The sequence below is a fragment of the Vanellus vanellus genome, assembly GCF_965231255.1.
Source record: "Vanellus vanellus genome assembly, chromosome: 2".
NCBI lineage: Eukaryota > Metazoa > Chordata > Aves > Charadriiformes > Charadriidae > Vanellus > Vanellus vanellus.
Window position 1 is genome coordinate 49,202,015 of NC_138906.1, and position 144,179 is coordinate 49,346,193.

The 144,179-nt window shown below is 42.2% G+C and overlaps 2 protein-coding genes across 2 annotated transcripts; both read left to right on the top strand.

Annotated features, from left to right (window-relative positions):
* Positions 1 to 32,866: 32,866 nt before the first annotated feature.
* Positions 32,867 to 118,991, top strand: TMEM108 (transmembrane protein 108; the record flags this gene model as incomplete). The annotated part of the gene is made up of 4 exons (XM_082499312.1): positions 32,867 to 32,906; positions 107,354 to 108,466; positions 117,139 to 117,293; positions 118,746 to 118,991. 4 exons carry the CDS (start codon positions 32,867 to 32,869, stop codon positions 118,866 to 118,868), a joined length of 1,431 nt encoding a protein of 476 aa, XP_082355438.1. The 3' UTR covers positions 118,869 to 118,991.
* A 3,662-nt stretch (positions 118,992 to 122,653) lies between these two features.
* On the top strand, positions 122,654 to 141,881 carry BFSP2 (beaded filament structural protein 2; the record flags this gene model as incomplete). Its single annotated transcript, XM_082499165.1, has 7 exons — positions 122,654 to 123,109; positions 131,640 to 131,722; positions 133,509 to 133,665; positions 135,964 to 136,125; positions 140,122 to 140,253; positions 140,715 to 140,931; positions 141,799 to 141,881. 7 exons carry the CDS (start codon positions 122,654 to 122,656, stop codon positions 141,879 to 141,881), a joined length of 1,290 nt encoding a protein of 429 aa, XP_082355291.1.
* Between the last annotated feature and the right edge of the window lie 2,298 nt (positions 141,882 to 144,179).

Here is a 144,179-nt window from a genome sequence, read left to right on the forward strand (position 1 = left end):
TGCTACAGGAGCTGGAATAGCTGCCTTGAGACATTCTGAGCCCATTTTCTGTAAGAACCTGTGATTTTTAATAACATCGTCAAAGTCATTTTGATGGAGGCTGAGCAGGAGTGGAATAAAAACCAACAAAAGGAAGGGTAATTCCCATTCTCATTATGGCATTCATACAGTCTCCGTATCTTGCTAGTTATCTGCTTAATGACTGTCATCTCCTCAGTCCTGCAAAGGATATTCACGTTTGTCTGCCTTTATAAGAAATGAGTCATCAGGTCAGGCATCTTCATTGCATAAAAGCATCCACAAAGATCTAAACTGTATACATTAGGGTTTTGTTTTGCTGGTTAAAATCATGCTGTAGTATTCAACTCTGCAAGTCCTGTGTTATCTAAAGTTGCTTTGTGAAAAAGGGAAGGACCAGATGTAGAATGTAGATCTGTACGGTTTTTTGTTAACAGATGAAGCTCTGTAGCAACTTTTTTATTTGATCTATACTGGAGACTGCAGTCGGGCACCTTGTCCCTCTTCTGTGTGTGAATGGTTCGCCACTGAAATACAGGTGCATCTGGGTTTTATCCAGTTCCCTCCATTCTGGCACTTTATAATGGTATAGAGGATGGGCTGTGAGACAGCAGCTATTCTGGATTAGAATGCAAAAGCCGCGTATCTCCCCCTGTCCCCTGAAGAGCCAAGTACTTGGATCAAGGGCTTTGCATGAACCTGTTTTCATTGCATAAATGTGTGTATTAGCAGAGCAATTTTCTGGCCAGCATGGTTTCTGATCTTTTGTAAATCCAGAACAACTGAAACAGATTTATTTCACACTTTTCTTAAGCTAATTGAAAACATAAGTTAGTCCTTAATGAAGAACATAAAAATGAAATGGTCATTAAGTTCAGTCCCTTAAAATAGCAAGTGACATTGTGCTAAGTCCAGAAGGGCTTACAGAAATGCTCTGCTGCTCCTCCCTTCCCAGGATCACAAACAATGCAAAGCCCCTTGCTCCACGAATACACTTAAGAAATACCACTAGTGCTTAGATTTTTATTGCATTTATGCCTAGCTGTTCCGCATTTTTTTCCTGCTTTATTAGATGGTATTCAACAGATTGTCTTTCAACTGTACTTAACCAGCTGGGTATCGTTCACTTACTCTCTTGTTGGAGTTACTGAATAAAGACAGTTACAGTTAGATTGTGTTAGTCCATGATGGATTTTCAATATGCTTCTAAATTTTGCCTGGACCCACGTACACTTAACACTGAGAACACCAAGACTCTTGTCTCGCACATCTATTCAGAGACCTTTGGTGCTGCCAAAAAACGAGTATTCTCGTTTGTGTAAAAAGAGATGAATCTTCACTCTGGTACTCCAGAGGGGTACTTGGGATGCTTTGTTGTGGCAGTCGTAGCATTCAGGTATTGATGGGCCTTTTGGCTTTGTGCCGGCACCTCTACTGCAGAAGGAAGGCTTGTCCAGGAGCTTCAGGGTAATGGAGATACTGTACAGAGGCGTAAATTCAAGTAATTTTTTAAATTACTAAATTTGCAGGATTGTTGTTTTGTTTGCTTATGTAATCAGATCTTTCGCAGCAGGATTTGACTCAAAATTTTTCAGCCTAGACCAATACAGCTGCTGTCTACCTTCTCCTCACTTGCTTTTTCCTTTCTGACCATTAATTTTATTTCAGCCTTGTTTCCACCTGAATGCAACTCAGGCTGGTCACTGGCACCTACAGTATGTGGGGCAGGAAGGAATTGAGGAGGGGAAAGGAGGAGGGAGAAAGGGAGAAGAAAAGGAGCTGGCAGTGTAGTCAAAACCAAACAGCATAGGAGTGCATTTGGGGGATGATACCTTGCTTCCAGGAATATTTTCTGCTCTTGTTATTCTGTTTTTATGAGAGTCTGCAGCTAATATTGCTTAGTTGCTAATGTGTAGTAGCTAAAAAGTGTTCCTGCTAGTGCTAGAGAGAGCTGTGTCCCAACAAAAGTGTGAAGTGATGTGTCGGAAAAGCGAAGTGACATACTGCGTCCTGAGCAAGTCTTTTTTTTTTTTTTTTTTTTTCTGAAGGGTAATGAAACTTTGGCACTTGCTGAAAAACAGAGAAAGCTGTTTTGTTTTAATATTTCTTGCAAGTCTGGTAAAGGGCAGTATGGGTATGCTGTGAAGTGAACGTACAGAATGGGTAATTTAATTTTGTTGCTGTTGTAATCTGCTGGGCATTTTTCCAAAACAAGACTAGGGAGTAACTGGCATATTTCATTACAGCTGCCCAGATGACTAGGAGGAGATTAAGCCTTTAATTACAAGATGGAGCATCCTGAGCCAGCGTTACAGCTTGTGGCTGACACCACAGCCAATCCTAGAAAAACCTAGAGAATCTCAAATAGATCACCTGTATGTACCTAGTAAAGACTTTCTGTCTTGACTACTAACATATTCATTTTATTGAAATGATACGTATATATGTTTTAAGAGGATTAACATTTTTCACGAACTGGAATAATTCCCATGAGACTGGTCCCTTAACCAAGTGGCATTGAAACAAACTGACAGCCAGGTCTTTTCCTCTGTTTGTGTAACAGCAACGTATTTTTTAATAGGTGCTACCCTGTGTGGTTAGGATCTTTAAACATTGTAGTTAAACCTCTTGTCTCCTTTATGACTTTTCCCTTCAAATTTGCAAGGTTGGTTACCATCAGCAGTTGTGAATGATTAACATTCTTGCTGATTTTGCTTGCCATCAAACTGTCAAGCTAGGAGATGACATGCAAAACTCACATGAAAGTGGCAGAGAATCTTTTTGTATTTTTTTGTTGTTGTTGTTCTAAAATGGGTAAAAAGCTGAATGGAGCGAACATCACGAGTACCAAGAAGAGTTGTCTTTTGAGAGTATTTCATTAAGCCAACCTGTATGAATGAGTGGATTTTTGTTTTACTCAGTACATTTGGAATGGTGATCTTTCACTTGAATATTTCAGTTTAAGGAGCTACTTCAACTCCATTTAGCTCTAGTGGGAGGTGAGAGAGCTCAACTTATTACAGGAAGAGTGCCCTAAAATTATTCCTTTATGCACAAGACTTACATGATTAAATTTGGGATCTGTCTGTAGATGGTGTTTTAGTCAGTAACATATGCTGGAACAGTAGCCAAAGCAGAGTGATAAAATTTATTCTACTGGTTCATATACATATGTTGAAGATTGGCATGGAAAGCTGTATTTTGCCAGTGTCAGATCATCTGCCAGTGAAATGAATGAGAAGCATTTACTGGCATAATGCTTGAGTATTGCAGACAGTACCTGGCTGTAAAGAGCTGTCATTCTGTCTCAGGTCCACAAAGGTGTAAGATGTGGGTAATTTTGTTCTTCAGATACCTTAAGACCTGGATTGATCATTGATGCTGAATGATTAATTAGCTCATATCTCCATCCAGGAAGTCTCAAAGCAGCTTGCCACTTTGGTAGAGCAGTGTTACTGGGAAGTCCTGGGTTACAATTAGCGTAGCCTCACACTCTGGGTGTAAAGCAATCATTTAGCTCCAGCAAACCCGTCTGGTAGAGGGACATTGTTGGGAAATTTCTTGCTGTTGTTTGGGAATCCTAGAAGATGGATGGCAAAACAGGGGCTGTGAAAATTACATATAAGGGCACTTAAAGCCACTAGAACAATTTGAATAGCTTTATTGGGCTCAGAAGACTTGACTTTGTCTCCTGTGTTAGGTTATGGTCTTGTATATTTGAAAAAGGGGGAGCTAACTGCAGTTTAACCAAAGAGTTAATTTTCACATAAAAAGTCTGGCCCATTTGCAAATTACTGTGTTTTTCTGAGAGATGAGAAGAGTGGTTCCAATAAATAACACTCAATATTCATAGTGGCCGAGGAACAATGGAAGTGTCCTGAAAGAGCTCACATTATGTTATAGTCAGCAGCACTGGTATTAAAGAAAATGTTCTATTTTTTCCCTCTTCATACTCTGCCAATCAATGTTTAAAGATTAAAAAAAATAAAAATCACAGGTTGGGTGGTTTTATGTGCACAGTATTTAATTTGTGGCACAAATCAATGCAAGTCATGAAGAAGGGCACAGAAAGGTTAAGTTACTTTGCCAATACACTGTTCAGTGCCCTGGTATATTTTTTTTTTTCATCCTTGTTCTACAGGTAGGCATCAATATGAATCTGTGTGAGTATAAAAGGATGCATTTATGTGCAGATTAAGGATCATGGTTCTGATGGTGTGAAAGTCGGTGTTGACATTCTTAAACCTTCCAGTATGAATAAGTTTGAAGGATTTCCCTTTGGTTTTAACAGAGGAGGGGCACCCAACATGAGGTTCCAGTGAACTTCTCTTACAGCATCAGGAAAGTCAACATGTTTGATGTCTGTGGTAAAACACGTGAAAAAACGTCGGTGGAAAAATTAGTTCCCTTATTAGTGAAACTGACCTTGTGCAAGCTACAATTCATGCAGGGTATAGGCATACAGGTCCTCTTGTGCAGCTTAGCAGTATCTTGATTTTAGAAAAGCTCTGATCCTGTAAACAGTTTGGTACTGCCACACTCGGAGCAGCATGCGTTAAGACTAGCAATTGAAAATAGCCATCGAATAGGATTTAAAAAAGAAAACCCAACACAACATGGACGCTATACATTTCCCTCACATGTGTCTGCCTTTGGTTGGTGTGAGGTGGCCTCTCCCTGAGAGAGAGCTCTAGAAAAGGAGCAACAGTATGGGATTTTTGTAGACATTACAGTGTGTTTGGGAGAACAAGAACTAAGAGCAGATATGTCAGCTGTAGTTGAGTGACTGAAATGTTGGTGACCATCAGGAGAAATTAAAAATGGATATGAAATCCTACTTTAATGGGGTTATTTAAAAAAAAAATAAAACAAAACCAAAAAACAACAACAATGATCTATGAATGCCCTGTTTTAGATGCTGCTACTCAGAAATCCTGTAGCTGACACAAAATTTTTATGGAGCAGCCTTTTCCATGGGAAGGGTGCAATATAGCACAAGCAAGCAACAGCTGAATGAGTTGATCCTCTTCAGCGTCTCAGTTCAGGCAATCCTGCTGCTATATTGGTGGGATTCTTCTGCAACTGAATTGTCACTTAATGAGAGAAGAGAGTATTTTCAAAAGTGAAAATATCCCCACTAGCTTATTTGGAAAGAGTTTTATCATTTTAAGAGCTTTTAAGTTGACATTGGGGGAAGTCGGTAAACTAGAAAGCATTTCGATATGTAGAAGTCAAGGATAACTCTTACACAAAGTGGCTGGGAGAGAAAATCCAGGCCTTTTAGCAGTGGATTCATGCCATAGCAAGTTATGATCAGGCAGTTAAATAGCTGGGTTATTTGCATCATCCGTGTGGCATTGCTGTGCTATTAACTGTTCCTCCTAGCGTACTCCACAAAAATGTTTTTGAGAGTTTATATTTAATTGCATATCTGTCCTGAGGCCCAGTCATCTTGTCCTTGTGTTAGTGGCTTAGCAAGGATACCAAGAGCTGCAGGCTAAAGCATATTGGTTTAAACATAAGAAATCCAAAGACTTTGTTAAAGTAGCTCACCCCGTTATTTGTTCTTATGTATTCTGCTTTGCATCCTTTGAACATGACAGGAATTTATTTTTTTTCCCAATAGTAGCATTCATTGTGAGCACCGTATATGTCCCTTGGCTATGGCTAAAAAATAAAGGAGAGGACAGTTGCAGCTATTCCTTAGCCAGTGGCAGCAATCACTGCACGCTGTGTCGGCTGCTCAGCAGGCTCTACAGCTCCTGCTTAGTAGCTAGTACAATTACCTTAGTTTATTTATGGTTATGGGGTTACATAACAAGTAAATTTGGGGGAAATTTCCATTTTCGTGGTACAGCTGGAAGCGTCAGTCATTGCACAAACTCAGCCACCTTACCTCTGTTGATGCAGAAGCTGAAACACCACCCTTTCCAACCCTGCTATAAACTTCTTTCTTGGCCCTGCTTGTGTCGTCACCTCACATCTGGGTGTTTAGTGATCAGCCCTACTGAAAAAGAAAGCCAGCCAGCAAGAGGGTACGTCTGCGCTAGTGTTTTAGTTAGATTTAGAATGTACTTTTGAAGTGAACCCCTCCAGTTGTCTGCACTTGTTATGCCTTGTTTCACAGCAGTCCTGGTGCTTATGAACTGGGCTTCTTTTGGAAGAAATTAAGCCAGAAGATGCACCTCACGTGTCCAACTGCTAGTTCTTATTCAATCCGTGGGAGACTAAAGTAAAGCTAGACCCAAGTAAGCCACTCTGAAACATACACAGTGTGATTGCTGGGCCCTCAGCACCACTGTTTGTCATACAAAACTATTCCTATTGGGCTACATCGCTTGCTCAATAGGCATAGCCTGGGACTACTGGGCTGTGTAGAGCAACTCACTCCTTGGAGTTCAGTTCAAGCCTTCATGTATCTCTCGCATGAAGGATTCCATATTCAACACCTACCTTGACAGAGATGGTGGTGGTGGTTGTTTCAGCAGCCCCTAAGTGCTGTGCTCACACCTGGGGAGGGTGAGATCACCTTCTCAGACACCAGCAGCTGGGCAGCCACTGGCCTGGGACGGATGTCTCCTTCCTCCTACAGTAACTGTGGTCCCTTAGAGATGGGTGGTCCATATGAACTCCATACCTCATTTTCCTTCCGAAGTGTTGTGAAGAAATACCACCGCCAAGACTCTGGATCTGTCAAGGGGTGGAACAGCAATTACGTCTGCTTCATTTCACATGCTGTTAACTAAGAAGTGCCAAAGACAGTGCAGGATACAAATACGTTCTGAGTAGCAATGTTTATTACTGCTACTATCTGAATTAAACAGAAGAAATTATTGTAGTTATATAGTTGATAAATGATCAACAACAAACATATTGTGTGGAGGCTGTGAAAGTTCAGAAGATGCCCCACATCAGCTGAACAAAAGATTGGAGTTGTTGCTCGTTCCCACCATGTGGGCTGGGTAGTAAGCAGTGTATTTCATCCTTGCCAGGACGACTGGGTGTGCTTCTCTTCTTTCATGCTGTACCAAAAAACTGTCTCTGCAGCAGCCGCACAATACCAGCATTTTCAGTGTTCTATTACCATAACTGAAAATACTGTTGAATTGCTAGAAAACCACCAAATTAAATGTTCCAAATAACCACGGTGCCATTTGTCTGACAGATAACATTTGATTTTTCTGAAGAACCATACAGCATGCAGAATTGAGAGGAAATACACTGCATGGTTATTAATTCTTTAATACTCAAAACTACTTAGCAATGAACATGTAGATCAAAGCTTTGCTTGAGAAGATTGAGCTTTCAAGACAGGAGATATCGGGAGCAGTCTGGAGCAATATAACAGAATCCTGTAGGATAAAAAACCCCACTGATTACATTTCCATTAGTTTTAAAATCTCCTTTGTGTTCGGTTTAGACATCTTCATGGCTCTTGTATTGCAGGTTAAATGTAATCTGTTAAACACTTGATATGTTTTCCCAAATTGACAGGCACTAGCTTTCCATTTTTAATAAATAGACTTAGAATTTTGGTAGCCATCATTTAAGCAGAGAGCAAAGAGATTTGTTGATTTCTAATTGTTACCTTAGATCATGAAAGAAATAGATGGGTTCTAGTAATCCTTTGTTCATTGAAACCATACCCAAAAGAGGTATTTCAGACAGGTCAGATTTTCATGACCTCAATTGCTATAATTCATAAAATGGAAAATGGAGGGATAATCTTGTATTCCTTGTTGTGATGTGCATTTAATGGTCTGGTTCATATTTAAAGCCCAAGCCTACCGCAAGTAGATTTGCTATTGATTTCATTGGAAACAGAAATAGTATTTTATACCCCAAAATTATGGAAAGCCAAAATCCAACCATCCTGAAGTCAGTGAGAATTATACCAGAGACTTTGAAAGGAACAAAATTTGGCCTCAGGCTCTTCTAGATATACATGTAAGCTTTGGAAAATGAATTGGAGTACTACTTCAGTTCAATGATGCGAAAAAGAAAATAAAACATTAAGGGTCATTTTCCTCTCTCAGTGGCTTTTTAGAATTTAATGTACTCAGCAATTTGATAGTATCAAATCTTCTGAGATGGTGTGGTAGTGTATATTACAATTTGGTGTTATTGAAAAGGATCAATTAAGCAAAATAACTGATTCTTTCACTGCAAACCCATCATATTTCATTAAAACTAAAAGCTTTCCTCTTTGTGTAATTTTTAGTTATTGAAGAGCCTGAATTTCATCTCGTGAAGCTGTAACTCAGTAGAAGCAAATTAGAGTCCCTGTGTTAGTAAGAACAGGAACTAATCCAATGCGTTCTTTATATTTCCTTGATGTATAATGTGTATTTATTTCTATAATTAGCACAAGTATAAAAAATAGCACAGCTTAAGACAGTAAACAGTCCTGTTTACAGAGCTTTGACTTTGACTCACTGAAAGAGGAATGCTGAGCGCTGGCTTAGTTAAATACACAAGCCAAGGAGTACGTTGCTAGAACAGAAAAGTAGATTTTTAGGAGATATTAATGCTACTTATGTTAATAACCCTCCATGTGACACAAGAAAGTATATAAATGGTTCTTTCACCGTTGCTATTTTTGCCATTTGGTCCTAACTGGCAAAGCTTCGATTAAAGAAAAGGTCACCAAAAGGTTAAATTCTTAGTGTGTTTTTTTCTTCTTTTTAAAGAAAAATCAAGTTTTTTGCTTCCTTCTCTCCCCCCCTCCCCCCCTATTTATCTCCTTCCATTATTGCTAGTACCACTTACAAACACTTCTGGGTCTGCTTGATTTCTTTTTAATGGGTATAAGCAATATTGGGGCAGATTTCCAGCATGTGTAAAAATCAATGTGGCTCCATTGACTTCAGTACACGTACATTGATTTTTACTGAACAAAGACCTGGTATTTTATTTTTACAGTGTCTTTTCTTCCAAAGAGATGCCTGATTTTGATCCTTGATTTTTTCAATTTTTTCCCCAAGTCTTGCAAAAATGCATTTAACATTGCTAGATATCAAATGGCGGTTTCAAAACAGTGGGAATAAATAACAATTAACAGAAACTATAATATGCCATAACAGAAATGTAAGTCTATCTTCTGCGGCTAATTAGCAGTTGAAAGTCAGTTTTTTACATTTAATTTGGGTGTGAATAGAGCAAGTCTTTGTAATTGAAGGTTGTCAGAAGAGGAGATTTTTAACAGCTAGCTTTTAACTTATAAGGTGAGTCATTTGTTAACTGGTTCGGGGCTGCCACGATGTGGGGTGCACCCGAGTCTGTGGGCATTCAGCGTGCTGCCCCGCATTTTGGCTGCATATCTCTCCCCTGGAGGCACCATCGCTCCGGGAGCTGCTGTCTCGGCAGTCAAGCGCTGCGAGGTATGTAGGATATATGACGGTGTATAGCAATTTGGACGCTCGGTGTGCATCACAGCTCACTGAAAAAGCCTGAGGCACGTTGTGAAGCACCTTGCGGAAGGCTGAATGGCTTTTACCGACACCAAATAGGCACCAGTGGTGCATTAATCCGTGCCCTGCATCGGTTCATTGGTACTGAAGTATCGAACTCTTTTATGAAGAGGAAAATGTGGTAAAATTAAAAATGAAGGGGTTTATACGTGGTGGGCTAGATTGCACATTGAGGTACTGTGCGTGTCAGAGCAGAAAGGGAGGGAGCCTTCTGGCCAGAGGTAGCAGGTGTATTGAAATCTTCACAGGCGTGATCTGCGCTCCTCTCTGCTTTCCACGCGCTTCTCTTAGGCTGAAGGTGAGAGGGAACAATTTATCCCATACCTTTAAAACCCAAATCTAAAGAGGTCTTAACTTGCTAATTTTTCTGCCCTGTTTTCACCTTGAATTCAATGTATCATGGTACTATTCAGTGTAGGGGTGGCATGTTAGCAGCAGCGCAAACACATTGGAAACATTGAGAGGAAAACCTCAGATGGTGACATTAGCTAGAACTGATGAAATGCTACTCAGCAGTGCCCTGGCTATGTTCTCTTGAATTTTGGACATGTTTACTCAGTTCTTGTCCATACTTCTTTGTTAGTATAGTGTTACAGTTTGTTTCTGTTTACTTGATGGCAAAGCAGTTGCCACTGATGCTGTCGTTTCGTCTCTGCGTGTGAAGTTTTGTGCAGTCGGTGCTTCTGTTGGCACAGAGCTTTGGGATTTGACCTCTTAGATATGAATTAGAGCAAGCCTTGGACATTCAAAATACAACAGGCTTTGTCAGAAAATACTTTTGCACTGAAAGGAAAGCATTTTTTTACTAAAATGTAGCCATTTCATCTAATGTCTGTTTCTCAAGCCCAAGATAGAGTTCTGGTCACAAGAAGAGTGTCCCTCTCCAGGTTATGTAATGCTCTCCTGATTTAGACACTCACGTGAGAAGCTGGAGCTATAGATTCAAGTCCCTGGTTGAATCAGACAAAGCAACAATTTAAGCTCATTTTTTTTCTAGATCCTAGGCGAGGTTTTGTTTAGCAGTTTGGGTTTGTGGTTGGTTTTTTTTTTCATTAAAATTTTAAGGGTAAATTCCTTACCCCAGTGAGGAACGGAAAAATATTCAAAATGTTGACGATTTGCTTAACAGGAAAAAAAAAGTGCCCTTAATGTTGCATTGCAAGGAGCTCTTTCTTTAACTGATGCGTCCTTTGCACAGAAAACATGTTAGTTCAGACTTGTAGGACACTGTCTGCAATATGTGCTGGTCTGGAACCCCATCTTGCTGTCAAGCTCTGGAAAGCAAGGAGGAAAGTCTCCAAATGCTCCCTGCTGTGACAAGGGAGGTTCTGTATTAGCGTACCCATTATAGGAGTTGCTACGTCCAGGTTGTTGTAAAGATGGAGAGATGTGGGAACACGATTTAAGCTCTGCTCCACTTGTGGAGAGTGGAGTCTGCAGTTTGAGGGAGAGGGTAGTCCTCATGCTGTCTGGAGGACAAGGACATGGGTTCTTCCTGGGCTCTGGGGAGCACCTGGGTGGGATGGGGAGGCGCTTTGGGCTTCAGTATGACTCTTACTACCTTCTTGTTAGAGACAGAAGAAAGCCTTTGTTTTCTCCTCCTCCATCTTTCCCTCCATCCCCCACATAACAGTTGTGAAAAATCTTTCCTTATAAATACTCTTTAAATATACATATGTATATTTCAGCATACACATGTGTGAGTGTATGTGGGTATTTCTTGGATTGTCCTGGGGATGTGCAGGTGGTCAGCAGGTGGAGAGCACTAGCACATAGCAAATGACCCGATTAGTTTTCCCCTGTTAGTCCAAACAATGCCAGCCCTGCTAGTTATTTCTGGAATGTGTTACAGCACAGCCATGTTCAGCAGACAAGCTTTGTTGCTAAGGAATAGTGGCAACCACAAAAAAAAAAAGCTGATTTCTAAGCTTTTCAAAAACAATGTCTGGAGGGATTTCCCTCAGGACTTACAGTACATTAATCTTTCCATCTCTTATCAGAATTGCAGTGTATTCATGTTCAGGTATCACAGTTTGGCTGGGGGAGCATTTGTAAACACAGACAAATGTGTCTTCTCTGAGTGTTAGGGCTCTTTTCGTTTCAGGAAAGCAATTTGACCATTTCAAATAATTCTTTACATCTTGTGAATTCAGCGCGCAGGAATGGCTATGGCTTGGCAACCCTAGGTACGTGGAACTTCTGTTTTGCCAAAAAGCTTTTCCTTAGGAAAGGGGGAGAGATGTTGTGTCTTTTCTGTTGTGCGGTGAGCAGATCAGCACCTGGTCAAAAAAGAAGGAAACCTAGGTAATACAGCAGTAGCATAGAGTTTTTCATGATGTCTGCATCCGACCATATGAACAGAGAGATCTGTGGCATCCTTTTAAAACTCAGCAGAGTTAATTCCAGTGGTTTTTGTACAGGGAGGACATGAGTTTGCTATTGCTGCTAGTGAATTGCAATATCCTTTTAGTTCCAGAAACAGACAGGCTTTGGTGCCTGAAGCCCTCTTGCTGTAGCTGCTGTAGATAATCTGTGATGGCCATTCTACGTGAACTTGTTAGAAGAAAATTATGAGGGAGGAAAGTAAATCTGTGTGTGTATTCAGTCAGCTGCAAACATCACCTCTAAAACAATAATTGGCTTCAAGCATCACCGAGAGCCAGGTAAAACTCATGCTTACAATAGAAGGGTGACAGGTACTGTGAACTACAATTATCAGTAACCTTTTCTGTGTGTGCTAATGTGGAATGGTCAGAAAGCTGCATAACTGTGATATTAATACCTTGGGACATTAATATGAATTTTTACTCAACATTAGCTCCCCATTTTGCCTTCAGAGACGTGCTACAAAATTCATCTGTTTTCAATAAAGTATGAAATCATAGAAACTTTGGTCAAGAAACCGTTTCCTACTTCAAGTGATAAATTTCCTGTAGCTAAAACAAATTTTTTTTGCACCACCCAAAATTATAAAATACACCAGAATATAGATCATGTCATGTTTATTTTTCTTGAGTATTACTGTCAGAGTAAATCCATAAAGATGATTAAAAACTGGCTGCTTGTCTCAGCCTTTTCATTTGTAAGGAAAAAAATGTGCCAGTCTCAGCAAACAGATGTCCACATCATAACAATCATCATCACAGTTGGCTTGAAAAGTTGTCTGTCTCGTAAATGCATCTGAGGACTGAAGAGGCATGGAGTTTTATCTCTCTTGGTCTCTCTAGGTCAGACCTGAGCAAGGGAGAGTAAAGAAGCCAACTTTGTTACTTGCATGTTATATTGTATGCATTTTGAAATCCTATGCTTTCCATGCATGTCCTTGAGGAATATCACATTATTAAAACAGACATAAACAAAAAGATGTAGGCAATATTGTTGTGCAATTGTTACTTTTTACTTATACCATTCTCAGCCTGGGAGGGCGATGCATTAAGGATTTAGTGTAAAGGAAGTAGGATAAGGAATTCAGTTTTATCCCTAGCCCTGGCACAAGCACTGGATCACTCTGAAGGAATGAACTTATCAGATCAGGAGTTTGATCTGGGTGCTTTTGGCACTTGCTTTTGCATTTTTGGGGAGCTTTGTGCAAATTCTTTCACTAAGTCCTCTAAGTGTGTCAGACTCATTGGATATGCTTGGAATCTAGCTGTATATTTTTAAGATTTAGAGATTGCATGAACGTGCAATTTCCTGAATCCCGGCTTTCCATCTTTTCTCTGGATAACAACAACTCTAAGAGCCAAGAGTAAATTTATGTACAAAATAAAGTGTGTAGACCAATACTTTATTGAGGAACAACTTAAAATTTTGTGGGGGTGGTATAACTTATCAGCCATCAGTATACGCAAGATGTTAAGAGCAGGCTGCTTTGGGAGTGTTTTTGTTCCTGAATAGGTTGGAAATTTACTAAAGATAGCGATGTCTGCCAGTCAGCATTGGTAAGTAGTATCTCACCGTAGGATGAGCGTGGAGATTGCACTGCTGAAACACTGAAGTCCTACTTCATGGATTACAGTGCTGTTCAGTGCATATGCAAAGAAAAAAGAGACTGTAATGCTTTTAATGATCTCAAGTTGCATTTTTGGAGAAGAGGAGTGTGTGATTTTAGACTACTGCCTTGTAGAGTAGGGTCCTGTAATCCCAAACTGCCACAAACCACTGTCTCTAGTTTTTGTCAGAGTTGATGGTGCCACAAGTGAAGTCTACTGGGGCATTGGGGTGGGATGGATCTTCCCTCACAGTCCTAAAAATAGTCCCATACCATTAAAACAAAAGAGTGAGTCTGACCTGTATAGGGAATCTTGCCATATGCAAGGCTGTGGTGTACTGTACATGGCACATGTGTCTTTCGATTCTTGGCCTGTGACCTGCCATGTGTGTAGGATGATGGGGGTAGGGAGAGGTGTCAGGAAAATGTTTGTCTTGCAAGAGGACTACATCTTGCCTGCTTATACAAAATGATAATGCTGAATTTTTTACATCGTTAATTTCCATGGCAACAAAAATAATCTCATAAATATCGGATTACTGCTTTAGGATCAAAGAGGGGGAAAACCTGGCTGTGAAACAGAAAGTTCTGTACTTAAATATCTTAGCAGCAAAAATAGTACCAAAACAGCTCTCGAGATTTGAGGTTGTTTTCCTTTTACTTCTTGATCACCTGCAAAACCAAGCCTTAAATATTAAGCAAATAGAACAAAAATGTCCAGCTCCCTTACTGTATTAGCTTGTCAGCATTGTCCATTAGTTCTGAGTGCTTAGCAGACAATGAAATAATTGCAGTTGGAGCAATAAAGTATATCAAAAAGAAAACGCCTCTGTCTCTTAGCAGTGCCCTGGCATCAGTTGGCTGGAGGGCTAGAGCCCGAAAGAGAAAAGCAATACTGTCCACGTTGTGAGCAAGTGACTCATCCCAGACTGCTCTTTATGGGAACTCCAGTGGAAATATTTCTTCCAGCTGGCTGGTTTTGGAGGACAGCAAAAACATACATGGACTTGCTGAAGAATTCTAGATGGAGTTTGCTGCAGTTTTCCCAGTGAGGAGATTGCTTCAAGCATCTCTATGTCCTCTGCTTCTTTTCATCATATGTCATTTTGAGGCTGTTTGTCTCCTGCATACCTATTTACATATCATAAAGTTACCGAGGAAATGTAGGTTTGTAGAAAGGGTTTGCCAGCTGCCATTTTCCCTAAAAGAAAAGCTGCAATTTAACATTAACCTAGCAATTAAGCAAAAATTGACGCTAACATGCTGCTTTCTTGCATAAAAATCCCTCTCAGCAACTCTGAAAATTCTCTACGAGAAAGGTAATAGAATAATTCCCAGCATCTTTGATTTGGAAAAGCTATTTTCTGGCATGATTGATATTTCCTTTGTGTTAGCATGGGAGGCCATAGAAAGAGGAGTAATCTCTCTAATGGGTGTACTCCACGCTGGTGCCTGGGGTCCATGATACATTTGTCAGGCTTTAATTAAAGCGCTGGAGTTGAATTTCCACAGTAATTAACTTTTATTTGCAGTTATACCATGTCTCTCATTTTTGACACTGACACTTTCCTGTTGGAGGTAGGAGCAGCAATTGGCAGAAAAAATAAAGAATGCGTAAAGGAGGAATAATTTAAGAAATGGCATTGTGTTTGGCATGAATTTTGAGAGGAGACAAAAACCACATTTTCTTGCAAAGTGGTTTTGTTGTTAGCTGCCTAATACGTTTTCTCTCTTGCATAAACACATATGCCATTACCTTGGTTACCCTTCCTTATGCAACGTCCAGTAGTAAACAAGCAACTTTTGTTCAGTAGTCAGCACATACCCTGCATCCAAGTTACACCAGGTCTTTCTCGTTATGTCGTGTAGAAATGTTTTGTTATCTTTTGGCAAATGTTGATTTTTTAAGCATGAACAATGTATTTGCTGGGGAGGCTATTCAAACATTATGCCTGGAGTGAGACTTTTAGTTCAGTTATGCGCAGGATTTTTAAGAGTAAACATCACAAGAGCTCATGTCCTGTTGTCAACAGTGGGTTCGCAGTGCAGAAATCCGTGTCTCATTGAATGTACAAATTGCTTTTATTAATAGGAGTTAGGTACTTGAGCCTGCTCTTTAGATACAGCTTTTTCAGGTATTTTTCCCTTCCACTTATAATTCACGTAGTTTTCTACTTACGTTTCACATGTACTGTGAAGTACTATTATGTAGGAACACAAGTAAGAAAATCTCAGGTCATTGTTGTTATTCTTATTTGGCTTGGTCTTAACAAAAGAGCCTTTCCATGAACAGAGAAACAGAGACCTGGAATCCAGTCCCCTTCTGTCTCAGCTGCTCTATCAATCACCCTTTCACAGACCCACTGAGCTCCATTTTAAAAATTAAGTGTTTTTTATTCCACTATTGCAGTCTGATATCTGCTACTTAGTGACCGTCTTCTGATTTCCAATCTGAATGCATTCCCAGCTGGCTCACTCCGTGTCCTCGCCTGTGCCAACCAGCACGTTCCTGTGCTCCTGGGTGAGGCAGGAGAAAGCATCCTTGCAGGGTGTTACAGTTCAGTTAAAGACTGAGCAAAAACTAATTTCTCAGGCATCCTGATGTTGTCTTGTCTCACTCAGAATAATCTCAGTGTCTTCCAGAGAGGAACTGGCTGCTTGCTAGCTTTTTTTTTTTTTTTTTTGCCTCAGACCTGTTGCTGTAAACCAATCTTGGACTTTGCTTTCTGTAATTTACAGCAGTATGTTGTTCCCCAAATACTTGAAATGTATCCCTGGTTTCTAAACTACAAATCTGGACTTGCTGCTATAGCTTTGAAACGGATGATGGGATGGTCCCTCTGAATGCAGTACTACCAAGAAAGAAACAGCTAAGAATAGTATCACTTCTGAAATAAAGCACTAGAGATAATTAAGTAGAACAGTGTAGTAATTCAGTGTGGCACTTCAGTGTGACAAAGACCATGAAAAAGAAAGGTAATAAATTGTATGGTGAGAAATGTTAATTGATCATTGTTTGCAATTTCAAGCAGTGTCTCCAGATTTCATTTTAATATTTCTTGTGGACTGAAAAGCAACTGCAGAACTGAGCTGGTTGTGATAAAATAGAAGCATGGAAGCTAGAGAGAGAGATGGTTTTACTCTGTAAAACATATTTGCTGCATTGCTTAAACTTGTGTGTGATGTGCTGTATTGTATACCATTACTGTTGAACTTTTTTTTATTAGTGCATTTTCAATGCTTCCTTCTTCCTCTGTAGAGCATTTTATGCCGTAAGTGTATAATACATTTCTTCCAGGATCTGTTTTCCACACAGAGCTATTACTTTCGAGATATTTATTTATAAACATTAATTTATAAATATAAATTTATATTTTATTTAGAGATCTTTATTTATAGAGAAATTTCTTACTAGGAGTAGGGATCCCTGCCTATTAATTGTCCTTTAGTGGTGTTTTGCAGACCAGTCTGAATTCACTTTGCTCCTGACTGTCCCAAACCCAGAACCTTGAATGGGAAGCCCTGTAGCCATCTTAGCTATGCTTGATCCAATAAGCTCTGTCAAGAGGTTAAATTCATTTCTTGGAGCATAGCACTACACTGTGTGGCTTTTGCCTTCAGCCAACTCCCATCTTCAGCAAAATATGTTTGCCCTTGTCTGCAAGACTGTGTAGATGTAACACAGATGTTTAGAGTGTATCTGTCTTGCCAGGGATTGCAAGCTCTTGGCTCCTTGGGGAGATAATTCTTTATATGTAGATGGTATCTAGGAGCAACAGTTTCTCTCGTTCCCAAACTTTTAAGCTGTTTGAAACCCTGCCCTGCACATGGTGACACTGGGACTCTACTTGCATTCAGGATGCTTTTGTAGATATGCAAGGTGAGAACATACTGTGGCATTGACTGGAATCATCCCATCACATGTGGAGGCTTTGGAAGCACCTGCCAGTCATCTACAGCAGCTGTTGTCTTTCTTGACTCTTGCTGTAACCAAACTGTTACACAAGCACAAAAGACCTTCAGTTAGCTCAGCTGTTTCGCATCCATGGGCCTCTATTTAATATCTGTGAAAAAATGTGCATAAACTTTTAACAGGGAATTTCTTTGTTTAATATTGTCCAGAGATCTCAGGCCATTGATGGTTATACATAGGTGTCTCAGTCAAGAAATAGAGTGAGGAAATAAATACCTGAGTTTTAAAGCTATGTGTGCCAGTTTATTCTTTTCACCTAAATTATAAGCCAGCAGGCTACAGAATCAGTCTATCTCAGTTTGTCCTGCTATAGCTGTTCTGCCCCAAATAAATGGTTCAATGTTCAGAGTCAGAGAAACTGACTCTGTTACTTAGTGGACAGGGCACTCATATTACACACAGGAGACTCAGGTTCAAGCCTTTGGTGGTTTTATGTCTTAATTATTTATACAAAATGGAAAAATAGCAAGGCAGTGAGGAAAGTCTAATGTTGGAGTACTCAGCAGAGTGATAGTTAGAGTAGTTAGCTAGGTTGTGGATAACTAGTTTAACCACCAAACTACAGGGTGGAGCCTTATTTTTCTGAAAAAGAGTTGAAAGGCCATTTTCTCATCCAAAAAGAGTAGGAAAATAACTGAAACATCAAAAAAAAAAAAAAAAAAGGGGGTCGGAAACATGTCTAACTGGTCTCACTGAACAATACTGTTGTACACACCAGCAGAAAGTGTCAACATCATATGTCACTCTTCAGTTTTGCATTTCTACAAATGACTAATCAGAGAATGGGGCAACACGGCATCAACTCTGCTATCTCTGCAGTATTCTAGACCTCTGAGCTGAGGCAGTAAAAAAACAAGCCAAAAATTTTTAACTCCTTTTTAGGCAATGATTCTCCAAAATGCACAAGTAGGTAAAACTGGAATAAGAAATTATATTAACTCTTTGAATTTGCTGTTTGTGGCTAGTGCCATTCCAAAGTCTAAATACAAAGAACCTGTACCTATTGTAAGTCCACGTATATGCATTGTCCTTCTACTGACATATGCTATTTGTACGGTCAGCCCGCTTTAGGAGCACAGTTGTCAGTGAAAGTGTCCCAAACCCTAGGTAGGATAAATCTGAATATATGGGTCTCATTTGCATTCATAGCGCAATGGGAAAGCCTGACAGAGTGATGAAGATGTAAGGAATGGAAGCTTGCAGAATGCAGCTACAGTGTGCTAGGTTACTTAGGCAGCCTGAATATAAAGATATGTCCTGTTTCTTCCCAAATTTATGATGAGAAGGATTGTTCAGAGCTGCAGTTGATTCATGGGTAATGCAAAGGCAGTATATTTTCAGCGGAATGCGGAGAGAACTGGTTCATATGGATAAGTTATTAGGGGGCAGGAGCACAAGATTTGCTTTCCAAGTGAATAATAAAGCATGTGCATTGCCCTCAAAATGTCTAATATCGACCTGTACCAACAGCAGAATATCACATTCAGTGGACCACTGCTTTTTGTGGCTGTGCCTGGTTTATAGATCCAGTGGGGTGTGATCACTGACAAATCCCACTGTTCTTTGGTGTGAGATGTTCTGTTCTTTCAAGAAAATGGAAATGATTTATATCAAGTCGGTCTCCATCCCAGCTCTTACAAACTACACCAGAATTGCTCTTTGTTTGCAGCATTCCATGTTCATTTAGCATTTTGGTGAAAAACAAGCAACAGAGTTTTGTTCTGCTGTGTTACGGCATACTCAGTTGTAGTCCTACCTGGTGGGAACAGATGTATCTACTTCTCCTTCTTCAGAAATGCCTCGCAGGGCTTTGAGACTTGAAATGACCTATTATCTACCAAATAACAGATGTCTTCATAGATTAGCCTCTCTGAGTAAAAACACAATCACACCCCACAAAAGATCATGATTAGCTAGTTGAATAACAATAGGCGAACTCCAATGCAGATGTACAGGAAACAAGGAAAGGATCAGACACTTATATTTCTATTTTTCTGAGTTCATTATATACATTCATTTTTACAATGACATCTTAATGTTAAAGCTGTGATTATGCAGCTTTCTGTTTCAAAGCTTCTAACATGATTTTTTCAAATTAAAATAATGTATTAATATTTCCCCCAATTACATGCTAATAAAAGACTTAATTCAGTTTGCATACAATTAATGCATTTGTTGCAAAAGTATTCTATAGGCTATGTCCATTTTAGTTAATTTCTTTAAATAATTTTCAGTTAAAGATTTCCATTCATATCTTTCAATATGAATGAAATTGAAGAAGTCTGCAATCATAAATTCTGTAAATCATAATACACCTCTGAGTATATGGTCCAGCAAAACCCAGAAGTTTTGCGTGTATAATTTGAAGGGAAGTATATGAAGAATCAGACAGATTTATCTACAGGGCTTCCCCGGCTTGATGGTTTGACTGATTCCTTGAAAAGATTCAAATTCCTGATGCGATTTGGTGGGTCAGAGTCTTCCTGAGTGCAGAACAGTATAGACAAGGACACTGTTTACCTTAAGGTTGCCTGATGCCTTATTCTGTAAAACCCCGTCAGTACCAGTCAAAGTGAAATTTTCCAACCCAGAGAATTTCTGTTCAAATTTCAGGCTGCAATTTTTTTCATTTCAGGAAAAATAGTTCAATCTCTGAGAAAAAAAAAGGGGAGCAGGGGAGATCATATTTTATGAAGTTACAGTACCTTCTATTATTTTGTGGGACTTCCATATCACAGATCAGGAAATTTAAATTTATCAGGGAGAGGAGAGGGTGCAGGACAGAAAACAGAGGGATTTCTCAAGCGGGAGTCAAGGTTAAAGATTTTTTTGCATTTTAGTGGAAATCTGCTAGATTAGACTGTGCTCTGGTCTGAAAAATCCTTATCCATGTATATGTCATTAAGTTTTGCAGCTCTGCTCTCTTAGGATTTTGTCAATAGGGAATTTGTTGCAGACCATGGATATGAAGGTTGTGATCATGGTCCAGGTGGTTGACTCAGGTATTGAAATGGTTAAGAAAGAAAGGACAGGGCTGGGATATGGTCCTTGTGTAAGGGAAACTAGGAGTGGGAGAAAGCGTGTGTATATGCGGAAATAAAAGTGGGGAGACACAGAGAGTAGGAGCAGAGAGGAACTGAGGAGCAATGGGTTGGACTTTCAAGAAGGGATGGAGACAATGTGCATGAGAAAGAAAGATGAACAGAACTCTGGCAGAAGAGACCAGACTAGTAAGAAGGCATGGTTAAGTGTTAGATTTACAAGTCTGGGCTGAGGACCTAAAGGCTCCAGTTCTCTGGAGGATTGTGAGGGTGTTAGTAGGGCTGTGTGATACAGTTTCTGAGTTGGGGTCTTTTTTTCTTATTTTCCTTTTTATTTTATTTCTTTAAAACTGTAGAAGTTACACTTAAAAGCCTGTTAAAGGTGCAAAGCAGAGCTCTCTTAAATGAGGAAAGACTTCAGTCAGCACTGCTCAGATGAATCAATATTTTATTTTATCTTAGTAGTTCATTATGTCACCCCTTCCTCCCATAACTGTACATCATTCAGATCCAGCTTTGAAGCCAGAGTTATTAATTTCCTGGGGAGCACTTCTGCGGCTCTCATTATTGCAGCATCTGAGTACTTTACAAACATTAATGAATTTATCTTCACAACGTACCGATAAGGTGAAATGACATTATACACCAGGGAAAATGAGGCACAGAAGCATAATGTCAAGAAGGGACATTTAATTTAGATGCCCCAATGTGAGATGTTTGTGCCCTGATTTTCCAGAAATAGCATTTGATTGCCCTTCCTTTGTTCTGGAGGCAGCTTTTGCTGAGTCCATCACAGTTGGAATTGCTCCATGCTTCCACAGATCAGAGCGCAGGTGTTTTGTGCTCTGCTCTAAGCAAACAAGGAAGATGCAATTAATGACTGCCTGCGCAGAGTTTGATTTTTGTGACTTCCTTGGCATTAGGCACTGAGGCAGGGAGAGAATCCAGTTCCCCGGGGCAGCTTTCAGCTGCCCTAGGTATGACCGTGGTGATTCTCCAAGCCCTTACCTCATTCTCTTTGGACTGTCCAGTGGCTTTAGTGGCGAGGCAGAGACACAGAAAACAGCAGGTCCCTTCTTGATGTGACCTTGACTTACTGAATGTGTGTGGTCAGTCCCCCTGCTCTTATGCTGAGTGAGGCTGGACAGTAGACAAAAAAACCCAAAATATATGAGTTTATTATTTGGAGGATTGTCACAATGTGTACAGAGCACAGCCAGTGCAGACTTTTGCACTGCAGGGACAGATGCACCAAAAGGGCTCTCACTGATTCCCGTCTTGTGTAACTCTGCCGTGGCAATCTTAGCGCACAGGAGTGGGGGCTCCTGAAGCGAGAGAGAAGCTGCAGTTTTATTTGAAAAGGATACTTCATTGCATCCCTGGGCTGCTTAATTGCTCAGTTGTATGAACTGATATGGGGATGAGGGAGGAACCATGTCATATGATAGACCCATGGCTGGGCATCTCCCGTCTTCTATCCTTGCAGGGCTGAATTCATGGCTCAGAAGTGAATTGCACCCAGAAGACACAACACATTTCCTCCAACTTTTTACAGCCTGCAGAAGCAAAGCCATGGAGCAATCAAGCAGGGCATGGAATTGGCAGTCTCTGTTTCCCTGAAAGACTTTTCTTTAGTAGGAAAACAGAGGGACAGAAAGATAAAGAGGCGGTTTTCAGATGCACAAATGGGAGTTAGGCTGCATTAGCTTTCAGTATGAGGGGAATCTTGCTGAAGTTTATACCTGTAAAAATCCTGCTGTAAGAATCCCATGTCCCCCAGATCCTCTCCTGTGCTGTTCAGTACTTTACACTTCCCCTTTTTACTTCATCAGTTCATTTGCATATTCAAAATCCACTTTAATCGTGCAATGACAGAGTCACTGGAAGTACTCTGGGTTTGCACTTGGCAGCTCAAAACATGGTTTAGCCCATCTTCATTGCAACGTAGGAAAAGAATATCTGACACACCTGAAGTTATCCACATCGCATTTTGGCTGAGGTGAATCATTCAGGCAGGTGTTATTTATTAAATCCACGTATCAAACGTGCGGTCCCAGAGATTCTTATTCTTTTCCTGCCTATGCTGTTTCTTACTCCTGTTAGAGAAAAAGGAACAGCCTTTTTAGTGCAAGCAAATGCCACTGCTTTGCTTTACAAATCCTGAGCCGGGTCTTTACTGGCAAAGCTTCTGTTGGAGACTGTGTTTCGCCTGAAGAACTTCATGTTTCTGGGCAGTAAATGAGAGTTTTCACTAACCTATTAGACTAAATTGTGCATCTGAGCATAATCTTACTTGACAGCATGACACGTGTTCAGATGTTGCTGTTTGAGATTTCCCGTATTCTTTCATATGCGTTTCCTTCTGGCTTACCTGCACGTCCGCATATGCCAGTGTTTGAACCTTTCAAAGGAGGGAAGGTGAGCTGTTTAGCCAATTGCAGCCTTGCCGGCTGCAGAAAATGAAAGGGAAGAAAATAAGACACGCAGTGATCAGCGTGCTGAATCCTCTTTAAAACTACAGACATGTCATGTAGAGCTAAATCTCAGACAGTGTCGTGTTAACACTGGATGTGCCCCTATCTCTCCTTTTGCCTTCAGTTCCCCTCTCCAAAGCCTGAAGTTGTTGACATAACGTTGACACAGAGCAAGGCATTATTATTCAGAGTTGCATAAAAAGGGAATTTATATTGAGTAAAACCAATAAGCCGCGCTGCTCTGACATTTGATTTTCTTGGAAACTCTTCCTATTGAATCAGGCAGAACCGTATACAATTTCAAATGAAATGCAGTGTTTGCACTACAATACTCTCCCATGCACAAGAATTAATATTTTGGAAATTACCAAGAGCCTATTTCCTGCCACCTCCCTCCAAACCTACATTTTTATGGGGCTGTATTTCTGCTTGATTCCATGTAAAGTTTTCATTTTATTCCCACCCACTGCATCAAAATGGTGTGCAAAATATTATTCTATAAAAGGGGTTGCTATTTATGACTGGGTCACTGGTTGATAGTCCCCTATTCTTTCTGAGGCCACTTCTTCCTTTGACATCAAACGCTGGGGCTGAAAGTTGAGGATAAATGAATGGTGTCCCTTGAACTAGACACAGTCATAATAAACTCTCAGATGAAATGTCAGGGCTAAGCGAGTGTGCTCTTCTAGGTTCTGGTGAATGTTGATCAGCCCTCCAAAGCCGAGCAGTCATATTTCAGAGCTCACTTTATCTCCCTTCTCTTCTTACCATATTGAATGTCTGATTATAGGAAAGGGTAGTAAAGGGCTCTTGTTAAAAGGAGGTTTAACCAGGGAGACATAGGTCAAGACATCATCTTACCTTCCGTGGCATAGAGGAGGTCTCAAAAAAACCCCAACCTTTCATGTTTGTTTACTGTACTGATATTTTTACTAAAATATCATTACAGACCATGTTGGTTTTGTTAGGAATTTATGCTCTGTTAAAAAAACCACAACAGTATGGGTTACTGTTAAATTTATTAATGCACTATTGAGGCTGAATGGTTAAGAATTCAAAAGGTGATTATGCTTTCCTACCATGCTTTTTTCAGCTATAATAAAATGTTTCTTTCAATCTTAGGTACTTGTATATGTCTATTATAACCTGTCATTGTGAAATTAGATCCTTGTGCCATACTTACACATTATGATTAGAGCTGGTTCAAAACATTCCATCCAAAACTGATGTGGAAATATTCTTAAACATGTGTTTTGATGGGAAATGTAATATGATTTTCACTGAAAAGAAAAAGGGGAAATGCCATATAAGTTTATTAATTTTTTCCTTTTTTCCTTCTGTCACTGGGAGAGGCATGCTAGTATAAATAGGGAAATAAGGAAAGACAAGCAGAAAACATAGCCATCATCTCCCATATACATACATAAACAAACATATGTGTGCAATTCAAAATTGCAGTTGTAACAATGAATGTGTTGCTTTTTATTTAATTTTTTTGGCAGCTGGGGTGTTCGTGTTCTCCTTAATTATGGGATCTTGTTTGATACAATAGGATGGACCACAACCAAAATACACTGGTGGGGCACTGTGACCTCACTGAAAGCTCTTGCTCCTCACCCATCTTCAGTTTTCAAAAAGGCTGTTTTTGTGGACTGGATTCAGCATCTGATGGAGTCAGGAGAGCACTATGTTGGCATCCTTCATTGGCGATTATTCCCTCTATGCTTTATAGTTGTAGACTAGCTGCGGAGCTGGGAGACAAAGCAGAATGTATGGGTCGTGGGCTGGGCTTATCTGTACTTACCTTACATCAGGTCAGTTGAAATTCCCCTAGAGATGGGCCCAAACTTAATTAGTCTATCTCAACCTTTTTCTTCTTGTATATCCCTCGACCTTCTTAATCTTTACGGTCTCTTGAGGAAGGTTGGTAAAAGGGGACCCTCTTTACAGTTAAAGTTTTCAAAGCCTAAACCCAGTTTGTGAGATTTTTGTCAAAACAATTACTGACACTTTCCTTCCTTAGCTCACATCTTTAGTTCACTGTATATCAGATAACGGTGATGCACAACATTGGGCCTTCTTTGTGGTGGTTTATTGAGGGTTATTTGTTTAGCTGGATAATCACGGTATTTACTAAAGGGAAGATGATCTTGCAGTTAAAATATTAGATTGAGATGTTTCCGTCTCTACTACAGATTTTCTTTAAAGTCATCTAGGGCCAGTGTAACAGTATGGCAGTGCTACAATACAGGTGTGTTTGGCAGCGAGGCACTTGCTTGCCTTTCTGAATACTCAAGCATCTTTGTGAAACTGCTATTTTGGCATAGATTTCAGACATGTTGAGCATGCATATTCTTCTTTGTTTACAGTTGATGGTTTCCATTCTTGGTAATTTGACCAAATCAACCTCAAGAATACAGTACCGTATTATAAGAGGGAAAATAGTACCTTCTCTTTTGCACCCCTGTATTTGAAATATTTACATTTAATCAAGCTGAATGTGAAAAGCATGATTTGAGCTGCTTCACAAAGCTCACCCTTTTTCAACTCTTCAGTGTTTATTACAGTGCAGGCAGAGCTATTTGCTTGGTTGTTCCTTACATTGAGTCTTTTTTTATCGTGTATCCTACACAATAAGAACAAGGGAACAGATTGACGGAGCTGCAGAGAAGTTAACCCCATAAACATTGAGATCCCTGTAGCTGGAGAAAGCACTGGGTGGGATTCCTTTGTACCAACACTGGCATCCTCATTTTCAGTATTACATGCTGAAATCAGTGGTGGACCTTCAGCCGTCTGAAACGCAACGGAGAGAAACAGCCCCATGTAAGGGATGGGTCTCCTCCTTCCAACAGAGGCATTTTAAACACGTCACAGGCATCAGGCTTAAGAGAAGCCAATGTACCTCCTATCTACAGAGGGAGTTTAGGGGAGTAATCAAATGTCAGCATCCAGGTTGTGGACACCCTGAGGCAGGTGAGATGCTGTGGGGGATCTTCTGAGGAAAACACACCATCATGAGAGTGATGTGGAAACAGAGCTTGTTTCTACATGAGTTCCCTGCTGTGATGAACAAGGAAGAACCAGCTGTATATTCTTTAGTTTCCCAGAAGTTATAGAGATGTCTTAACTAGGGTAGTTTTGTGTGCCAAAAAGTATTTTAGCAGGAAAGCTTACAATTGTTATGAAGTTTTCCTATCAAAGAACAGACAATTTACACTTCTGAATGCTTCCTGGGCATAGTGCAGAACATGAAATTTTCATCATGAACTTGATATGATATTAAAAGATTTTCTTTGGTTTGGGACCCATAAGACTTATAAAGAAAAATTTGGAAAATTACTTAGATTTAATTTTTTTTTTAAAGTCTTTTCAAGAAGGTTCTTTTCAATAAGGACTATTTCTGTACAACTTTCTTGACCCAGTTGTTTCACTTTTTTTTTTTAAAGTTGCAATGTGAAAGATGCTCCTCCCTCAAACTTAGAGAAGTTGGACTCTTTTTCTTCAAACCATTAGCAAAAATAGCATGTTTCAAGCTGTGCCATAAAATTTCAACATCAAAGATAAGTTTCAGATGGCCATTAGTAACTGAAAAGAAAGAACTATAATGGAAATATTTATGTAGCTATGCCTTAACATATTATTAGTTTTACAGTTGAAGTAAATTTACAAAGCACGTATTTGCATTTGTGAGATTTCCTGAAAGAGGTTGAATGGCTCAGGTATGTGTTGTATGTCTTATATGACTGTTAGATAATAGAGCTTTTCATGGTATTTGAGTGGCAAAATTCACTTCCTTCACCTGGAAAATGGCACCCTGGTACTGTGACTAGTCAAAAAAAAAAAGCCTTTTTAAGCAACAGAAGAAAAATTACTAGTGTCACAATCCAGTGTTATGTTGTTGCAGAAAACAGATACTGCCCTGTGGGACTGTCTTTCGACTTTGGTGTGTAATAACTCAGTAATAGTAACCAGATGGTTAATTAATTTGGAGCTAATTGACAAAAGCGGAAAAGTATTTTGATGTAATACGCAACTAAGTTAATGGTGCTTAAGTAGCTTAAGTAATGGTGTAGGAGACAAATGGAGCAAAGGAACTTCTATTACATAAATGCTACTAGATCCAAATTCAACCATACAAAAGTTTTAAAAGGCACACAAGACTCTTCTCCTCTCCACCCTTTATGTGTATTAATGAACAAATTCTAATAATCCCTATAGTTGCTAAGTCAGTTTGATCCTTATGAAGATTTTAGTTTCTCACAGCTCCACAGAGGTGAATGATGAAAAAGAGAGGCTTCTTCTGATCCTCTTATTCTACAAGTGGACAGACGGACACATGCACAGAGAGTGTCATGTCTGTGCACCCACGGGAATAAGCAGCAACCAGAACAATTGATGTTCAGACTTCTATCCCACTGGAGTTGCCTTCAAAAGTATTTTCTAACGGTAGATAATTAAGACCAAAATCAAGAAATAGTCCCTTGCACTATTGATGGAGTGTGAAGGACATTCAATAGCCTAGTGCTTTCCCAGTCTCCATCTCTGGGACTTCTCAGTTATAATCAGCCAAGACAGTAACCCTGTCTGTCACAGCTTTTCCAAAAAGGTCATGGGGCTCAAGCTTGCTGGAGGGCAGGCACACATCAAAGCAGGAAAGTCTCACATTAAACGACCTTTCATTTACACGCTGGTATTTTTCCGCTCAGTTTTCCCTACACTTTCAACACTTGCCCTTGGCGGTTTCAGTGATTGTTCATAAGCTTTCCACAGACACGAAGGCATTTGACAGCCAAAGGCAACAGCAGCGTTACCTGGCCTTTTCAGACTAAGTTCTTCCCCGCCCATGGTCGCTTGGACATCAGGTTCTTCATGCTCATCTATTTTTATGACCACGAACCCCAAGAGTGCAGGCCTTTCCTCCCTCTCCCTTTCATCAACATGCCCCAGGTTTGACATGTGAATAGAAGAAGATGATGAAGAATGAGTTAGCTGACAATGTCCTCCAAGTCAACATGCTGATGACAGCACCCTTTTAGTGATCGTCTGGTCTAGGACTGTTCATGGAGGCACTGTCACAGTTGGGAGGAGGCCTGTGGGGACACAGTCATTTGAACTATTATGTTAGCAGAGAAGAGGGCTGGGATTTCAAAAGTTAATGATGAAGTAGGGAAACTGGGGAAGAAGGAGCAATTACTGTCAGGTTTTCCTAAAGTATTGACACCGCTTTGTGTGTTTTTCTTGTTTTTCTACGCTTAGGCCCAGTGAGGATTGTAGATGCTCTGCACCTGAATGCAAAGAGAAGAGAGGCTTTGGTGGTTGGTTGGGATATTTTTTTTCTTGCATGTGAAGAGGTGCTGTGCTTATAAGCCTATGTTACATCTTGTATACGCAGAAAACCATGCTGCTATCTGTGGTTCAGCTTCTACCTGACTATTCCTTATGGACATGGTCTGCACAATGCCAGCAAGACTGGTTCTGCTCAGCTGTGATATCTTGAGGGCAGACTCTGCTCTTTGGAGATATTAGGAAAGCAATGGGTGTACAATTTGGGGATCATTGTGGAAGTAGATTTGAACTGCTCTTTCTTAGACCTGTAAAGAGGAATCCATTCCAAAAAGTGCCAAAAGATCTCAGTATAAAGGGGACATAGATACCAAAGATGCTGCACTCAGGATCTCATAAAGAAAGATGGTAATGATGGTTTGCATGTTCCAAGCAGTGGGAAATAAATCACAGCAAACAACGTGGCACATGTTGAACAAGACCACAGAATTCTTGCTCAGAGGAATCGTGTTGCTGCAAGTTAATAATCTTTTTATTAGCAAGCCCTGAAGCTTTTTGGGATATAAATTTTGCAAAATAACACCTGGAATGTGGAAGTAGGCCATTGAATTAAAAAACAAATTATGCAAACTTGAGAACCCAAAGTTGCATTTGAGCCTAATGTAGTCAAGAAGAGTAAACTTTCTTCCTTTTATGAGGCACACTTGAATACCCTCTGACCTGTGGGAAGCAGTGGGTGAAGACCTTGATGGTGGAATTTACTCTGAGTAACTCCTGTGGGAGTCACAGCTCTCTGAGTTAAAAGTGAGGAGCCTCTGCTGTTGCTATCTTGTAAGGCATTCACTGAACATCATGGGACAGTATGATACAAAAGGGATCAAGGCTGTGTTTCTTTGACTGGGGATTCAACAGATTGGAGACGAAAGAATTTCTGGGTGTGTCTTATTTTCTGCTTTAATTTTCTGCAGAACCAGGAATAATATAGTTGAAAACTGTCAGTGATGTAGTTTTTTCTTCTTTCCAGAATGATCCATAGAGGAGAGAAGGTGGTCAGAAATAACATAATAAAGTTTGGGTGCTTCATGGGATGGAAGTGGCATGTCTTTTGCCTGTCTTCTCTTTCCATTACTATTTTTTCAGCTTCTTTATTTCAGTCTCCTGGTTTATGTTTGACAGACTCACAAAGAAAAAAGGGTTCTCCACTGACTGTTAGCTTTGCCCAACACTCATCTTATGTTCTCCTCCATTTCTTCTTTAATTTAAGGCCCGTTGGTATTTTTTCTTCCCATCAGACATAATGAATGGCTGGGAGCTGTCAGCTCTTTTGGACTCTTGTCTTCTATTCATCATTATGTCTTCATTGTCCTCTTTAATTTAGCTGCAACATTGAGGGGATCGCTTACTGTGAAAGACAGTATTGCTACCTGTCCATAGGGATTTCACACATCTATTCATCATCCTGTGTAAGATAAACTATATGTGAAATATTATGCACTAAAAAGGGCAAAATATGTAAGTTCATTTCAGACACCAAATGCTTAGCTGATATTTTCAAACACAGGTCTCTGAGGTGAGGCATGTGACACTTTTTCTGGATACAAATTTCCACCAATTTAACTATTGAAGATGGGTCTTTCTAAATTGAAATTGCTTTGAGTAAAAACTTGCACTAGCTTTATTACTTTGATTCAAAAATATATCACTAGGTACAGCAATATAGAAAAACCCCAGAAGTCATAATTAGACCTTTATTTCCTGATTTTCAGAGGAGAGACAGTGGGTGTTCAGAGTAATTGGAAATATGCCTATTTACTTGGAGACCTAAATATGGATCTAGAAAATTAAGGTTAAGAATCTTTGTGCAGCGTTGGTAGTTGTTGCAAGCTGGTCTCTGTCTTTGGAAAACCATCACTGGTGTGATTTGGCTTCCAAAGGTATACAAATAAATCTCATAAAATGTCTCTTGCCTTACAATATCTGTAAAATAAAGTCTTGGTGTGCATGCATTTCCTGTACACAAGAAATAAGGTATTAAAAATTATGGCAAGTTAAATTGCAATATTTTCCACCCTGGGTTTAAATTTAAGTCAGTTGGACTAGATGATCATTGTAGGCCCCTTTCAACTGAAGTATTCTATTCTATTAACCCTGAGTCAAACCAAGGACTTTGAAGAAATTGAGAGATGGTAAACTCATGGCAACATTTGATTTATGCATCTTCACTGAGTTGTCTATGTATCATTTTATGGCCATGTAGTCAAAAAGATAAATCTTCTAACTGAGGGCAACAGAAGAACAAAGTGAAAGTTTTCCAGTGCTAATCTTTGTTTCTTTCCCCATATGCTATTTCCTATTTCTTAGCACAGGGCAAATTACCCTAAGAGTCCTGTCTAAATAAAGATATGCACAAAAGCATACCATTTATTTTAACCACAGTACCAGAACTTACAAGCAAACACCTTTATACATCATGGGTAGCAGTAACATGGAAATGGAAGAGAAATATGAAAAAATTGTGGTTTATAGGCAAAACCTGTATCACCTCGCAGTTGCCAAGCACAGTTCAAATTATGCAAAGCCCATAGTGTGGATTTAGGGTTGCAATTTCAGTTTCTCCCTTTTTTCCATTTTATTTTTATGCCTTTGGATGGGTTGGTGCTTGTACATTCTGTTTTGACACAAACTTACAAGCAGAGTCCTTGGGGATATGGAATCTACATTGTCAACGGCTTAGCTGCTTCTTGTCCTTTCCTGAATATATTTTTATTAATATCTTAATGGATGCTAAACATAGACTTTTGTATATGCATATTTGAAAAGTGCTGTAATAGACTATATGATGTCTATTTATGCATAAAGACTTGAGTTTTTCTGCTTTGTTTTTTGGTAAACCTTAAGGAGAAAGGGGTGAACAGGAGTCCCTCAGCAAGTTTTCACGATCAAACAACGGCATGAGTCTAATTCTGATTTTGATTAAAAAATGGTAAATTAATTCACAGATAATTGCTTTCATTTAGGAGAAAACACTTTGCAAATACTGACATTTCTGCAAGTTACTTGGATGGTTTTTAAGGTCCAGTTTTAAATGGAGAGGAAGGCTGGGAGAATCCAAAAACATGATGTTTGTGTACAGAAATTTCTGTATCTAATAACGTAACAAAACCCAAGCATCTTTTGTTACAGAGCACAGGCAAGAAAAGTCATGATCCTTTTGAGGCTTCCACATAAAAGTCAAACATAGTTCTGCTTTCGCAAACTCTTCAGCATTTTTTCAGTTCAAAGGTGTTATTCATTGGTTTGACTTGTTTATCTTATGTCTTCAAGATTGCATTTCAAATAAGCTCTGAAAGATTTATATGCGGGCATGTTAAAATAACTCAGAAATGTCCCCAGGAGTTCGGAAGATGAAATATGTTGAAGTGAAAACTAGAGGATACTGCATGCTCTTTAATATTGACAAGAGGCATTTTAGGAGGATGATCTCAGTGTCCTGTCTTTCAAAGTTGGTTATGAATCTTTAGCAAATGCTTTTTTTTTATGGAATGAAGAGCTTAAATGCTGTGTTGTCTTTGGGTACTCACTGAGACATTACTCACAGCAGTCCCTTGAGACTACATTTGCTTTTAACTTCCGATTTATCCATTTATTTTCCTCACAAAGTGAATAATTAATATCAGCATGATTGGGATTTATTTTTTCATAATATTTTTCAAACTGAGGTGAAAAATATCTGTGACAAGTATTTCAAAATACTATCTGAAGACACATAAAATGTTATTAGTTACTCCCCAAGTCAACAAAGGCGAGGAGATGGAATGGTCAGATATTTTTGCCACATCCCATTTTCAGACAGCAGTTACAAGAATTACGAGATTCTCTGCTACCCCAAGATAGTTCAGTTTAGGAGAAATTGAAAGTTTCCAAGGACATAGAGAAGGTTCTCCAGTTGCCACAACTCTAGCTGCAGCCCAGGTAGCTGGTGGGGTAGGTCAGGAGGTAATATGAGAACAGCTGGCTAACATAAAGCTAAAAATTGCAGGACAAAGCTGCCCTCTGTGATACCATTTCAGCACAGTTTAGGGTATCCCCTCTTTGGCACCACTGAAGGTTTGATTGGGAAAGGAGGGTGGACTTTCTCCTCATTCTACTTTTTGAGGGATGCAAAAAGGTGAGACTCGGGGAGGAGACACCAGTCCTGTGTGCCCCATTTGCTCCTCCAGTGAGGACCCTTTCTCCAAACAAAAAAGACTCTTGTGAGATCGATTTTATCAAGTCTTAAGCACAACATGAAAATAATTCTCAGTGCGTGTATTTTGTATACCCTTGAGACTTTTTCCCCTTTTTGGCCATAGCTATACCCTTTACTGCCAAGCTCTTGGACAGCATGGCTAACACAATCAAAGCGCAGTTAGGCAATTTCCCATTGCTAATCAATACGGTTTCTCCTGTGAAGCTTCATCTTACTTTGTAATCAACAGGTATAATAATAGATATTTTTTTGTGTGTGAAATAAAAAATTAAAATTTATTTTGTAATAAATCATTTTCTTCTTCTCTTGATTTCTTTGACAGAATCATGAATAAACTGGCAGACCAGCAGGACCACATGATACCATGAAGAGAAGCTTACAGGTCCTCTATTGCCAACTGTTTAGTAAGTAAATATTTTTTTCCCTGTAAGAAAGGACCTATTGAAATCCTAACATAAGATAGTAATATTTATGCAGTGCACAATTCAGGGAGGTACTTAACCATGTGCCTTGCTTCAGGTACCTGGAGGAACCATATGGAAGTTAAATTATCTCGTTAACTGAGATACTAGGAGATGTATTAAAAAAATGAGTTGAAGTATCAGCTGATTCTGCAGAGTCTTGTACAAGAGTAAAAGTGATTTGTTGTGCCTTGCAACTGGGAACACCCAGAGAAAAAATGAGATGTAGAAACAGAGTATCATGGTTGGAAGAAATAATGCAAAGTTTTTATGATCACGTTTTTTGTCTAGTTCTCAGTGGACAAAAGGGATCCATCTCACTTGGCACATCTGGTGGTGGTGTCTCAATAGAATGTCTATGAGTGGGGGAAGGGAGCTCCAGACTCACATAGGCCTAATTTCTGTGTCACTTCCTGAGTTGACTAGTTTCTTTTTTCTAAGTTTTGGCTTTAAGTGTCCATCCAATGTGAAAGTCCAGCAAAAAGACTCAGGTGAAATTTTGACTGTGTAGATGGGGGCTGCCATCCCTGTTCACAGGAGTAAGGCAAGGTGTTAGGCGTAAAACATTATTGACACTGTTCGGGCACTTCTGTAGATTGACAATTTTCAGTGTCAATATGACAAGCAGCAACTTTGCTTCAAAATTTTAGAGATTAAATAAAATAAGAATAGACAAAATGTAAGTATAATCACTTGCTGTCATATGTTTTACAAAGGAAATTGCTAATTTACAGTAAGAATCTAAAAAAGGGGGTTTTAATGTTGTCAACCTCAATTCATCAGAATTTTTGACTTCAAGATACATGTTTTTATGTACAATTTTGTATGGATTTCTCTTACTCTGGTCCAAGCAATACAGAAATCAGAAAAACATGCTTAGTATGCATGGAATGAGCAATGCAAGGACTGTTACTTTTATTGGCATGTGTGAAAATGAAGTCTAACAAATATTTTATGGCCTGTTACAGAAATCTAGTTAATATCATATCTTTTCTTTACTCGCTGCCATCAGGATATAAAGTGAGAGATTTCTTTTGGTTTGCTTGATTGGCTCGTGTTCTTATTCTTATTTACAGCTTCTCCTATGGCGTAGGAGAAACTCAGCCGTGTCTTCATGACATCAGAGGCGAGACTCTGAAGGTGCACCCAAGGTCATTTTGCTCTCATGAGCATAAAGCTAGGCCAGATGTGCTTAGACGACCTGCCCGGCAGCACACCTTTGGCTCCCAGAGGTTGGGTGCCTGGCTGGAGTGCAATGGGGGAAGAGCTCCTCAGGGACGGCTGTAACCAGAAACCCATTGACAGCAGTGGGGGCTGTGGTAGTTTCACAATAGCTGAGTACCTAGAATACGTGGTCACATTTTGACATGTTTCTGCATGTTGAAAGTAACTTAATTCTAAAATTATCTTAGTTGCTGGACCGACATTAGGTTCATTGTAATGAAAATATGAACTGAAATGTATGAATACATTTCTACCAACATGGTAGGGAAAAAAAGGAAGGTATACTCTACATCCAACCTATGACAGTGTTGGATCTTTCTGGAATTTATTTGTTTTTAATATCAGGCTTCCCTGCTTGGCAACATTTCCCATTGCTATCCCTGCTGCTTTAAATTTAAATTTTTCAGGGTAATATGTTGAAGATCCTGCTCCGACAGGGGGATTGGACTAGATGATCTTTTGAGGTCCCTTCCAATCCCTAGCATACTGTGATACTGTGATACTGTGATCTAGGCAGCAAATAGAGCACCACTGAAAATTAAGAGGGGAAAGATTGAGCACGCTATATATGTACAGTATGAATAGGGAACAATGTTGTTAACTCCATGATGTAATTTGAAAAGATGGATTCTGAACATTGTCTTTCTACTGACAGATAAATAAATGGCTTTATTTCTCTGAGTGCAGCAAAAATGTGTACTAAATGTAGTTATCATTTAACAAATGCAACAGCTATAGCTATATAAGAGATATTTTGGGCATCTGGAATGAGTTTTTTCACTAGCTCGTTGGCTGGCTGGTTTGTAAGAAGCCTATGGCAAGTTCCACGAAGTTATTTAATTCCTATCAAATCAGTTTTCTTTTAGATGTCCTGTAGGTGTGTTACTTAAGCTCACTTTTTCCCCAATTACACCACAATAATAAAAACAATCTCCAGGCATTCTGCAACCAAGGAAGAGGAAATCTCTTTAATTTGTTTCCTGTAACTGTTCTTTATGCTATAAGAAGGGCCTGCAGCACGGTTTTATTTGTTTCATTTGCACAAAAGAGGGAAAACTACTGCTACTATACAGAGAAGAAAAAACCCCAAACCTTCAGAGAAAGTGTCAGAGGAGGACATTCTACTTTGGGCTGATTCACCAGTGCCCTATGCCTGCCTGTCTTCCTTATCTGCAACTGCAACAAGTGGGTCCACGGTGCTGCCTCTCTGATGTGGCAGCATTTTCGTCTTGTCCGCTGTGTTATGAATGACTAATTGAGGCTTCAGGCTACAGAGAGAAGTGCCCTATGTACGTAATCTTGTGAGACAAAAACTAGGATGGCTTGAACAAAGCATCGGTGGTTTTTGTTGAAACAGTGATCAGCTGGAGAGACAAAACTCTGTGCTTGTGTGAGCATGCCTGTGGCTAAAAAACATAGGAAGAAGCACTTTCATGCCCAAACTGGTGTGTTGCTATGGGGCTTGCCACATCTTGGTCGAGTCCCAGCAGTGCCACTGGGCCAGTAGTGGCTAGACTCCTCTGCGTATTTGTTCCCACCCCTGTTTGTTTGTGCTGTGTTCAGCTGTGTCTGTGCAGTATCTGAGACAGTGGGACCCTCACCCTCATGAGGCCTGCTTGGCTTTGGGGCTAGAAGAAAAGACTTAAGTAGATGTTTGTCTGATTTACAGACTAGTGGGATTTGTAAGCTGTGTTTTTAAAAGTTAGGCCAGTATCTAAATAAGATTTTAAATGTAGCATACGTCTTTTTATTGGTGAATTTTAGATGAGTCATGTAATCAGTCTGTTGCCATCCATATTCTTCTGCTGTGCTTTCCAAAAAGAGCATATTCCATCCATTTATGCTGATCAAGAATAGTATGTAAAAATGGCACTAGCAGCAGCTGCTCGTTTGAATATGTTTGTAGATGGCTTGAATCTGATCCCAGTTGTCAAGAGGTAGACTTTGCAAAAAGTGCAGTGCGACATTTGGGCCAGGACAGGGGCTCTGGGCGATGCTACTTTACCTCTAGTCACTCACAATTTACGAATAAGTAATTAAACATGTGATGTAACTGTAAAGAAGCAGTCCTTTCAAACTGTATCTTCAAATATTCTATTTAATCTGAAATCTCTAAGACATTTAAAAAAAAAAACACATAAAAAGAGTAAAACAAAAAATTTGGAACAGGTTTCTTAGAGCTGTTTGAAGTCACTAGCTAGATTGAGTTGATGAGAACCAATTAAAGCAAAACACGTGTCCACAATTTGCTGCCATTTGTTCTAGGCACATCTTTATGGATGAAGTTTTTTGCCTCTGTAATGATGAAGATGCAAATGCCTTTCCCATGAGGCTGAGCGATCTCCATTTTTTATAGAGACCTAATGTGACGATTTAAGCCCTACAGCATGAGCCACAATATGTCTGCGTTTTCTGTAATAAAACATGCACATTATAATTTACCATGCATACGCTGTTCACTAAGAACTTCCAAGTTGCATATAAACTAGAGAAAAATATGGAGAAAGGTAAGTGGTGGAGCCCTTGGCACACAAGCTGTATACAAGACTTTCTTCTTCAGACATTTATTTTCCTGAAAAATGGGAGGACTTGTATTTTCTGTTTACTTACAGCACCAGTGTCTGTATGAGGACCTGTCACCATAGCATCTGGAAATAGACGCCAGTCTGAGTGTTTCTTCATGCCATTATCACTTACTGCATTCCCAAGCATCACTCTTACATCTCCGAGGCCTGGCACGATGCCCAGTAATATCAATAGAAAGAGTCTCCTATGTACAGGTTTGCACCACACTCTGTAGCGAACTGAGCGAAAATGGCAGTGAGTGGCCGTGCCTTATAACACAGACTGTCACAAATCTTGTATCCCCGTGCTGTGGATGCAGCTCACCTTCCTGGGTGCTAACTGGCAGCCTGACTGCTTTTCGGTTCGGTCTGTTGTGATGAAGTTCACCCTGTAGAAAGGCTAGCACAAGCCAGTGCTCCATTCGAGTCTGAAGCAAGTCCAGGGGCTCATTCCTCTTTTCACGAATATTTGATAAGCAATGTAAGTTTCTCAAACTCCTGTTTTAAAGAAGACCAAATTCTCAGTGCCTTCTGAAAGGTGCTGAGCGACATTACCTCCTAATGCCTATTGCCTCTAATAGGAACTGACACCCACCAACTCCTGTTTCTATTGCCAAGTACCACCTGTGAATAATTATGTGGTATTAATAAGATGGTATGCACTGATGGCTCGTTTATACAATTATACACGGCCCGTTTATAGCAAGTAGGGGGGCATGGTAACAGTACAAAAAAGACTACTGCCAGAAGCAGAGGAATAACCTGTTCTCTGCCCGTAGTAGTAGATAAGACATGAAGAAATGGATTTATAGAGCAGGTAGCTTGATGTTAGACATCAGGCAAAAATGCTTTAGCAAGTTAAAACACTGAAACGCTAGAACAGGCTAGTCAGGAGGATTTTAGTCTGCCACTGAAGCACCGAATGGAAAAAAACATCTCTCCGGGGAGACAGAGGCTATCTAGATGATTTCAAAAGCTTCCATCAAACCCTCTGATCCTGTGACCACTAGGTACTGTGTCCTTAGCGCAAATGAGCCTGCTTGCTTCAACAGGGGGCTCTCAGTTTGCATGAGCCATGTATAATTAATGTGTAATAGAAACATACAGCTGACGTATGCTTAAAGGTACTGGGGATCACTCGATACAGATCAGCAGAGGGGCTCTTCCTATCATTCATGAGGAGTCGCAGAGAGAAAAGAAAACAACATTTTTGTTGTGCTCTGTTAGGCTGGTAGGTGTTAGCTTGAGCAAAGAGAGCAGCAGGGAGTGGTTATCCAGCAACAGATTCCATCTGGTTTGCTTAAAAATTAGAAAGGTAAACAGCCTCTGGGTATGCAGTGTTTCATGTACAAAGCTTTTTGGGATACTCACTGAGCTGGAGCATTTTTATTTGAGAGTCATGTGGCCTGGTAACAGACTGCCCATCGGGCAGCTTGCAGCAAGCAGTCCATCAACACTTGCTTTTCCCAGAATTCAATTAAAGGTTGTTGCTTCAGTTTCTCAGCAAAAACTTTGCCTTCTTGAAGGAAGCTGCAACTTTCCATTTCGTGATCCCTTCCTGGAAAACAGACCTTTTTAAAGAGAGCTTTAAAAGCAAACTGGTGCATCTTATAAAGAAACTAAATTGAATATGCATTTTCTTATGAGACGTAGGCTCCAGCGTCCTTGATGTGCCCTTTAGTGAGATTTCGGCTGCACGCACACGAGAGCGTGTTCCTGCTTGCTGCCTGGATAAGCACAACTCTGTGAATCGTATGGCTCTTGTGATTCTAAATCTAAGATTGTCCCCATGAATAGCTTGCAATATTTATTTTAAATTTGCTGGTTCTGTGAACATTCTTGCCCTAGAAGACATTACAGTTTGGTAGCGTTTCACAGATTGCACAAAGTCATTAAAGAGTTTGAGGTACATGTATTGCGGAGGGGATGTTCTGCCAAGAGCAGATAGAAATTTAGGACTTAGCAACCATCCCAAACAACTAACATATTCTGAAAACTCCACCGTTCTTGCAGATTTGCTGGAACACAGAAAGATGTGGAATAGGCCTGAGGCTATAGAATTTCAGGTCATGGTTTAAGTCCTTGACACTGAATTTGGGATAAAAAGTCAACAGACGGTTACACTATTTTATTTGCTCTTTCTGGCAAGAAAGCAATTCGTGCCTTTGTACATATCATTTGATAGTCTGTTTATGTTCTTGGCATTAAGTACTTTCAATTTAATACTTATACTGGTACTATTTGCACTAGAACCCTGTAGATTTTTCAAAATTAATGAGAACACGGATAACTTCCCGGTGTTCATATCCATCAAGCATTCACCCACCAGTTGTGGGATGTTCTGATAACAGTGTCTATGACCATTATGCTAGAAGACCAAGAGATATTAAATACATACGTATAAATATGGATATTTACCCAAGTTGAAAAACGCTGCAAGGATTTGGTTTTAAAATTCCTGTCTTGTTTAAACAGTAATTTGATAGGTCAAAAATGAATCCACAATATTATTTTCATCTTATGTTGTGAATTATTGTGTTTTGGACCTGAAGCAATCCCCATTGTACCACAATGTATCTGTCTAATCTCCTATTTTAGATTCAGTATTTTGTTTGATTCAGTTTGCCTCAAGCCTTGAGGGAGAGGTTTTAGAGGGAGAGTGAATATGCAGGAGTACAAATTTGACTTTTCTCTGTTTTCCTTTTCAAAAGCTTATTCATCCATCTCTAATAGAAATGAAACTTCAGGAACAAAGACGTAGCAGCTTGTGCAATTTCACGTGTGTGTCTTTGAGACTCAGCGTCAAGTCAAGTGGAGGAAGAAACGTTAGTGATATGCAGACAGGAGCCTAGTGACCGTGAAATATTGGTCTCATTGAGTTCAGTGGCAAAACTCCCACTGGCTTTAGTAGGATTGGGACTTTACTCCCAGCCTTCGTGTTCCCAGCTTGCTTTGATATGTTGCATTATAAAACAAAAATATCCTGTCAAACATTTATTTCCTTCCCCAAAGCCGCCTTTTCTTGCTGTCTGTGCCTAAGAGACATTGGTATGTTTTTGACAGTATTGCAATCAAGTCCTAATCCAGCAAAGGCAGTTAAATATGTAAATAGAGCTCTTAGCACCAGGCAGACTGCTCCTGTAGCAGCCACTGGCCGTAGGCTTGAATTGCTGTTGGACTGCGTTCCAGTAATTTGACATAAGAAATTTTTTTGTGTCGGCTCACATGCTGGTGTCTAATGTCTATGAATTATCCAATGTCTGTGGCAGTGTTCCTGCGAGAAAGGCAGAAAAATGGCTGTTAGATACTTAATATACATTGTTATCTGATATTCCCCCACGTGTGAACTGCCATGCACATGGACATGTACCATTGGTATCAGTGATATTTATACTGCCGTGTTTAGGTGCTGGAACTTTCATATGTTAAAAATGTCTTTGACTTTTTGCAAAGACTTTGAACTCTTCTCCCTCCACTCACCCCTTGGCCTTCACATCCCATTATTTTTGAACAAGGAAGACCTAACTGTGGAGGTTATTCAAGTTTCGATCACTTGTCTATGTGTCCATTGTAGCTCATTGCAAGCTCTGTAAATAATTTAGAAGAAATACGTATAAAACCAAGCTCATTTCAGGCTGTGGAAGCAGTTTAGAAAAAATACATATAAAACTAAGGGTCATCCAGTTTGGCAGCATGTGATGGGTATTATCCCTGTCCTGTCTCTAAATAGTGAAGATATAGATGTCCTCTCCAGTTCTACAATAGATTTCCAAGGAACCTTAAGCGTATGCCAAAACTTAAGCACATTGAACTCAATGAAAAACTTCAAAACTCCAGCTGCAAAAAAACTTGCTGTGAAATGTCATCGAAGTTAGACCTTGGAATAAAGCCATTGTTTCATAAAGCAGTGCATCCGGCCGGTCTTTATTTTGAAGATAGGCATCTGCCAAACTTCCTTGAAAAATCAAGGCCTATACATAATTTGTATGAATGTATTGTTTCATAGTGCATTATTGGTTTAAACTATGTATATCCTCTAATGCCTGAAACCTCAAGGGCGGGATATACTCTCAAGGTCTGGCAAAAGCCCACAGTCTCATTTCACATGATTTTTTTCCCCACATTGTTCTTGGATAAGAGGAAGATTGTTATATGTCCCACAAAAGATGTTTCAAAAGTGACCTTGGCAGGAAGAATACTCCACCCCTGCTACAGTAACTTAAAACCACATCTCTTCAGCTAGAGAAAGCAAGGGAACCACAACCCCAAGGCCATGTTTTCTTGAGGTGGAGGAAGCGAGTCCCCATGCTGGCTGGTGTGCCTGTTGCAATTCTGCCACAAGTGCCCAGAAGGAATACACAACTCCAGGTTTTGAAGGAACAGTTCTCTGTAGCCCCACTAGCTTTCCCGTCACCGACCTTTTTCTCTACACTGTGATGATGATGCGGTTCTTTTCACTCAAGACCAGGCCCCTGTCATATCCAGGGACAAGGACACACTTTTGAGGGCAGGTTTTCCAAATCAACAAATGTATAACAACTCAGTTGGGTACTCAGTGAGTTTTCCTAAGTACCTAAGCAAGTTAACCAGATGTTCGTCTGATTTTCATCTTAATGGTAGCTAAATATGAAACTTCTGCAGGTGCCTTTAAGAATTGCACTAGGTGTGTCTCTGATATGGAGTGCCAAGATACTTTGGAAAATCTGATCCCTTTTCCCCTAATGTAAGGAACAGACTTTGTTTCAAAACTGTGTAATGCTGTGCAGAACATAAGTCTTTTGCTTCAGAGTTGATGACTAATAATTAGTGCTTACTAAGACCGAGTTATAAAGAAAGGAAAAGAAATAAAAAAGAAGGGGCACTGAATCAAGTGTACATTTACAGTTCATATTAGTAGTAACAAATGCTTCTTACTCAGTACTTTATAAAGTCACAGCATTGTGCAGACATTAAATAATTAATTTAGGTTGCAGTGAAAGTATGCAATTAATTTAAGTCTCCAATTTAAGCTGTTATAGCTGATGTGCTGATCTGTCTCATGCCCTAGGAGAAGTGTTCTGTCCTTTCTGTACAATCGCACGTGCACTTGGTCCACAAAGGCTGCTCAGTGTTCACGCTGCCGTGCAGCTTGCCATGACTGGAGTAGCTTTCCCAAGATGTTGCTTCCTTATTCTGCTATAATAGATTTCAGCTGCTGCGAGAAGAAGGAAGAAAAGAAACCTTTCTTGTATCCTGTCAGTGAAGGCATCATCAGGGAAGGAAGCAATGAAGGTTGGGGAGAGATGACTGGGTATTGCTCTTAAAAAAAGCAGATATATTCATTTCTTATTGCAGGTATAGTTGCAATCTGTAGGCATATTTTATATACCCACTAAAACACTTGGGCAGATCAAATTTATTGGGTGCACATTCTGTGTTCCGTATACTGTTGTTCTTACTCTGTACTGCTGGTGCATATAGATATCTTTCAAGCCACTGCCATCATCAGTAGAAGCGCGTGTCCAGTCCTGTGATGGAATAAAGCACGGTCTGCATAAAAAGCTAAAATACTGCTTAGATGGAAATGTTTAGACTGTACAACAGACTCTGTCTTTAACCCATGGACCTTCCTTCTTGCTAGAAAGGGAACAAACAATTCCCTCTCATCCCTGAGGAATATTGGTCTTAAATAAGTTGATAGCCAATGTCATCAGTAGTTATGAGTCATTAAAGGAGAACCTAAAAGAGTTTGAAAATTTGTGCACTTATACAAGACCTCACATCACATTTCATTGTGGCTTTCCGAGTGAACCATAGAGTATTAGTGGCAGTACTTTTGTGTAAACTGCATGAAAACCAGCACAATTTCTGGCCAGATTATATGTCCATTTTGTAAATCCCAGGGCTTTGCTCCTGCTGCTGGAATTCCCTTGCAGCCAGCCTGTGAGGGGCTCTCAGTACTTTAACATGAAGTTTCTAATTCTTTATGCATTTGAAAAAGGCACTACTGCTTGAAGTTAGCACCCCATGGGAAGGAGAATGATGACTTCGCAGTATCTTCTAAAGCAGTAGATATCACTGGCTCCTGTAGAGGCTACAAATTCATTATGGTATCACAGCTTCTCATTGCTGAGGGCATTAACAATTAACATACAGACACCACAATTAACATGTCTAAGAGAAGAAAGTGAAGATAACAAACAATGAGTACCTGATAAACGGACAACAATATGCTTGCAGGGCAAACCACTTGTATATGTATAGAGAGAGTTAATTCAGAGCCTTACAGCACAGTGAGAGAAAGAAAATGGTTTCAAACCCTGTGATCTTTGGCCTTGTCTCGGAGGTAGAATGGAGCAATTATCTCCCGTTTTACGTCTTTCGCTTCAGTAGTGCTCGGGTTTGGCAGTGTTGTTTCCTTAGAGCAGCTGGCCATTTCACCTAGTTCAAAGCTGTTTTGTTCTGCCATTTCAGGAAGGAAGAGCTGTTTTTTCTGATCAAGGCCCTGAGAGCCTCATGTCAAATCCCTGCCCCGGGACCTACTTCTTAACGCTGAGGTTGTGAAGCATAAAGTTAATCACATTACAGTCTGTGCTGCGCAGAAGTGCCCTGACAGTTATTGAGGATGAAGCCTGCGCCGGAGAGAGAGAAAGAGCAATAGGTTTTCAGGGAAGGAGGATGCTCTGAGACTGATTCCCAGGAGCAGACAAGGAGGATGTGCAGGAATGGAGTAGTTGCTATGGCTTAATAGGAGTGGACACTAGCAGCTTTTTTTTTCAAGCAGAGTGATCCCTTAGGAGAGAGATCGTCTACAAGATAGAGTAACAGGACCCTGGGCCTCAGCTATGCATATTGCAGCGCATCTTTCCTGGCCCTTGGGAGATTTATGACAAGGACCATTAGTTGCAAAGTCACTGCAAAGCATGTATGTGACTGACAGGGATATAAATCCTCTGACCTCTGAGGTGGAGATGGCTGAACTGGAGACAACATAGGACAGTGAATGCTTAGTGTACATCATCCAAGAAAGGGATTCTATGGGAAAAAGGAAGGTCTTCTGTCCTTGTATTTTATAGAGCCAAAGAAAATCTGGAGGGAGTGGTGTGAAGTGTACATAGACTTGATGAGCTCTTCTTTCAGGAAAATCTGTTTCAGAAATCAAAGGAAATTCTGAGGAAAATGTCTTGGTCTTAATTGTTATTGGGAGCATCTCTTTACCTTCTTGGCTATTGAGCTTCTCTGCTGGATTACAAGGTACCTATCTTCATTAGTGTTTCCCACTATAGAAAATAATCATCTTTCTTGTGCAAGCTGAGGATGCTATTTGGTGACTTCATGTGGTTATTTGAAGCCCTGAGAAGGCCACTGCCCGCTCCTGGCCTCATGTAAAATAGGCAGGGCATTGAACCCAGCAGCAGGGAGGGCGAGCTGTGGGGATGCTGTAGCACCAAGCCCAAGCCAGAACATCCAGTTAACTGTCCTTCACTCCTACCAAAGCAGCATGCCTTTCCCACAGTGTTTCTCACTGGTGTATCAAAATTTTCAGCGTTATTCCCCTGGTTCGCAGGCTCTATTGTGACCCAGAGCTGCACAGCACAGTTCAGCGCATGAGCTTGTGCTTCTCTGGGCTGGCTGTGCTCCAGAGCAGCCCCATCACAGAAAGAACAGCTTGAGGGTTACATTCAATTAGCATAAATTGCCAAAGGCCCAAAATATGCTGTAGAGCCAGCGTGAATTGTTAAGCCTCAAAAACATGCTCCCTTTTTCTTGCTGCTTTTCCTTTGCTGACTCAGTGGAGGAGAAAAGGCTTAGAGCCCATTTTGTTATTCTCAGAGGAGTGATGTTCCTGATGCAGCTGCAAGAGCGAGGCTTAATCCGCCTCCGAGCATCGGGGAGACCTTGGCCTGTTGTTCTTGTCACTACATTTCTCAGTATCTCTTGTTCCTACGTGTCTCATCTTTTGAACTGTAAGCATTTTGGGCTTGGGGTTGACAGTATTTGGATGTGTTGTACAGTGCCGAGCATACATTTGGCTCTTAGTTAGTAATTATAACAATTAATAAAAAATACCATATGGCTAAAAATATTGTAACTCTCAAAAGAATTGTTGGGCCACTTATTTTTTGTGCATATGAGCGTGTGCCTCATTTAAGCCAATTATTTTTCTATTAACAGGCATTGGTTATGCCATCCTTCTGCTTTTATTTTTAGAAGTATTCAGATTATTACAAAAAGTGTGAAGAATGAATGAAAAAAAGAAATCTGTTTCCTAGTACTTGTCTTTTAAAATTAAATTTCCTGGTTGAATAATCCTACATTTAATCCTTAAAGGGATGTGTCCCCTATGGAGAATGTTCTCTGCACCCTCAGGTGCCTGCTGTCAAAATGTCAGAGGATGGGAGATGAATCCGAATGAATTCATGAATCCAAATACTCATTTGGAAATCAGGTGGTGTTTGATTATGACGTTACCAACATCTATCCTAACATATTAAATCACAAATATGAGATTTATGGAGGAGGGGCATGTTAGTCTCAAATTTTAATTTGCAAGTTGTATTCTGCTTTTCAGACAATGCAGCAAAGTTATGATAGAGTCCCTCTTACTTGCTGTCTTATGGCTTATGGGACACTGGGAAATCTCAATCTTCAGTGTTTTAAGGTGAAGTTTTTAGGTCTAGCAGAGGTGATGCTTTTCAGGATGGCATAGACAAGTGCAAAGCCTCTTTTGTCCTGTGGATTGGAGGGGTTCAAGCTTTATATATGTGGAGGAAAGGAGATCACACGTGGTCCTGCTGTATCTCCAAACTGCATATTGTGTGTACTGCTTTTTGGACTGGAGGCATATTGTCACTGGCTGTGACAAGAGTTTCTGTTCCTGTTCAGTGACTATGTTGATAGGAGTGGCGTGTAGCTGAGCCCGTGATCTAGCACAAAGGGTGCACTGGTGTGTGTTTGCTCTGGGCAGCAGCATTCACAAGGGAGCGAAGCTCCGTTCTTAAATCTTCAAAGCAGTATTTACAGTTGATTTGTAAAGTAATGCATGAGCTTATAGAGGTCTATTTCTCCAAAGTTTAGCTGTGAGTAGAATATGATGTTTATTGCTGTTAAGAAAGGACTGTCATGCAGTATGTCCATTTCACAGATAATTTTGGAAGAACTGTTTCAGAGGTGTTTCAAATATTAAGCAGAAATTGTTGAAAAGCTGTGACTACTGCCATTTATCATGAGAAGCAAAGCACAGATAAGTATATTTTTATTTAAAGAGTGATCTGATATGCTGAGGAAGGGCTTGGGTAGTGGTGTGCAGGAGGCTGTAGGTTTGTGTTAGTATTTTTTAAAAACAATCAAGACTTTCTTTTGTGAAGTCAAGTTGTTTTGTGGTGCCAGATGTATAAAGACATCAGTTGTTTCAACCTCAGGTGTCACTGGCAGATGAATAACAAGATAGTGAAAAGAATCGTAGACTGATCAGCAAGGCTGATTTTTACCAGTCAGAGAGCTTTTGGAGATTACAGCGTAGCATGAAGAATTTATCGAGGTGATTTATCCACAGTGCTTGTGAATACATTACATCCATACTCTGTCTCAACTAGTATAGAGCGGGTCTCAATATCTACAAATGTATTATTAATGTTACTTTGTAAAGCAATACGTTTTTGCGTAGTTACAACATCCTTCGTGTTCATGGATTTTGAGCATAACTCTAAAACTTGGAGTAAGTCTTTTGCTATTGAAACAAATAAATCTGGGGAAAATATTAATAAAGAGACTTTAAAAAATGACATTTCATAACAATTCTCAGTCAGCCTTCCCACTGCCGAGAGCCTCTGGCTACCAGAAATGGAAGCCTCTATAAAAGAGACTTCTGAAAAAACAAAGGGGGAAAATTGCCTATTTTGATTTCACCTGTGGCACTGTCTTCTCATTTTGAAAGCTTCCGTCATGAGGTGTGCTTTGTAGAAAAGACAGGTGGAGAAAAGCAAGCTAAAAAAAAGGCAATGGAGGAGGCATTGTTTCATGTTCCGTACCCAGCTTTTCCTCTGCATGCATCAGTTCTTGTGCTAAGAGGGAAGAAAAAAAATTTACTAGGTAGAGGGGGGGGAACGACTAAGAGCTTTTTTTTTTTTTTTACAGTCAGCGATAACAAGACAACCATGCTAGGGAAGACTCTTCAGCTTATGTGTTTTTTTCGGTCATGAGATCAGTGAGGGTGAGTTTTCCTCTCTGCTCCACAGCATCAGGCAGTTCTTCAACCATTGGCCTCCTGCTGACAAGAGTCGCTAGTTGAACGCGCTGGTGTTTGACTGCTGCCCGGACTCACGGGTCCGTGTATTTTATTGCTCAGCATCTACAGGCAGGGATGCGTTACCAAAAGAATTAGCCCCTTTGCAGCGTACGAAGGAGGACCCACACCTAGAATTTCTTATTGCAGTGTTTCTGGGTGCTCCTTCTAAAGTGCAGAGGAAGGAGCCTGGCAGAGCTGCCCAGGCTGCAGCTGGTGAGCCCTTCGGAAACTACCACCGAAGGAGGAGAAGAGCAGAACGGGCAACGGTAGCTCACCCAGCAAGAGTGGGGAAGATTGCTCTGAGATCATTGCGGTTCCCTGCATGTCAAAGCTCTAGTAAGAAAGAAAACAAAGTCATTCCGTGAGGCTAGTCATCTGTGGCTGCTTTTTCATGCAAGACAAAGCAAAACATATTTTCTACAATGCATTCTGTGCAAGAGTAGGAAACAGTCATGAATTTGGCAGTGAGAAAATTTTCCCTTTATAAAGCTATAAGCTGCAATGGTTTCACTTTGACAGCCCTGAAATGCACAAGACACTGAATTGAGAGCTTCTCAGATTCAGAAAATGCAAAACTGTTGTAGTTCTGGACTGAGTTATGGCAGAATACTGTGGAATCCTCTGGTAAATGAGCTTTAGAGATTTACATTTTTAGGTTTGCTTTTCTGAGTAAGCCAATACGTATTAGTGCAGCAGGCAGTATTTTTTATGCAGGAAAGGTAGGATGCCAATAGTATTATACTTGTCATTCTATAAGATAAAAATGCATTAATTTATAATACATATTCCAATTTTAAGACCCTGTTAATTTCAGTGAATTGCAGGGTTTGGTTTGAAGGACAAGTGTTTTAATGAAGACATAAATCACCAGTCATAAGCACCTCTTTTGCCATTTTCATATATAAAATCAGTAGCTGCATTAGAGGTTCACTGATATCACTCATAGTGCTTCTGGCCACTATCGAGGATGTATTTTCATGACAGGTCTGGGGCTTTGTCACTTACATTAAACTGTAAGGGTTATAGATTGGGAACTGTATGTATCCAGGGGGAGACAGGTACTACCTCATAGTCTACTGAATTTGCCACATGTTTCAGTGTTTTAAAATATTTTTTTTTCATTCCAATACTTAATCCATTTTTCCATTGTTCAGCATAAGAGAATTTCAACCTGTCTTCTATACATGCATTAAGCACATCTACTACCATATGGTGCATTCATCAGGCACTGTAGGTTGTTAAGATACTGCCTCTAGGGCAAGATTGCATACGAACTGCATCAATCTTGTGGTTTCTTCCCCTTCTCCGACCCCATTTTCACTTGTAGGGGACCTTGGCACTGCTGGTTGTCATAGGAACATGGTAGGCTTGCTCAACAGGAAAAGGGGAGATGCATAGCTTCGCCCATAACTCATTCAGGCTGCTACCTCCAGGAGGTGCCCATCAGTATCAGCAAGGAGCACAACATGGAAATAGTCATCAGTGAATTTACAGTCACAATAGTGTACTGGTGAGGGCAGCGGCATTTCAGTATTCCTATTTCCAGCCCAAAAGCCTCTACAGACACCAGCAAGGACCAGGAATCCATTGTTTAGGTGCTCTACAAACATAAAGGTGACGGATATCTGTGTGTGAACTGTATATCCTGATGTTCTGTGGTCTCATGGAGAAAATATATTGTAGTGATACATTTGGCAAAAATATTGCAGAACTTCTTAAGTAATTGGACGGGAGACACTGAAGTTACCTAACTGTCTCTCCTACAGCCTTTGCAGAGAGGCAGAGGCTAAACTGTGTTGTGGATGGTCTTCACCCCAAAAGAGCGCTCTGTGGCACAGTTTGGAGATGATGTAAAGGAGGGACCTTGGAAATACATCTCTGACTGCTATGCTTCTATAGTATTCCTCTCAGCAGCCTTCTAGCTATTTATTCAACTTTGAACTGAATATATTTGTGATGGCTCCTCTCTACAGCCAGTTTTTGTGATGGAGGGGATTTAATGGGTCTCTTTTAAAGGAGCTTTGTGTAGTTCTAAGTCAGTGTGCTAAAAGCACCCTTAGGCTGTTTTTAATGTATGTTGGGATTGCAAAACTCTAAAACACTTTTGCCAGTGATGGAGCACCTGTGGTTTTTATTCCTTTAATTTTATTTGCTAGCATTTGAACAGGAATTAATCAGACTGTGAGGAGAATGCTGCAAAGTTTAGGTAGAGTTGTGGCTACCCAAGCTGCTTCCCTGAAAAAACAATGTATGTTCGTTCCCCTGTGACCATGTCTATGCTAGCCTGAACGAGTGAAGTTGATCCAGCTCAAGAGAAGATCCAGAATATGCAAGGAAGAAAAAAAAAAAAAAAGATTCTAAACTTCTTTTCTTCAAAAATTATTTTTATACCTGAGACATGCTTTGGTAAAGAGGAGGCTCGGTAATTATGGGTCAGTCAACAAAGCAACAGTATGTATAATAGGAATGTGGAAGCACTGGAAATGAGGATTAATTTCTAGTATTGTTTAGGGACCATTTCACACAAGTGAACAGAGGATGCAAGAGCGTGAAACGTGCTGCATTTTCTCTGTAACAAGAAGAAAGATGTCACCAAAGGGAAACCCTGGGATCTCTGGTGCTCTGGGCAACACTTCCTGGTTTCTTTCTGAACTTTTATCTTTCAGTGTATGAGCTGCTTGATACCAAATTGTTTCCTTGCCATAAGGAATAAGTAAAAGTAGTTTATTGTTAATGCTTTTAGAGGGTCTAAAGATCTTATTCCGCCTATATGTCTGGTAGACTAAGTCCAGAGTCACACCATTCAAATTTCTTTGATTCACTAAATCAGATTCTCAGTGCACAGAATTAAGTGCATGATTAGCTTGGTTTAAGTCATTATAACTCCACTGAAATCAATTACTCTTTATATAATATACATTATGTATATTTATTTTATGTATTATATTAGTAAAATACATATAAGGTACAGACAAATATGACAGATATAAACCAATTAGTTACCTGAGCTGTGACTGGCTTACTTGTATCCTTCTGTCAGGGTTCATGTTGTTGAAAACACTGTTCATTCTTCAAACCCTGGTTTTTATTAGCTTCAACTCACAACGTCGATGTTTGTCCTGCCAACGCTGTAATGGTTCCAAGTATATAGTAGTTAATTTAGACATTTTGGGTCCTAGTAATCCTAGTAAACTTTAGATTCCACCTGAAATCCTTGCTGGGAATGCTTCTCACCCACAATGCCTGTAAAGTTTGTAAGTAGTTAGGCAGTTTTATAAGTTGTTTTATTCTTCTGGTATGCATAATTATAAACTTAGGACATACCTGCAATGAAAAAAAAAACCAAAACCAACCTTGATTAGTTACTTAGATTCAGACAACAGTGAAGAGAAAGCAATTAAAAATTCAAGTTAGAACATGGGCAGATAAAGCTCGTCTTTTAGTTATGGGTTTACTCAGTTAATAAAGTACTGATACTGTATAGCAAACCTGTTGATTTAGTAGAATGTGTATTTGCAAAACTTCAAGCTAGTATGTATCCACTAAACCGTCTTCTTAAGGATGTTCCTCCTGTTTTCCACACTAGTGTAAGCATATGTAGAAGTTCTGTGCAAGTCCTTTTTCACGTGCAGTTACTCACATGAATACACTGACTGAAATCCCTCAAGTATGTGTTAATTTATTTTCTAGCCCTTGACAACTGCTTTCTTTTGCTAGTACAGACATTTAGGCATTGTCAGAAGACAGCTGGTGTGATTGGCTCCAGATTCTCATCTTAGTTCCTCTGATAATTTAATATTGAGGAGAAAAAATGTAATTCAGTAGATCATCTTTAAATTTATTCTGGTGTTAAATGTGATTTGGTTCCTTCCACACCCGTTCCAAAGAGAAAACTGATCTACTGAATTATTTTAATGTTTTCAAATCGCTTCCTTGCTGCATTTGCTTTAAATTTTGCCTGTTTACGGTAGTCCTAGATACTAAGCAGCTAACTAAGCTGATTGGTTGTCACGTGAGAGACACCTGGCAGGAGTAGGATGCTTCATAGGAAAATGATCCCCTGAAGTATACCAATTTTGCAGCCATACGAGCGGTGCACAGCCCAAGGAAGAAAGTTGTATGGAGTGACAGATGGATGCCTCTGGTTGACTTCTCTGTAGGTGCAGGAGGAGCAGATGGCAGGCACGATAATGTCCAGCCATATGATTTCATGTACCTTTGCCCCCTCAGCATGGCTGTGAATAGTAGTAAGTGAGGCTGGGGTCTTGTGAGTTAGTGTGCCATGGCATAATGTGCTTCTCTCAGCAGAGCAAGAAGAAAAAAACCCGTAGCCTCGCTGCTATGCACTGCACAGCAGACACAAACATATCTGGTAATTCAGACACAGACAGAGTTATGAACAATTAGAAAAGAATAATGTTGTGCATTATTTCTTCTTCTGAGGCTCTCACGGTGTTTTGTGCAGATAAACCGAACAGCTCATACCTCATTGGTGAGACCCCGAAATGAATCATCCTTAACTACTTCTGTACTTGGTGTACTATAAGCATTTGCCATAAGTAGAAAGAGATAGTGTAACCAGGTGCGCGCTTAGTTTCTCTGCCTGTTTCGCAGGTGGGAAGCCAAATCTGTGCAGGGAAGAAACTCATGACTTACTTGAAGACACTCAGCAAGTTGGTGGCAGAGCAGAGCTGGAATGCCAGCTCCAGCCACCAGAAGGCCACCTGGCTGGGGCAGTGCCATGCAGCCAGCCTGTGCACAGGGTCCAGGCTTCCCGTAACTGGAAGCTCTTAGTGTACCTGAGCCGGAAGAATCAAGTTAGGGGTTTAAGTGTGGCGGGATGATTGGACTTGTGTTGCAGAAACATCTGGAGAATGGTCTTTTCTATGTAATTCCTGGTTATTGTATGTTTTTGGTGAACATGGACCCAAATTTTGAAGTTTTGCCTCAAAACACATTTTTTTTCCTTGACTGGACTTAGTTCAGATGGTGACTTGATCAAAACAGGAGAATGATGATTTGATCTGAGATTGCTTTCATTTCTCTGGGAGATGGCTGAGTAGTTCTCCTTCCTTCTTGGATAAAGCAATGCCTGATCACGAGCAGACATTAATCTCTCCTGAGAACATTTTGTATAATGGAAAATGGAAAGAAAATGAATCCAGGCTTTTTTGCAGCTCTGGGCTCTCTTCTTCCATAGCAGAAAGAACTGAGTGTTTTATAGGAAGGGCCCCCATTCTCCCTTTTTTGGCCCCAGCCAGCAAGAAGCTAAAAGGCTCGGTATAGCAAAATGCTAGATGTACCAAATTGACTGTATAGTCAGAGTATAGTGACCAGGCTAATCTCTGGTATGACAGACACCCCATTGACTGCTGGGGAGCCCTACAGTCTCCACATCGGCAGTCTTGCCCATGGTAATGGAATAATATAAGGAAACCTTAATTTTAGGAGGCTTCTTCCTCTCACCTATGAACAGACCCAACAATCTCTCACCTTTCAGGAGCCACTGGAAATCAATATGTAGAGATAAATGGGGCTGTTTAAGGTGAAAATGGTGAAGTTACTACAGCCAGAAGACTTCTGAGATACAATATTGTTGAGGTTGTGCTGCCCATCCTCAAGTACCAGGGATAAGGGCACAAAAGTTGAGGAAATCTTTCTATCGTTTATTACTTCTAGTGATAATAATAGTCCTGTTGTGTGTTCAAGCAGGAGAAGGGCTCATTTTTCAAACCCTGGACACACATGTACAACACCATCCTGCATCCTAACGCAGTCAAAATCTGAACAGAGGGAAGATGAGCAAAACCATTACGTTATTTTAGCTTTGGAAAACTGAAACAATGAAGGAATTGGCTTTCCCAAGATTCCAAGGAGTCTGGTAGATCTAAACTCCACCCTCAAGGCCAGGCCCAGTGCTTTTTATCAACCAGTCTAACTTAATGAACTAGGGGAAAAATGATCCTGTGTTAATTGCTCTTTCTGGTCTTCGGGATTATAAAAAGCAAAACTAACTAAGCAGCAAAGAGTAAATGACTTGATTTTTATTTCACTCAGAACTGTATGGTAAGTGTAAGCCCTGCAGATAGGTGCTGTGTAAGTGATTAGCGCTCTGCTCACGTAAGGAGCTTATATTCTGGGGAGGCAGAAGTCCCCTGCTGTTTCCACATAATCACTATGGCTTTATGAGGGAGAAAAGCAATATGTAGTTTCTATTCAGAAAGGGAGGCTTTGTACTTATCACCAAAGTGGATGAACTACAGTGAAATGGTAGTGCCTGTTGAGCATGTAGCAGGACACCATTGTGTGTCACAAGATGATGAAATAGGTATATTCTTTCCCCTTTTAGTGTACGTTGAAACTTTTGCCCCTGCTCTTCACTTGTCATCTTTATTAGAAGCTGGCATATAATATAATATAATGTAATATAATATAATATAATTCCGGAGTACTCAACAGGTGGACTGAGTACACACTGAAATGTTTGTGTGCATCTCTTCCTTACTCACTTTCCCTGGGAGAGATGAGATTGCACTGATTTATACATTTTTGTCATATTAAGAATCAGAGATTCAAATCCTCTTTGTTTATATTGTGTGTTTTCAGCTATGTTGGGTTTTCTCACTGTCTCATGTTCTGTTTTGACAGAATTTCCTTATCTTTCACGTATTTTTGTTCTCCTTGTGTGGATTCTCTTTGCATCTCACATTTGCTTAGCTTGCAGACCCTGGCCAGTGGCATTGTCGTGCTGAGTAGTGCCCAGCTAGAAGGGATGTCTTGGCTTAAGCATGGCAGAGCAGGGCTGAGATGTCGTTCTGATTAACCGGGTCCACTGCCGACTTCCTCAGTTAAATTTCCCATTTAACCTTGAAAGACTTCATCCATCTTTTGCCTCGTTTCCCCATCCCTGCACGTCACCTTGCCCATGTCCTGTGCAGAGACTGGGATATGCAAACATAGCAGAGCTGGTGGCCGTAAGTAATGTGGTGGCTTAATGTCTTCTTGCGGGTTTTCTTTTTAAATGGAAGCCAACTCCCCTTCAGCAGCGCTCTCAGATGAAAAGGCCTTTAAGAGTCGATGAGCTTTAGCAGGAAAGGAACCGCTTATTCTGCATGAACCTGAGTGTGCCCTGGAGACTTCTCAGAATGAGCACATTTGAAGAAAACAACAGTTGACTTTTCTGAGAAAATAAAGATTTCAAGTCCGATCAGAGCATCCTCTGTGAAGCAGATTCAGACCTGCCCCATTCCTCTGGTTCGTATTGGTTTGCGAATAGCAGTTAAACAGGCTTTCATGCTGGTCCTTTGGGATCACCCTTATAAACTAAACCCTAGACTTGTTTTTTTGTGCCATATGTGCATAGAGTTACTGGCATGATTAAGACATTACACGTATGGAGAGAGAGACAGAGGGAAACAGGGGTTTGCTTATCAGCTCAGGAGAGGTGTCCTGCTCTGGCTGTGGCTTCTGGGGACACGCTCAGCACAATCAGGAACATGTGAGAGTAAGATGTTTGACTGGACCAGGTACGAGCACATACTGTCACTGTGAGAGAAGTGATGCTTCTTCTAATCTTATGCTTACAAAGTACTAGGTGCCACATGACCAAGCATGGTTATACTTATTAATTTGATACTCTGCTATTAAAAGGTGATTTTATAAAAATGCTTGTTAGCACAGAATCACAGATACTGGAAGCAGAAAAAAAAATATTAGGACATATAGTCTTATTTTTACACTCTGCAAATTGTCTCCAGATGTTCCCACATCATATTTTCCAGCCCTGATACACTCCTCTCTTTAATCACACCTCTGAGTTTAAAAGTTACCACGGAATAACAATTTAAGGTCTATTATTATCTCTCCCAATACCTCATGACTACGTAGGACATGAAACCTAAGTTATATAACACAGAGCTAGAATTACGTGGAAAAGCCCACAAAATTTCCCCCTATCCCCTATCTCTTCTTTTCTTCTCAACAGTGTACCTGTGGTTTTGTTAATGAGCTGCATTTATTTCACATTGACCCATGTGTTCCACTCCTGGTGTGGTGTTCATGTGCAGATGTAAAATGCAATAGGCAGACACCATAGTGCATTACAGAAATTTTCCAGGGAAAGTTAGAGGTTTCAGTAAGTAGACCACATCTTTTGTGAATTTGGATACTTCAGACAGTCCCACTTGATATTGATTAAAAACCCCATTAGGAGTGAACCTCCCCTTTCATTCCTTCTTTACACAAAGCTGGAGGTAGCTTGAAGTGTATGCTTGAGGAACCTTTCATAATAACAGATTAATACATTGTTTCATATATATAATAATTACTATTATTTACTGCCAGTCAAGAAGCACATTGTACTTCTTCCTGCTGATAAGATGATGAACAACTTAAAATGATGATATTTAATTTTTCAGCATTAGTATTCAGAGTGAACACAGCTTTGTAATGAGTCATAACATATCACTTCCAGAGCTGGAACTGTTGCTTATGCATTGTGCTGGTAAAATTTAGAAGGGATTTTTATTTGTTTGGTTTTTTTTTTTCTGTACTAGAAGCACTAGCAATTTTAAATCAAATCTCAGACAGGCATGAAGCTAAGTTGTAACTTTAAAAATGAGGCATTACTATGGCTCTTTCCATCCTCTCACAGCCATATATTCAATGGAATTTGATCATTTTCTTTCCTTGCGCTCTTAATTCTCAGCCTGTAAACTCACACTAACTGATTCACTGCTGCCTACTGTGCCATGCGTGTGTCTGCCAAAATTACTATGATGTCCCTTTACAGGCCAACCAAGAGCAGAGTCTGGGGCACCAGGTAGTAGCTCTACAGCGGGAAGTAGGTGTTCTGTATCCCTATCCATGTACTTTTACCTCCAGTCTTACTAGGTGTTTCAAGAAATTCATTTTGGAATTTGGCAAGGGAATGGGAGATCATACACAGACGGATTCCTCTGCACAGATAGCAAAGCAATTAGTTCCAATTTAAGATGACAGTCATCCAAGCTGCTCTGCATGGAGCCAAATTGAAGTATACCCAAAGCAGATTGCAGCATGTGAGCCTAAACTTGAAACCTTAATATTCTTAGAACTTCTCTTTCTTATTCAGTTATTATTTATGATTTATTTTGTAGCAGTTCTCCCCTCCTTCATCAAGCAGAGCATTTCCCTTAAAATCAGCCAGTCAACTTGTGTAAACGTGGCAGAACCAAGCTTTCGATATAAAGAATACATTTATGGGACATTTTTTCCAGAACGTAATGCCAGCTCTTCATTCCACCGGGAGAGACTGCCTGTTCCATGACAACTGGAATAGAAATATGGCTTTTCAGTTGAAACATCCTAACGAGACTCATAACAATCGAGGCCCGCTCACAACTGATGGGAAGGATTGGTGATTTTGAATAAGTGTTCCGACAATTTTAGACGGGGCTATTTTCTGAAACGGTAGGGCAGCAAGTCTCTGAAAACCTAAATACAATCAGGCAAAGAATTAGCTTCTGCTTTATAGCTGCTAAATTGAATTATCACGGGAGGGGGAAAAAAAATACCTGACAGTTTACCCAGACATTGATTCTCTGTTGTTGTCAAACCCCAGCTGTTCGGTGAAAAGGAATAGTGGGGTCAACACATCGCTCTTGTTCCACACCATGCAGGATCAATACCTGCAGTATAATTCAGGTACTTGTAATTACAAGATGTTGGCAGCTTTACCTGCAGGTTAAGTGACAGTCAATGCTGAGTTAGATTTCTTTTTCCTGGAAGCTCCGAGATGTGGGGGTTTTGCTTCTTTTCTAACAAGAAGGGATCTTTGATTTGTGGCATTTTTCAATTGAGTTCTCTGCAGACTGGTGGGTCTACTGCCACCGGTGTATGGGGCTAACTCTAGCACCACGTACACCAAGGAATCACATTTCTTTGCTTCTCGTGCAGCCTCTAATTAATCCTATTTCATAAACGTAAAGAGAAAGAGATTCTGTGGATCATGTTGGAAATGGGGAAAGGCCTTTCCAGTGACCTGGAGCGATTTCCCTTACATGAGAAGGACAGGGCTGTTTTCCAAAGCAGCAGCGTGCGCTGATGGGTGGGATGGCAGCTCCGGAGTCAAATCACCAGTAGATGTGCCGGAGAGCTTTTGGATGGATTGCTGCTACTCCTGGGTTTCAAGTGCTGTCTCTAAATTCTCACCCACATCAGCTGTCACTGTGGATTAAATTATTCCTGTTTTTACATGGCCATACAGGAGGACAAACTGTAAGGCTCCTTCTGTACCTGTGCACATGCAGGCAGGCATGTCTACCTAACGCTTCTGCCAGGCTACCAAATTACAGCTCATCCTAAGCTAAGCTCTATGATAGACATCTTGCCCCTGAGGAAAAGCTAGTGAAAAAACTCAGGCATTGGCAGGAGACACGGTCGCCCTTGAAGCGCTGCCCTTCTGCTCGGCGCTGCCCCTTCTCTGCAGGTCGAAACGCTGTTACCATCAGCAAGGTGGAGAGCAAAAGCACAGGTTTGGTTTGTTAGTGGAGCTGTTATGCATGCAGAGGCTGGGTGTAGACAGTTGGCTTCCCTGGCAGGGCTTCCCTGCCCCGCAGTCAGCTCTCGGTTCCTAGGTCCGGCTGAGCTCCTGCTGGGCAGGGGAGCAGCCTGGGATGAGGGCTCCTGCTTTACTCCAGCACAGCTCATCACCACCGCTTGGCCATTAGCAGTGACTTCCATCGGTGGGGGGAAGAGGATGGTACCCAAGACAGCAAGAGCTCGGTGGGACTGATCGTCACTGTATTGCCAGGACCTGCCTGACTGGCCCTACCTGTGAAAGAATGCGGGCAGCACATCATGTGAGACAGTGCAGGTGCACCTCTGTACATGAAAAATGCTGGTGTGCTGCTAATCAGCATGAAATAAAAGCAGCATGGTCTGCTGACCCAAGAGACCGCTGTGCTGGGGCAGCTGGAGCCCAGCTGAACAAGGCCCAGCTCTGCACGCTGACTCCCAAGAGCCCAGAAACTCATCTAGTGGGTATAGACTGTCATATCGTGCGTGCATCAGTTTGATTTCATCAGTCCAATATTTATGGGTGCTGCTAAACGGTCCAACTTCCATAGCACTGGGGGACGGGACGGGACGGGCACTGAGTTACATTACTTTGTGAATGCTGAATGCATTTATTGACATTCAGTACAAACTTTGGCACTGGAAGTGTCTACAGACTGATCTCCTTCTACATACAGCTTGGGAGTATGTTCATGTTGGAAGTTTTATATTATTGTAAATATTTCACCTTGCATTACAGGGAAGAACAAGTAGATTTTTTGCCTCAATCTTCCTATGCAGATCCTCTCAAAAACCTGATATCCACCTAATATCTGATGTGCACTTCCAACAGGGTTTTCCCTGTCTTTGGATCAATGCAGCAGCTCCAAAAATTTATTTGTCTATCATGACAGTATCTTCATCTGGAGGGACTTAGAGCACAAGTAGATATGGAAAGAAAAATTCCTGAACTTCAAACAAAGATATACTGTTAATTATTATCAGTGATGGAAATTGAAAGAAAATCCTTGGTGGACCCTTGCAAATACTATTTATTCTCCTGCTTCTGTTTCATCTGAAAAAAATAGCATCCCGAGCAGCATCTAAAAATCATGCTCTGTATTGATAGAGAGGGAAGTGTGCCACCCAACAAATAACAAATACAACTGTCAGCATTACCCAAACCCTACAATTTTTTAGAGATCTGTGATCTCAGAGTTCACTAGACCAAACCATACTTAGCTGATGAGACCAGATGAGATAATAGATGAGCTACAGACTGACCCTGCTGTGGACAGCTGGTAAAGTCATTTAAGTTTTAGCTGGAGATTTATCTGCAGACTTTCACTTAAATGTCCCTGAATACAGAAGCACAGGAAAGGATTATATCTATCTGTCTAAAAATATATATATAATTCTTACTTTTTTTAAGGAACGAGAACTTACTCTGAGGTGGGGAGTTTTTAAGCCTGTGTTGTTCTAATAAAATACAACTTGCTTAATATATCAAGTTCACAAAAAAAAAAATCAAAGGACAGTGTGAGCAGCAGAACATCAGATATACCATATGGTTTGGGAATAAAGCTGTTTAACAAAATGGAGATATCTTTCAGGAAAATTTTTTTTTTTAAATATTTTTTAAATATCTTGCACTTGATCTTCACCTACAGTGGGCGGTTCTCCATTTTCCCAATCCTCGTCTTTGCATTCTGCGTCAAGGGTAGCATGGCTGCAGTCCTTGCCAGTGAAGGCTGAGGCAAAAAAGTCATTGAGTACCTCAGGTCTGTCTCTGTCCCGGGTAACCAGTTCTTGCGTTTCCTTCTGAAGGGGGCCCTCGTTTTCCCTAGTCTTTCTTTTCTCACTGACATACTTAAAGAAGGATTTTTTGTTTGTCTTAATGTCCCTGGCCAGATTTAGTTCATCTAATGTGTGGTGCTCTGGTGTTTTATTTGAAGAACATTTATTGATTGTTCCTCATTAACAATCATGTTGTATTGAATGAAGAGGGTCAAGTGATGTTTGATATACTGCCCTCAAACCCTTAAGCTTAGCACATCCATCGTGGTTGCAGTTTTTCCACACTGCTTCTATTCATTAGTTTTAATGGACATTTTGAAAACTACATGATTAGAAGCTGATTGTGCTTAGTTCATTTTTTTTTTAAATGAGAGAAGAGCTCTTATATTGTAGGAACATACCAGCTCATCCAATTTGGCATATCTAACATCTAAAGCTGGGTCTATCTAATCTGATACTATCGTCCTGAGAAGGGCCAATATATTAGATAATGCAGAAGAGAGTATGGGAGGTTCCCTAGGGAGCAGCTACTAGGTTAACTTTGTTTAATGACTGGCTTTTCTCCTGAAATAAAAGAGTTTATTGTTCCATTTTAAGCTATTTAGATTAGCAGTGTGCAGTCTTTTTTTTTTTTTTCCCCCAGGTAGAGCTAGATTAGCTCTTGTTTGAGTCTTATTAAATTCCACTTTCTGCAAGAATAACTTAGACTAATTGTGGCCACCACCCTATTCCTTTACCCTTCTGCTCAGGACCGTATACCAAATTAGTTTTATTTCTAAAGATTCTCAGTTTTCACATATCTTACTGTTCTAGATGTCTGGATATTACTGAATTCCCAGACAGAATAAGCAGGACTGTTAGATTTACCTTTTCTGATTATTAGTGTGCAGAACTGTCTCTCAGTCTCTTCTGTGCATGTCTTCTCTAAGCCTTAAATCTTCATCTCTTCAATTTATTCTCGTAAAAACCTTTACGACTTTAATTGTTTTTAACATCATTCATATTTTGCTCCTGCCAGAAAACACAAGGTATCGATAATCTGGGGGCTCAACACAATACTCTTTATTTGATCGTATCTATTCGTGGTTCATACGTCTATACTTCAGCTTCAGAATATTGGCTACATAATTAAAAAGGAGAACAGGACAGGATGTAATGTTACTTGATAATTGTATAAACGAATCACAGTCCCGAGGAGTGACATTTTAACAATCATCAGCTAATTGAACTGAAACTTATAAATAATTGGGGAGGTATGACCTCTGCTTGAAGAATGTAGTCCTGCTCCTTCAGCACAACCATAATTTTGCTGCCTGAGTCATCAATTCCCATGCTGCCTCTGGATGCTGTTCTCCGGATGGCGATGCTGTACACGTGCATCATGCAGCACTGACACAAACGCAGTTTATTAAGCCACTTTCACCTCTGGTGAAAGTAAATACTACTGCTGATGCCTGCTGCAAAGTCATCTATATCAGCTGAAAAAGTTCTGCTATTGTTGTCATATTATAGGCCATAACCCTCCAGAGCTCTGGAAAGACAAAACAGTGCCAGCTACTGGTTGGATTGAAAAACGGGCTATTTTGGGGGTGCCTAGTATGCATTTTGGCATTTTCATATCATCCTCAGCAAAAAGTCTGTTCTACAGCAATAAAATTTAAATATATATTTCCATCTCCTTGGCATCACTGGGACTAATGCACAGATTTGTGTCAAAATGCTGCCTGAATAGGAGTCAGGTGTGGGTAGCTGCCCTCCATCCCATGCCACATCAATTCTTCGTTCCTGATACGTTAAGCAGATACACCTTGTGGAATGATTGTCCTCTCTAAACCAGCTGCAAACTAATTGCATTTTGCTCTCTACTGTCACGTCATTTCTTTCTCATTTCATTTGTAGTGGAAAGTGCGAAAGGGCCAGGTGGTGCCTGACAGAGGACAGGGATGTGAGATTTTGTCCAAACAAGATCCATTTCTGAGCAAGCAGTTTCTTCATATGTGACTTTATCATGCATTTCAGTGAGCAAATTCAACACCTGCTGCATTTACTCTTACCCACAAAAATGTCCTTCAGGGGGTCATCTTAGATTTCCAAGAAACTTTCTAGCCTTAAAAATTGTGGGAAAAGCTCAAGAGTGTGACCTCAGTGTCACAGGACACCCCACTGCAGACAAGCCTTTAAGGTGATTGATCTCCTGCTCTGTTTTGGGATGTTTTGAAGCACCCCCAACATGCACCCTGACCCTCCTTGCAATTTCATCACCAGCCCACGCAGATGCTTTCCAACAGACACATATGTGTTAGGATTTTGCTAGCTGGATTTTACAGGAAGGTTTCCTGGCTCACTGCTCTCACCAAACAGTCTCTTTTTCTCACCGTAACAAGATCTCACCTCTGGGAGACGCAGCTATTTCCAGCTTCCATCCTTCTTTGAATTCCCAAGTTACCAGAGGCTGTGAGACAGCTAATTTCACAAAAGCGAGATCGGCACAGGAGCAGTATCTCACACCAGATACTGTGACGCGCTGTGGCTTGGTGGTCTCGGCTGTGCTGGTTTGGAGCCAAATGCCTCCAGCAGCCACCAAGGTGCCCAGCTCCCTCCAGGGAGCTGGAGCCCCGAGCCAAGAGACCTGAGCTGGGATCCGCTGCACATCATGGATTAAGATCCAGTTATCAAAGGTCTTCTGAGCCAGTCTGCTCCACAATACCTTTAGGAAGCCAGTGAGAAAAGTGGTTCTTACATGCACAGGGTGATGTGTGCTGATCCAGCCTACGTTATACTGCTCCACGGCTCCATTTTAGTTGCAAGCTAGTCAGTCACTGGGGAGGTGAGTTTACAACTTAGACAACTCAAAATCTGACTACAGTGTCTGTATAATAGGCTTTGCCTCTGCCTACATTTGCAAATAGCCTGAGATATTGACTTTGAGCAAATACCAACTAGCCCATTCACCTTACTGAGATGTTGAGGAACAAAAAGCACAAAATGAAGCACTGAAAAAACTGGAGTACAATATAAATGAAAGGAAAATGTCTCTCAAATAAGCAACAATAATAATAGTGCCCACACTGAATGATTCATTTTCCTATTTAGTCCAACAGTCATATATTTTAAAATAATCTGTAGCTGTCCCACAAATGTTGTAGTATTTAGGTGCTTTGCAACAAATCTCCCGCCTTGCCACCTGTCAACTGTTATGGTCATGGCTGTGATTCACATCTGTGGCATATGCCTGAGTTTCTCTGAGTGTATGTGAGTATTTGAAAATCAGACTTTGACTTACAAGAAGATAACCATCTCAGAAGAGCCCAATCCCTTGACAGAACTGCTGAGCAGCACAGATGTGCACAAAAATCAAACTAAACAGAAGACCAGCTGTCTAGAAACCCAATCTCTGCCTGATTCTTCAAGACCTCTCTTATATCAGTGTTACGTGAAGGATACCTGTTTGTCATGTCTGTAGAAGGAGGTCCTCTCCTGACCTTCACAGCGGAGACCTCACAGGCAGCAGTAATGCACAGTTCCCTGCTGGTTGTAATTCTCAACAGCGAGCTGTAAGGTCTGCTATGGGAACAGGTCTACTGTTCATCACTCAGTGTCACCCTGGTTTCCTTCAAAAAAGACCCAAAAGAAACCCAAACAGTTCTTCGTAGCAAAACTACAACAAGTTTTTGCTTGTTATTTGTGGTGACTCTTGTCAGTTTTGACTGTGACAACAACGTGGACCGCTTCTGAATATCAGTCTCTGCTTCACCAATTGTTAACAGCTGCCAACTCAATGTTCTTCACATAGACAATGCTATATCATCAGATAAAATGGCAATATTGGCTCCAAATAATGATCCATTTAGCACTGTGTCCTGGTCAGGCCCATATCAATATATTCTGAAGCCAACTGATACATCATGGGTTTTTTATATGGGTGAAGGTAGCTCTACTGTAGATCTTGGGATTAGTATCAGAGCACTGGAGCAAGCTTTGAAGCTTTTGTCCCTTAGTATTTTCTCCTCTGCCCGAAGCAATTTATCCTATGGTCATGTACAAACAGTAGCACACTGATGGATAAACAGTATTCCTGCTGTGTCCTGTTTGGGAGCTGTAATTATTACTCAACAAATTACTGGATACCCTGCTGGGACAATATTTAATGTTACCTCAGGTGCAGAGGAACTGATTAATTGAATGGCCCTGTAAGCAGGCATTTTGTTTCAATAGGATTTTATTGTTTAGTCTCCCCTCCATTGGATACTTGGAGGGCTTTCGCATTGCTTAACTATCCCATATCACAATCATTTGCATCTAAGGCAGAGGGAAGGGATCCAGCCCTTCAAAGTCTTTCTGGGACCATGATTTTGCATCTGTGAGACTGTGCACCACAACAATTAATGTAGGTCATGATTGTTAGTTCTTAAGCTGATTTGACTGAAGGTTTTCCTCCCCATCTAACCCATACATCAGATTAGTGAAGCCATTTAAAATGACTCTTGGTCACAAAAGAGAACAGTAATCGGGGCATTTTACCCTCCGAATCCAAATGAGTACGTCTGAGCTGGAGCTCGCTTCTCCTACAGTGGTCGGGATCTTGCTAATCAAGATGGGTTAATGGAAAGATGAGTTTGGACTGCTTGTGAGTTAATCCACAGCAAAAATCTAAATTAGCTGTCTGGGTACAGAGAGCATTAGGATATTTTATAAACCTTTAAACTGCTCATGCAGTTCATGTATTATTCTGCATTTTAAATCAGTCTCATGCAAATCAGCCCCATGGGAGGAAAAAGGGTTAGTTAGATCCTGATTTCTAACCTGCAGTTTTGCTTAAATTGTGTTTTTCCGGCACTGATTTACAGTCCTGGAGTATAATTCTGTAAGGAGAACCTCAGATGGACTCAAACAACATGGTCATTATGGCCAGGGGAGTACCGTGATTCGGATCTGCCTCCATTTATGCTGCAGTAAAGGAAGAACTCTTTTTGTTCTTTCATTTTGCTTTATTCAGTGGACTTCATCCTGCAGAGGAAGTAGATCTGCAGGTAACAAGAGACAGTTTGGAGCTCCCTGAATATATTTCTGTTAAAGCATGTGAAAAACATGGTTGTACTTTCAAAGTGCTTTTTAGTGTCTGGCTGCCTAACACTCATTTCTAGTGGTTTTCATGCAAGTGGCTATGTCCCTTGTTATGAATGTCTTGATGGTTTCTCAACTCTTAATTTCTCTCTCAGCTAACCATCATTGTTACCTGGATCGATTACCTTAAGGTCCACGATCAGACGTGTGCCTGCACGCATGCATGCTGACTTCTCAGCGTATCTCAGCCACAACTCAAAATTAGCCACACATACATGGAAAAATTAATCTGATGAGCAAGTCCTCTTTCTTCTTTTCCCTTGTGGTCCTTAAAGACCTTAATTAATCTCAGAGGAGAAAAAATAATAATCAACACTTAAACAATGAGTTTTCACTTAAGACCTAGGGGTTGTTTTTTTTTTAAGCAGCTTGTAGCGTAGCGATTTAGTCATGGGTAACTCACTTGAACTCAGCAAGAGCTGCATGCCTAAAACTGTGCAAAGCAGTTTAAAATTTGTACATACAGCAATGTATAAACATTAAGAATGAATGCTGTCTGCTTTCAGGTAGTTTTTCATCCCACATCTTATACATGAAGAGGCACCAATTCTGCTGAGATGTTTAGACGGGAAGATGTCAGAAATTACAGTGGTTTACTGCTGGCACCTTCCCAGACAGAACACAAAGCTGATAGCTTCTGTGAAAATTTTCACATCTGACTCAGTATCTTTTCCTTTGTCTATTAATGTACCTATAAAGACTTCTAACTGTAAACAAGTAGTGTCATTATTTTCTTGATTTCTTGGGTGCCTAAAGCATAAGTGGTCTTAAAGTGCTGTATTTAATTCATGTCCTGTTACTCTGCCCAAGAGCACTCTTGATTTCAGCAACTGGTTCTCATTCAGACCGTCAATCTAGGCTAGGTCGGCCTTTTTGTTCAGATTAGGAAGATACTTCTGAAGTGAATCTCCTGCCTGTCCCCCGCTTTGTTTCACATCAGGGGTCTTTCCCACTGTGCAGCAATTTGATCCCCATGGATGAAGGGAGTCTGCACCCTGGGAGCACACTGACATACCCCAGCCACTGATGGGTGCTAGAGCTAATTAGAAGTAGCCCCCCAAAACATATACAGTGTAGACCTTGGGTCCTCAGCACCTCCTGCTCCTCTCTAGAGCTCCCTATCTATTGCACCACACTATTTGCTAATGCAGATGTTGGCTCTTGCATTTGGACTCCTCCAGTGCTCAGAGTTGGATTGGGTTGTGCATGATCTCCACTCTTAGTCAGCATTTCTGGGTAAGATAGGTGCCTCCAAGCCAGTCACAGTCTCAGGCTTCGTGCCCACACCAAACTCATTATCATTCCATAGCAAAAACATTGCTGCTGTAAGATTTACTACGTATATATGCACAAAGTGAAATAAAGATCAGAATTTTTCCTTTGGAACTGGCTTGGCAAGAGACTTAATGTACGAATGTGCAGCTCTTACTGACCCTAGATACCTAATTCAAAAGTCATTCCGCCTGTGTTAAAATCATAATTACCAGCAAGTGAGAAAAACTTATCCATTTAGCTCATGTTACATTTATTTTAATTTGCTTTTTTCTCAGTTTTCATGTGCTATCAGATTTTGAGTCTCCTGTTGTCAGGTGTAATTACTTCAGAAGACTTGGTCAGAAGAACCAAATCATGAAATTTTCAAAATCCCTCTTGATACAGTTCTTTAAACCCTTTTGCCTGTGATAGGAAATGCAGTTAGGCTAACTTGGTAAATGCTTGAAATAATTCAATAGAATCCTACTTTGAATGTAGAATACAGAGGTTCAAAGCAAATGGTTTCAAATTCAGAGATTAAAATAGAAATGCTACATAATGGGTCTTGAAGGAGCAGGAAAAAAGAATTCCTTTCATTGTGGTGAAATGCTAAGTTCTTTCAACTTCCCTTGCAGCGATTTTGATTTTTTCATCGTTCTATGTTTTAAACCACAATTTAGATTTAATACTATGCCAAATGAGATAATTTATCTTTGTCTGACTGCATATTTCTACTTAATCTACTTAACAGATTTTTCCTAGCTCTGTCAACCATAAACATGACTCTACCCTTATGCAAATTTGTTTCAATGCTTGTGGCTGTGTGATTACCTCTCCCATCTTTGCTTCTGTAAGCTTTCTTTCATACATAATGGCTTACAGCTTAGTTGTGACTTCTCAAAAAAAAATTTTTGTATGCATCTGATTATGCTGTTGGGAATAGAGCATCCTTTCTTAATCAGGAAATGTGTTTCGAGTACACAGCAAAACTGCTGCCCTAAAATACTTTCCACTGATACTGTGTACTAAGTACCTTACAACACAGAGTGTCCAGTTCACAGTTATTTTTGTGATATAAATAAACAAGCGTAGCATTTTGCATATTCTCAAGTTGTGGAAATAAATATGAAATGGATGGTTCAGGCAGGTCCTGTTCTCCCCAGCCTTGCTCCCACTCAGCATGTGTTTAAGATTGCACCTCTGGAAGTGGTTCCAGCTGGTCTTAATCTTATTCTAGGTCTCTCATGAGTGCTTCAAACTATTTATGCTAGTATCTACACTAGTAAATTAAGCGTGCCTGAGGTTTACTGACATTTCCAAGCTGGGAAAATCTCCCAGCCTGCAAATGGGGTTGCTGGGTCCCCACTGTGCTCGGCAGCAGTTTGGTAGCCCCGCTGGAGCAACACCAGTCCTATGCCTGGGAACCCTTTTGCTTTTGGATAATATGGACAACTGCAACCCAAGACCTGGGGATCTTCCAGAGTCTTACTTAATTAACTAGTACAGGCATAGATAGCTTTATTCAGCATTTGTGTGCTGTTTTCCAAGGAACAAGCGCCTAAGTCAGATTTGCAATGTAAGATTCATATTTCTCTGAGATGGTAAGAGTTGACAGCATTTAAAAAATGTTCATGCTGCCTTATTGTGATGCAAGTGAAAAAGTGCTAATGGTGTAAAGGGGATGGAAGTGAGATGAGATTTTGCATGGCTGTTGCATGGAGCACTCTAATACTCAGCAAAATCAGAAATGTTGGACCTGGAGATCAGCATCAGCACTGTGTGGTAGAAAATGGTTACGGAATTGCTCCTTTTAGTTGACCTACAGTGCCAAGTTTCTGTGGAAATGCACTACGCTAGGACCCAGGGTGAAAGACAGAAAAATTTCTGGCTTTGTACCAGAGTCAAGGAATAAAGAGAAAGAGACATGTGACAAACCTCACTGAGTTCTATTGTGGACATCTATTTTCTGTTTTCTATTGCAGTGTTATGATCGACTTTGATATTGAATTAGTGTATATTAAGGGAGCTCAATGTAACAATTTTTATCTCTGGGATGGGGGCTGTTGCACTGGGGTAACGAAGAAAATAAAAGTGTTACTTTCTCTCAGTCTGCATGAGGAATGGTTTTAGTTGCCAAATCATTCTTATTTTCAGTTGGGAAAGGGAAAAAAAAATAATTCTTTAAACATAAATCAAAGTATATGGCAAATAGTTCTCCCTTCCAAATCAATTACTTTAACACAATGCATTTTTTAGAAAGAGTTTCCATTGATTAAACAGTATGTAGCAAGCCAGAAAGTTCTGACTTATTTTTTTGCAATGATGTATTGTAATAAGGCTTATTCCTGTTTGAAGTTAATATATGTCAACGGAGATTTATTTAATTTAGGCAAAAGAATTGCAAGAACAGCAATAGATCATATTCTGTTGTGTTGCATTTGTGGTCTGCTGAAAAAGATGGTAACAGGAGCTGGTGGTGTCTTTTGCCGAATAAGAAAAAAAAAAACTTCCAATCAGTTATTGACTGGCTCATTTCTTTTGGATGCTATCACCTGTGTTCATCATCTTTCCATAATGAAGAAGATCATCTGAGAAAGATGGAGAATTTTCCTCCAATGAAATAAAAGTGAGGAGATCAGTTAATGTTCTGCTGTTAAACATCCTCTCGATAGGGAGCCGCTGGCTCAGTTCAAGATAATAGACAATGAAGCTCTAAGACAGGAGCAATTTAAATTACATTTTAATCAACTCTCAGGAGGGAAGCCAGCATTATGTGAAACCATTAATAGAAAACCAGCAAAGTTTCTTACTCTCTCATTTGTGTGCATTATGCTTGAATAATCTGATGAATTAACAGATTATCTCCTAATTCATTCAAACACTCCTCTGTGATGCTTTGAAAAAAATCCCATTCTGCCTTCATGATGCCTTTTCAGAGCAATAACATCAGCTAGCCGGAGTCTCTGATTGAATTTCATTGCATTTAAAATCTGATAGAGGGGTGGGAGTTGAAGGCAGTGTAAATGTAGGAGGCAATGTTGTTCTCATTGTTGCACTGTGACTTTGAACAGAGGTATTTTGGCTTCCTTAGACTTCTACACACCCTGTCAGTGTTGCTGGAAAGACCTATAATCTGTGGCTACACTAGAGACTTGGCCCAGAGCCCAACGAGTAGGCTGCGCTTTCATATAGCTTGTTCTTCCAGAAGGCAAACTCAATCAGCAAAACATGCCAAACGTAAGAATTATTTAGTGTGAGGTATCACTGACAGAGACGAAATGGCAAGTATGCTGTGTTAATCCCACTTCCCAGGCTGTAAATGGAAACTGCTGATTAAGAGCAGCAAATCAATTTGCTAACTATGGCTCTAAAAATAAGGTGTGCTGCAAATAGAAAATTAATGGGAAATGGATAATGTTGAATGGATTGATCAATGGAAATGTAAGAGAAGACAAATGATGTGTAACTTTGCTTTTCCCTTGGCTAATCAACTTCACGCCCACATGTAACCAATAAAGGGAGAGGGAGAGAGCGCATTAATAAAAATTAACCAACCACGCTGAACACGGCTCCTCCACAACCCAGAGGAATTAGTGCAGGAAAGGGAAAAAATGTTTTACATGAAAAAAGCTTGTATTGCCGTGAGTCTTGGTTTAGCTGAAATACATCTGCCATGTGCCATACATTATCCCCAAACCCACCAGTCTGTAGTGAGGAGATACTGGGAGGGGCAAAAATGTAGGCAGAAGTATTACCAGAGGGAGACGGGGCAATGTCTAAGGAGCTTATGCTGAGCTAGAGGAAATATTAAAGGGTGACCTGTTTAATTGCTCATTGCCATTAGTGGGCTTAATTTGCGATGATGACTATGATCATGGTTTCACCTCACATGCTATCCCAGTGACTGATTTGGGATTACTTAGGGTGACAGAAAGTGAAGAACTTTGCCTCTTAAGGTTGGGCAATGTTAGTGAAATTTGGAGGAAACAATGCAAAAGTAGAACTACTCAGCTCAGAGACGCAGTTGTGCTGCGACCCTGATTAGTCTGAATGTCTGCAGTTGTGCTGTCTTGTTTCGAGTTCCCTCCTCCTCCTCCTCGAGGAGAAACAGCCGCATGAGTCATGACCTCTTCTGGGAGTCAAGCAAATATGTCTGCGTGGTGCTCCAGTGCTAATCTTGTGCTCTTTGAGAGCTTGTGTCTCTACGTTGCACTATGTCATATCTCAGTTCTTAATCCGAAAAGAGCAGCAGTGTTTCTCATTCTCCCCAAGCACAGGATGGCGGAGAGTCTAGATAGAATCTATACTTTTTGGAGCTAAGGCCTATTTTTCAGATAGTTTTCTTTCGTAACAATGAGGTTTTTGAACATATTTTTCACTGAAAATGTTGATTTAATAGGTAGTAACCTGTACTAATCCCTATAAAACTGAAAACACCAAAGATGTTCCAATTTTTGAAAAAAGAGGAAAATCTGGGGGACGTTTGTCTTCAAGGAAGTCGAAACTAAATTATTTTTTCTTTTGACGTTTGAAGGTCCCCAAAATCTAGTTGTTTTTTTCTGCTTTAATTGGAAAGAAGAAAACATTTTATGCAAAGACAATTCAAAGCAAATCCCCCATTTCTTTTAGGAAATATTTACCAACATCTGAGCAGGAGTTCCTCTGGTCAGGAAGTTCAGGATTAAGTCCAGCACAGAGCGAGGTCCTGCCACTGTGGATGCCAGTGCTGTCTTCTGCAGGCTGCTCTGGGCACTCCAGCTGCTTTGGGCAGCTGTCTTTTTGCAGACCAAAGATTTCACCAGCCCTTCCCCCCAAAGCAGGCATGTCCTGGTGAAGGCCTGTTGGCTTTATGCCACTGACTGCAGTCATCACAGCAGAACTTCACATTAAGATCATCCCATTCTCATGAAGCAGGTCCAATCCCAATGCCGTCACGGCAGGTCCCATCCCATGGCCATCATGGCTTTGTGTAGGCTTTCCACAGCCAGCTATATTTATCAGTGGCTGGAGTCCTTTGGCAGAACGACATGTCTTCAGCCATATCCGATAATCTTGCTCATGGTGCTAATAAGATGCGCAAGGCTTAAAGAGCAGTAATTGTCTTTCCAATAAACATTTAATTGTCCTACATACAGAACCAGTTTACAATTAATCCATGATTTTTTGGGGGTTGCTGAGGTGTATTCTGAGGGGAGATGTCTCTTTCTTTATTTACTTTCCTAAGCATGAATGGCTATAATAAACACAGTCACAGTCTGCAACACATCAGTGTTGATATCCAGCACAGTGAGATATCCAGCTGAGATCACATCCAACTTGCATCTGACACCATCAGTTTTCATGGGGCTTTGCTTGATTACTTGGGGAGCAGAGGGAGAAATGGGGAGAGGAAGGTCTGAGATGGAGATCCAGTTATGTGCGTGAGATGAGTCGGTGACCTTACAGATGACACGTGCGGTCGAACAAAGCAGGCAGCACTTATATAAAAACCTGGATGATTTTGGAAGCTCTCCCTAGGAATGACGCTTTGAGGGGGTATGTAAGTCAAATGATCCTGACTGTGCTCTTCATCTGGCTGTAAAAGCTAAGCACCCTTGAGGTTCCTGCATCGGGAGGTGACCATACTAATCTAGCATTTGTGTTGCATGAAGTGTCCGTGTTACCGCCAGTATCTGGATATACAGAGAGCTTTTCATCTGGCATGGCATGTCATCCCAAGGAGAACACTGTGCATGAATCTTCAAAGATGCTCTTGTTTCATCGGCTTCCAGTTGTGTTTATTGGCAACCTGCAGCGTGTTGCCATGCAGCTGGTACGCAAGCTGAGGAGAACATAAACAGCGCAGTTGGGAGACGACACACGCTGCTCCCAAAAAGGAAAGAAAGTCTGAATTACAGCAGCAGCAACAGAAAAAACACACGTTTTGATGAGAATTCCATATGGAAACAAAGCAAAATAGAGAACCAGTCTCTCAAATGATTATTTTTGTGGCAAACCTTCCCTCTTCCCTGATGCTTCCTCTTCAACAAACTTCAACTGTAATTCCTCACCACTAAGGTGTTTGGCATCCTACAGGCCTGGGTCTAGCCTGCAGCTGGCCTTTTTGGATGCCGCCATCCTGCAGCGAAGGGGTTCCGGGACCACCATATCTTTGCTTTATCTTTACTAATAGAGGCAGCTCTATTAGTCCTATAGCTCTAAGGCAGCAGCACCCATCAGCTCAGGGCTGTGGCCAGGGCACCCCAGCCATGCTCTGCGTACACAGCAATTAGAGCACAGGCTGCTGGTTTTGAGAGCACTGGCAAAGCATGCTGCAGCCCATGTTCTTCCCAGCCCGTTACGCTGGCAAGACAGCTTAACCTCCTGGTCGGCTTTCCTTCCTTGATCCCCTGCTTTTCCACTCAGCCCTGGCTTTTTTGCACAACATCCAGGTCTTGAGGTGCATCTTTTCTTTTATAGATGCCATGACGGTAGTTCACGAGAGCTGTGTTTTGCTCCAGCAGATACAACCTGCTGACACTGAAAGCACTGCCTGTTTCTTTCCACTAATTGCATGCAAACTACTTAACTGCCCTACTCTCCTCCTTCCCTCTGTCTGCCAAGGACTGCAAATCAGGTGCATGCCAGGAAAATAGACAGAGGTCATATTTGAATTTCATCTTTCCAGAGAGACCAGCGTGCCAGAAAAGAACAGGAGGTCAAAGGCAACCTTTGCCCCTCCACTGTGCTCCAACCTCCTTGACTTCAGAGATGGCTCTTCTCTTCACTGCTTGGCCTTTCCTTTACCATGTCACTATCTTCTGCATCCCTGGGCCAAGTGTGTTTTACAGTCATCTTAAACTTTGCTTTTTGAAGGTGGGATATTGTCAGTGCTCCGTGTCCAGATCGAAAAAGTCCTGGTGGAGGGTCTGTCTAAAGTGAGTGCCGCAGCCTTCCTGCAGGAACAAGCTGGGGCTCTGCTTTTGTAAAACCAAATGTCAAGGATCAGACATGTGAAAAGGCAAGCAGTTGTAAAGTAATTTAGTAAATAAAATAAGTGGATATCAGATCCCCAGCTGGAGTCATTGCAGTCCTAAGTGCTTGAAAATCATTAGTCAGGCTCCGAGAAATCCTGAGATTGACTTAAATAATATGAGATTAGAAAAAGCATTTGGGGTTCATTTAGTTGCCTTTTGATATTGAAGCATTAAAGGCTCACATGGGTTAGAAACATATTTTTATTAAAAAGTGAAGCAGAGCTTTTCAGTGGGGCTGCTTCCATGTTTAAAGAAGGTAACAAAACGTGGCAGGAGTCACTGAAGCTGTTCCCCAAGTTTTCAATTTGGGAAGGAAAGCAGCATCAGCTTTCAATGGGTAAGCACCTGCCTCCCCTAACTCTACAGTGTGCAAGACCAGAGTCAGAGTAGACTTCTGCTGACAAAAAATGGTGCAATAAATTTAAAATTAATCTTTTCTTTGTCTACCTTCTAATTCCCTCGCATCCCTCTTCATTTTCTATGTCAGGCAGCAAAGCACAGGACAAAAAATGTGTAGTATTATATAATGAATGTGACGTTCATACACGCAGGGTCATGTTTTTTGCAGTCAAGATGATTATTCCTAGTCAACTCCGTTTATATGCTGGCATGAAGATACCATATGAAGATGAGGATTTTCTTTTGAGATATTCACTTATCTTTAGGAATGATAAAATCTGTTAATTGGTGTAATCCCTAAGTAGCAGTGCTGAGGTATGTTTTGATGAGCATAGTCTGAGAATTTTAAAAAAATCTGTATCTTCCTTATTGATACAAACTAATTATAACTTAATGCACAGCAGTTTTAATTAAATTGTCAGTGTAGTGACATTGACGTTGAGAAGGTGGTTGCACAGTCATTCCTCTTTAATGATGTCTCTCCTTGGTAATTGGGGTAATTCCAGATTTATGAGGATTAGAAGAGCCATATACCCTAAATTCTTTCTTGGAGGTTCTTGTAAGTGACTGAAAGTATTATGTCTTTGCAGTGAAACCAGAGGCAGGGTAATGACAGATAGATAATTCTCCCTTTCTGAAATCATGTCTTGTGTCTTCTGGTACGTTTTCACATCTATTATATGTGTGGCTAGAGAGAGCACAGGCTGCCCTGGATGCAAAGACTACACTAGCACGGAGGAATGATGGAATACTGTTTCTGAAGCAAAAAAAGGATGCTGCTTACAATAGTGAGACAGTCTCCTACAGTAAAACCTTGCCTGCTTTTTAAATAGGCCTAATGATTTGAGGCACTTCAGTCTAAAACCCTGTGAAGGTCGGGGAGTAAGTTTTTAGAAGACAGGTAGTAGCAGCATGTTCAAAATCAGAATGCTGTGACGTTTCTGGCACTGATGCTCAGAAATGGAGGCATCTGGCCAGAAGAGGGGTTGGTGGACGTGCCTGGCGAGTTTGCTTCCTTTTATTCCCCGCATTTGCCTTCACAGACTGTAGTCTCTTTTTGTACAGAATTTCTTATTCATCCTGTACGCTTGTGCAGGCCAGCAGTGGCAACGCCATGTGCTCTTGTCTGTAGCCCCACCGCCGGTGCCTGCCCGGGGCAGGGTTAACTCAGTGCCGCTGTCCCCCGTGTGCCAAGCTCAGCGCTGCCCATCTACACCAACAAGATTTTCATTAATAGCTGTACAGAGTGTGGCTCACTGCTTCTCCCTTAAACAGCAGTGTGTAATTAAAGCTGGTAGAAAGCAGGCCTGGAAACAGGAGCTGAGAAATGAGGTCTCCAGGTAGGATGAGAGGGAATGGCCAGTGCTGTGTCTCTGGTTTGCATAGTGGGGGACACCATGTGCTTAACCCAAGCCCTGACGTCTCCTGACTCCGTCTCTGGTTTGAATAACAGGCTTTTCGTATATCAGAGTGAAGGAACGAGGTATTGCTGTATGCATGTCATTCCTGTTTCTCAAGTGCCTGTCCCTCCCACATGGGGGGATTGATCACCATGCACTCGCCATGACATGCACTAAGTGACTTTATAACTACTGCCTTCCTTTTCATGTGTCTGAGTCTTGACATCTGTTTTTACAAAACCAGACAAAGTCCCACCTTAACTATCTGGATGATAACACGTTCACACACTGAAACCCTCAGCTCAGGTAAAGTTTCCACTGATCCCCACGCAGCTCTTATTTGGGGGTTTAATCCCTCAACATAATAAATACCTGCCGTAGAGGGTGGAAACCAGGACAGCCGGGTGCTGTGCTGGGAAGCCCTGGGTTGCAGGTGGTAGCGTCACAGCCATTCCCAGCCACGCTGGGGCTGAGTCCGCATCCAGTGTGGCTGGAGCTGAGCAGGAGGACAGGGGTCTTCTGCCTGCCCTGCACCGGGGCACGTTTTACTAACCGGGCTGGTTAGCTTATGGGTACAGACATCCTTTCAACAAAAATCTCATTCACTCAAGAACGCCTCATGTTTCTACAGGAAAATGCATAAATGAAAATATAAACAGCGAGCAGAAAGTGGTAATTAATGTCCGGCGCACATGTGCAGCATCGCTGATAATGTTGCCTGGTAACAGAGGAAGGGATGGCAGAGCCCCGCCAGGAGCCAGCGGCAGCCTGCAAGTCCTCTTCAAGGCTGAGATTTTGCCCAGGGGAAAGAGAGAGCCCCACAGATAGCGCTCTCCTCCTCAGCGACCCTCATATACAGACGTACATGCATGCATACGTGCATACATATATTTCTTTGGGGGCTGCAAAATGCCATCCTGAATAAATAAATACATGCGCTCTCTTTTCATCTCGTAGCAGACACTTGTGTTTTGCTGTGAGATGCCTACAAAGGGCTTTGAATAGCAGTACGTTCCAGTGAGGGAAATTTTCGCATCCTGTTCCTTTGATCATGATGGCATGGTGAGAAGGAAGCAGACTGTCTTCATTTCTGTAACTAGGTAGGGTGCCCAACTTGACAAGGAAAAACAGTTCTTACCCTAGCAATTTGCTTTTTATGACCCAAAGAGCATTAGAACAATTTATGCATTTGCAAGCGCATTAGAAAAAGGCTTGAAAAGAAAAATGGCAAAGTCGTCAGCAATCAGCATTTTTTTTTCACTCCTTAGCATATTCCATTATATGAAGTTATTATCTGTTTTTCTTAGTTTTCTTTAGTATGTTTTCCACAGTTATAAGGCTAGTGTCATTTTGGGTTCCTCCTGCAGTACGTGAAACTGTTAAATAACATTTGTATTCAGTCAGTAAGTAAAAATATTATTGCAGCAACTACCAAAGCCACAAAAATATACACTCCTGGCAGGCCCCAGCAAAGATTTTTGGTTCAGCCACTCTCAGTCCCAACCAGTGCTGAGAATTCGAAGCGCAGGATGGAGGCCACCCACAAACAACATCCATTGTCAAGTGAAATGTGTGCTCAGAAACAAAATTTCCGTCTCATAAGGAGAGAACTAATTGTATTAGGCGTTTTAATGCTGAGACAAGTCAGTCAGATTATGTATGGTTCTCATCAGCCCTCCCAGAGGTCAGAATAGTCTTTATCTGCAGCTGAGTGGTACCCCAAAAGGATGTGCATTTTGTTTTCTTTCAAAACCATCTTGTGAGTTCAAATAAATTCCTTCCTGCCAGAGATTATGGCTGAAAGTGCTGGTGGCCAGCACAAGCTTGTGGAAGCCATGTACATACGCATCTGTACAAACTGATATTTGCAATTCCTTTGAGAAATAGTTTTGTGTCTCTCAGTAACTCCTAAGTGCTTTATTAAAATGTTGATGGCATTGGCTGGAAAGGAAATAAAAAGATTTTGTGTATATAAAATGTCTGTAAGTAATTACCAGTTCATGAAAGGAAACCCTGCAATGGCAGTAAAGTCTGAAGACCTTTTTTAGCATCTACCTCTAGCTATTTCTTAGAGTGTAGAAAGCTAGAATTAAAAAAACCTATCAAACATTTGAATGCCAGCTTTTACAGTAACTGTAATCTAATAAAAGATTAGCCCCTCACAGCAGACCTATATATGTTGCCAGTAGAAGGTTTTTGACTGAGCCATTAGCGGTGTCGCTTTCATCACAGGCTAATTACTAGATAAATAAAACAAGCTCATCATAAAAGAGTTTCGGAAGGCTTTTTTATGGTAATAAAAATTAATTGCCTACAATCAAAAGTGAAAATATGAGTACACAAGGGAGATCCATTATTTGAAGGGAATCATAAAAAATTGTTTGGAGAATAAAAAAGTTACAACACATACAATGTGATCATACCTTTCACCAAAATCCTAGTAGCCTATGGAAAGGACAAATACCAGCTTTGTTTTTAAATTATGGCAACACTAATTGAGGACAATAAAACATAAAGATGTAATCTTTTAAAGGCACTTTCAATTTATGGGCTGCATTATTCAGAGGGCAAGTGCTGAATCCACGGAAAGCCATTTCATGTTTAAAATCCTGACCCATACAACTTTGCGGGAATAATATGCAGCCGCAGTTCTAATTACTTGCAGTACACGGGATCGATGGATTTTCTGTTCGCTTGGGATTATCACAGGAGCAACAGACAGGGCATTTCTGAGCAAGAGACCTAGTGAAATATTACCTACCGCATTGAGCAGCCATGAGATTGGAGGGAAGGTTACATACCCTGAAAGGTGCTTTTCTGCAACTCTGAAGCCATGAAATTGAACAGCAGCCAACCCCTTTAAAAGACTGTGCAGTAATGAACCATAAAAAGGGAGGTAGTTCAGTGAGATACTGCTTTACAAACAGTAGGAGAGAGATTTTGGCTAGCAGACAAGCTCCTTCCAGCATCGTGATGAAGCGCACATCGTCTTCCTGCTGGGAAGCTGCCCATTAGTATCAATCCAAACCACAGTGATTTGGGTCTTCCAAAGGAGCCTTCTACGCTAATGACATTAACAAATATGAATTCAGATAGCACCTTTTAACCTTATATGGCTTCTTTGTGTGTTTTATTTTTACTAAACACAACTGTAATCACAATTACAGCTAACATTCTATCTGAAGGGGGCATTAAAGTTAGGACGTGGAAATACAGTGCAGCTCCACAAATTGGTGTCAGGTTCATCATCCAATCTTAGTGGGAGCTTCAAGCCATGGCAGTCGGGTTGCTGTTAATAATGCAAAATACACCTCCACGACTCCCTGCGCTGAGGAAAGAAACACAACCAACAAAGCCTGTTTATTTTCCCCTTCCCTAATTGCTGGGGTCCTACTATAGCGTTTTTTCCAAAGAGCTGCGATTGCCGCACAAAACACGTGGCAACGTCGATAGCTGTAAGGAGGTGATTCAGTGGAGGTTGTTGGGAATGGTGTCCTCTCTCGTTCTCAATGTAGAGCACAACTTGGTTTGGTAGGGTTTCTCCCTGACCACCTGCTCACTTTGAACGTTTTCCGATGACGACCTAGCAGACTAAATGCCCATCATCAGAACTTTGGTTTAATGCTTTAATATGAAGCGGATTTTGCTGTGGTAGCCATGGGGGAGTGACAGAGAAAAACAGGTAAGCACAGCAGGATGGACTTAGGTACCATCTGGCTTCAGGAGGGTTTTTATTACCTGGGGTTTTTTGCATTCTCTCCAAATCACTTCAGCTGGGTGGGATTGCCCACCTGGAAATCAGATCACTTTTGTAAGGTGCTAGAATACATATTAACATACTTAACTTTATGTGTTCACATTTGATGATCTCTGTCGAGGAACTCGCAGTTTGACAGAGGGTGGGGAAAAAATTACAGAAAAGTTCATTTTTCTTTCACATAAGATCTAATACATTTCTAATTTTGCCTATTTTGTTAGAACAGTGCTCTTTTAGACCAAATTTTTCCATCATTGTACATCAAAGCGTTAGTTCCAAGGAGCTGAATTTGGTCCAGAAAAGGGGTAAGTCGGAAAATAAAAAAGTAGGAAAATGTTCCTGTAAGGTTTTTCATCCTGGGCATTGAGAAGTGAGTAACCTTTATAATGCCAAATTTAGAAGCACATAGATCCTGTTTACCTCCATTTGGCCCATGATTGGTCCAGCATATTTTGATTAGCAAGGGGCCATCCAGATGATCCATTAAAAGTTGAGCCAGTTTCGTCAGCCTTTGTCAGCGCACTGGGCCCACCTAGTTGGTTTGGAAAGCACCAAAATCAGATCCTCAGGAGATCTCCAGTATGGTTTTGTTTCTCAGGAGCTAAAGAGTCTCACAGATAGGAGGTTTTATCTCTTTTATAAGATATGGTTTCACCTCAGTGGAATGTTTGAGCCAGTGTCTTGGCTATTCCAGTTCTTCCTGGATGCTGTATCTGTAGCACCACTTAATCTGGAGTATAAACCTGATGGTGACCCTCTGCACAGTTGTGAATGTCATTTACCTTATGCCTGCCCTCTCAAGTGCCCATGATTTTACAGCATACTAGAGAGAAAAGGGCTCATAAGGATCTTGAGGACCCAAATCTTTGTGTTCACTTGCATGTCAACGCTGTTGAAACTAGGTTTCTCGTGTTTCATATGTATCCATGTTCCATATACCCCCACCACCTATAGCATAATAATGGGGACAAGATGTGGTCCTAGAAACAGACAAAAATGCAAACCTCAAAGCTGCCAAATTAAGTAAATTTGTCAAGAGAAGCAGTGAAAGCATCTGCAGGCTGAATCTCATGAATTTCATAAGGAAGAGAATTCCACCAAATTGGGGCCAGGCACATTCCAGATGGCACAGATGGTTTAGCAAGTGACAGACTGGAAACAGAACCCAAATTATGAGCAAGTACGTAAACAGAAATAAAAATTTCTCCAATAGGTAGGAGTCAAAGTCTGAAAGGTCTTCAGAAACAATAATAACATGTTAATTTTAAGCCTCAAAAGGTAGCCAAGTGCAATGCCTGAATAAAGATGGAAGATGACAAGTTGTGAGAAGAGCGCACAACTTTTCAGTAGCTGCCAAGTTTGGAGTAGATTCTCAACAAAATAGAGAGGCAGAAAATGGCCCCCCAAACACAGCTATAATCCAGCCTGGAAACTGCAGATAAACAAGTCAAGATTTTGTTAACTGGCTCATTGCAAAACAGGTCTGAAAGCTGGATGGAAAAAATGACATTGTTACGTCTTTTTTTAATCAAAATGTAATTTTGACTGACTTGTATGAGAGCCAAATCGTAGATGGGTGAAAATGTGCAAATCCTAAAAACAGTAAGGACCCATGACCATGTGAAGAAAATGTGTGAAACCAACAGGAGCAATGAAAGAAGAATCAGAAGTAAGAATATTTCAATATCAATAAGGGAGGGAAGGAAATCACAGCAAAGCTAACCCTCAAAACAGCATATGGGGAAAAGCGAGAGGAATCTTAGCTCAGAGTTAAATAAAGACTGATTACTTTATACTCCAGCAATGCAAACCACCATATGTGCTATTTTGAAATTCAAGACAGCAGAAAATTTTAATTAACAGAATAATAATGCTAATTACATTGTAGGGGCAGTATAAGAACCTATGAGTGTGAAAATACTAATTATAGGTTTGTGTGTGTATGTACATATGCATGCATGTATATATTTATACACACTGACACATAATATGTATGCATAAAATTTTATAGCTACAAGCATCTCCTGCTCCCTTTAAGCCATTGGTAATACAGCTCCCAAACAGCCATCCTCTTGGTGACAACGCTGTCATCCATTACTGATGAATCCCTGGGTATTAAACACAGGCTATGGTCCTTATTCATGTGTGTGAATTGGTTTTGTGGCCCAGTGAAGGATTTATGTAGAGTCAGAACGATGGCAACACACAGTGGAGCTGGAATGCTCTCTCTTAATGCATCCCAGACTTTTCCTGGCATTATGGACAAGGAGTATTTTGCTGGGAAAAGGCAGTAAGAATAAAAGCAGTGGTGGTCCAATCTTTCAGGCATGATTAGCTCTTCCAGGTGTTCCTTCTGCGAGTGGCTGTGGACGTACTCTTCCTGCTCTGTTTTGTGGACCTGAATACGTTACAGCTCCTAGACCCACCAACAGCCACATACCATGAAGAGGCTGGAGCACTTCAGTAGCTCTGTGTCCCACCATGCACATATACATTCCCCTTCAGTTTTCAGGGTTGCAAAGTGTCATTTCATCTAATAGGTTTTGGTTATGCTTTTATCTGGCCAAGTCAAGCTCCGGATTTGTTCTGGAGACATGTTTCAGAGAAATGGTCTTAACTGCAGGGATTACTCCATAGTACTTTGGTGCAAAGCTGTATCATAGCTCTTCTGTCACCCCATGTCATAAAACCTTTTTTTCCAAGAGGATATGTCTAGCCTATGAATAGACTATAAAATGACTATTTGAGAAAATTAAGCGGGGGAAAAAATAAGTGTAAATTGAGCAGTTTTGTCTGCTGGCCAGGCACGTCACCTCTTTTTTTCATTTTATAATCTGGTCTATCTGCAGTACCATCTCTGTACCACCTCCCTGGTTTCTTATTTTCCTATCAGTCTCTGCCCTACTCCTTGCCCCACTGCCTTTCTGAATTTCTTTGATATTCAGATTGACTCAAATATGCTCTCAGATCAAGCAGCGGAAAAAGCAGTAATTTAAGTCACAAAGGCCCATGCACATTATAAATCCCAGATAGGCGCTGGAGGTTTCTCTTTGTATCTGCCTGCCTCCCCTCCAAACATCACCAGAATGTTTTCAGGGTCTGATACCGCCTGCCTCCTCTATTTTTCCTGAATAAGGGAGAAAAATCCTCTGTGGGGAACCCAGAGACCCCAAAGCCTCTTGTCTCCTCTGATGTGCAGCACGTGCTGACTGCTCGGGAAGGGAGGGGAGGGAGCATTGCCGGGGGGTGGAAAAGCGTGCTTCGCTGCTCGGGTGTAGGCAGCAAGTCTGTAGCTTAATGAATTGGCGGCTTTCATCTGAAGAGGGACTCGTGCAACGTCCTTAATTAGATTTCTCTGGAGAACTGTAGGTCCTAGATCATTGCCTTGAAAAGCAAGGTGGTAACAAACATGGACAGGCAATATATGGGGTTGCTTAAAGGGAGGGCAAGGCACTGGGTTTGTGACAGGGCTCCAGCCCGTTGGCATCAGTGTTGTGTGACAACTGCAGTGGGACAGTGGGGCCATCGCACAGGTCCCACCTCAGCAACTGCGTCTCAGGCCCAGCAGGAGACCCTATTAAAAATGTGAGAAAACTGCCAGCCTTCCTGCAAAAACACAGTCTCCTGTGCGACTGTTTGTCCGACCCCAAAGTGGTGGCAGCATCACTGGGGGAAATCTGTGCTGCCACCTCACTCCTCTGTCTCTCGACCTTGCTAAAGTCATGCTGTCCATCTTTGGGCCATGCAGGGCTCACCTCACTAACCCCACTGCCTCCGCAGGGCACGCAATGCAGGTGCTGGGGCACTGGCAGCCAGTATCCCAGGTGGTCATGGGGTAGCAGCGTGGTTTAGGACTACCCCAGGGAACAAACAATTGATTGCTAATTAAAGACAGCTTTAGGCTGTGGTCACTACACCCTTGGGAAGATGATTAAAGGAAAAATGTGTCCATGTGTTCTTCATTTAGAAAAAAATGTTTAAAAACTCCATGTCCCACCATTTGGGGAGGTGGGATGTATTTTCACTAGAGGTTTGTGATTATGTGCAGTGGGCTCTCACTAAGCAAGAAGGGGCAGATACCAGGAAGTTTTCCTCATGGCTGGGAATTCCCCTGCAATTCCTGGGACAACCATATTTTGCTCCCATTGGAGTTGCTGTTGACTTCAAAGGAAGCAAAGAGACAAACTGGGGTTCTGCGTGTACGAAAGGATGTTTTTGCCACCACCGGCTTTGTCAGAAACCAAAAGGAGTCTTCACACCAGGAGCAGATTATCTGGCATATCTTTTTTTTTTTTTTTTCCCCTGTTATTCCCTCTGCTAGGACTGTTAATTTTTTGAAGTAATTTTGTTCTTTCCCTTTCCCAATTCCACTTCAGATGCTTGATCCTGCCTAATACTTTCTCTCTGACCTCACAGTCTGTTGCCATGGAAATTCAGCTTTGTAACTTCACTGATGGATTAAGGGGAAGACAAAAGATAGACTGGGTAGGAAATGAACCTTCATTTGCTAAAAGGGCAAGGTTGTGGTCGTGGCTGTACTGCTACCAAACCTAGGAAGGGCAGTGAAAGCAAAGTCCCGACTCTGGATGTGCCACACCACGCCTGGGATTGGGCTCTGTGGCCTGACTCGTGTGTGCCAGCACTGGGAAAGTGGTATAACTGGCAGCCCAGTGCTGGAAGAGGTGGTTCAATCTGTGCCTTTGCCCACCATGGGAGGGTCACATCTCCATGGCTAGCAGAACTTCATCAGTGTATGGGACCTTGTGGGGAGACAGGGCGTCTCAGGCTCCAATGATGTGTACGGCTGCAAATTCAATCCTTGATTTACCCAAGGCAAAGCCCAAAAGGCTCCCCGAAATATTCGCATTTCAGTAGAAGGTCTTAAAGAAATCCCACAAGAAAAGGCTCTCTATTAGCAAGGGGAAGCCAGATGTCCATTTAATGTTTTGGCTTATTGCACCTAATGTTTGCTGTAGGAAATTGTGACGGATATCCCTTGGTCTGCTTGCTCCCAAGGGATTACGGGTGATTTCAGTGGCTTTTCAAGAGGGTGGGTGAGCAGCGCTGCCGCCCCCACACAGTGTGCTGCACATGTTGCTGGGGGAGCGTGGATCAGCCAAGCACGGAGATGTGCACCACTTTGCTGATCAGCCCCTGAGATCCCCACGGCATCCAGGATGCTGTTTGACATTTTGGTAGAATCTGACGACTTGCAGCATGTGCCCAGAGCACGGTATTGATGTCACTTTGCTGGATGTGGGCCAAGCATCCAAAGGGCAGTGAGTTGGTTAACATGATAATCACGTTGCATCCTAGTCTCTGCATATGACAGAGCTTTCCGTTCCTGTTCATGATGCTGCCACATTTTTCTCTGAGGGCAAACATGACTTAAGCAAAGTGGCAGAAGGGAAAGACACTAGTCAGCATTCATCAGGGAAAAAAAAAAAAATAATCTGTGGTGAAAAACAGTAATACTAGTGATGATAAACATCAGGAGAGGCTACCGCCACTGCTGGCTCTGATAAAACTTTGAGGACTGAGAACCCCAATAAGCAACAGGAGTGCTGGAAAATGAATAACCCAGTGAGGATCAAGAAGCCTTTGTGTGGCAGGGACTTCCATGTCCAAGCCAGCAAAAAGAAGGGGGAACTGCCATATCACCAAGAGGTGGTGCCTCTTCTCAGAGGAAAGATGAGAGCTGCAGCAGCTGGAGAAAGTGCTGGCTGCAGGCAGCATTTAACAGCTGGTTTAGCATCCAGCCTACTGAAGGGCAGAGCGGTCCTCACACCGTGGGAGTTATTTGAGTTCCCAGCACGATTTTATCCTCTTGCCAAGGATTAGAGCAGTGCGGGGCCACTGCCATTCTGTGGGGACAGAGTAGGACCCAGGTGCTCGTACAAAATGAGAGCCAGACTAAGGGTTTTATCTAAAGCCACTTCAGATTGGTGCAAATCCTTCCACTGATGGCAGTGGCCTTGGGATCAGACCCTGAATTTTTTGCCTTGAACAAACCTGAATCTTTTTTAACGGGGGGTCATCCGTGTCATCCTAAGAATTTGCCAGTATTCCCAGCACTGAAATGACCTCTGCTTTCCTCCTGCCTGGCGGTTTCTTTTCCCAGTGTAACTTTATCATGGAGGTGTCACCAAGGTCCTTTTTCTCCGTGTTTCCTGCAAGCATGGAGGGACCGTGCTGCAGGAGTCTCCAGCAGCACCTGCTTCTCCTGGGTTTATGTAGGCTGAATTTGATGGTGTTGCTCTGAGCTCCTTGGGGCAAGGGCTCTCGATTGCTGCGTGCCAGTATTGGGCTTAGGCTCATGGAAACTTGATCCTGGCTGCTTTTTCCAATTTCTTGGTCACAGCTTGGCCTCATGAGCAAGGCAAGCAGAGCATAGGGAAGGAAAAAGACTGTGATGCACTCACCCTGTCCAATTTCTTCTTTGTCGAACGGACAACATTAACCAGCAAATCTTTGCTACTGAATCGAATGTTGTATTTTAATGGATAGTGTAGTAACATTGCTCATGCAATACGTTGCTCATGCCATACATTTCCCGTCATCAGTCTGAAATAGAAAACTGATTGATATGATCAGTATTTGCCTGGCAAAGCTATAATATCAGCAGCTGAACCAGAGGCACTTTCAGCTCAGTGGCAGAGTCCTTTCTTAATGTAACTATACAATAATTCAAAATATTTTCAATGGATTTCTTTCCAGTTGGATCTAAATCCTCCAGCAAACTCTAGATTTATTACCTCTATCATGTGTAAAATACCTTCTTTATACCTCACATCAGCTTCCTTTCAAACCAGACGGTACTTACAGTTTATGGCATACTACATTATAGTCATTTACCATCACACATATTGTGTTCTTCCATGGCTTTAAATGTTAAAGGACACCTTTCTGCCCTATTTGAAGGGAGGGGGAGAGCAGAAAACCCATGTATTAGCAAAATTGCTGTCATTTATTTCATCACATCAAGGCAAGTATGGTTGAAATAACCAATCCATTATAAGAGAGGTAATACATCATTCATTATTTGCTGCTTGCTATGGCAAGCCACTGGCTCAGCACATATAGACTTATGGATTCGGTATGTGGAAAGCTATAATGAATGTGCAGTTGTGATGAGCAAAATTAATGCTAATATTTACTGCTCTACAGCAACTGCTATGTATCAACTGTTTCCCCCTCCCTTCCTATTTGCCCCCCTCTGTACATGCAGGCAAATGTTCCATCTATTTAATTTCCATCCCAGCTATCACTCAGTAGCAAGCTAGTCAGCTGGGGCTCCTACCCTTTAGCAGAACAGAAATAGAACAGAAACCTGAGGGAGCTTGGTTTGCCATGCCGCTGTGGCCTCACGTCTTTGGCTGCTGTCGTGCCTGCGTGTGAGGGCAGCTGCAGAAAGATGCTGGCTGTGTACTTCTCTCTCCACCAGATATTTTAATCAAAATATATTGAATCAACTGGAGGATGTCTGGCTGTGCAAAGCAACAGTGAAATTTGGCACCAAATGTTTTGAACTATTGTAACAACGTAATATCTTATACTGGTGTATATATATCATACTGTTTATTTTTATTTCTATATCTAGATAGATAGATGTGATATACGTATACGTAGTAGATAGATAGATAGACAGACAGACAGAAACATCCTTAAAAAGCCAGCTAGTTGCAGCATCCTGTAGTATGTCCCTTTATTTAAGCCCCTGCCCCATTCATTGCAGGGTCAGTGTGGGGCATAAGTGGGCTGGATCAGCTGTGTCCTGCCCCACTTTGGGCGGGAGGAGGCCAGAACACCATGGGGACACAACAGACCCTGTATGTCCCCTCCCAGGAGTTGCAGATAGCCCTTCTGCAGCTTCCCAAGAAGGCTTCTTTAGCAAGTCCTGGAAAGGCAGGGGTGGGCAGGGCAGCAGGTCTCAAGGCTTGGGTGGCTTTCCTTGTGTGTCCTGGTGTTCCTTTGCATGTACCCTCTGAGGTTCCTTTTGAAGAAAAACAGAAACGTCCATGTGATGTCCAAGCCTAGCTCTTCACAGTCGCTTATCAATGCAACAGAGCACGCTTGAGATTTGGTGTTTCTGCTTTCTTGACTCATTAACTACATGTTTAAGAAGTGAATCCATAAAACAAATTAACCCCAAGCAATCCATCAGTACTCCCTACGCTGCAGACATCATTCCTGTATTCTTATTTGTGCTGTATGGACAGCAAGAGCACATTCCAGGACTGTCCAGACCAGGACATGCTACTCCACACGCACATCCCAGGCAGTTGAGCCTACGCTAAATCACCTGCCCATTGGAAACAGCCACCTGCCCGCTAAATGTAACTCATTTCATATGAAGTACAACTAAATCCTACATGTTCTCTACTGGAATATATCACACAGCCGTGATGACTGCCTGTCTTTTCTGCTCCACCCTGAAAGCTATCTGATCTTCTTTCCCACTTTAAAAACCTCTTTTTTTTTTTTTCATTTAAAAAGAAAAAATACATTCCTCACCCCTTGTCCTCTAAGTCCCTGGGCAATATTGTATCTGCTTTTTTTGTAAATTTTTCCTACTATTGCATTATATCATTATTTTCAGGCTTCATAATGTTTTTCTAATCAAATTACCCTGTTATTCTGAATGCTGAGTTGCAGATGCTTTATAAATACCATTATTCTATTATTTTTCAATAGGAATGCTGTATGTTCACTGAAAGTCAAAGTGGTAAACTTCCTCTTAATTTGTCTCTCCACCTCTCAGCATTCCCACGTCAGCCACAGAAGCTAAATGGGAGTTGCATGCATGCACCTTGGGGAGCAAAGCTCGATAAATATGCATACCCTGTAACCCGTATCTAAAGAGGAACAGCTTCACTGTTACAGTTAATTTCTCAAAACAGCCAAAAGATAATGGGCCTGAACTCTGCTCTTGGCTCTGCTTCTCTAACCCCTGTGACTTCAGTGCATTGCAGGTGCCTCATGGAAAGGCAGATCCCATTCCCCCTTGCGTCTCGTTATGTCCTCATCATCATCAGGGCAAGACTGAACCTGACAGGGAATCCTGATGGCACAGGAGGACTAGGCAAGCTTTTGGTTTAGAAGCATGAAGCAAAAATGGCAGAGCAGACACATGGGTCCTCGAGAAATTGCTGTCTTCTGCCCACAGCGCTTGCTCTTGATCACCAAAAATCCCCTTGTTTCAGCATCTTGGCATCCCCTTTTTCTGGTGATCTAGATATGGGCATTTCTGTATCAGTATTTCTGTATTTGCCAAAAGAGCTTGATCAGGAGCAAAACAAGTCATTCATGGCTCACTAGAGCAGTGAGTGGTTGCAGCTTTTGACAGCATGACAACTGAGTAATAACAGGTTTTCACGTGGTGGCCCCACGTGATGTCCTTGGTGGCTGCATGTTGTACTAGAGATTCCCTGTCCCAGGGAGTGACATGTGAAATGGGGTAGTTACGTGGTGTTTCATAACCACTGCCTTTGGCTAAGGATGTGCATACAGTTAGGCTGGTCAGAAGGTTTTCAAGTGTAAATAATTTTAAGCCAAAAAGGGAAAACCAGAACCAAAACAGCTTTTCTTGTCAGTTTGTGTATCTTATATACAACAAAGCAAGTTGGGTTTTAAGCACCAAACTCAAATTCTTCCTTGAGCCCTCCATTACGAGCATCCGGAGTTGCGGCTTTTGCTTCCAGTGGCTCAAATTTTTAAAAATCTACTTTGCTCTTATCGAAGCTGCAGAAGACGAGCAAGGGTGCAAGTGTTCATCAGAAAATGGATGTATGTCCCTGCAATGCCTAATGCAGTGATCATCCGATCAATGTGTCTTGATGTGAAAGCCATAAATATATTGGATGATGATAAAATCCCTGAGTAGGCTTTGCGAGCAGCAGCGTGGAGTCCTGCTCTCACAGTTCCGGCTGCTCTCTGGGCTGTGAGGCTGAACTTGAAAGATGGTGCTGCCAAAGCAGGCGGTGAGCAAGGATCTGGGTGAAGTCTCGCAGACGTTCCCGATAGTCATCGTGGCAGGGTTCCTGCCTGCCAGACATAAGAAACAGATTAAAATTACCCTAAACAGCCTATTATTATCTGATGCTAAGAGCAAAAATGTCTCTTCTAGGAAAGAAGAGAGCCACAGTCCCACTCAGGAGCATGTAGGCTCTTACAAAGCTAAATTATGGTGGAGGTGTGGGAATTGCTAATTACTCCTGTGATAACAAACCACTGTTATGGCTTCAGATCAATTTCTGTTTCCAAGCTCACCCCTATTTTCCACTTGTTCCTAATTTTCTCAAGCAAGTTCCTCAGGGGGTGGCAGTGTGCTTTTCAGGCTTGGCCTCAGCCTAAAGGTGAATATTTTGAGAACTCTCAGCAAAATCAGCCTGGCTGTTTTTATGGTATGTGAGCGTGAAGAGAAACCAACTATTCCTGTTTGTTCCGGTTGCAGCTTCTCTGCCCTCATAACTCAAGAACAGCTGACGCTAGGAAATTTGAACTCAGCTTGTTTTATAGACCTCGGTGATGAAGGAGAAAACAGTTCATGTCTGAAGAAAATCAATTCAATATTTCTAGAGTTGGAAGCAATTAGAGTCGAAGGCCAAATTTGGCTTTGAAATACAGCAACGCAGCCCCACTCAAATGCCAGTCTGAGGGCAGAACTCATCTTGGCACATTTTGTACATATTCATGAAGAAATTTTTTTTCCTAGAATGTTAAACAGAGGTCGAAAGGAGGAATGTCAGATTTATTCTGCGCGAAAAGGCCCGGTTCCAGCTCTGATGCCAATCCATGGGCTGAAGTATAAATAATGTGCACTCAGCATGGAGTAAACAGCCTCCAATGGGAGGTTTGTGCAAGGATCAGAAATAGGATTTGGCCATGTATAGTAATTAACCTTTGCAGGTAGCATTATTTATTCTGGACATGTTTCTTGTATGAAGTATGGCTTGGAAAGAAAATATGCATACTCTACCATTTTCCATTTCTATTTTCGCTGTTGCCCCCTTTTCCTTCCTCTGTCTTTCTCCCTACTTCCTGTTTTGGGGCATCTCCTTTGTCCTTCCTTCTTCCTTTCCTTCCTTACAGCTATGCTCTAAGCCTGCTGTCTGCACGGGCCTCTCTAATATCTTACTCATTTCATGGAGTGGTAGTTAAAGAGGTAATGCTGCCATTTAAGTGTTAGTTTTGGGCTTCCATTTGACCTGTTGGTGACAGTAGAGAGAGACAAACTTTCATTTTTTAGAAACACAGAAGACAAGTATAGATTACATCTCATCAAGATGTTGTAGGATCAGTCACATAAATCCATTGAGTGGGTTTGAACCAGCCTTTGACTTGGGTTTTTCGTTGGGTGAGTTTTGTTGTTTCTGTCAAGCTGAGTCCTTGTGTGAAATTCCACATAAAAATCCACCAAGTCTGCCCCTTCATCTTCAAATAAGCTGCATGACCCAGGAAAAATCACTGTAAGCTGTAAATGGTTAAAGGGAACAGACGTGTTAAAACCCCTGAAACCCATAGTGTATTTACAGAAAGTGGATTTTTCCTGCCCCTGCCCGTTATCAGATTGTACGTGCTCTATCAGGCAATCTGCAGATGAACAGCAATTATGAAATCGAGTCTACCTGCTCCTAAACCATCACAAGAAGCCTCCCCAAACAGCCAGTCATCCCTGGAGTCAGAGCACTCAATCCTTATGCCTGAACTGAGCTTCAGTCATCGTGACATACATTTAGAGTTAAGCAAATGTCATTGTGGCTTCGCTTTGCATGACCAGGCATCCTTTTAAATGGATTTTGTCTTCATAAGCTGTATGCCGTGCATACATGGTAGGAGATTTTGCTGTTTGTCAAGATGATGTCTCCATGTGAGACGATTTTGCCCAGGGTCTGTAATAGAGACTTACAAGGAGCCTCACAGGTCTGGATTTATATCTCCTGTCCCAGTGGACAGGAGCCACAGTGGACACTTCAGACCACCTCAGCATGCTCCATCTGTCCCATGGCACTGACTTTCTTGGGCAGCCTACATCAATAGTTTTTCCTTAACTTCTGACAAATGAAAGACCTTGATGTGTTTGCTGGAAGAGGAGCCTAGATCTAAACTATAAAAGATTGCATTTTTCTCTAATCTGTTAATCGACAAAAAGATCAACAAAAAATAAACATGAAATATATATTTACATGTTAATTAGAAATAACACTGATATGCCCAGCCTTATTCCCCCACAACTGCTGCTATAGGATGCCTGTGCCTGTGGGTACACAGAAGGGATGGCTTGTCAGTCCAGAGATTTCATCTTTGGGCAAGAAGACTCTTCAGCATAATCACACACACATCACGGAAAGACATGTAAATGTACACCATCAGGCGTCTGCTAGGAATGGATTTGCATAACTGCCATCAGCAACTCTTATTCAGTGGAGGGTGAGTTTGATCATATTCATGCCTGTGAATGAATGAATGGGTGATTCATTTTTTTTTAAACTGAGATTACAATTGGTTATTTTGTCCTGCCATCTAAAAATATTATTCTGTTTCTCCCTTCCCCTTCTGTCCTCCCTTTCCTCCTCCCCCTTGCAATCAGCGTGTTTGTTTAAGGCTGGTAGCTCAACAGCGCTGTCTCAGGAGGGATGTGTAGGGAGAAGCATGCATTTACATGGTCCTGTTAATGAACTGTGCCACCGTGATGAGGCTGGAGCTTTGGAGACATTGCTCTGCACTGCTGGATTTTAGTGTGTTGAAAAAACATCATGAAACAATAGAGTACACTTGGCCTTCCAGCTTTCCAGGTACAGAGCCAGCCCTGGGATGGCTCCAGGTTGGCAGTGCTTTTTAGGTTTCATTAGGGCCAGGCAACTCACATGAGCTGAGGGTCTGGTTCGTTGCTCTAAAGAGCCTACACGGTGGTCAAGCATGTGTGTTGCCTGGGCCAGGAACTGAAAAGGAAGGGCTAGGTGGGGTCTGCTCCCCCCACAGGTCCTGCTGCAGGAAAAGCTGAATGAACCTAATCCATCCATCCCTCCATCTCTCCATCCATCCATCTCTCCATCCATCCATCCATCCATCCATCCATCCATCCATCCATCCACCCACGCACCCATGTGGCTGAAGAGTTGTAATCCACTGGCTCTTTACCTCCATCTTTTGTGGAAAAGCTAACACCCTCTAGAGTTAAAAAAGCCTCTGTGGAATCACACAGGACAAGTTTGAGCCTGTTGTAGAAAAAGATCTGAAACTTTAGTAAAACTTAAAGTATTTTAATGAATAATTTCTACAGCAACCTGCTGGTTTCATTCCTGCTAAGGCTTCCCCATGATTTTTTTCCCAGGCTCCCACATGGGCTGAATGGCAGCAAGCAGGACAACCCTGATGCTATGCGCATCTGATGTCTGGCCCCAGAGCTTGTGATGCCCTCTCTTTCTCATTAGACCGTTATTGTTCTGGAGTCACAAAGGGAGCACGATTTAAAATGTTTCCCTTTCAAGCAGCAATGAAGCAGAGCAGCTCTCTTCGAAGTGACTCAGCCTGCCCCCGGGGCATGTCTCTTTTGCTGCCCTTCAAGAAACCAAGAGGCAGAGCTTTCCGGCTACACCCTTTCCCCTTCATCCCTGTACCTGTCTCAGTCTTGCATCGAAGTCTATGATAGGCAGAGAGATAGAGCTCTTAAGGTAACTCAGTGCTGTGCAGACAGTCCTCTTGTATCAGAAGGGTCTTGTTGAGGAAGGTCGTGCTCTACCTGTGCTTCCAGAGCCACTCTATAGGTGACTGGGCAATAAAGAATCAGTGAAAATCTGCTCAGATTAAAGCTTGGTGTCAGTTGTTTTGCTTTCCAGCAATTCCACGTAATATTTAATTTAAAAAAATAAATATTTCTTTTGTTTTCAGGAATCATTTCTAAAATAACTCATAAGAATTGATGTCATCAGATTCACTTTTTAATCATGCTCTGCCAAGAGCGGCTGGTCCGGTGGTGAAAAGGGGTCTGTGTCCTGCTGCTCGCAAGACCCTGGTAAGCCAGCAGAGACAAGCGCTGCCTCTGCTTCGGTTCAGGGCTGAGCCTTACACTGCTCCTTCTCCTCCTGTCTTCTGGAAATATCACCTCTGGATTGACTCCAAACCTGAAAACTTTTAGCCCAGTTAAATAATTATTGTGACAGTTATATGTCTCTTAAAACCACAGGCTTATGAGGGAACCATAATTTTGGTTGATGCCTGAGGTATATTCTTCCCTTTTGCCATCTTTTCGGTCCTTTCTAAGCTATTCCACATACATTTTTAATACATGCCAAGGATTTTACATATAAAAAGAGCGAAAGTTTGGAAACAGCACTGGATAAGTTAGGTAATATGATGTAATTTCAAGGAATAAGTCTGGATATTTTTTCCCCCTACATGGTGCGTGCCACGTAGCTTGGAAGATCAGTTACTGGCTTGGCAACATGCATGATAGCTAGATGATTTTTCAAGAGACGTGCTGAAAAAATGAAGTAGCCAAGCCTGCACCCAGTGTGAAGAGTCATACAGGCTTTGGCTTCAGTTAGTTACTAAACCCAAAGATGAATCTGCCTGTAGAAATTAAAAATGTGTCAGGAAGAATACCTGTAAAGTGCCCGAGGCACTGCTGATAAATATGAAACATTTGTGTCTTGCTTAATGTATTTTTTCATAATTACTAGTATATGGATTTGTATTGTTCAAAGCCGTAACAGTGAATCTCCTGTGATGGATGCGCAATAGAACGGGACTAATTGGAAGCATTAATTTAGACAGAGGCAGAAGTTGACACAGAGCTGTGAATAAGAAATGCTTTATACTGCCATAGCAAGTACCAAGTGTTTACCTGCAATTTGCAACCTCAAATCACACCACCTTCACAAACAAATTGTTACAAACGGTTGCTGTGTTATTTTTTCCTCTTTTTGTTTTAATTCTCTCCTGATAAATATCTTGGACCCAAGGTTATCTTAAGGAAATAGTTGTAATGCAATAGAAACATTGCTGTAGGTGCTGCTGTGTTTCTAGCAATGCAATTGGCAGTGAATGAGCACACAGGAGCAGCTCCCAGCAGGGACGCTTCGGAATAAATATGCGCTAAATAAGCACGCCAGAATGGGAGAGTAATGTATCTGCATAAAGAGCTGCATGCTGTACGTCCCCTCAAAAATATTCTGTGGTTTAGGTCTCTAAGAGCAGAGGTGTATCTTGGTTTTGCTGTTCCCTTTGCTTGCTCCCACCCTGGTCCCGGTTCAGTGAAGTGTTGATCATATGTGACGCTTCTGGCATGTGGGTGATGCTGCTGATCTCAGATGGAAGAGGCTCGTGCTCCAGTGTCTTGCTGAGGCAGCGCCTAAACCAAGACGTCGAATTCTGACTGCATCAAAATACAACCTTAGGCAGGTTTCTTTTTATCTTGGGCATTTCAGCCACCGACCTTGGTCGATGCCAGATAACTTGGGTTTAGGTACTACATACAAGTTACTGTTCCTGAATAATCTTGGGCCAAGCAGCTGTTTTCTACATCTTTGGTATGCAAGTACTTGAGTTTTATTTAAATCTCCTATTTGACTGAAACACTAATTTCCAACAAACCAGGTAAAGGGGGGAATTAAGCGCCCAAGCAGCAGTTGTGCTGAGCTGTCATGATGGCTTCAGGTGGCCCACCCACCAGCCAGATTTGAATCAAATAAAAGATGAGCCTCTCCACTCCTTTGACTACTGCTTCCAGTTCTTAATTGCCATTAATCTTCAGGTTATTTCTTACTTCTCATTTGGTCATTGGTCTTCAGCTCCCAACCATGTTTTACTTCTGCTGGTTCCTTTATTGTTTCCTGTGTTCTCCTCTCAGAGTCATTTGTATGCTGAGTAATCTTACTAATTGCAGAGTAGTTGTCCTAGATTTACACCGGTGCAGCAGAAGCCACCATATGTCCCAGTGGACTTTTCCTGACACTGACACTATCAGTGGTCCTGGAATTGGTCCCTCAAGCAAGCCTTCTCGTTATTTATGTCCATCCAGTCCTTTCAACTCGTATTGAACGGGGCTGAAACTCAGCACTTTATCTTAAAATTATGTCCTTCGTATAATGCTTCTTAATATTCGTTCCTCTTGGTGTCCTGACCTTTACTAAGGCTGTTGTTAATATATTCTCTTAGCCATGGTAGTTAATGTTAATGCAAAGACTAATGTTCTCTTGCAGCTTTAACGCTGTATTGCCGCACTTGGCGCTCTGTCTCCAAACAGAATTGCTTTCCGATATTGCACTTTACTGTGGGAATAATTTTACTGCTTGGGTTACAGTGACAGCTGAGAATGCTTAAAAAGAGAGAGAGGAAAGGGAAAATGTAATAAGGCAGAAGTGCAACAACAAGATACTTATGTCAGTATTATCATTGCATTTCATGGGAATGTAACATCTGACTGCCACACAGCTCTACCAGCATCTGTCTGTTGAGGACCCAGAGTGATGTTTAATTGTAGTTCATTCAGAGTACTTGAACAGAAAGTTCTTCGTTTGTCATTAGCTCTGCTACTCCCTAGTCTCAAGGTTATGTTTTGCATATTAATAAATTAAGTCTAGACCAAGGGAAGCCGGGATCAGAGCAGTGTAAGCGGTAAAAAACACATTATTAACTACTTCAGAGATTAATTTTTCTTTCCAAATGCACCACTGGCTACATTTGCGCTTGCATCATTTCTGAGGAAACAACCCACAGCTGTGTTTGAAGTTTGTTGCCGATGCGTCGGGAAATCTCAAGCCCTCCCTGGGACCCAGGCAGCCACACGTGTTAAGGGCAGTGCAGCGAAGCTAGGCGCTACCACTGAGGCAGGCACTGCGACTACCAAAAATCGAATGTTCCCGTTACATTTCTGCACTTCCACCAGAAAAAAATCAATCGCCTTCAAGAGCAGAGCAGTCGGATCCCAGGGCAAACATCACACAGCAAAGCATTAGGACGAGCACCTCAGGACTCTGCTCCTGCGATGCTTTCTCAGCACGGGACACCCAGGCTGCATGATTACTGTAACGGCGGAGGTGTCTGAGCCCTTGGTGCTTTTGGTCCCAGCCAGGGTTGCTGTGAAGCACTGCACAGCCGCTGGGCTCCTGGAGGGAAGAGGAAGGAGAAGAGCGGCTCTCTGGTTTGCCTGCTGACTCCAGCCCCCATCAGCAGTAGCTGAAGAGTAAGTACCGTGTTTGGGAACTATATAATAGCCTGACTGAAATAAAATGAGGCTCCCAGTAGTTGCTGGAGGGGGAAGGAGAGAGATAAGATGTCCACGTCATATCACCAACAACATAACTGGTATTAACGAAAGAGAAGTCAAGGATGAATGAACATTGAGGCTGAGCTAACTTTCACATCAAGAGACGATCCCTGAAGGGCTGTGTGCTGACAGGGCAACATGGGAATGCTCGTACGTTTAATCTCCTCACAAGGGCTGTTCTGTGAATAATCAGAAGTTGTTAGGGTTGTCAGACTGATTTCCTTCCAAAATAAAATTAAGTGCGGAGGTGATGACATTTCAGGAATGGGTGAAGTAGATTCTCTCCTGAATAGAGGCAGGTTTAACCAGAAAAGAGAGACAAATAAAAAACCTTTCTTGTAAAGTACTGTGCGAATACTGCTGTTATAAGGGTTATGCTTATTATTATTACTATTATTCCAAACAGTAATTCCATGTTGATGGTGCATACGACAGCGCCAGCCTGTCATGTTTAAGGTAGGATGTAGCTCTCATAACCCGAGTCCACTGTGAACACTTAATTCATTAAATGTAAGTGATGTTTCAGATATGCAATATGTTCCTGTGGAAAGACAAGACCAACCCATGTTCAAATAAGAGTCAGAAGTAGCACACACATATTGGTAGTGGAATATTTTTTTTAAAATGCAAATGTACATGTAAAAAGAGACCATCCACACAGAAAGGTCAAACATTGTACTTTGTTGGGTAACTGCATTCATGCTGAATAGGAAATATGAATTGCAGAAATGAATGAACTGCAGAACTGATGGAGCATATTTTTATAAAGTGAGATCCTCTTCCTTACTTCATATGTATTTCCACTTGAATTACTGATCCCCTGACTAATCAAGTACGCTGTATCACCATGTCATCTCACCCTTATGTTCTTTGTGTATGATATTTCATATCTCCACCTCTTGAATCTAATTCAGGAGCAATAACACTGAGTGAAATATAAGCACCACAGTCCTGCTCTTATTAGCAGAAATTATATGCGACTACTGCTCTGACCTTACTTATAAGAACATATGATTTACTACACCAAGTTGGACTGTTGTTCCTTCCAAAACAATACCCAGCTTCAAAGGATGGCAAAAATCATATCTCAATACCTGTTCAGTCTTGCAATTCACCTAATGGAGAAAAAAAAACCCTTCCTTCTTCTCTGCAGTGAGCAGGTGATACTTTCAAGAAAGAAATTTGATCTTTCCCTTTTATCTTTATATGTCCTAATGTGACACACATCCCTGCCACTCTTGAGTTTCAGGCATCCACCTCCATGCATGGCAGGCTGCAGAGGGGCTTCGCTGACACCCTCGGGCCATCAGCAGACCTCCTTGCAGAGCAGCTCACAAAGCAGCTGTGTGGCTCAGTGGAGCTGGGCCATGGTGAACATCCAGGTTATTCTGAAACCAGCCTCAGCTGAAGCCAAGTTCAACTCAAAACAGAGGCAAGACAAACTTTAGGTCGAAAAGCCAAAAGAAAGCTGTTGCTAGTTTGTAGGAAGGATCAACAGAAATGAAAAGTAACAGCTCACTTCTTTCTCTAGCAACCTTACATCCGCTCCAGAGGTTTTGCTAGTCCTGTATAATCCAGCAGATAATAACAGCAGCACGTTACAGCCTTTCTGTCTGATATATGTGCAACCTGACGTCCTCAGGCTGTGCTTATAGGAGAAAATCTGGACATAGAAACTCTCACTACCTTTTATAGCCCAAGTCCACCTGGGGAATTATTCCCATTCAAATCTGACCCTTTTTCCCCCAAAACCACTAGCCAGTCCCCCATACTGGAAATGCTGACACCCTTGATCCTGACCCGATTTGGTTCTCATTTGCCTAAACGGTAAACTGAGACAGTGAACAACTGCAAAAACCCCTTGACAAATCATTTATTCACTCTGAGGCACAGTATCCCTTTACCTTAAACTGGGAAATGGTCAAAAATCAGAGTAAAGCTTTACTGCAGGTAAATATAATAGTTAATTTCTAATTGTGTGTTACCTGCTCACATAAAAAATCAGTGCAAGCTCCTCATTACAAGCTCTCATTTGAGATCAAGCACAAGGATAACCAGGCAGTTGGAGGTAATAATGTGTTTGAAGGGGGCATAAGTAATAAATCATCCAAATTACTTTCAGTGAACAGATGAAATGACTGAAATACCTTCAGGGTTTGTAGAAGTTAGTCAGCCTATGCATAACTATAACATCCCTTCTGGCTGCAGTATCAATGTTTCTGTACCTGCAGCTGGAGAATTTAAGCACAGCTTTTGCAAGTAAAGAAAAAAAAGTCTGCATCGTCAAAGCAGAGGGATCCTCGAGTAGGGCGTTCTGCTCTGCCTTCTCGCCAGTTGTCATACAGCGTGTTACAATATTTAAAATCAGCTGTGGTTCAGAAGTTACTGGGAAAGACAGATAGAGGGATAGACAACCTGTTCCTATAAATGTTTCCTGAGAAAAGACAAGTTAAAAATGACTGCTTTGATGAAGGAGTATCCTGAGTCTAGAATAAGCATCCTTGATTGATAGGTAAGTCGGTGTAAATTACCTAGAGCTGGAGGCTGAGTCCTGAAGAAATTAGGTTTGGAAAAGACATGTCATCTGGTACTGGAATCAAAAGCCTCTGACTTGGTTACCTTCAACTGCAAGTGGGAGGATTTTGAAAGGAGTATAGCAGGTCTAGGAGCTGTGATTTTTTGGAAAAAGGCTCATGCATGAAGAATTGGTGCCTACTTCCTCATGCTACCTGCTGCTTTCCAGTACGGCAGGCGCTAGACATCTCGCCACGCAGGGGTCAAGTGCAGCTGATCGGTAGGTAGCATGCTGTTTCTTTGAGAGGCAGCAGCTCCTCGCTTCAGCTGAATTACTGCTTGCCCACTTACCCTCTACTATGGGAAAGAAAAATGCTTCCTAATGCATTACCATGGAAAAGCTGCCAGGCCCTGCTCTAGTCCACTCTTCATGCCAGTGAAGTGTTACTTTCTAAGGCTTGTTGTCTGGTGTTCAGTAGAAACTGGTTCTGAATGTCCAAAGCAGTGGGATTTCCTCTCCTGGAAAGTATCACAATACAGAGGCTACATTTCACCCTTTCAAACTTCACTTTTATTTATCCCTAAACAAATCTTCAGTTTGCTTTATGATGATGCCATGTAAATAGATAGAGGCATATGAGGTGGGATTCATCTCACCTAATTTTCATCACCTGAAAGCCAGACATCTGGTTAAAGCTCATCATCCTCTATGGGACCTATTTTGCTAACATCAAGAGAGGAGCCTCTCTGGGGTACTAGTCAACCTGTGGATGGGGTGAATTGCCTGCCAGAGCCACAGCTACCTTAGACTAGGCATATAATTTTTACATATCTGAAGTTACTTGCTCTTTTGGAGGGTTGTCAGAAACCTTTTTAAGATGGATTTGAATCCTCCTTTCCCCCTTCTTACTGCTGCTTGTGAAATGGATACCCTTGCTTGAGTCAGCATCTGTGACACCAACTACATCCTCTCTTTGGCAAGATCCTATTTTAAGCTTTCCATCAGAGGCCACAGCTATTTGTGTCATTGTCAAAACTCTTCAAAAGGTCCGGTGACATTGATCGTAGGTCTCTTAGAAGCCAAAGGTTCTGCAGTAACATAAATAGGATCAGCAGCACTCAGTGCAGGTGAAAGAAAAGCCAGCTGCACATCCTTTCTGTCTCCCTTGGCAACAGCATCCTGCCAACAAAAACTGCTGCCAAGTAAAGGCTGGAAAGGAAGGGATGTGCATTTGCAAAGCTGGGGCTGGACAAGCATTGTGTGAGGGGGGAGCTGTCAGACCAAGGAACACTTGTGTGCTTTTAAAATTCTTTTTTAGTTTGTTCCATGTGTTTTTGGACGAGGGGATGCACAGAGCCTCTGTCCTTACGGAGAGTTTTCATCTGAAATTCCAAACGACGATCTTGACAATTTTGAGCCATATGTTTCCATCCATAACAGCACACGGGGAAGAAATCTGTGGTGAGTTACTACTTACAGATGTGGCAAATCCTCCAGCAAAGGTTAAAATACGTGGCATGGTTCTCTTGTTACGCCAGCTGCAGCTTCGTGCTAAATCATTGTTTCCGCAGCAAGCTCTTAATCAGCCCTGAGTTCTAGAAACTGCTAAACAAGCTTATATTTGTAAGGACCTTTTTTATATATATAATGCACTCAATATCTTTATTTAGAAAAACCTTCAGACTGGAAACAGTAAGGGTGAAAAGTGAACTGCAAATGGTAGGGAAAAGAGGAGCATCAGCACAAGACCACAGAAATGCAAAGTAGATCTAAGATTATTATTTGTACTCTGTCTTTCCACATCCTTCATGAAATGATCATGGCTGTGAAAACAGAGTTTTTGTAACTATGGGTAAAATACACTTATGATATAATATAAGCATGTGCCTAGCCTTCCTGATTGGGACTTCAGTCCCTAAAAATCGGCACTGGGGTCACTGTCAGAGGCCCCATAGCTGCTGGTGCTGCCAAATCCCTAAGCTTTTGTCACAGCATCATTCCTTTCCGATTTGGCCATGGCATCAAACAAGAAGTCTGGCTGCAACATGCTTGTACCCAAGGCCTGAAAAAGGAGGATCTTCTCCCCTGGTATGATAAAAGAGAAGAAGGAAGTGGCAAAATATTGGGAACAAATTTTTTGAGGAGCCCGTATAACAAACTGCTTGGGCTGTTGCAGCACCCCTGGATACAACAGGGACTCTGAATCAAAGACTGAGTAGCGGGGATTGCTCTCTGGCTCCTGGGGTATTCCTACACCGCTCTCAAGAAGCCCCCAACTTGTTGCTCTCTTACCCTTTCCCCGTGCCTTTTGAGAGATTGGTAGTTGGCTGCACAGGGCACATTTTTGTGCTCTTCAGGCAGTGTGTTCTTCCAGACATCCAGCTGTGCCAGAGAGAAAGAGAGAAGCAGAAAAAAAGAAGAAATGAAAGAAAGGAGGCAGGATTATGGCTTTAGGAATCACAGGAACTGTAGACTTCTTTATGGTTACAAAGTTGAAATTGCCCATTCACCACTGAGGAGTGAAGAAATAAAATACAGAATGTGCACTTTGATGCCAGGGAAACAGAAGGAGAGATGAAGATCGCTATTTCATTCCCTGTATTTTCCTCCAACAGAAATATTAATATCGTTAGAGATAATTGGATGAAGTGGAAAGTCTGGTGGAGGTACAGAAGCAGGAGGTAGATCTGTAAAATCCATCCACACACAAAAAGCTAAACGCTGTGCTGGAGGGAGGGCACTCTGCCTTGAAATAGGGACTGAACAGCCTCACAAGGACGTGCAGCTGGGGTGCTCGTTGCTGTTTTGTTCCCAGAAAATGAGAACTGCCAGCAATCCTCTGGCATCTGAATAGACCCGTGTCAGACAAACTGTATCTGGACTTGATGGGAAACCAAGCTGGAATACCAAGCAGCCCTTCGATCTGCTGGCAGAGAGGGGGACTGGCTCAGTAAGTAATCTTGCTGTGCAGTTGCAAAGGTACTCCATAAAGGAGCGAGCCCTCTCGCTGCACAGCCCTGCAAGACACGCCTGCCTGGGCTGTCTCTGTCCTCATTCCTCCAAACCCGTTCCAACAACAACAGCAACTCCTGCGTGCAGCTGCCTTGTTAGGGAGAAGATGTATTTTTCCTTTTTCTACTGAGGGATGAAGCTTCTAAATCTGTGTGATGTGAGCAGGTGAGGATGTCTGCTGACAGGTCCAAATGATATTTTCAGGTAAGTGATTACCTTGAACAAGCAGCTAGAGTCAGGCTCTTTCTTTTTATTACCCTCCTCTCAGTAATTACTGTTGTCCTAGATTGTCAGTAAGCCTTTTCACAAGGTTCAACAGCTCAGATGTCTGTATATGTTTAGCTGAATAGGGGATCTGAAGCATTTCTAAAGCACCTATTCCCACAGTATCTGGGAGTCTCTCGTGCAGCGTGAGAATGAATTGGGAGCTGCCTGCTCTGTGACTACATGATACTGTCCTGTTTGTATCACCCATTGTTTAACTCTCTGGAGGACCAGAAATTAATTTTGATTTACAGGCTCGCGCTCTTGAAGTCTGTGATGGAACTGCATCTTAGAGGCAATAATAGTGTTCTGCAATGTTTTTATATTGTTAAAGAACCAGGACATCTTGCCACATGAAAACTGTAGCTGCCGTTACTGTTGTTGCGCAGGGAGTGTCAGGGAGTGATGCTTAATTTGTGTTTGTACATGTGATTTCCAGAGCTTCTGCTGATGCTGTTTCGTGTTACTGCAATGTTACTCTGCGTGGTTAATCACCCTGTCTAATACTTAGCAGGAAAAACAGACAATAACTTGTAAGTTAATATCAGGGAGTTCTGACATGACAGCCACCGATAGACAGGCAGGGAAGAGAAATTTTCTATGCAGAGTAACCTACTTTTTCTTCCCTCAGTTCTGCCACCAGTCATGGGGATGAAATTTGCTTAACTCTTTGTTTGTACAAAGGCTGCTTTATGGTGAGTGAAAACCATATTGCTTTGACAGATTACAAAGAAATGATAATAATAAAAGTGACCACAATAGAAGTAAAAACATATGCTTTCTGCACAGTTTCCATCTATTAAAGATTCATTTTGCTCCCTGTAACGTTTAGGTTTGCTGAGAGACACGTGAGAAGTTAATAGCTTTGTGAAGAAAGCTTTCATTACGACAATAACATTGCTGTTGCTTTGACGAGGCTTTGCACAACCGTCTCTCACTATAAGTCAAGACTGTTAGAAGCACGGAGAGGCACGGAGCATCCTGTACGCTGCCCACGTGCACCCAAGCCCTGGTTCTGTAGATAATGGGTCCTTTGTAGCACGGCTCCCGTTGCTTCCCTTGCCCGCGGCAGTCTGAAATAATGAGTCCAGCAGTAGGTCTCTGCACAAAAAGCTCTCCCTGACTTCCTAGAGCAAAAATGTTTGCCAGGTACTGCTCAGGGTGGCTCTGTTTGTCTTGCTGCAAGGTCCGAGGTAGCAGAGGCCAGAAAGGGTCAAACGCCAGACTGAGCTCGTTGTGCGCATTCATTTGCTGTAGAAAATGTGAATGTGCAGCTCAAAAGTTTCCACTGTATCTCTGGCAATCAGGACTTGGTCCAAAGCCCGCTAAAGTCATTGGGAACCTTTCCACAGGCTTTAGATCTGAAGTTATGTAAGGTTGTGTTGTTTGAAAGGGGTGCCCTGGGGAGGCTGAACACGTGAGCTGACTCAACAGCTTCATGCTTGCTCTGCCATGCCATGCAAAAAGGCTGTTCTCGAAGTGCCCATGAAGTGTCCCGTGCAGCACTAGGCGGTATTAACTCCTAAATGACGCCTTTTAATGCTGTCCTGTGCCAGGACACCGGCTCCTAGAGGGGGCTTCCGAGGTCCTGAGATAAAACAGTCAAAGAACGTCAGCTTCTGGGGCCCGAATTGCTTTGTTTTTCTGGTTTGGAGGGAGGAAGTTCTGCCTCCTGCCTGCAAATAAAAGGGTCGTGAGGAAGATCCGAAACAATTCTCGAAGGTAGGACTTTGGATAGACTCCCTGTGGATGTCTTAGTCTGGGAAAGCAAAATATTCCTAACCCCCGACTTTCCTGAGACTCACTGAGGACATCAACCGCAGTCTTTGAAAACATTGCTGTAAAGCAACTCTTTAATTTTCTTCATGTACAAAACTGTACATGCCTTTTCTGGACTCCAATGAGTGTACAATGGGAAGAAGCGCTGCGGGGAGATCCTGTTGAGATTTGAGCCATCACACCATGTTGTCAGGAAGGAGTTTTTGTGGCTAAATGCACATCGGCACCCTCTGTATACACTCTGCTGTCACTCTGCTGTGTTCCACCCTTGAGTTAATTCATTTTGTACTTAACATTCCCTTCATGGTGCAGTATGCAAGACCACAAGATGACACAGTTTACACCACAGAGACCTCAGGTCAATCAGCCTTCTCATTTCAGTTGAATGGTTTTAATGTAGTCATAAAGTTACACACCAAAAGTGGGAATTTGACACACAGCATTTAAAAGCCAAACCAGTTTGACCCCTTTTGAGCATGAGCTCCTATACCTTAGAAATGGCCCCTTATTAAAAAACTTAATGGTGTGAACTGACCTTTGAAAATATAATTAATTATCATTATTTGCTATAATGTGCTTACATCAGTCTGTATTACCATTATGCCAGCAGATAGTAAGGACTGCCAGTCCTTACCCCAAAGGGCTCACGCTCTAAGATCAGTCCTAAGAGTCCTTCGATAACCAAAATTGAAGGATTTTGGCAAAGAGCTGCAGGACTGCACTTTGAACTGACCAAGAGCATCTTCTATGTACCATCTCACCTGGGATATCAAAACTTTGGCCATGACAACTTGATAGCAACCAGAAGGTTTCCTTTCAGTGGTAGGCTGATGGAGGGTAAGCTGAGGCACCTGGGGACAATTGGCATCGTACCCACCATGGCGCTTTTCTCAGTGCGGGTGCATTTGTGAAGCAGAGACAGAGGTTGGGAAGGGAAGAAATTTGAAGGCGTTGGTTAAGTCCATTTCTGTCACAAACACCACCTGTGCCTTAATAGAGAAATTCAGAATATCATTTTCTTAGGCTTAAGCCAACGTTGCCAAACAGGGCAGTCTGATATCAGGGACCTCAGTAAGAGTCCAACTTCGTAAGACACTCAAGTGATAGAACAGTAAGCGGGAGCTCTGGGCAATCAGGTTACCACAAATCCAGCCAGAGCATGCTTTGGTGATCATGCAGAGCATCTGAAAATTTTGATTCCAGCTTTACTTCTGCTTTCCAGTTGGCTGTTGATCAATTATGAAGCCAGTTAATTCTACTTAAAAGGGCCAGCAAGGCCCAGTGTGAAGTTCTTATTATCAGCCGGTTCTCCCTAAATATACAGCACTGGCTATTTTTACAATGATCTACTAAGCTGAATATTTTTTCAGTAGTTAGGGGCACAGATTAGCTCTGGTTGTCACTGAAGGAGTTACTGTAGTCCATTCAACCAGTAAAAAAGGTCCAAAGAAGCTGTAGCTTATGGGGCCACAGTGGCTCTGCAGACGCTGTTAAATGGAGTCTAGCAGATGAGCAAAACCTGACTGCCACAGCCTGAGACAGCCAAATGTCATGGGGGTTATTGTTTATTGTCAAATAAATTACTTCTGATGTAGTATTTCCTTTGAATAATTATTCATACTTTACAAGGCACCGAAAGGTACTGGCTAAATGCATCTGGCTTCCCGTGCCTGATGTGTGGTGACCTGCTACCACAACAGACTGCCCCAGAGAGATTATAAATCTTTACAGCAGCAAGCTTCTGATTTATCGGTATTTCAAGAAGTGGAGATGGATATTAGGTAGGGTTTTAGCCAAAGGTCAGGATTTGTAACTCCAGGGCACAATATGCCGAAAAGCTGACAACTTCCTTATTCCTTAAGGAATATCCTGGAGAAAAACATTAACCCGATAGAGATGTTTTTCTGCACATGAGGTGTGAGGGAAAGTAGTTACACAAAAAACAACCAAAAATTTTAGTGGGCATTACAGTCATTATAATCTAGTCTCTCATAAGATCTGCCAATGCACTTTATCTTGTGTGCTCAGAACAGCAGGCCTAAAGTTTCCTGAAACATGATCTCCATGCAGCAAATCCAAAATAAACTGTCATCCTTTCCTCTTTGAATTTGTTCTGTGGCAGCAACTTGTCTTGGCATGAAATATTAGCCATATGGACACTAGAATATCTGCTTTGACCTTGACCTCAGAATAAGTGCTGCCCAAAATGTGAAGATAACTCCTGCCTTTCATTTCCAAGAGCGATGCTCCACGAGCGTAGCACGATCTGCTCTCCTGGTTGCATCTCAGTGTACAGAATATCTTTTTTCTTTGACTAGGTGTTCTGCTATAAGACCATATTGTCTGTGGCTGGCTGGGAACTGGGAAGCAGTATCCTAGACGATGGTTTATTTGGCAGAGATATTTATGTCAGTAATAAATTATAAAAAAAAAAAAGCTAATTTTAGCATCAGGCAGTGGAAAGTGCATTGCTTGTAATTGGCTCTCACTATGTTATCCACTCAGTGTTTTCATCTTCTGGATACTCTGCAAAGTAACAGGAGGCTGCTGGGGGCAAGATGAGGTGAATGTTGTTTGTTGCAGAGCTCTGCGCTGTTCTGGTTCAGAAATGACGGTTACTGATCAAAGTAGAGCATTTAGCTGGGTAAGAGGAATAGGTACTGCTCCTTTGGTGAGTCTTTGCTACGTGTGTTGCACTGCCTGTGAATGGGTGCGAAAGATGCACAGGATTCAGAATAAACACATTTCATGGTGTTTGCAGCTGCCCAACGTGCAACAGAGTCCTAAGGCCCAGTGGACACCTAATCAGGGATTTTCTTTTATTTTCCCAAGTCTCTGTCTTCCTCTTCTGCTGGTGCCCATAACAGATATTCCCAAGTAGAGTAGAACGAAACGGCATAAGAAGACTCACAGAGAAAGCTGGCAAGGCTGGGAAGGGTGGAGAAGAGGGCAGGAGGGAACTCCACAGTCTTGGCTGGAAGGTGATCATTACCCAGTCCCGCAGCTTTGACAAACTCGTCTCCCCAATTTGTTAAGACTGTCACAATGTTTTTCACCTTGACACCGCTGGTTGAAATTCACACTAGCACAGTGCTAATGGTGCCATCTGATGATGCTCAGTGGTTTGTGCAAAATGGATTTATTCCATGTGCTTCCTAGTGGGCAGAGATCCACATTACACTCAACAGCTTCAACATATGGAAATGGTGATGTATGATTGATGTGGTCCCTGCAGGTCATGCTAACTCACGGTGTATTAGCCCTGCATCCCGGGGAGGCTTATGCTACTGCAGCTGCCCATGACCATTATCTGTACTAGGAGTAAGTGGATGAATTGATGTTCCCAGTGGTGTAAATCTGGCACCTCATGAAATGATGTGCAGTACAGAGGGTGGCTGGAGGCAAATTTCACACCACCCAATCCCACAGCACATGTGAGCACAGAACAGGTTACAGCCAAACATTTGTATATGGGTGTGAAGGGCAGTTGTGTTAGATTGAGTCAGACCCCTAATAATCATATGGCTTTGTAAAATGGCTGTGATAGCTATGTTTTCTTGCTCGTTTTTAACATTTTGAGATTTTCCAGATCTCATACTCTAAATTAAGTGACTAGATTTTCTGAAGTCGCTACGTAAAGGACAGCGTATAAAACCCAGGAAGCCCTCTCATTAGACATCCCTTCTTGACCTAATTTTCAGCAAGGGCTAAGCAGCTGCTCTCTCAAAAAACAGATTGCTTAATGGCATCCAAGACTGGAGGCAGCCAAATTTAGGATTTTGCAGCCAAAAGAATGAGTGGACTAAGGTTCCCCATAATGATGCGGACATTCATCTGGAGGCCTCCTGGCCAAAATGAAAATGAAAACATCTTTTGTTTCTACTCCTAAAGAGTAGGATGCTTTGTAGCTCCTACAGGGAAATCACCTGCCTGTGGCACTTTAAAGCACTCTCCTGAGTCCATACTGCAAGCTCCTCTCTCCCTTTGCTGCAGAGATTCCCTGCAGCCTTCCCGTTCCCACCTTGTCGCTCCCACGGCCATGAAGCCACCACAGCCCCTGCAGATTTTCCTTTCTCTTCCTACTTTCCCAGAGAAGCTGACAAAGCTGGATGCTGACTCTTCTGTCCTTCTGCAGAACATCCTGCCAGACACACAAGCCTGTCCGCTGGTCCCTCCCTTGTGTCTCACCCTCTCTCTGTGTTTTTTCCTCCAGGTGTTCTACTGATCTTGGCACTGACAGAAGAGCTGGTGTTTTCTGTTCAGGTACTGTCTCCCACAGTCTCCTCCTCTCAGGGCTTCCCGATGGACACTACCACTATCACAGCCATGGGAACAACACCTCGCCACAAAGACCGCCACGCGGCAGAGCCCCTTCCCACATCCACTCGTGCCATTCCCCATCCCATCAGCCTGGCGGAGAAAGCCCCTTCCACTGGGCAAAAGCAAGCGAGTAGCCCTCGCGTCGGCGAAAAGGAAACGTATCATTTGTACAACCAGAGTGCTTTGTACTCGGGACAGACTCGGCCCAAGGGGAAAATATTCCAGGTTTTCAAAGGCAACTTCACAGATTCCTCGGAGCCTTACCTAAAGACGACCCTGCACTCTCCCTTCCCTACCCTGAGGAGCCCTTTCACAGAACACCCGTTTCAGTCCCAGACCGCAGCGTCCAGCGATCCAAATGGCACGGGGCTGGCAAGAACTACACACTCAGACCCTTCTCCCCACCGCAACGCCTCGGGAAGCCTTAGGGAAGCAGAGCGAGGGGATGGGGCCGAGCTAGTGGTGCAGGAGGCAGATTTTGCCACCACAACTGCTGGACCATCAACTGATCCTGAGGCAGTGTCGGTGCCTTTTAAACCCACCCGCTACGGCGTATGGGATATGCCGAGCAAAAACAACTCTTGGGTAACCTTGAATCTCAGTACAAATGTCCCTTTGTTTGCTGGCCCTGGATCTGCAACGGCAGCAGCAGGTCACTCGGTTCAGACCGGTTTTGACATCGGTGTCTCCTCCCCAGCAGCGGGAGACCCCAAGGGACCTGCTCCAACACAGCACGGCACGGTGACTAACGCGACCTTGCTGGGCAGTGTTCTCTCCGCAGCGCCTGCCACGAGGTTGTCCAGCTCCATTTCCACAGCTGGCTCCACCGCCACCGGGAACTTCCTAAACAGACTGGTTCCTGCCGGGACCTGGAAACCTGGGGTGCAAGGAAATATCTCCCAGGTCACTGAGAGGGACAAACCCCAGCACAGAGCAACCATCTGTCTCAGCAAGATGGATATTGCCTGGATCATTCTGGCCATCAGCGTACCTATATCCTCATGTTGTAAGTTAATTGCTGCTTTATTTTGCTTTCTTTTTCCCTTTCCTTAAAATTCAGATTTCGGCCTGTGATTCAAGGACCAAGTGGAGAGCTTGAGACGGATGAGAAGCAGTCACTAGACAGCTGATGCATTCACTGACCAAAGTGCTTAACTCCAAAATGCAGGGTTATCATGTTTACACTCAAAGCATATTTTGTACATTGCTATTAGAAATCACTTAGTCTTTTGGGGCCCACCATTTGAGGGTGTAACACAAGACTGAAGAGGTCTAGAAGGCAAAGCAGCTTTAATTCAAGTCATTTAAGCTGGTGACCAAAATTGTACAAGTCTTTAATCTAGGAAACACTATATTCTGCTCTGAAATTCGGTTTAAAAAGCCCACTGCTAAGCCAAAAGATTAATGACAGTCATAATGACTATTGCCTTAGGAAACACCAGTTTTCCAGCGTAATAAAATATTCCATTGAAGGCAGTTTGTGAACTTTCAGATTTTAAAGTCTGATAACCACATTGCTGGTTTCCTCCATTTTAATTCCAACTTTGCAGCTGTCGAGGGAGCAGGAAGAGTTTGAAATCCTGGCCTTCAGACAGCAGGAGTCAGCCACCTGCAGGACCAGAGCAGGTTGGGTTGCCAGAGTTGGCTTAGGGTCTCGTAATTTGACTCAGTTACAAAAAACACAAGAGAAATTATGAGAAAGGTTGTTAGTGCCTCTCCAAGGCACAGCCACCCGATCCTGCCCCTCTCCTTCTGCCTGGGCCTAACCTGCCACCTCCCTCAGCCACTTTCACATTTGCTAAAGTGGCCAAAAAATATTCACTTTGCTCTTTGGTACATTCTGTCCACCCAGTGAGCTGAATCAGCTCTCCACAGGGTCAGATGAGCACAACACTTGGAGGGGATGAGGCTGCAGGAATACACACCTGGAGAAGCAGCAGCACCGATCCTTCCGGCAGCTGCAAATTATTGGAGTGGCTCAACATATCTCTTAGACTTGTACCTCTGGGACCATCAGTCCCACTATTGCCAACACGGTTAGAACCACGAGTGAAAACAAAGCTTAAGCCTAAAAGATGAACAATCAAAATACAGAGAAACCAAAGCAGAAGTGTCCGTACGTACTTCTGTGAAAGATGGAGAGGAGAAAGTGGGGTATAGCAAGCACAGCATGATGAGAACAGCAATATCTGATGATTTGATGAACAGTGCCTTGTCTATCAATCAGTTGAAATAGACGATCAAATAAATTCTTCCAAGCATTATGTTTTGGGCCAATATTCAGAGAGAAAGCTGAATTGGATAGAAAGCATCCAAATACAAAACACAAAATATAATACCATACAACACAAGCATAGGAAGCATAACCAGTGTGTAAACTGGTGTATGTCCCTGTCTGGAGTGTGCCATATATGAGCTAATAACTAATGATAATTATTATTATTAATAATAATAATAATGAGGAGTCTGTTGGCAGGACTTCTAACCCACTATTCGTTAAATAGTGGTGTTTAAACTTTTCTTCTCATATACCATAACAGTATGTGTTCCTATGACTGTGCCTATCCTGTTTCTTGTATTTCTCAGCTACCTTTTTAAAAAGGAAAGTATTAGTTCGAAAATTATCTAAACAAGCTCTAATGCGACTGAGTGTTTAAGTGATTGAACTATTTAAGTCCTGCTTTCATGACCAGATTTCTGAGGATGGTCTTCAGTTGGACTCTCCTTTTAAAATCTGGGGATCTTTGGGTGTATTTCAGAGTTGAAATGAATGGTAGGCAGGCATTTAAAGGTTGTTTTTTTTTTTTTGATCTGGCTGAAGTGCCTAGGGAATTGCTTTCATCCAAAAGTTACGCTGTTTAAATTATGCCATGATAAGTACTATTGTACGGGCATAGATTATTCCTACAGGAGAAGAAAAAATAAGTTATAACAACCTATAGCATTTTTACCCAGACATCATGTGTCCCTCGTGGCTCCCCTCTGTGCTGCACACTGGAGAGACACTATTTCCTGACCCTCGGGCACAACCTGTATCTTCAGGCACAGATGTACGGTGTACCGTATGGGATGTACAGTGTACGGTGTGCAGTATGGGCTGTATGGTGTGCAGTATGGGGTGTACGGTGTGTGGTGTACAGTGTGCCATATGGGGTTGTGCAGTTTGTGGTGTACAGTGTGCAGTATGGGGTGTATGGTGTGTGGCGTACAGTGTGCAGTATGGGTTGTGCAGTGTACAGTGTGCGGTATAGGGTGTGCGGTGTGCGAAGGGGACTGTCGCCACCTCCCGGGCACAGGCGCCTGCAGCTGAAGACAGAAAAGCCCCACGCTGGCATTTGCTCGTCACTTCTGGTCCAGAGGGGGCTGATGCTAAGAGACAGATGAAGATTATAACCTTTTGGATTCGATTTCATCTTCGAAGGGTGAAAACGCTTTCAGTGAGAGGCTCTCACAGATATTGTGGGCACGGACTGAGAAACCATTGTCCCGCTTCTGCCTTGTGATGCTGAAAGGTGGAGGTATCTAGGATATCCAGACTGAGCCCCATGCTGTTAAATACCTGAGCTGCCTTAGGAGGGAACGAGCCATGGAGAAAGTCACTGAGGTCTCCTATCATGGGAGGTTATTGCTGCCCCAGAGCTTCTGGCTCTGTGCTCAGGCTGACACCTTCAAGGCCAGACCCACCGAGGGGAACAGCAAGCCCTGAGCTGCTGCTGAGACACCTGTGAGAAAGGATGAGACTCCGCACCAGGGAAAGAGGCAGCCCCCAGGCAGGGAAGTTACCAGTGCACCCTGGAAAGAAGTGGAAGGAGGTGAGGAGAGGCAACCGGAGCCTGTGCATGGCTGCAGAGCTGCTGGAATCTAATTAATTCGTCTCTCTCCTGCTACTGAGGAGTGCCCCTGAGCCAGCTCACTGACCTCCAGGCTATTTCCAGAGCACTTGCAGAGCTGCACAGTGGGCAGCGCATCTCTCCTCTGCTGGGAGCCCTTGTGCCTTTCCTCATAATCCCTCCTCTACTTGAGGGGTGGCAAGGAGGCTGGAAAAAAATTCCTCTTCAGGGAGCTTCTAGGCACAGCTCCTGCTGCCCGAAATCCTCAGAAGGGAAAATGCACTATGATGCTGCAGAGACGTGTCTGTCTCTCTCTGACACGTGGCATAGTAGGGCTGCACGCACTGCTCGCTGTCACACCTTTTATTGACAGGCACTTGTTAAATGCAAACCTGTCGGTGTTTTAACTTCCATAGCGGAGGAGGTGACAACAGGAGCCCTTGCCTTCTCATCCCCACTGGAAGAAGTTCCTGGGATGCTGCACTTCTTGCGGAGGAAAGACCCTGCCGGGGCTTCTCACCAGCCTGTCCCTGCCACAGGGATTTGCACCTAAGAGCAGAAAACAGCAGGGGGTTTGTTCAGCATCGCTGTGCCCTGGCATCTCAGCCCCACTGAGGACTGGCAGGTCCTGCCAGCTGTGCTGGTGGCACGGCTGTGTCTGTAGCAGTGTAGCCTGAAGACCTGGGCCTCAGGAGCTTGCCTGCTGAAACAACTCTTGTTGAGGGTTTTAGTCTCCTCATCCTTACAGTACATATTTCTTTAAAGATGCATAGGTTTCTGAGTCCCACTGAAATCCCTTAAAATGCTAGCCAGAAAAGTAATGCTTTGAAGAATGCGTGAGTCACATCTGCTGCATCAACCTACGGAAATCGTTTCACCTTTTGGTACCTCAGTTTCATGGTATAAATAATGGGGGTAATGTTGCTGACACCATTGGAGGGCTGCAAAAATGAAGGATTTTGTATCATTGCATTCCCAGAAAAGCACAGTCATATATAACACTGATCTAAGTATTTTCTGCATGTCACAGTTTGAGATGTGTTTGCAGTGTCCTTCAGGCAGCCTTGAACATTTTTGTGCATGTGCGTTTGTACGTGTGTGGGTGCCTGCATCTGCAATGCAGAACAAGACACGTTATGAAGGCATTTTAAAACCCACCGTCCTGGTCCTTGGGCTCCCAGTACTTACGTCTCTGTAATTACAGAATGGCACGATAAAACGTGGAAGAATAGAAACTTGCAAATCAGATGCGCAGAAGTCAATTCATTCAGTCAGTTCTGCTGACATGGGAAAACGCGAGAGGAAGGCTGAGCCTTCAAACGCAGTCGTCAGCAGAACTCAAAGAATATATGAAGAATTGCCTTGGATCTAACCCCACTTAGCTCACATTTCATACACTGGGACGCTTTCCAAAATTATCTCACCCACTTTCTCCATCACAAAACCTACAAACGTTTGCTTCCCCATCTAAAGCGAGAGAGATCTTTGAGTCTAATCCCCAGGTGTGAGCTCAGACTGAGCTGGAGAAGAGCCTCCTGTCTCCAGATGTAAGCAGCTGTGCTCAATAACCAAACCCATCATGACACTGGTATTACCACAGCAAAGGCTGTACTACTATAGATGGCCACAGTAAATGAGGGAAATTGAAAGAAACATGGGAACCCCACTATTTTAGTCATTGAGGCAAGAGTTCTGCAGAAACTTAGCTTATATCATGATCTGCAGGCGTAGGGAGAAGTAAATTAACATCCTTCGGTCTGAATATCTCCTGACTTAAAAGTGCTTGCAATGTTCAGGTCTGTTAACATCATGTTTTACGTGGGAGCTGGAGAGTCGGGGAAGGGGCTATGCAGCTATATAAGATTGGTAAAATATTTAAGTGACTTGAAAGAAAAGACAGAAGAGTATCAGCAAACTGTAGGGAGTTGGTATGATCTCATTACGCTGCATTTATGAGGCCAGTATTGAATATGGTGTATAATCCTGGTGGTTTATGTTTTGAAAAAAAGATTGGAAGGTTAGAAAAGAGCCGCGTGAATTATTCAAGAGCTGAGAAATGCAACATAACTCCACTTGTGTCATCATGTAGTCCAAGGAGAGGCTGAAGCCCACATATATGGGGGACATTTCTGAGAGCATAGTAGAAGGTTTTGATAAAAAAGGCAAAAGGAGATTGAAGAAGTGGCAGATAAAGCTGAAAGTATTTAGACAGCAAAGGGAATGTAAACATGTCCCCACAATGGAAATTAAGTATTGAAACAAACTTTGTGAGAATGGGATTGGTATCTGGTCACTCCATGTCCTTAAATGAAGCTGGGTATTTTCCTATGGGATGTGCTGTACCTTAAATACAGTTTATGGTTAACAGGTGAGAGTAGAGGATGGACATGTTCCCACCAGCCTAGAAACCTGTATATCTGTGAGAATCTCGTTTCATCCGTTTGTGGAATGTATTATGTCCTGGGTTTTTTTGTTTGTTTGGTTGGTTGTTTTTTTGGGGGGGGAGGGGAGGGGCGGGGACAGATAATGAAGACATAATTTGCCTTAGGGCCAGAAGGAGGCCAATGTCAGCTGGAGCTCATCAGCATCTCTTAGCCCCTGAATGTGTGGGTTGACTTTTCTCCCTCCAGACTAGCAGCAAGTCAAAGAATACGGGTTAGAAATGCTTCTGAACTCCCTGAACTCCAGTATCCAGAAAGTTGCAGAGACCCCTGATATTTTCTAACATGTATTGTAATCTCTGCATGGGAAGCTTCAGGCTGACACAGGGACAACGCTGAAGTGTCCTTCTCGTGGCACTCGCTATTGACTTTAACATGGAGCAGGCAAAGGGAAAAGTCGGTTTTGCTTTTCTGACTCCCAGAGAGCATCCAGGTGAGTGTTTGTAAACCAGAGAAGAGTTAGCGCTGTTTCTGCTCAAAGGGTTGGCCATCGCTGAAACAGAGGCAGCACTGAACAACAGCACTTTCTTGTCCTTACAAGGCCATCACATAATGTACCAGGAAAGATAAGTGGGGTATTGCAGCTACTGTTTCTCTCTTCAGCTCTGTTATTGTTATTATTGCCATTTCTCCTTTTCAAACCATTTCAGCCCTCTATGTATTTCATCCACTTATTATGTCTTTGCTGGCCATCCCAACTGTCTGTCTGGAAAGAGGTTTTTGATTAATACACGTAATTCTAGTCGTGAGAGCAAACAGATAACTAAGAATATTGGTAAAGCTGTACCCTGTCCCTAGTATTGTTCTGGAAGTGAGCGGTCCTATGTTAGCTGCATTAATTTCACTAAAATATGCCCCAAAAATGTAGCTAGTATGAGATGAAGAGGGAATAGCCCCATTCCAGCCCTGCTGTCCTCTTTCCCTCTTAAAGCGGGTCTCCTCTGCTTTGAATTGGGGCAGCTTCAGTAGACAGCCTTCTACTAAAATATGTTATATTTGAGAAAGCTCGGGAACCCATTTTCCACAGTCTTCCATCCATTTGCTCGTGCGTGTGCTAAGGTTGGAGGCCAAGAGTGTAATTAAGGGAGAGAGCGTTATTACTATATATCAACCATATCTGCACATGGCAAGGCCATCTCCTACTGGAAGAAGCAGAGATCTCTCTTGACTCAGTCTCACAGGCTTTCCAGCCCCTAAAACCCAAATTTGATGCTTCTCTGTCAGCAGCCACAATATTTTATAAGCTGTAAAACCTCAGGCTTTCAAAATATTTACACAGTGATAAAGTTGGCTTTACTGGGGCTCTCATATCCTCAGGCACCTTCAAAAATGCGCTGTGCGTTAGGGAGCACCTTGTTGCTGGAGTACCAAAAAGCTCCACGGTCTGTTGGCTCTCACCAGCAGTCGGGAGGGCTAAATGTAGGTCCCGCTTCACCTTCTAATCTTAATGAGCCTGCGGGCTGGGCTGGGACATGGAGAGGTTGGCTGCAAAGTAGGGAGCAAAGACGCAGCCCTTCAGGAGTTCGGGCATTTCCCTGGGAAGGGAGAGCAGTTCTGGTGGCCCTCGTGGGGCGCAGCAGCAGTAGTCACGCTGTTGGGCTGTCAGCAAATGAAGTTATTGGTGATAGAAAGATTGAAGCAATATGAATCAAAAATAATAGTAAGTTTGATGATGAACTGCTTTTCTGAAACATGCAGGAACAGTACAGGAGATTTTTCTGTTAGTTTTGGAAGAAGATTTATAGCATAGGCTCACCTTTCCCTTTAAGACATAAACTGCCTGAATTCAAACCCATAATTTTTTTTTTCTTAGTAGCTTATTATTTTGTTTTAAATAGAGCTCTAGCCTTGCACTTTTGTATTGCCATTTTATGTGAGTAGATGGGATAAGAAATTAGTCCCATGGCATATGGGTAGATGCAATGTTTGTCAAAACATACAAAGCAGCTTTGACCTCTCTGCAGTCTTTTCCTTCCTCTGGGCTATAGTTCTAATAAATAATTTTGGCTGTAGCTGAGAAAATAATATATTTTTCTGCTTCATGAATATTTTCTTTCTCCTTTTCTACCATGAGGTGTTTAGAAATAATGGATTGAATTTACGGCAGGGCATTCCCTATTTCACAGGTACAAATCAAAGTAAGTACATGTCCAGCTACCTACCTGTCTGTATAAATCAGGGAGATTACAAGCACAACTGGTCAATTAATTCCACAGGTGTATGATAAGCACACAGTGCTTATGCATTACTCCTCTGAACAAACCCTTGTGCATGCCTCAGCTTCTGCCTGAGCAAGGACCAGTGGGAGCAGTAAGTTCATGACAGTGGGTTTGTCTGGCTTTCTTAAAATTGCCAAGATTACCCATCTGAATTACAACGGAGATGACTAAACCAAAAGCAATTCCAGAAAATAACACACAGCCAGCTTTGTGTTCTGCCCGCCCATTGGGGGAGCGTTTTCCTGGCATCTCTGTGGTCAGAGGGGTGTCTGCACCCTTGAGACCGGACAGACAATTGGATCAACAAGTTTCACTTGCTGGTCACACTGTCTTGCCTAACTGCTCTACTTAAAGCTCAAATATTTCAGATTGCAGAATCTTAAGTGTGCTCTGCAGATAAGAAAAAAAATCCAGGCTCAGACACCACCAATGCCCAGGCAAGTGTGGGGAACAGATTACGCTTATCAGTAGGTCCCACATCCTGATACAGCTGACAGAGACAGCCAGGAAAACCCCAGCTCTGAGGTTACTGCTGCCCTGGAAGCGTAAGCTACATGAGATATCCTGGTCAGGAATATGTTCCCCTTGCTGGTTGCTGGTCACAAAGTACCCAAAATCCAAGTTATGAATGGCAGGTGACAGAGGCAGGGATCAGTGGCATTCCAGGGCAGAAACTGGTATTGAAGATGTGCAGCTACATGCATTAATGAATTTGGTATTTGAGCCTAGAACAGGTGTCTCTCATTGCGCATTTGCTAATGTGCTCATCGCTGCAGCATCTGAACATGCTAGAAGCAGAAAAGATCTGCACAGAGGCATCCTTCACAGTGCCTGGGGAATGCCCTCTGTCCGAGAGGGTCTATAAATCCCTGCTTAGGTATTAAAATACATCAGTTACAACACCAAAGCTTTTCATTAGCCAGGCAGCCACCTCTTGCAGATTATAAACTCACATCAAAAAGAAAATAAAACCTGCATATTCTGCCAAGTCCAAAGCCTCATCTGCTTGGCCCAGATTCTGACTTAATTGTGTGGGGATTGTTAGGAGAACACTGCATCTGACTGAGTGAGTTGTATGAATGAACGTCACCAGCCCTCACCTTAAGTAACATAAAAAACAAATCCATGGTACTGATGAGTTCTTATTGAAAGCAAATAACCAAATTTTTGACATGTTTCTATTGACAGCAGTTCTGCTGACAGTCTGCTGCATGAGGAGGAAGAAAAAGACATCTAACCCAGAAAACAACCTGAGCTATTGGAATAATGCTATTACCATGGACTACTTCAACAGGCATGCTGTAGAGTTACCGAGAGAGATCCAGTCCCTGGAGACTTCAGAGGTACCTCACTTGCAGAAGTAGTGTCTGAAAACTGTCACTGAAACCATGCTGGGAGAAGGGGAGAGGAAGTCATATTAATAAAGCCTTGAAATCTCCATGCACATTCAGGGAAATAGCTTTTTGAGAAAGACTACACAGGTAGAATATGGGATAAATATGTCGCCAAAACCAGATTGCCATCCTATTCCCAGCCATTGCAGATGTGTTCCATATTGCTGTGTGGTCATGGGAATTAATCGCCTCTGGGTGAATTTGTTCCTGGGTTTCTCCTCCTTTTGAGCCTACAGCCCATGTGTAGCCATACCATGACTGCTTGGGAGAGCTCTTTGGGCTGGCTTGTTACTGACAGTTGGTCCTTCTAATCTTTCTGTTGTGCATGTCCCACACAGCATCATATAAGGGGGGTAGTGGGAGTTAATAATGCAAAGAAATTTTGTGCATTTATGTCTTAGGAGCTGCCTATACCTTCTCAAATACCAGTCCAGGGAGTGAGTGTTCCCAATATATAAGCAATCAAAACATCAATATATGACAGTGTGTAGTGGTGGTCTATACTCATGAACTTAAGGGATCTGACTGGTTTGGTGGGATTATTCATATATGGGCAGGTGATCCTATGGATAGAAATGTATTCTCCAGCCTTAGAGACAGAGAAGAATAATTTAGCTTAGTTCAAAGGTATTTAAAACCTAGAAACAGTGGAGAGTTTGGGTTTATGCTAAAGTGATTTTCAGATGGGCTAGCTGACTAACTCATCTCATTAAATTAAACAAAAATGTGTTTAGAAAGGAACCTCTGAGATGTGACTAGACAAGCACTCACAGTCACTTCATTAACCCCACTTTGCTGGCAATTACGTTGCTCAAGCTAAGGCAGGACTTACCAAGAATTGAATGATAGGCCTGTTCACATATAGGATGGTCTCCAAAAGCCGTTATCTGAGTCACTTAAACCTGATCAGAACATAACTGAAATGGGGCATGCTCAGGTAGCTTGGAACCCTATAGGTGGGTTTCTGACCTTAAAAAGAAGCTGAAAATGCATCTTTGAGGAGTCAAGCCCAGCTGATAGACAGGAAACTGTTGCAATGCATCATGGAAGTGGAAAAAAAAAAAAAAAAAGAAACGTGAAAGCTTAAATTCTGCTAAGGGACCTGAAGTTTGATGCATCTGACTTCTGGGTCCCCAGACTGAGAAAGAATCAGCCTGATTATCAGAAGAGCTCTTCACTCACAGCTCCTACTGCCTGAGGAAGCGCAAAACCGGCTCACCCAACTTAGCTCTCTGGGAGCCAGTGCCCCCAAAATTCAAGCACTTTTGGAGGATTGGGAGAAGCGATAAAAATAGCAGTCCATTCTTCACGTGCATTCGCACAGGGCAGTGGAGTGCCCCGTGTGCTCATGGAGGGTGAGGGGTGTGAAGTGCTCACCCTGCTTCTCTGTCTTTCTCCTAGGACCACCTCTCCGAGCCGCGCTCCCCCGCCAACGGTGACTACCGCGACAGTGGGATGGTCCTCGTGAACCCCTTCTGTCAAGAAACGCTATTTGTAGGACATGAGCAAGTCTCTGAAATATGACCCCACAGCTGCCCGCGTATTGCAGTCTCATCTCTACTGTCTCCAAATTATAAATAAATATATATATTATAAATATAACCTTTGTGTAACCCTGAATTACAAGAAACATTTTCAGCTTTTCTTTTCCCCCTCAGAATTGTCAGCCCCTTTTTTATAAGTGTGGTAAAACTTTACAGAACAAACTGTGGCTTTATAAAATAAAGGTATTTCTAAGCAAAACACCTGTCAGACTGTTTTCTTCAGTGTCATTTACAATCTGCTACTAAATATACTGGGTCTGGAAGAATATTGGCTGGTTGTGGTGCAGGCAGCATGTGCTGAGTACAGCATCCTGCATCCTACATGACATTGCTCAGCCTGGCCATGAGCATTCCTGCTCGGTGACCATCCGTCCCTTCTCTTACTGTAAAATGACTTTGGTCACTCCTTTCCTTTAGACTGCCAAGCTAGAATACAAAGCACACAGGCCCAGCTCGGTTGCCAGACGCAGTCCGTACGGCTGGTGAGCCAGTCTTGTATCCTCTGCACGACTCTAGCACTGCCTGAGCACTAACTGGGATGAGCCCTTCAGAGTCTCCCTTCCAGTTAAACCCAACCATGTTCTGCCAGCTCAGCAGGGGGACAGCAGGGGAGCTGGGCTACAGTGGGATGATAAACAACCCTGATGCACCTATGGGATCCAGGGCCACGCAAGACATGGGCAAACCTGTTGGGGTAGTAATGTTGCCCCATGACTTTTTTATGTTGCCTTCTTCAGACTTAAACAGGAGAGCCAAGCTCCAGAGCTCCAGGTTGAGCTCCCAAACCATTTTACAGGAGCAAGGACCAGAATGACCTGTTTTCCTGCGTAAATGTCCTAACCATGCTACACATTGGACTCACAGCTGCTCTACTCCGGCCCAATGAGTCCTGAATGATTTCCTGCAGAGCAAACAGCCTCAAAAGAAGGCACGTAGAGCATCCCCTTCAAAGGAGCAGAAACCTCCTTTGAATTTATCAGAAATCTTGAAATCTGGTGACTAGGGACTCCCACCAATTGAGTGCTGTGGCTTTGACCACTTTTCCACTTTCACACTCTTTTATTTATCTTATGTGCTTAGACTGCTAGTGCCCTTGAATCAAGTTTCCTCATACCCCCCACTACTGTCTGAGACTTTCCTTCCCCCCTTAGGAACGAAAATGCAGTGTTTCAGAGCAAAATGACATTTCAGTCCTACCCAGTTAAGCGCTAGATTGCAGGCTGTAATAGTGGTAGGGGAATAGTAGGGTTGAATGAAGTTTAAATGATGGATTAAAAATAGGTTGTTACAAGGAGAGGCTAACATGGAACATGGAATGACTTGGCTTAAATCGATGTTCTCTTTGAATAACCCAGAACTGTTACCATGGGACCGATTTTCAGTTTTGCTTTTTGAATTGCCTTTTTTCTGTCGTTCAGCAAGTGAAATGGCCTCTGTCCTTTGAGGTCTCACCCATCCTCTCCCCATCTCTGGCCATCAGTCCTTGTAGATTATTTTCTACCTTCACTCCTCACTTCATCGGGAGAAGGCTGTGAGGCAGCAGGGAGTTTGCCCCCTACTCCAGCTGCTCCGTGCCACTGGCTGCTCGGGTTTATTGCTTGATTGCGTAAAAGGGAAGCTCAGGCAGGACAGAGTTAGCGTAGCATCATTAACCATATGCCTTGTTCAAGGTGAGCCACAGCTGCTACCAGAAAAGGGGAATTATAACAGTGGCACATCTGGTCCAGCTGTTCCCACCTGCCAGCAGTTGTCCCAGTGGTTGCAGTTAGTCAGAGCAACCTGACAACTTCACTAAATGATGGCTGAAATCAGACCAAGATGTGGCCACCCCTGGGACCAGGAGGCCACAGAAGCATTGTCGCTCCTCCTTTCTCCCTCTCTAACACGTGCAATTCTACTGTGCTGAGACACAAAACTGAACGCAGGCTTCCTAAAATCAGAAAATTGTGATGTCATAGGGGCTCTCCTCAATATCTGATTTTCTGCTCAGAGTCAGAGAATAATGCACTGCTTCCCTACAAGGTGACTGGGGCAGTCAAGAAGACATGGCTATGTATGGACATGGATGGGCACTTTGGGAATATATCTTTTCACCGTGGGATAAACGCTACACAATATGATATCTGCAGTCCTTATGATCAAATACTAAACAGCCTCCTGGAAATCACTGGTTGATTATAAAGTAAAAACTTCCTGAGAGTCTTGCCAAGAGCGAAAGCAATCCCATGAGGATTTTTATCTTCTGTTTCAACAGGGAGGTGGAAAGAGAGAATGACGTTACAGAGAACTAAATTTAGTTCTTTGCAAAAAAGTCCATATTTTTACATTTGTTTTCTGTACGCAGTATTGCTTTTGCAAGGCAGATCTTTTTTTTATTTGACACACAGCAAATATGCTGAAAATGTTGTGTAAGAAATACTGGAGGATTCCTCTCATTTAGCCAGCACGGTTTGCTTGGTAGTCTAAATGCAGAATGTCTAGAAACTAGCCAAAAATATTTGCAAAGCTGTGAAGATGCGGGAAATGGTGACCTGACTGTAGGCAATCTTGTGGTTCTCAGACTTAAAAAACAAGCAAAACAAACTTCAGCCACAAAGCCAGCGAGCCGGTATTAGGCCCCCATGGAAGACAGGCATTTCTGATTGTATTCCATCTCGCTAAAGACTCACCGCCGTCCCTGTACAAACCTACACTGCATTAGGGCAATGCCCAACATCAGCACATTACAGACATGCCTGCAAAGATGCGCACACGGTAATCCTACACTGGAACAAGTCTGGCATCCTGGTTGTGAAGCATCCCTGTGTGTAGGTAGAAAAAGCTGTACCTGACGTTGTATAGTGAAGGATCCCACTGTACCATGCACACGTCCTACTTATGTATACATAAACTACCCACCTGATCACTAGTCGTTAAAGAGCAGTGACATAAAAAGGAGAACAGGGGAAAGCTCCCCCATCCCCTGCAATAAATCTCAGGGATTGTTTTGCCCTTTTCTTTCAGCTCAGTTGTTTCACTATCACCACGTTATGCACTCGAAGTGATATAGGCCCTTGTTGAACAGACCAGGTACAATTGACAATGTGGTGTTAAACCCACTGAGCAGGGGTAGACATGAGGGGTGCTTGTCCCTAGTTAAAATCTGCTGGGTTTGGGACAACGTGCCTTGGTCGGGTGGTGAAGCCAAAGCGCAGAGAAATCCAGAAGCTGCAAGCGGGGCGGAGGGAGCATTCGCGGCTCTGCGGCAGCGAAAGGCTGGCTCGGCTCCGCCACGGCCCTGCCGGCTCCTCAAAACTTTGAGTTTTGCTAACTTTAGGTAACGTCTTGCCACAGGAGACTCTTGCCTGGAGCAAGCATGGGTGTCAGGGGCCAATGCGTTTGTAATATATGTCTAGATACCTGTGGGTGTAAGGGTAGGAAATCATCTGGGTGTCAGCGTAGAAAACACCGCTGGTATTTTAACACGTACGTTGTACTGAATCCCCGTCCCGCTGTCCCTGTAAACACCATTGTGCTTTTCATCTGCCACATTTGCAGCAGCAGCAGCAGGGAGATTTCCCCTGAAATGGGATTGCTGACCCAGCGGCCGCCCGGACAATGTGACGGGCGCCCCCGGGCAGCACAAAGCCCCCCTTCCAGAAAGCTGTCGCACAAAGCCGAAACCCCGCACGAGCCCCAACCTGCTGGGCTCGGCACATCCCTCCCGCCAGTGCGGGGCAAGGCGGCCGGGCTGAGCAGCGGCGCTCGGCGGGCTGGAGAGGCAGCATGCCCTTGCCAAGGCGCCGGTCGTCCTTCTTGGGGCAACAGCCCTCCTCCTCCACGGCTGAGACCTCGGGGCCACCCGGCCGCCGAGTGAGCATCGGGGGCGGAGGGAGCCTGTCGAGACCCCCCGGTGTCTATGTGGGCACCGTCCCCACCGGCGGCGTGAGCAGCTTGGGCACCCGAGTGTCCCGCAGAGCCCTGGGCATCAGCAGCGTCTTCCTCCAGGGTCTGCGCAGCTCCTCCGCCGCTGTGCCCTTGGCCCCAGGGCTGGAGAAGGGCAGGAGTCTCTCCTACGAGAGCCTGAACGGCTGCTTGGTGGAGTACATCGAGAAGGTGCGAGCTCTCGAGCAGGTCAACCAGGAGCTGGAGGAGCACATCAGAGTCTACCTGGACAAGAAAGCAGCCAGCGTGAGCAGCTGGGGAGCACTGAGGGAGAACTGGGAGGCGATTTACCATCAGGTGAGCATCAGAGCGCTGTCAGCAGCAGGGGGGACAGAGGGAGCTTCACGAGTCATTAGCAACCCTGAGTGGCAAGGGTTGATGCTGATGATGAATGCCGCCTGATTTCAAGGCGCGGTGCCCTAGACAGAGGGTTTTAAATCTATCTTCATGATAATTAGCATTATCATTTCACAGTGTGTTGTGGAAAATGCCTATTAAGCAGGAGAATTGCCTCAGGCATCCTGCGCATGGGGCCGATTGAAATGCACCCCAAGGCGTGCTAGTCTGGGCTGATTAAAATGGGTGATTTTTTTTTTAATTTTTTTTTTTTCTTAGCTGTGGTTATTACACTGAGCATCCAAATTATTAAAAGAAAACTGCTAGGACTGAATTAGTTTATCCCTCAACATGATATCATTACAAGCACTTTTTTTTTTTTAATTAGCAATTCAGATTTTTACTTTATTCCCTCGTTTGCTTAATCACATTTTCAAAAGCTCTATTTATTTAAAAATAATAATTACATGGCTACAAATGAGTAACTCCTTCCCTTCTCTTTGTTGCTGCCCTGCCATCCCTTCCTTCTTCCCTTCTCTTTGTCGCCACCCTGCCATCCCTTCCTTCCACCTTCCATACAGCACAGGCTGTGGGTTCTCTGGGAAAGCGTTTATGGTGAGTGGGGGGATGCAAAATGGTGTTTACATTGCCCCCGTGGACAAGAAACAGTTCCTTTTGCTGACCAGTAAGACCAGTAAGACTTTGCAGGCTGACGTCCTGCTTGCAGGGAACATGGGGCTCTGTCCCCTGACATCTCAGTGCACCTCGCAAGTTCCAGCTTCTCAACTCCCAGCCAGTGGGAGCGGATGGGATCCCGAAGAGCTGGAGCCCAGCACCTTGCGTATCTCTTCCTGGCAGTGCTTGTGCAGGTGCAGAAAATTCCATCGGGAGGTCTTCAGAAAGCCTGAAAGACAACTTTTAGTTCCTCGAGACAATTCTCTCACTCATGGGCTGGCCAGAGTTTTACCTCTGGCATAGGAAAGAGAGTGTGTTTTTACAGTGTGCTGCATTTTTAGGGCAGGTCTTCACCCAGAACACTACAAACGTGGTCTGAACCCTGAGTGCGGCAGCGTAAACTGCTGTACAAAGATCACATCAGCAGAAATGCCCAGTTAAGCACTTACTTTTAAAGTTGTCTTTTTGCTTTGGTAAATGACGTTGCTGCTGCTAACCCTATAAAGCTTCCTGAAGGAACAGGCTGCCGAAGGCAATGGGTGCTCTGAATCTGGGGTGCTTACAAAAACCAATACCCTCAAACCTATCATCTCACTGAGGTAGTTGGGGACTTTGAGGTGAGATGAGGGTTAATGTTTTGCAGCTGCCATCCCATGTTTTCCGGAAAAATGTCCCATTTTGCATCTGTAGACCTTACCTGCAAAACCTACCAGGGCTTACGGTTAAGACCAAAAAAGTAGGATTGTAGGTACTTAGGAAGGACTGTTTACTTTTTCTTTATATGAAACTCCAATATTGTAGTGCAGATGAACCTACTTATGTAATAATTTTTCACCTAAATTGCGTTCCTTTTAAACTTTCTTTGTACTGTCATCCTGCCATCTTGCCTCTACCTCCCTTCTTTACGAGTAAAGAAGAGCAGCTCATAAGGAAATCTAGCTTGAATATTGGGGTCTTCCTGTATAAAATCAGAAACATAAAGCTATGAAGTAATAGCATTTGCAAGAATCATGGAAACTAAAAGAAAAAGATTAGCATCATCCCTATCTATTATTAAAACACATTAGAGAGTACGTCAAGTTTTCCAAATTACTTCAATTAAATCAATAAAAGAGGCATCACTTAGTGGGTTTTGACTTTCTGAGATGTTATGTGCAATTCTGACTAATAGGTTTCTTTGCTTTTTTATATTAAGCATCTAACCAAAAATGAAAATAGGACCTCATCCAGCCCAAACATCAATTAACTCATCCATCCTGGAGCTAATTGGCAAAGGGATGCCAGCATCAACACTGAAACTGTCACATTTATTAAAACAACATCAAAATCAGTTGCTGCAGAAACAGCTGCAATCACATGAAGTCTGTATCCTCCTGCCACAACATGTCCCAGTAGGAAAAGTAAAAGGTGTTCAAGAGCGAGTTGTAACGGAAATGAGAGATACCTGGCAGATACATTTCTAGACGTAAGTTTTGTAAATATATTTAGATTTTTCTGTAGATGTCCACATCTGCCTTAATGTGACATATCCTTTTTTCAGCCTTCTGCAAAATCTGAGGATTCATTTGGATTCCTGGCCAGCCAGGAGGTATGCCCAGCATCCATAAACCCCTTGGTGCCATTCGCATGAAGCAGCTGTGAAAGTCTCAGGGTGGAAAGCCACTTAAGCTGTCACCTGTTTTAACCTCAATGCCTATAATAGGAACAGATTTTGAACAAGAAGCAAATAAAAATACACAATTGCAGTGGGGTGTCTCAACAGAAGGCCCCTCCTCTTGCCCTGCTAGTGAGAAAAGGAGGATACAGCCACGTAGGACTCTCCTAATCCCAAAATCAGAAATGTGATGGGCCCAGCTCTACAGTGGGGTAGGAGAGACCCCAGCAGACCCGAGGTCCTGTTTCCCTCTTGCCCTTCCTGGGATGTGCTCCAGCATCCCAAATTTCGGGTAGTTGTCCTCCCAGCAACAACAACTGGGTGCCAACATTTCTCCCAAACACATTGCTAGGGGAAAAAATGTGGCAATGAGTGACTCAGAGGGTACGAGTGGAGGGTCCCTCAGGGGAAAAAATACTCGTGTTTCTTTGCAGTTGTCAGAGCTGTTGCTGCTATACTGCAGCAGGGGATCACTGACAGGAGCTGAATGATGGGAAGCCACTATCTAGCTCACAGCACTAATTATCCGCCTGGGCAGCTGGTTTTTAGCAGAGCAGGTGGACACACACTAATTGGGACGGGTGCAAAATGGCAGGATTTTTGCAGGAAGTGAGGGAAATAAGAAATCCTTGTGGAGAGGAATTCATGTGACAGAAATATAAATTCATCTCATTTTACCTGGGGCATAATCCTTTTCTCCAGGCTTCATCCCAGTCTTCTTGTGGAAGATTCTATCTCTAATCAACTGTGTCTCTTCTGCAGAATAGGAGGTAGTTTGTAATGGTAATTCCTTTCCAGGGAGCAGGGCAGCACCTGGGAAAAGTGGATGCTTGAAATAATCTCAGCGAGTTAACAGAGAGGAGAGTGTAGCTCAGCCTCCGTGACCGTTCAATTACGGCTGTGTGGGAGACACAGAGATTTATTTTGTCTATGAGATAGCACGTAGCACGGTTCAGATCACAGTAGTAAACACAAAACCAGAAGGAATAAACGCCCTGGACCAATTTTATCACTCCTGTGCATGGTTAGGAGCATTTGAAAGATCACTGGAGTTTTGTATAGAGATACTTTTATTGGGACCTGGCCTTACTGTCAGCATTTACTCAGTGTTAATATTAAGCCTGGAGAATATGCAGGACTGACAGCCTGAGGAATCGCCACATCTGGACTCACACCCAGTAATTTATTTGCTGCAGGGCCAGGAGAGCTGCTGAGTATTATCTGTAACACACTCTCACACAACACAGTGCGTGATTAGTGTCTGTAAATGGGCGAAACAGCATTCTGCTACTAATCTAAGGGCACAACAAACTCCCACAAAATGGCACAGAGCTTGGTCAACCACCATACAGAGGATGGCAATAAATTAGTTTTAATTATATCGTCTCAGCCACCTCCAACAGCGTAACCTCAGAGTACCTACACATACAGCTAGCTGTAAGGCATGTGGGAGTGAGGTTTTCTCCATGTGCTTAGGCAACATTACGGTTTTTACAGCTCGTTTCTTTAGGCAGTATCTCCTGCTTTGAGAACCAACCATTCTTTGATGCAGTCCTGTTTACTTATGAAATATTCAATCTATACATGAAGTCGTGTTTTCTTGGACGCAGCAGGAACCAGCAAAGGACCCATCAATCTTCCCAGCCTCTCTCCAAGTATTACCATTCCCAAGGTGATGCACCAAATGCTATTCTTGCTGCCTTCGGGTTTTCCTCCTTCAGGCTCTGAGAAGAGGTTCAACGCAGAAAGGATGACCAAAAGCATTACGAGTTTACCGCTTGGTGGCATCTGAGCAGCACGCACTAGGTTGCGTGCTTGTAGCCTGATTTAGTTGCGAATTACAATGTGTTGGAGGCAATGGGCTGATATCAACCATTTCTTTCTGCATGCAGAAGAAAAGACTAGACCAGCATCTTTGGATCTTTCTCCATGGAGGCATCGTTTGCTTTAACTGAAGTGAACGTAAAAGCCAGATGATTTTCCATTACATGAATAATTAAACCATGAGATTCATTATCACAGGCCACACCTGAGGCCATGAATTTAGCAGCATTCAGAAATGGACCGGGCATTTGAAAGAATAGCAAAACTATACAAAGCTATCAGTAAAGCATAACTAAGAATTTGAAAGGTGTAGTATATCTTGTATTCTAAACTTGGTCAGATCTCTGTTAAAAATCAAAAGTTGCCAGCCACCAGGGATAAGTTCTCCCCGTAAGTGTCTGTATCACATCACACTTTATCAATGCTGGAGTTTGCAAACTCCCTTGAGGCAGCTGGTTTTCCTTGTTGCCAGTCGTAATCCAGTAAATGGGTCAGTATGTCGACGCATATTTTGAAAAGACTTTTTTTCTAAAAATTAAAATTGCGTTTTCATGTCCATAAAACCCCAGTGAAATCAAACAAAATTGTTGCTGCTTTCTAGTTAAGATGTTTTATACCACACATATTCAGTGTTAATTCAAGAGCTGAGAAAAAATCATGTTTAAAAGGTATATGCACATCACAGGTGCGAGTGTTGAAAGACAATACGTGACTTAAAGGAGCTATTATGGGTAATAATATTTGCATATTGATAACACTTCCCATCTTGACTGTTGAAGTGCCACATAAGCATCGGTGAATTAAGCCTCCCAGAAGCCCTGTGAGGCAGGACAGTGCTGTCTTCTGCTTTACAAGCAGAGGAGGCAATGTCCAAGTGCTTGCAACATTGTGAGCCCTCTCATTTCCAATGGACACAAAGAAGAGTGTTTCCTGAACTGCTGCATCATGCGTTTTAGTATGTGTGTCAGCAAAGAGGCTATGAATCCGTCTCACTAGTGCTGTGTGTTTGCATCCAGCTGTTGATTATTAGGAGAATTAAATCAAACAAAAGAGCCACTAGATGGAAGTCTTCCATCTCTTCTTCTCAAGCCTAGAAAAGGCCTTTCACAGCTCACGCAAATCAGGGAGAATTTTTCAGGAAACCTGGTTGCTACATAGAAACTACCATGTAATTATTTATCCTTCAATTTCACTGTCGGATTTAAAGTGTACACGCTCATCTCCAGGAGGGCTGAAAGGCTAATGCCTGCTGGCTCCCCAATACAACACTCATCCCCGAAGCCTTCCAAACATTAGACTTTTTTATACCATTTTTACTTACACGGCACAGTTCAGGTTTGTGTGCAGTTTTGGAAAGCCCTGCACTTTCCCACTGAGCATTTGGCATTAGATGATGATCTATGAAGAGCGGAGTCGGGTATTAAGCGAGTCCTCAAGAGTATGATACCAGGGCTCTGGTAGAGACGTCCACTTGTGGGGCAGGTATGAAGCCACCTCAATGCTGCAATAAAGCCACAAGATTACTACTGAAAAGCACTTTTAAAAAACAGTTTTCTTCTGCATAGAGGCAGAAATCTAGGCAGCAGAAAATCACCAGCTACTACCTGCTTCTACTTTCACTGCAGCCCAAAAGCCATTTTACACAAAATTCAGCTTCTAAACTTAGCCATTAACGTAACTCTGAGTGGCACTGTGCAGCTCACAGGATTAAATGTTGCTTTTGCTCGTGGGATGTTCCCAATTCCCTCAAAGACATTAATTTTCATCAGACTTTAGGTCAGATATTGTAACTGCAAGGCCTCACTGCCGGAGGCAAATGGGTTTGATTTGACAAGGCAGGTCAAATCATGGGACAGCGTTTCTGGTCCCTGATTTGAGTTGGGAAAAAAAATAAAAGCTTCTCTGATGATCCATACATGTATGAATTGGCAGGAAGATAAAATAATTTCTGTGGGAAAAAAGAAAAGAAAAAAAAAAGAAAAATACCCAACCAAAACTTCGGAGCTTGGATCAAAGAACTGCCTCTACCTCCATGCTGCTGCCATGTCAAAACTAAATGTTTTTTCTCCATCTTTCAGGAGAAACTCAGGTCTCCTGGTGCAAGGGGACCCAAGGACAGAAGAGCAGCACAGCCCCAAAATCCCACCTCTGCCCAGCCACTCTGAAATGCCATGTAAGGGACGAGCCAGAGGCTGGGAAGTTAGGCCAGTCCTGGTAAAGTGAGGTTGCAAAAAAACAGAGAAGGAAAAAGGGGGTTGAACGATGAAGATGAGCCAGTTCTGTGTGCAAGACAGCACATAAAGGTCTTCTGTATCTGTGTGCTGCATGGTGGGGTTAGCTGGTGTGCCGTCAGATACCATCTCTTTGCCCACACCTGTGGCTTTTGTAACATCACTGGCTCCTGTGCATTCACTGCACGCTCTAATTTTGTCATGCCTAAACTGTTTGTTTTTTTTTTTTTTTTTTTTTTCCCAGTGGCAGCATTCAGAGAACCTCACTCTTCTATCTAGATGCTATTTGCATGAAAAGTGTTGGACCTGTGTCCCTGAGATGGCTTATCCCTCTATCATATCGGTTGGAACTGGCCAAGAAATCCAACACTCATTAAAGAAAAATTGGCTGCCCATGCAATGGCATGAGCTCTGTTTCCTTTGGAAGCCAAGCTGAGCTGGAGCTGCCAGGAACAGAACTCCAGTCTCAGGCTTCCAGCCACAGCCACCTTCTCTTTTTATTCCTAACAGTAGGTGAGAAGTAAGAAAACCACTTTTTTTTTAACTCTCATGCCTCTTCAGATTTAAAAGATGTAGGGTACTTTTAACTTCACAATTCGTTATGGACTTCTCAATGTGGGGAATAGGGTATTCCTTCAGATCTCTCCTCATCAGATGCCTTCACGTATTTCATATTTGTTTGTCCAAGCATTTGTAGGACAATGAGCAGTAAGCCAGTTTTCATGAGGGTGAATGTTAATTACCATGTAGAAATGCTTCAGGCTTGCATGTCCACGTCAACTCCATCACCAAGCAGCAGGCCAAAGACCAGGTAGGACTATACTAAGACAACAATCCCACTTGCAGTACTTGAGATAACTTATCTGGACGCAGGCTTTATATCTCCACATTGCATGGCCTGTTTCACCTCGGGGGAATGGAACGCTTCGGGGGATTTGCAATCTCATTTAGTTGGAGATTTAATTATCTAAGGAAAGATTTCTGCTTCAAGAACTCTCCTGGCCTGCTTAAAAAGCTGCTCTTATTCATGTGGTGGTTGAGTTTCAACTGCAAATCTCCATGGGTATCTCCTGAAAAAGACCAAAGAGATGTTCAGTTTAGCTCCTCCACAGTGACAGCATGGACCATGTGATGGCCGGCACGCCCAGACAGTTACTTGCAGAGATGATCACTCTAACCTGAGCAACCCTATCTAGCTGAAGATGTCCCTGCTTATTGCAGGGGTGTTGGACTAGATGACCTTTGAAGGTCCCTTCCAACCCAAACCATTCTATGATTCTATAAGCCTGGTACTGACTTCAGCATGTCTTCAGTCACCTCCATAGCTCAGTGCACATGTGACTCCAGGGCAATCAGTGGTCTTTTTTACCTTTTCATCATTTTACATAACCTTCTTGAACCACAACAGGCTGCTATGTCACAATCCTTTCAGGTTTGCTTAACCCTCAAGTGCCTCCTGGGTATTAAAGTTACACCCCAGCCATAACGATACCACAGTCTTATTTGCACAATCTTTCCAAAGCATTTCACATTTGGTGTAATAATCTTTGAAGACTGCCTGCTTCTCAGGTCTCATATCTATCGCAAGAGCTTACAGGATCCCATCAGAGAAGAAAAAAGATGCTTTGGGAGCTCAGGACGGCTCGCAGATGGCATAAGCAACAAGTATTCCTTGGCTCACTGAAGAGGACAACCTTGAAGAGGACTGCTGATATGGGAAGTAGAATAGGAACTGCATTAAGTGCTACGCTTAAACTGTACCTAGAAAATATAAGTGGGACTTAAATGATGATCACACCTTGCACACAGTAATGAATTTTGCCCCTTGCGACCAGCTCACAATCAGAACAAACGTGCTTCCACAAGAAGATGAACGCTTAGGAGAAATGAACAGTTTGATGACAAATTACAGCCTATTCGAAGATAATTTGTGCATTTATATGTACAAAATTAATTGATTAATTGGAATTAGTCACTTGAACAGCCCTAGGCTATAGGATTATTTTCAAAATCAAAGCTATACATCTGCTTAAGATACATGTACAGTGTATGTAGCTAATGTGCTGAATCTCTTCATTGCTTGAGCTCTGTTGTCTCTTTCTTCTAGGTGGGCGAAGCAGTCCTTGAAAATGCTCGTCTTATGCTGCACACTGAGAACATCCAAGCCTGTGCTGAAGATTTTAAAGACAGGTAGTCTTGTGGTGGCACCTAGCTGGCCACTTTCTTTGAAACTTTGCCTTGATAAATGCTTACTCTATAGGGGAGTAATGCTTAGTGAGCAGAATGGGCTCATTCTTTTAGGTTGAATATTGAACCAACTGACTTGTGAGAGTTTTTTTAACAGCAAAGTAATTATGACACTAATGTTATTTTGGAAGATTTATGGTAACAAAAATGTGCCCTAGCAAAATTACTTAAGCTATTCTTTGATATACAGGCATTGATCTCTTACTGAGAGGTCAGTATTCATTCAAATATGGGTTGACGTTTTACAAAGGCAAACATTCATTTGATTAGTAGTTTTAATTTGCAGTGTCACACAAATGGTTTTGGAAGTAAAAATCATTCTACTGCAGCAGCTGAAAAGCAAAAACTGTACCACTGCAAACATCAGTGTGGAAACATTAGATAAGAAAACAGAAGTGGGCTGCACTGATTTTCCTTGTCTTTCCTGAGAGAAATTAGTAGTAAAAGGAGACCTCAAATACTGACCAACTCCTTTTTTAACATCTTTCCTTTTGCAAAGCCTAATATTCATGTACATGAGTGCATGAAGCTCTTTAAATGTTATGCAGAAGGCCTGATGATCCTTCTAGCTTTTATTGGTAATGGACTTCTTCATTTACAAATAGCTTTTTGCAAGATCTGACACGCAAACTGTATTTGAAACTAATTATTTCCTATGATTTTTATCATCCCTTAAACTTCTGTCTCTCCCTGGTATTACTTTATTTAATCGTATGAAAACATGTGTTAATCACGTTCTTATGTTCGCCTTTTATTTTGGAAAGGTACAACTCTGATCTACTCATTTTGTGGCTTCGCATCCAGCAAGCTACACTCATATTTTAAATAGTTTTAAAATATATGTTTTAAAAATGTCAACTGACTTGGACAAGCAGTCTACATAACAAAATCAATGTCAAATCAATCCACTGCATAGTAAAAGCTCCTAATTGTCACTGGGATCAGTTTCCACTTTCCCAGGCTGTTGAAGTCCCAGCAACGAAGGTGGCTCTCAAGTGGCAGAGTGCAGGACCTGTTTATGAAGTTGGTTCCCATCTAACCTGCCAACTCCCCTGTCTAACCTCCCTGGCCAACCACGTTCCCAGGCTGGCTGGGTTTGACACAAAAGCCTCCCACCCAAAGAGATTCACCATGCAGCCCAACCACATTTTCAATGGAAAGTCTAAAATATAACAGCAATTCTAGTTGACAAACCAACTGCTCAAATCTCCTATTTATTTTTATACTACTAGGATTTGGTCTTAAGGATGGGCTGGGACCCTGGAACATGGATCAGACTTCCATCAGCATGTTCATTAGTAAAAGCGCCTGTCTCTGACCGTAGCTCTGAAAAGTTTTTATGTAGACAAATGAGCAGTTATTCTCCTTTTACAGCCAAAAAAAAAACAGAGAAAAAAACACCCATAGTCATACTGTATATAAATACCAGGTCTAACAAGAGACCACATGCCTCTCCGTCCTTATTCAGGAACCCTATCAGGCTGATCACCACCACAGCGCAGACTGCTAACTTGGCCTGCTTTATTACACTCTGAGTTAATGATAGGGTACTTCAGGCAGTTAAATTCAAGTATAGAAAGACAAGGTGAGAGCAAAGTATATCTTCTGTGTTTCTGTGTCTCTGACTGGGACACATGAGCTAATTAGCACAATGGTGTAACAAAAAAAATGTGGGTGTTTCTTGCTGAGCTGTGCTGTATTAAGGTTTGGGGATTTTTTTTCTCTGCAGGTATGAAAATGAGCAGCCATTCAGAAAGGCAGTGGAAGATGAAATTAATTCCCTATACAAAGTGATTGATGATGCTAATTTAACTAAAATGGATCTGGAGAGTCAGATAGAGAGCATGAAAGAAGAACTAACTTTGCTGTCAAAGAATCATGAAGAAGTAAGTCCACACTCAAGACACTGCAAAGCCAATGTGTGCCTGTTTCATCTGGTTGATGTCATACATCTAGCACAAAGCAAGCACTCAAAAGCTCCACCTGCCATGTCTGGGTGGGGGGATCCTCCTGAAAACTACTCCTATTTCTCTCTTCTCTGTTAACTTAAAGCACTAACCTCTGAGGCATGATCAAATTAATTACATTTAAGTTTTAACTCTTTCTCATCTGATGACACAGAAGAGGTGTCATCACTTCATTTCTTGCTAGACACCATACGATGGTCATGGTGTTGCACAGTCACACATGTGGATATCTCAACAGTGAGGTCTGATTCTCAGCCAGAGATGTAAAAAGAAAGTATCTGTGCAGGGAACAAGCTGCGCAAGTCCTGCTGCACTAACACTGAGCATTATCTGGGCTCTTCTGAAAAACTCCCACTTGGCTTAGCAAGCTGCTTAGTTCCCAAAACCGAGTCTCTCCTGAGCAACACACCACTAAAGCAAGTCACAGGGACAGGCAGCTGGAAGGGAAGCCCATTATTACCCAATTTTGCAATACTTTCCCACTTACTCATTACATTCACCAGCACTATTTGCATGAAGGTGGTTTATTCCCTTCAGCAGAGGTTTCAGGATCGGACCCAAATCGGCGCCTTTACTGATGGTGGCTCGAATATGGATCTACTACTAATCCCACATAAGGGACAGCAAGCAATTGTGCTGATGCTTCAGAAGTAAAAGAGAGCTCATGGAAGTGCCTCATGGAAGTGAGGCACTATCCTGCCTTACATTTCTCATGTGCTCTTTCTCCAAACATAAGATTTCTGCAACGTTGGCAGGCATATGGAGACTTGAGTAACCAAGATAAGGTTGCTTCATCCCCTCCTTACTTTCATGAGTCTATTCCCAAGGCTGGAATTTTGCAGAAAATAATCAGTGGCTTCAGCACCACTGCATGGCATGAGAAAGGTTGAAGTTGTATATATGAGGGAAAACAAAAAATTGATAGAAATACACAAGATTCCATTTAAACCTCCGTGATTGCAATGATTGCTGTGAAACCAGAGAAGTTGGCAGTGGTGCTGTTCTCTGCCCATATACATGGCATAACAAGAATAACAGCTTCCCAATAGCTCCTCGCTCTGCATTTAGCCAGCGAGGAGTCCTTGCTGGGTGGAAGGATGCTCCTTTCTTTACCCATTGGGAGTATCTGAGCATTCGCAGAACCACCCCAGCACAGACCTGGTTTTCCAATGGCAATGGCACCAGCAGAAGCTGCTCAGAAGAATTCACAGAATAAAGCCTGGAAGTAACTATTGCAATTACTCCAGCTGAGTTCTGGCACATTAAATTCCCAAGGACATTCCTGAACTAATTCAAACCTTTCTTTCCTCCAGTGCCCCCACTAGGAAATCCACGTCAAGTCCTTTTTGAAGATTTTGTGTACTTGGAGTAGGCACATTTTGAGGATTTCAATTTTGCAGGTTCATAATACACATATACTTGCCCACCCTTTTTTTCCAGTACTGTCACTGTCACGGGCCACTGCCTACGAATACAATTCCCAGATGCTTTTACACCGCTTTTTTTTTCTTATGTCAATAGCACATATAAACAGATTGATGTACAAGGACTGTGGTGCTATGCAGTTCAGATACATGTGCAAATCTCATTTATTCTTGTGTTCCTGAACAAAGTGTACAACTGATGAGCTACCTTTAAGCATGCAATTCTAGACACACCAATTCTCTCCTGCTTATGTGTTTTTGGAACACTTGTATGTAAAGAAAAAACAGAATACTGTCACAGAGAAGGAGAGTACTCTTCATCTACTGTGCACATGCATAAAAGCACACATGGCTCATACAAGCTGCAAGGCTGTAGAGGTCCTGCTGTTTTGCACAACTTGTTGTATCTCCCAGTAGATACATATCTATGTTATTGCATAGTGCAATATAGTTGTGGTCTTGAGTGTGTAGTGTGTATATATGCCCAGCTCTGACTGCTGGAGAAACTTGCCACTGCAAGAGGGCTGCTCCAGGCAGTGCCCTGGTGCAGGGCTTCAGTCTCCTGCCACCAAGGGGAACTCCAGCAAGACTCCCCACGCAGAAGCAAGGCAAGTCCACATCTGAAAAAGAAACCCTGCAGTGCACTAAATCATTCATGCAAAGACACCTTTTGGGACCACATTTTATTACCGTCTCTGTTTGTGGAACCAAAAGGGCTCTTCCTCGAGCCCTTCTGAAGCTACCATTCAATTGTCCAGTTCACCTTCTGTTATGTCTGTTGGTTTTGTTCAAGGATGTGAAGGTGTTATACAAGCAGCTTGCTGGATCTCAGCTGGAAGAACTTGATGTTCCCCTGGGAAGTGGCCTGGATGACATACTGGAAAAAATCAGAATCCACTGGGAGAGAGACATTGAAAAGAATCGTGCTGAGACAGGTACCCTGCTCCGTACCAAGGTAAGCATTCTGTAAGCCACTCCAACATTAAGGGACTTGAAGCAAACACAAAATCTGTCTAATACCCTGCAGTAACTTTGAGGGCTAAGTGTTTGAGTCTTTTTCTTGAAACAGAAGATGGTAAAAATCTAACGGATTTTGGTCCAAGTCCATTGGAAAATACACTCATAAATACAAGTGACTTTCTTGGGATGCACAGTGTTAAGTAGCGGTGGAAGCGACCCAGCAGATATCACAGGTATCTGTGGGAGACTTCTAAGGGCTCTGAAATGTCTGAGAAAAACAAACTTAATCAGTTGATACCTTCTGTGTCAGATAAGCCACAGTCATTACCCTTCTTACTAGGGCCATTCCTCCACTGAACAGGGGTCTATAAATCAAAAGGGCAAAATACATTGCTCTACACTAATTATACAGCTACAGACTCCTTGTGGATTTCTCCTTGAAATTGTTTCCTTTGGCAGTGCTGGAAAAATTGGATATTAATTTAAAAATGAAAAGTGATTATAATAGCCATTCCCTTTAAAAGTTCTCTGCTCACCCATTTCTTTCATACCTTCAACATCTGGTCTCTCAACTGCAGAAAGATATGATTTGGGGAGAAAACTGCTAGCTCATACTAGACTGAACATTGGATCCCGCTATTGTGTCTTTGATTGTGGTCAACACCCGACGCTGCAGAGAAAGGCCAATAAGCAAACATAACCTAACCCATCCCTACTTAGCCATCTTCATCTAAGCTCATACTAGTTCAAGTTGTTCCTGGTTTGGTTGGTTTTTTTAATGGGAGGAAGAACCAGAATAACACAGATTTCTGGAAAGATCTGTTTCAGTTCAGAGCAGGTTCTGGTATGATATTCTAGGGGTTTGGGTCCCCAAATACACCTCTTATTAAACCCAGATGATACAGCTTTGTATCTTATACAGTTTTGTTTCTCATACAGATCTATTCAGATTATTACTATTTATACAGATAACAAGAGTTCTCCTAATTATGTCCAGCCCTTTTTTCAACTAAGCCTGTGGACTTATGTCATCTTATGTGGCTGAATTGCACCGTTTGGTTATTCATACTGTGAAAAATTTGTCCTTGCTCTTTTGTGACATCAGAGGAGAGAGAGCAGTTCCCTCCTCTCCTTTGCTGTTCAGTACTGTTTTCTTTGATCTCTTTGTGAGTTTTCCTTGGTCCTTAATGCTTTAATTTCCTTTCTCTGCACCCACTCTTTGGCATAGCTGTGACCAGTTGAGACCAAGGTATTTCAAATGGTGTCCTAGCACTGGCTTAGATATCAGGGCAGTACTTTTATTTTCTGACCAATTCCCTTGCCTCATTTGCTTTGTCTTCTGACTAGATTTGCAATTTGCAATCCTGACTAGATTATTCAAGGGTATTCAGGCACTAAAATATATCAATTTGTATTCATACCTAACAGGGTTTCATATGGGACTTTTTTAGATGAGTAAGTAACCTCAAAACTCCAGTCCATTGCTTTGAGCTCTGCACTTTTTTGTCCATAATGCTCAAAATCTTTCCCTGAATTGACAGAAGTCATTTAAAACCTTGTAAGGCATGCAAGCTGCTTAATATTTTCCCCCAAAACATGCTTTACTTAACGATGTGGCACTGTTCGTTCATGTAGTTTGATTCCACACATTCACCCCTGCTCGTTGCTAACCTATATTGTTTTCTGCCATCCATAAATCCTTCTAGTTCATGATTCATCTCCAAGGCAGTAAACCTCGAGGCATCAAGCTGTCAAACTTCTGTCATAATGGAACTAGGCCTTAATCCTCCTCTTCATGTCCTGTCTTGTGACCAGCTGGTCATCCATGGCAATGCTCTGCCCTCAGCACACAATCACACAGCTTCCTCTGTCATCCCCTATGCTAGATCTTGTAAAAGGTTTTGAAAAATCTTATAAATGACATCTGTTGCTTCTCCCTTCTTTGCTACTTTGCTAACACATTCACAGAACTCTTAAGAGCTTATCAAAGTCACTTTCCTTCTGCAGATATCATGTTGATCAGACCCTGGATGTTGGCGTTCTATCCCTAATCATCCTTAATTATCTTGATTCCATGAAAAACAGACTGAGAGATTCTGCACTCTTGCACAATGCCTGGCTCAGAACTGTACAGACATGCTTGAAATCCACACATTCCCAGGAAACACAAGCATCAAAATGATAAAGATTTATGAGGATGACTTCATCCTCTCCCTCCATTAGTCCAGTTGTTTGTGGGCACCACAATTTGGTATAGCCTTTCCCTTGTGGAGCATCTCAGGAATAGGAAGAGCAGAGCCCCCAGAAAACACAAATTGCCTAGTGAAGAAGGTACAAAGACTACATCTGCACTTCTCTACAGAAAGGACCCCGAAGCTGAAGCCAAGTGTCATGCCCAGCAGCACACTCCACATGGACTCTTGGGGTGACACAGCTGGTAATCCTATAAGGAGGACGGGGAAATCTTGTGTGTACCAAAAGCTTTAGATCTCATTCAGTGTGTGCTGACTTGCTGTGTCACCCTCAGTATTTAGGGCCATCTACTCCATCTGGCTGTTCCATCATTCACATCATCAATGTCAGGTAGCTGTGACAGCTTAGGGTAATGCCTGGAGGAATTTCAACATCACCTGTGGTGAGGGCAAGTTGGATCTATAGGTAGCATTTGGGCCACCAGCAAGGTAACTGTGGATGAGAGATACCAGGCTTCATGTAATGGGTGTAGACTATAAATATAGAAGCAAAGGCATCCTCCCTGCCCTATGTATCTCTTTAAGAAGAGGCATTTATAGTCCTCATACCATAGTAACATGCAGACTACACTCTCAACACAATTTAGGAGATACAAATTACTCCAGAGTGGCATGTCCATGATCACTAGGCTGAGTTCACCAGGGATTTTGTCTTTCTGAAGCGCAAGCCTCTATAAAGTATTTCTGGGAAATACAGGCTCAGTACAATTTGCTGGAAAGGACAATTTTGGTGTTTGGATTGAAATTTAGCCCTCTGCATCACAGGTTCATAAATCCTAATTTCTATTTGAGGCTTAACTTGTACTTAAATGACACATTTGGTATTGCTGACCTTTTGCACCTGAGATGATTTCACTCACAATGACCAAGGTATGGAGTTCACATGATGGTACCAAAAAAATTATAAAAATGATTTCTGGTGCATGGTCTCAATTTTTTTTTTTTTAAATTTGATCTTATTTTAAAATGAAGGAATGCATAATCAGAAAAGCAGGACAGGGTCAAGAAGAATTTTCAGAGTGGAATGGAAGTATTTTGCATAGTCTAACTTTAGCGTTGACCAGAAGAACTGTAGGTTTTGACTGAAGAATGGTATCTGCTAGGGAGCCCAGAGCTCTGGATTGAAAACCTTGATCTCAGCCCTCATTAAAAGTACAGAAATTTTATTTTTAGTAAGGTACCTTTCCTTCACCTATTCTCAAGGCGCCTGAACTAAACACGTATAAAAATCCACAAGCAACAAGAGTGTGAAATTGCATAAGAATATCAATTCAATTAACAGAAGTTATTTTCCTGACTATGATATGCCTTTCTCTCTGACTCACAGAATCCTATGTGAAAAATCAAGGTGTGAATACTTCTAAAATCCAATAGACTAAGTGAAATCACTTAACTTTAAAAAAAATATTACAGTATAGCCACAAAAAGAATTACAGCAATGTTTTCTTTTATAGGTCATTTTAAACTTACTAGTATGAATGCTGAACAGCTTTTGTTGACATAGATAAAATATATACACTTATATGTATAAGCCATTTTACAGTAAAGGCATGGAAAATATGATAATTTTGACACTAAGAAGTATCCAGAATTGTTCAGCTAAGGGATTTAATAGACAAGAATCAAAGTTGAAGTCAGAATTGCCAAAAACTATGAAAACATTAACTGTCAGTTTGGTACATAAGGAAACTAAAACATAATTTGAGTAGGCTGGAATGACGGTCACCATCTTTTACCAGCAACAGGCTGAAACGATAGCTGCCGTGCGAACCCAGGAGGAAGAGATGGTTGAGGGCCTCAGAACCGAGTTCCATGAAACTGCCTGTAAAATACAGAGCTTGCAAGCAGAAACCGAATCTTTGAGAACCTTGGTAAGTAATGTTGGCTTTTCAATGGGTATATTCTGTGCGAATTCAACATGCCTTCTGAGGAAAACATTCCCATCTTGGGATGCATTCTTAAGAATAAATCCCATTTTCCAGAGGATACTGTTTCCAGAGATGCCAGACATTTCTGGGCTCTTCTTGATTGACGTGGTGTACTAAGTGTACCACATTTGACAGCTGGGCCCCAAATTTAAGTGTCTTCATACTCAGTAATTTCACTGAGATTGCTGGGTACTTGACAATGTGAAGAATAGCTGCGCCTTGTAACCAAAGTAGTTCAACCTTTATAATAATACACATTTTCAAAGTATCTAAAGAAAAGAATTCCCAAAATAGTATATCTCCACTTACACATATTCAGTAGACATATTGGCCAAACCTGAATAAAAATCATTATGAAGCATATGAAAACTGACTGGTTTATGTCTGCTGTCTTGTCCTTACAGAAGAGGGGTCTAGAGAACTCTTTATACGATGCCAAGCACTGGCACGACATTGAGCTGCAGAACCTCGGCTCTGTCATTTCCAAGCTGGAGGCAGAAATGGGAGAAATCAAAGTAGAAACTGAGCAGCAGCAGCGGGATCGTGAAAATCTGCTGACCAGCAAACAACAGCTGGAGAAAGACATTGCTGCATATCACTGCCTTCTGGATGGAGAACAAAGCAGGTACTCATCATTTAAAGCAAGCATGCCACGAGGATGGAGAACATATGCTCTCTGGGAAGGGGTTGTGAGGTAGCTGGAAGCAGGAGGAATAGGGTGATTCTCGTGTTTCATAGGGCTGGGTGGTAGACGGTGAGGTTTGGAGAAGCTGCCAAAGGGGAAGAACACCCCAAATCCAGTTGTGCAGAGATTCCTGAGGTATTGGAGACAGGTGGTTTCCAGAACTGCCACAGAAGGACAGGGTTTAGGAATACACCAGTAGGTGTATCAAGCCTCACTTCCCTGATGATTTGACATGTGAGATTAAAAAGCTACTACAGCATCTGCGGGCTACATTACCAGCTGCAAAGCAGCTGTGCTGTTGTTTCTTGGGTACATTATGCCTTCCCTCATCCTCACACTACACAGTCCAAATATTAAAGTTGTGATCCAGGGGAAGCTCCCTTCCTAAGAACACAAGTTCCCCCAAAGCCCAAGTACAGAATCTGGCCAACTGACTGTGCCTTTTGTGAAGAAACATAATTCATACTCTTAACATTTGTCCTCTGGGAACAACCTGTAAACTCCTTTACAGTGGTTGGGATGCTTGGTTGGGCTTTTTTAAGATCCTCAATCACCATTAGTCATGGAACCTCTGAGAATCTGATCCACAGATTTTTATTTGCTTTTCTGCTCAGGTCAGGCTGAAATTTCTTTACTCATTTTGAAATTAAAAAAAGACACAGTATATCAAATTTGTTTCCTGCTGCACAATCAGATCCTGCTGAAGCTGATAAGAGATCACCAGTTGAACTGAAGATAGTACTTGGTTCGGGAATTTTCCTATTTGTAGTAGTGACCAATTTTTTTTTTTTTTTCACTTTCAGCTGATTATGAAACTCCCAGTCCACAGAAGACCATTGCCATTAAAGCAAAAGATGACACTGCCAATTATGTTCGTGGAAGCTAAAACCCCATCAAAGCAGCCTGCTTTATTCAGTTTGATTCAACAATCGAAGTAGGTTGTAGCTTGAACAACTTTATTAGACCCTTCTCATGTAATTGCTTTGCTTACAGATTTCAGTTTACTCATGTTGTTAAAATTATAATAAAGAATATCAGGTTTTTCGTTTGACGTTTTTTCCTTCCAGTATTTTTCATGATAGCTGAAGGGGGTTGGATTAAGAACACAAGCCCTCCACTTTCCAGCAAGTAAACTTTTTCTTTTTATAGTACAAATACATCAAGACTGAACTTATCCCTTCACTGTACACAGGGCATCCACATGGAAATGGCGAGTGCTCTGTTGTGTCACAAGATCATCAGCTAACTAGTGTGAAATCTAATTCAAATAATGCTGAGGCAGTTAACGTGTGCTATTAACTCAATGCGATTAATTTTGCAATACATAAGCCAGCATAAGCACTAATATGAGCATCCCAACAGTACTTAGTAAACATCTTTTAACTCTAGACTAAACTTTTGGAAAAGTTGAAGGTGCAAGAGAGGAACAGCAGTTTTGTCTGCAGTACAGGTCACATCCTTTTACTGTATACTGAGAGCCCTAGCCAGGGTGCCAGGTCGTGCAAATGTGATACTTTTTGATATATTGATATATTTTGATATTTGGTTTTTATATGCTTGGCTCTTTCTTGGTATCAACATCCCTTCAGGCACGTTGGCCAGACTTCTTTTGAACAGGCACCTACACAGCATCAATGTGTGGCTGATGTTAGGTAGTTTCTCTTATTTTGATGGTATCCTGATGAAAAAGATTTGCCATCTTTCACTTCTGACTTTCTTTTATGTTTTAAATATTGATATCCTCATTGTATTGCATTTGCAGTACGGTCAGATAAAGTGCCATGATGGGTCCCGCATTGTCAGAGAACCATAATGAACCTTGGCCCCTATCACACAAATCTTAGGTGGATGGCTGGCTTTCCTTCACAAATCCCCGCAGAGGAATGAAGCTAACCATACATGTGTTTGTTGAATCCGGACTTTACCATATAGACAGTTACACAGGGTGACAACACGGTTCATTAAGTGGACTCAAGGGCTACTGAGAAATGGATGTCATCTACCTTGACTTTAGCAAGGCTTTTGACACTGTCTCCCATGACATCCTCATTAGGAAGCTGAGGAAGTATGGGCTAGATGAGGTGACAGTGAGGTGGATTGAGAGTTGGCTGCGGGACAGAACTCAGAGGGTTGTGATCAGCGGCACAGAGTGTAGTTGGAGGCCTGTAACCAGTGGTGTCCCCCAGGGGTCAATACTTGGTCCAATTTTGTTTAATATATTCATTAATGACCTGGATGAGGGGACAGAGTGTATCCTCAGCAAGTTTGCTGATGATACCAAACTGGGTGGGGTGGCTGACACCCCAGAGGGCCGTGCTGCCATCCAGCGTGACCTGGACAGGCTGGAGAGCTGGGCAGAGAAGAACCTAATGAGGTTCAACAAAACCAAGTGCAAGGTCCTGCACCTGGGGAGGAAGAATGCTAGGCACCAGTACAGGTTAGGGGTGGACCTGCTGGGAAGTAGCTTGGAGGAGAAGGATCTGGGGGTTGTGGTAGACAGTAAATTATCCATGGCCCAGCAATGTGCCCTTGTCGCCAAAAAGGCCAATGGAATCCTGGGCTGCATAGGGAAGAGTGTGGCCAGTAGGTCGAGGGAGGTCATTCTTCCCCTCTACTCTGCACTGGTGAGGCCACAACTGGAATACTGTGTCCAGTTTTGGGCTCCCCAGTTCAAGAGGGACAGGGAACTGCTCGAGCGAGTCCAGCGAAGAGCAACTAAGATGATTAAGGGCTTGGAGCATCTCCCTTATGAGGAAAGGCTGAGAGAGCTGGGACTCTTTAGCCTGGAGAAAAGAAGGCTGAGGGGAGACCTTATTATGGCATACAAGTATCTAAAGGGTGGGTTGAAGGAGGATGGAGCCAGGCTCTTTTCAATGGTTCCAAGTAACAGGACGAGGGGCAATGGGCACAAGTTAGAACACAGGAAGTTCCGTTCAAATACACGGAAACACTTCTTTACGGTGAGGGTGACAGAGCACTGGAACAGGCTGCCCAGGGAGGTTGTGGAGTCCCCTTCCCTGGAGATTTTCAAGACCCGCCTGGATGCAGTCCTGAGTAATGTGCTCTAGGCAATCCTGCTTTAGCAGGGGAGTTGGACTAGATGATCTCTAGAGGTCCCTTCCAACTCTGATGATTCTGTGATTCTGTGATTCTATGGCATATATTGGAGAACATAATGGCATGT